A 144,179-nucleotide genomic window follows, 5' to 3' on the forward strand; every position below is an offset into this window, starting at 1 on the left:
TTGGCATTTGTTGGGGCATGTGTGTGTCGCCAATGTATACACATCGGCAGTGTTTACACGTGGCGCATTCCTTTCATTCGAACCAAGGTGGGACTTGTTTTCGAGGACGGCCATTCCTCCACCAGCAGGTGGAAGAAAGCGCAGGGTGGCATCCGCCTCTCTCCCTCAATGCGACACGTCGGCGTTTACATGCACCGAACGAGACGACTTCCGCCATCTGGAACTACCCTCGCCTGTCGCATCAATGCAATTCGCCTTTCTCGCCGTTTACATATTTACATGCGCCCGCCATGGTGGCGTAGTGGTTTCAGCGTTACGCTACTAAGCCCGAGGGCGCGGGGTCGAATCCCAGCCGCGGCGGCCGCATTTCTGTTACGGTAAAATGCAGCAATGCAACCGTGCATTAGGTGCGCGTTGAAGAAACCCAGGTGGTCAAAACTAATCCGGAATCCTTCACTACGGTGTGCCTCATAACCAGATCGTAGTTCTGGCATGTAAAAACCCAGAATTTAATTTAATTACACGTTTACATGAATACAACGCGCTAGAAATGCGATGAGACGCGCCAGTCATTGCAGCTCAGCCTGCGTGCGCGCTTGGGTTTCAAATACACAATTTGTTGTAAGTGGGGCAGCATCGCCACATAAATGAATAGGTCATGAGAAATGGGGATTAGGAGAAATATTTAAGACCTTGTGCTCAAAGTACATCCTCACCAACACCCTGTCTCCTCCATCTCTAGCTCCTTTCGTGTAGGTATGCATCATGAAGGCTTACCTGTAATTGAACACCTCACGCACAAAAAAAAAACTTCTCCAGCAGGACGAGTCCTTTCATCTTGATGAAAGCATAAGAAGAAATGAGGGACTATAGACGAGGTGATTGGCTGGCACATGTATATTACATTCTCGCTTTGAGAGACACTTGCCGCTGCGTTTTTGACCTGTCACACTATAACTTTTAAGTTTTGTGCACCCAACATTAGAAGACAGATACCGCAGCGCGTATAAAAGAACGCACAAGGAGTACAGAAGTACGCAAGACGGGCGTTCTTCTGTACTGCTCCATGGCACGCTTATCCGGGTGCCTCGATGCCATGACGGGACGCTGGGCGGACACCGAGGCACACAAGAGCTTGGTGGCGCAATCCACTGCCCCGTTCCAAAGAGGGTGCTCATAGCATCCATCCATCCTACTTCGGGATGCATATACGCTTGGGTGCGCTATTTCCACAACTATCTTTGGACTACAGATCATGTGCTAAAATAAGGGTATACCTGTATAACGATAGTAAGGTCTAATGAATGCAAACTTATTTGTTTATTCGCCTTCATGACTAAATTCTCTGAGAGTAACTAGCACAACAGTCGAATGAGTGTTTGTAAATACGTACACTATTATAACATTCACCTCTCGCGCTGAATTGTTAAAATTGCATAATATTTTGTATGCGTCGAATGCCTTTGGAATACCCTTTCGTGACTCTTAAATGGAATAAAATGTGAGGAAAAAAATCGACAACTGAATTATTCGCATAGGGGGCACACGCTTAAAAACTTGTATTAAAATTATTATTTATTCGCAACTTGCACAACATTTCTATATGATAGAGGCAGAGCGGTAGAAGTGAGAGAAGTGCTAATCTTCAGAAATTTTGAAATGTTTCAACGAAATTTAAGTTTCTTAGACTTCAAAAGAAAACAAAACACAACATCGTTTTTACTCGCACACATGTACTGAAGCATCCCTATCGTCCTTAAAACAGTGAGAATCCTCATCATCATCGTTCCAGAGATCAGCCTCGCCGTTCTCAAACCAGAGAGAATCATTTCCGTCCTCTGACCAGAGAGAATCCTCATCGTTCTTCAACCTGAGCAGTTCGAGGAAACGCCAACAGTAATGTGGTGGAGATGATGTCTGGTCCAAAGGCCTTCGAGGTGTTCTACGTTCCGCCAAGCGACACCAGCTAGCGTCGTGAACTCCTCGATGACAAAACTTTTCAACTGCCTCAGGGCTTGTCCAATCAACCGCGGTCAGCAATGAATTAATCTGTCCACCACGCTTTTGGAGCCCGAAAGTTGTGAATAATATTAGTCGCGCTAATTCGTCGCAGAATATACTCATGAACAACGCAAAACAGGACACGTGGTCACTCACCTAGAATTCGCAGAGCGCTAGCAATGAATTCGCGTGGTCTCTTGAAAACGCCAGGCAAAGGCTAATAAAAAAATATGCGCGGACACTTTTCGAGAACGGCACAAAGGTACAGGAATAGGCGAGGCAACTTCTGATGCCTGTGAAACCAGTGTCTCCGAAAAGGGCAGGTGCGTTGCTGCTTATGGTCGACAAACATGCCAACAACTCCTGCTGCTACCCTTTTCGTCTATCTTTCCACCAATTTTGTGCTTTCGCCATGGGGCGGAAACTCCCTATACCTCCCTTGGGACACTCGGTCCCATGCATGCCGATACGCGGAGGCAGCGCCGCTTCCACCACTGGCGCTTGCCGGATATCTTACTGGAAATAATTTATGAGGTCCATGACGTCACTGATGAGGTCAGAAGGTACAAGGCTCACACGGGTTGCCGTGTGAGCCCTCCTTTCCCACTTCCCATGCAAGCGGGCTGTGTGCGTGCTGTCTTTCAGGTCCGCTGGACGCGCGGCGACAATGGCCAAATCGCGGAGCAGAACCTGTTGAAGTGTGCCGTGTTTAGGAATCGCTTTCTTTGTGCCGCGGTTACTTTGCAAGGTTTTATTCATTTTTTAAATCACTGGGGCATCGCTGGCACACACCAGCGCCAAGCAATTAGAATTACAAATATGTATACAGCAAACCGTCGTTAGCTACCAATATTCGCTGTTACAATGTTACATTTCGTCATTTCGGGAAAGTAATCGCTTTGAAATTCTTAACTTGTGCTTAAGTTTAGGGCTACGGTTGAACTAGTCCGCAGATACAGGGGGGGGGGGGGGGGGGTAGCATAAAGGAAATAACTTCCTGGCACCATCATTCGTTAATTTTGTTCGTCTGTTGTGAAGTGGGCCAACTAAAGCTGGCCGATTTCTCAGTCAGCCAAAACTCAAGACAAGTAAAAGTCGAACGATATGACTTTATTCACACATTTCGTACTGGAAGAACACTGACCTCTACGCAGTGCGAAAGTGTCAATCTACAGAAGGAATTTTCATTCACAACGGAAATTTATACATAATGAGCGAACATAGGTTCCAGCAGATCCAAACCAATGCAAAAATTATTAACCACCACGGCTGCGTTTTTCTTTTTTTTAAACCTTGACTGTGCATGTCGACAAAGAGTGAACAAAATGTATACCCCAAGAAACACGCCCATTCGGGCCCTTCATTACAAGTATTTCACCGGCAGCAGATGGGCTGCCGTCATGACGAATGAGTAGAGCGGCAATGCTCTTATGTCAGCCCACTCAGGCTTGCACAGAACTGGTTTACTCATGCAAAATGAATACCTGCTCAGAAAATAGAGTGAAATACTTGTGCTTACCTGTTGTCATTAGGAAACCTGGAAAACTGTGATGAACTGGGAATCCCGGTATTAGAACACCACAAAGCCGTAAAAGACATGCGATGCCTTGATTTAGCCATCTTCGTCTAATGCTTTGTTGGCCCGGTTTCCTGCTTCTTCCGTTCCTTGTACGCCTGATCAAGCTTATCTGTCTTATCTTACCCATCTTCATGCTTGACACGACAACCGAAGCATGTGACCGAACGCGATCCGACTTGTGATGTCGCTAAGCGAGTGGCAACGGTGAGCGGAGGCAAGCTCGACGGACGCACGAAGACAACCACATGCCGCGCTTCGCCCGGTTTACACTTCACAAAAAACATAAATAAAAAATAATAATAATTAAGATGCCCGGCAACCGCTAGAAGCACGCATGTTCCATGATACCGAAACTAGCTCTCGCCTTCCGGGGGATGCTGTCGCCACGTGTTTTTTCGGTTTTCTGCACACAGTCGAAAACGTGAGCAGCGTAGTGGAGGAGGATGTCGGGGAGAGAGCGTAGGTACTAGCGGAGAGCATGGCAGCGGGCTATCATTATGACAGCTCGGGGAGAGAATCTAATCGCTTGAGCACAAAAGCTTTTTTCCTCGAAGATACTGCGGATCTGATATGGCTTACCCTTTTGATAGAGCTGCCTGTTGTACCTTTCAAAACTATAAAATAAGAAAGATTGAAATAAAGATAGAAACAAAGGTGGAACAAGAAAATTGTGTCGGGAACCTTCTTGCACAGTGCCGGAATAGGTCTTGCTCAGATTGCTGCCGTGAACGTTTGCTATGTTTATATTCTCAATTAAAGCTCATGAAAAAGTTATGATGACAAACACAGAATAGATTCGGTGATTTTTGTATTATAGTGTCCCCGATTATAATTATAGCACCTTCTACAATGGGAACGTTAGCTTAGCCGCAACTGCGTGATCATTACAACCACAGGCACAGAAACGTTCATATCGATTCAGGAGTGCTACTAGGGCAGTTATTCTGGTTTTGCGAAGCAAATGTATATTTACGAGGACCCTGGCTCCTTAGGTTCTGGGGGAAAATGGGCAAAAAGAAAACGTTAAATAGCCTGCTTGTTTTGGTTCCTTCCATAGCAATTCATGGTTCCTCGTCGGAACTTTCCAGTGCAATCGAAAAGTCGCAATAACCGAGATTAAATTACAGGAGTTGAAAGTAATACGATGCTCCTAAAGATGTTATTCTGAGGGTCTGCTTTCGTTTCTATCTCCTATACCATAAAGAACCCGGACCAAACTCTATGATATGCAAGAGAGGAGTGGACTGTGGTGAGAACATACACACCAATCATCGGAGGCTGCCTGGATCACAAGGTGAGTGTGAAGTCGGAATAGGCGTAGTCTTTCGAAGCCCTCCATTCTAGGCTGCTTCAAGAATGGCAGATAGAGAGAGTTAGGAATTTGTTGGTGGTATGAAATAGAAAAGACAACTGTATATAAAAAAGAAAACACGAGAGATGAACGATAATGAAGCCTTACAAAAGTAGTCGGTCTTGCTTTAATCCACTTGGAAATTATCTTTGCTATTTATCTGACATATCTGTACATATCTGACCTATTCGCCTATTAGTGAGTGTGAGGCGAGAGAGTAGGGTAGAAAACAAACAAGCATGCTTGCGCTGTGGACAAAGCAAGAAAACTGCGCTAGAAAAACTGGAATAAAATTCTTCACATCGCACATGTGCAATCGATGTTATGCGAAGCATTCTGCAGGTACCTGGCTATCTATTATTGCTTGTGGTACCGCAAACCGTTTCTACGTGACCCAACGTGTTTGTGTAGACTGAGTAGTTGTGGGTCGCGAGCGTACCTGTGTGGGATGACAGGAACACGACGACGACCACGTCGAAGACGATCGTGTGGCAGCAGAGGCATGCTTTCTACGCCAGCCGTTCGTCACGAGCTTGCGACGTGACGATTGCTACGTTCTACATGGGTAGAGACAGGAAGAGAGTGGTGTGGATCAGAGAGCAAATGGGCATAGCGGATATTCTAGTTGACATTAAGAGAAAGAAATGGAGCTGGGCAGGCCATGTAATGCGTAGGACGGATAACCGGTGGACCATTAGAGTTACAGGATGGATGCCAAGAGAAGGGAAGCGCAATCGAGGACGGCAGAAAACTAGGTGGGGTGACGTAGTTAGGAAATTTTCAGGTGCAAGTTGGAATCAGCTAGCGCAAGACAGGGGTGATTGGAGATCGTAGGGAGAGGACTCCTGCAGAGGACATCATCATCATCATTATCATCATCCGCCTAAAGCACAGCGCGCTCGTGCACTTTAGCAGACGACACGAAGCCCCACCTCCAAGCCCCTTTGCGCTTGCACTGCTTAGCTTCGATGCGTGGCCGCGCCGTGTGCGCTGGCGCTCCGCGGAGCGCGGCCGCGCTGCGCCGTGTTCGTACTTAAGAGTGGACGACCCTGTAGTTCACTCACTCACTCACTCACTCACTCACTCACTCACTCACTCACTCACTCACTCACTCACTCACTCACTCACTCACTCACTCACTCACTCACTCACTCACTCGCCTTGCGTACCTCACATAGTAACGTGAGCCATTCCAGAACTGTAGAAAAATTGTCGTGGTGGCAACAGTATTACAAGTGTTTCGGCTTACTGCACTAATGTTTACCATCCCGTTCTTGCCCCATTTTCCTAATGAATGCGTTTGATCTTTGAGACACAATACATACGAATGATACTACATTAATGATGCTGAAGTGGAAGATTCGACGAGTTGGTACGTCATAACTGGGATTAAAGAAACGTACAACATCGGGAGACGAGAATAAGAAACAGTGCACATGCACAACGCTGTGTCTCCGGTCGTGTAGCGCTGTTTTATTCACCATTACTATAATTACTCTTTCTTCTACATTACTTCGTCTTTCTTTTGATGTATTTGTACTCTCTAAATAGACATGCCAAACCTGTGATATACCCTTTGTTGCCCCCCTCCCCCCCCCCCTCCCTCCGCCTCTTCCCCTTCTTGACTATATTTTTTTTCCGGAGCAGAGAAAATTACAAGTTCAATACACTGTTTTTTTTTTCAAATGTGTTTTTTTTTTCGTAACACACTTATGTATTCTTTCTACATCCTGCTAACACCCAATTCCTGCCCTGTCCCCCGCCGTTCATATATGCTACTTTCTAGTACGATCATCATCATTAAATGCAGAACGCTCCTCGAGCTAACTAGAACGTTCTCTCGTTTGAACGAGGCAGGCACCGGTCGCGAAGCGTCCCAGCACAAGTGCAAGGTGCGGCTGTTTCAAGTGTTTGCCATCTTAATTTGTATCGGTGAGTGCCCGTACACTTTAGCGCTACCGCCTTTATTCAATTGGCATCTTTGTTTGTGGCTGAGATTTTTTTTTCTTCTCATAACAGACGCCATAACTGGAAAGAGGCGGGACGGCACTTTGCAATTAGGATTTTTTAAAATTCGATTCAAGATGGGCTGCTGCAAGGCATAGCAATATTATCTATGTGCAGGGCCCCGAAATTATCTTGACCACCTACAGTTGTCTAAAGGGCGCCCAAAGCACGGCACAGGGTTGTTACTGCAATCAGATTTCATCTAAATGTAGTTGCCGTTGCTGGAAATCGCACCCACGCCTTCGTGATCGACGGCAGAACGCTAGAGCCACCACGGCGGATGTGGAATTGACTAATTTAACAAATGCTTATGCATTGATAAAGGCCACCGAAAGCCTCTTCGAAGAAATGGAATATTAGGGACGAGTCATACCCGGCAGAATAAGTCCGTTTCTTTAGCATAGGCTATGGAGCGAGTTGAAAACTTTGGAAAGCTGGCTACTGCCACGACCAAATGACAAAACCCGACTCTCTACGCCGTTGTCAGTCGGTTGTAGGTTGGGTGACATCGGAGCAATTATCGCTGTTGCTCTTCAGAACATGTTTCATTAAATGTGCTTCTTTGTCGTGCGCCCAACGCTTGGTCATGGGTAGAAAACCTCTGTATTCTGGCTGAGCAGAGTGGAGTGCGTCTTCCTCAGGCAACCCTTCAGTCTCGTCGTTTGGCTATTTTCTTGACTATATACCCTTCGCGGAACTGTGGCCTAGAGTTACTGGTTTTTGGTTGCTTTCGGGGATCATCTGACTTATTTTTTCGAGTTTTAAGCTGTGACCACCCTGTGGGCTGTGCGGCTAGAGTCAGGCCATTGTAATAATTACACAAAACTGATGGAGGCATTCATTGATTAAGGAACAAGAAGCTTCAGCTAATGTCTATGAGACGTTGGCTTTTATATTCACAGGTCAGCAAAGTCGCTTAGCAATCGGCTCACTCAGACACATTTAGATTCAGACGGAGCTCGAGACCATCCTAGAGGCATTCATCTGAGTCTGAGTGGGCTATATTGAGCGCCATTTTGCTAAGTTTGAGTTCGAGAGAGCGCAGCACCATCGAATTTCGGTGAAACTGAGCTCGAATGAGATCGGTTGAGTAAACTTGGTGAGTCGGAGTCCGAGGGAGCCCTAAGTACAAAAAATAAATCGGTGAGTGAGTCCGAATGAGTTCTGTTTATTTTGCCGATCGATGTGAGTCAAATCACAGCTTCAAATTTGTCTTCGCTTTTTCAATAAACTTCCTTAAGGGCCTGCAAATTATTAAACTGCTGTGCCCTCATCAATGGCACCATCACCAACGACTCGAGTGGTGATGATGGTAATTAAATTTTCAGGTTCAATCAGTGAGCATGGCTTACTACGATCCAGCGGCTCACCAAACAGTCTACGGCCCCACGTCATACGGCACCACGGCATTTGGCCAGACGGCGTACGGTCAGACGGCGTACGGGTTGACGACGGCCAGCACAGAGACGATTATCCTCAAAGGTACATGGAACAGCAATCGCTGTGGACCTGTTGTGGACAAGCAGCGTGTTTGAAAAAAGAAAAGAATATATATATATATATATATATATATATATATATATATATATATATATATATATATATAACGACTGAAAGACTTATAATGTTATCAAAAAGAACGCACGAATGCCGTACTTCACTGCTTGTTTTTATAATTGGGCGCTATGAACAATGATTTTCGCCGACTAACTTTCTTAAGCCTCGCTAAAGCTCGTCGAAAAGCTATTTCACCTGTGCTGACGCTGATGGCAACGCTGGTGAATTCTTGTGACTTGTCGCCACTCGGCACAAACGTGTAAGTCACAGGAGTGGAGCCAACCCATACATCCGCTGTCACAGTCGGACAAGCGGGCACAGTTAGTGACCTGGGCCGCGATTTTGTAGCGATGACTTATGACTTATTCTATACTAGTCTTATCATCCACCGCTCACGGCCGGTTGATCCCGTTGATAACGCGAGTGGAAGGTCGCTCTGACCACTGACAAAGCGCGATAAGCGCAAAAAGGCATTATTACCGGAAAGGCATCGCTACAAAATACCGGCCCTGTATCTATTATACAGAACTGCAGGTCCACGTACATAAAAAAAAAAAAAAATAATTTATTGCGACGCTTCCGCCGTGAACCGCCCTTTATCAACAGTGCGTTTACATTCACAGAAAGTTCAATTTGTACATTTTATCTTGAGGGGAGGAGTATCATTTTTTTTAGCTTAACAACAAAAAAATTCCGGCAAACGTTTTCTGATGGTTAAGGGGAAGCTTTAACTCGAAGTGAACTCGGATTGATTTATTCGAATATACGTGAAACGCAGGAATGTTCTTCTCGGATTACAACTCAACCGATTTCAATAATGTTGGTTGCTGTAGAAAAGCGGGCAGGCTATACCCTACCACTCTACCAACTAAAGAAAGCGGAATTTTGAAAGAAAAATTGCCAAAATTTGAAAAGTATAATTATCATGAAAAAAGGGCAAATTCCGAACATTGTAAAAATAAAAAAGAAATGAAAAACAAAGATATCGCAGTTCTGTAAACGGCATCTGCTAGAACGTCTGAAGAGGAAAAATAAAGTAACTGTACAGCTTACATGAAGTTGTTACAATGCATATGAATGTCTTGCAAGAATCGTGCTCACATTCGTGGTATGTTTCCGACTAGGGGAGGGATCGCGCAAGCATTTCGATTTCCGAACGTTCACTTCCGCTCTCGTGATTTGTCGGCGCCGTGCTATTGTTAGCCAAAGTCATCGTGACATATCGCAAATTCAACACACACGTAGGAGGCAAGGGGAACATTTGGAAACCAAGATGCTTGCGCGGTCTGACCCCTGAGTATTCAGTACATCAATATTGACCGCTTTGGCAATCGTAATATGCGCAGTTACACAATCGTGGCATCCTTTTTATTTTCATTCCTGAATTACGAAATTCTAAGCTTTTCTAAATTCTAAAATTTTTTTTTGCGACTTGCAAAATTAATGGAAAAAGATTTGAGGTTCTAAATAAAAAAATTTACTTTCTACAGTCGGCGAATTATTTTTTTAATTCAACTAACATCATCAAATACGGTGCAGTTTGTGCTGAGCAAAAGATTTCTCTGGGCTCATATATATTTACAGAGAAGCATGAGGTAAACCATGCTTTTAAATCAACGCGAACATCAGCGCTGAGTTGGAAGCAACAAGCTTCTCTGACCATGAATCCTTCTCGAAACACATGTGCAACACACTGAAGGCTTTCTTTTTGTTACTTTTTATTTCAGAAGAGGATGAGGAAAAGTAAGTATAACCTGTCACCGGAAGGAGCTCACGGTAAACGAGGTAGCGGTATCCTTGTATGGGCAGACATTCTCAACACTTCCTCTCATCTCGACAGGTTGAGTTAATCTTAAACAAATCACCAGATTGAGTCTAGAGTAAGATTAAGTCGTGCGTTTGGTCTGCTAAGTTGGAATAAATGACGGATGTTATTGATGCACTTTTCCATGTATCTGAAACAAACGATTGGGCAGGTCACCATGCAAAAGCTTAACTATCGCGGTGATTCAGAATTTCAGATCCACGTTTACCAATGTTTACCATCTTTATATAGGGATACTAGAAAGAAGGAACGTGCTGGGCAAAACGATGTTAATCATGCACCAAGGTTTTCATATTTGATAGCTGTTATGGGCTTCTGGCAGTTTGAAATGTGCAAAGTTGTCTTCTATCGTACATAATAATAAAATGCCACGCGTGGTTTCCTCAGAGACGAAAAGGCCGCGTTGCAGGTTCGCCCAATTAGTACTTACTAGAGTATCACGATTGTTAGTGTGTGCAGAGTATTCAAGGGATAGTGACATGTTATTTTCGAGCATACTTTTTTGCTTTACATGAAACGATCCCTCTAAACCAATGAAAAATAGTTACAAGGTTAGCAGGCACTATGAATAATTTAATACAATAGTTTTTCTTACGCCAGTTTCGGTTTCACTTCTACTGTGTCGTGACGTCATGGCGCAGCATTTGGTTATGTATGTGGTCACGTGATACATGGCACGACTAATTGCAGCATACGAGGCGACCGAGCTAGCCGAAGCGAGTGTCCAAACGTACCAATGTTCTGCTCTCACGTGAGCACATAGTGTGTTATGACGTCACAGCACAGGATCTCCCTGGGACACGAAACCGATACTTAGAGTAGAAAAGCTATTATATTAAATACTTTACCACACTCAGAGGCCTTTCGCCATTTTTTTTTCTCTCTAGGGTTTAGAGTTTTGGGACGTTCATTTAACGCTAAGAAATGAATAGTAAAAAAATATGTCAGTATTCCTTTTCCGTACAACTTGCGCTTCACTGACAAGATTACACGCCTGCCAGGGCCAGGATAACGCAAAACTATTCCAATCTGCTTTTATTCCAAATCTGCTATTAACCACCCGCCATAGGTGAAAATAGCCCGGGGCACTGAGCCATTTTGCATAGGATTAATTTTACGTTGTCCCTGCGTACAATAGTCACTGAGCGTGCGCTTAGGAAGTGCTGTACATTGTGTTTTAGCGCAATGAAGTTATTATAAAGCGGATTCATTAGGTGAGTAATTAGGTACATTTGCCGTTTAACTGGCAAGATAAGAAAGACTTCACTTAGAATGGTTTTATTGGTTTAGGACTTCTTTACTCTGCTCAAATACAATCCAATTGGAATATTAAACGGTTTCTCTAAAAACTAAGCGATCGAGGTACAGTAGGTCAAAATTATTGTTCACCAAGGGGTTGACAGTTAAATGTATGGTCCAAAACTGGTCTCTGGCACTTGCTTTGGTAAGGTCAGTGTGTGTTCTTGAGATGTATCTTTAGGGGGTTAGGAAATAAAGCTTGCTTGAAAAAGGAAAGAAAAAAAAATGTGGTTGATCCCTCTTATATAGGAATCGGTATAGAACACGAAAGTGAAACGTGTCTTCACAGAAGTAGTGTAATGTTTATTGCACATTGATATATGATGTCTATTGGTGTTTGTGGCTAAAGCGCCCTTAGGCGTTGATGCACCCACGCTGACGCCTGGTGGCACGTCTCCTCCATCACGACTACCAACGTCGATGACCATGAGCAACCGTCGTGCATATGGAAGCTGCACTACGCTGCACACGCTAGCACAACGCGAAAGACGAAGCACGTAACTGACACACTAATACAACGCGCAAGACAAAACACGTAACTGAATCGTCACCGAGTCAAATCAGCGCGTACAGCGCGTCGTAATTGCAGCCTCCGCGATCAACTTCAGAAACATTTTCAGAGCTAATTGCGGAGGCCACGCTCCGCTGTGCTGAGTACGGTGAACGCCACTACCAACGCCACCTAGGTGGCGTTGGTAGTGCTTCTTGATGCCAGCGTCCCTTCGAATGCTGGCATCGAGGCGTCGTAGTGCTGAGACCACCGAAGCGTTCACTGTCGGTGCGCGTTAGTGTCATAATGCAGTACTTCTCTTTTCTGCTCGTAGGCGGCGGCACCGCCCCGAGCAAGAGCGCGGGTACACGGAGGAGTGTTAGATATATAAGGCGCGTCTGTGTAGCTCTCTGCAAATGCGTTTGTGGCGCAATGGGTTAAACGCTCGGCGATCTATCGTCGCGTACCGAGAGGTCGTGGGTTCGATTTCCAAATTTTGCATGTTTGTGGAACTTTTTCTTCTGGTTTCTTTCTTTGTATTATGTTCTATGACGTATTTCCGTGACGGAAATACGTCAGTGAAGTCTTGGTGGACCCCGGCATAAAACACTTTCGTGTTAAAAAAATCGCATTGGGGAGAATATGAGCCCCCACGTGCGCTAAGAAGATAACGACGAAGCCTTCAGGTTTTATGACCAATACATATGCTGCTGGTCACGCTCGACATATGAGTGAATACCACCGTTGAGCAGGTACATAATTAATGGTAAATTGAAAGACACATAGTAATATTTGGATTTGTCTAGTTCATGCAGATGTTTTTGTTAGGCATAAATTGTTGCGCTACCAGTTAAAGAGCTAAATATCGAGGTATACAAGCGTCATTTATTTGCGCAGACGGAGCTTCGCCGCGTTTGCAACAGTGGTGTGCGCCACAATCATCTTCTTGATCCTGGTCAGCGCACTGATCACGCTCTTCGCCATGGGCTACGGTAAGCATTTGTGACTCAGTCCAAGTTCAACTTAGCAGGATACTTTACAGATTCGTACATAATCACTAAACTGCGTTTTACTTGAGCGTCGCTGCCATTAGGCTTCACTCACCGTTTCACGCTCTCAGATGGCTGCAGAGAGCTTCGTTCATTTCGCTTTTTTTTTTTTTTACCCAAGCGCGTCTCTCAGAGACGCGAGTGACCAACACTTGGGTTTGATTGCAAAACGACAAAAATTTGGAGGACGCTACGCTTTTCAAGAGTGGAACGCCATAGCATTTAAAGATCCCTGAATGTTTGTCAGGCGTCCTGGCAACTGCAGCTTTCTTTTTTCTCCACGTTCGCCTCCGCGCGCCGCTGCCGAGGAGGCGAGCGCCATCTGGATGGTGTTTTTGCAGGGAACACTGACCAGGGCGCGCCGCTATATGAATGGTAGAAATGCTGGAAAAGAGGTTTGTGTTTAAGTTTCTGCTTAATAGAACTTTGTTTTCTAGTATATTGAAATTAAAACCTGACGTCATCATGTGCGTAGGTTGCGTTTAAGTGATGTTTTACGATTTTTCTGACGCATTTTACTTTGAGAAATTCAATACGCGGAGGGCCTGCGGCGTGGGTTTGATATGATTTTATGGGTCGTGGACACCGGCGCCAACGCCGACGTCAGATTTTCTGCGACATTGGGCCCTTAGCGCTATCGCTTTAAAAAGCATGCACCGTCACGGTCAGCTCAAACAACTCGGCTGCGGAGATAGGAGAACAGGTGGGGTGATGAAATTAGGAAATTTGCAGATGGAAATCTGAATCAGCTAAGAGAGGGGTAATTGGAGATCGCAGGAAGAGGCCTTCGTCCTGCAGTGCACATAAAAATAGGCTGATGATATATTTTGCGTTATCCCTGGAACAATTTTCAACAATTATGCATGAGTCCTAGTCTAATTGCCTTCTACCCTTGCTAATATATATATATATATATATATATATATATATATATATATATATATATATATATATATATATATATATGTATAGAGCAGCGCAGTGCCAAAGCCACTACTCTACAGCGGGAGCCCGTAACTTCGGTGAATGTTCAGCGTTCCATGGCTGCACGCATACAAGCCGTGAAAAAAAGGCGCAACGCAAAACCCGGTAATGTTCAGATGGCGGTTGCTTGCCTTGGCTTTCACAACTTTCCCTCGGTGTTTGGTCGCACTACATTTCGGAGAAATCTTGTAACCTACGCAAATTGTCTCAGCTTATTCTGGCGAGAAAATGAAACGAATATCTTATACCAGAGGTTTAGAGCGCACTGCGTTTCTTAGAAAACCATAATTTATCCTCGGATTTGCAGCGTAGACTAGACTGCGCTTAAAAGGCGATTTCTCGTTCGGAATAAAATCTGTTAGAAGTTGAAATACTCGTCTAGTTTGCGCCGTAAAATATCTTTGAATATGAGCCGGCCCCAACTATAGCTCAAACCGAGATTCTGCAGTGGCAGTTTTAAAGCGAAGCTTTCTATGTCCCACTGATTCCTCCGTGAGCGCGGAAAACGCACTGCAGGAAAATCAACTTACACAATGGAACTATATATATATATATATATATATATATATATATATATATATATATATATATATATATATATATATATAATAGTAACTGGATTTTTCAATGAGCCAAGCGTATTTAGGAAAATCAGAAGCACAACTTCGCGGTTATCTAGGGTTTATTATTTACCCAACAGTTTCGGTCGGTGGACCGACCTTTTTCAAGGTCGGTCCACCGACCGAAACTGTTGGGTAAATAATAAACCCTAGATAACCGCGAAGTTGTGCTTCTGATTTTCCTATATATATATATATATATATATATATATATATATATATATATAGAACAACGGCACACGGCATACGTATCGTAGAACACTACAGTTTACATTCGCAGTTGTACGGATAAGAAGAATGCATGGGAACTGCAACGCCACGCTACCCAGACGAACTGTATATATCTGCATTGCATTACGCGCGTCACGCAATGCATTCCAGGCCGTCACCATGGTTAGGCCGCGGGTGCAGCGCACAGCAGAAGAGGCTGCCGTACGCGAACGTAAGCGCGATCGTGCCCGCAAGGCCGATCCCGTGTATCGGGAACGGCAGAACCTCCGACCGTCTACCACAGCGATCACAAGGCAATACTGTGAAAGTGTAGAGTCGTCCGTGAAAGTGTGAGTGTGTGCGTGTAATCAACGGCTACATTATTTAAAATAAGGGCTACGCAACCTAACTCAATGTGTCTTCATTCAACTTCAACGTTCGAAAAAGACAATCCTAGACAAGCAATCAAATCACATATGCATTCCATCGGGTCGCTCAGCATTTCTTGGGTTCGTTGCGTGGTCGTTGGCTTTGGACTTTGACTTTGATTCAGTTTGCATGGGAGAAAGTTTTTGCGTTCAACCATCTTTCTTTAAGAAAGGGGCTTTATTTACCTTTTTTTTTTTAAATTGAGCCTGTACACGTAGGCATAAACGACCGTATTTGCCGCGGAATAAATGCCTTAAATGACAGCTTTATAGTATCTGGTACAAGAGACTAAAACAGCTTTTTTCAGTAGCTGAATGTCAGGACTCTACACTCATCTGAGTAGTAGGTCGGAAGTCGTTTAAATTGCGCACCAGGTGTTTTTGTCTAGAACGCTTACATGAGAACAATGGTGCTGAGAACAGTGGAACGGGTTCCACGCGTATAAAGATGCTCTTCTCTCCTGCGGGAGTATTTGTACCACAAGGTGACGAAAGGACCAAGGCAAGTGCAGTGAACTTTGTGCCGTACAAAAAGCAGTTGCACACACTTCCCCAACATTCACACTCGCAGGTTCTTCCTATGTGACTGAGACGACCGAGACCACGGAACTCGGGGTCATTTTTCGAAGTGGTGACGTTGATATCCGGGTGTTGTCGACCACTACTCGGGCGACGCCGGTGGCAACCACCAAGAAAACGACCACGATGACCACCACGCAGAAAACTGAGACGCCTACTGCGTCAACGGCCGCTCCCTCGGAAAGTAGGTCCTTTGCTATCTATCTATCTATCTATCTATCTATCTATCTATCTATCTATCTATCTATCTATCTATCTATCTATCTATCTATCTATCTATCTATCTATCTATCTATCTATCTATCTATCTATCTATCTATCTATCTATCTATCTATCTATCTATCTATCTATCTATCTATCTATCTATCTATCTATCTATCTATCTATCTATCTATCTATCTATCTATCTATCTATCTATCTGTCTATCTATCTGTCTATCTGTCTATCTATCTATCTATCTATCTATCTATCTATCTATCTATCTATCTATCTATCTATCTATCTATCTATCTATCTATCTATCTATCTATCTATCTATCTATCTATCAGTCTACATTCAGTCAGTCAGTCCAATACAGTCCAGTCCAGTCTAGTCTAGTCAAGTGTTGTCTGTCAGATCAGTCCAGCCAGTTCAGCCCAGTCAGTTCAGCCCAGTCAGTTAAGTCCGGTCAGTTAAGTCCGGTCAGTTTAGTCTGTCAGTTCTGTCTTTCTGTCTGTCTGTCATCACAGTACAGGGATGACATACAATTACATACTTTGACAGCACTATTCATAGAACAGTGAGTCGCGTGAGATAATCTGATAGCCACTCTACAGACATCCTAAGTTGTCTGTTATAACAGAGACACTGCAAGATTACATTGGCCAGTGCACGAAATAGAGCACCAGTGCATGCGCATCATCAAGGCCAGTACGCGTCATGTTTCACCACACAGACCGTAGCCTTAATTGTCACTCTGTCCGCACTACGAGCAGTGATGGACGACCAGCCCTTGGTGTGCACCATCGGCAGGAGGCTCAACTCGACGCAGATGTTCCCGCCGGACGGCCTGTGCGAGTACATCTTCTTCGACTCGCTGTACAAGCTGGGCCGCAACTCGTTTGCTGAACCCAGTCTCTTCGAGCCCAACTTGCTCATCTTCATCGACACCGCGCCGCAGTACCAGATCACGGCGTTTGGCATCGGCATCACCTTCGAGTGAGTAAGCCTCACATTGTTGTGGTATAATCGGGGAGGGGGGGGGGGGGGCTAGGTCCCTACCGCCCTCTGTCTCAATATTGCCATGATAGGCGCCTGCTCTTGATCGCAGCCAGAGAAAGATTGACTGAGACGAATGCGCAGCCACTCGCAAGAGCAGTCGGAGCACAGGACAGGAAACATGTTAGCGTTTTATTGCGATAGCAATTATATGGCAAACTCCAAGCGCATTCCTGCCGTCGTCGTGGACATGACCGTGGACTTCACTGTAAGGTTACGCATAAAGTCCAAACACAGTAACATCGTCGCCGCGCGCCGTACCCTGAATCTGCGAGGGTCACCTGGCGATCGCGGCTCAACCTCACGCGCGCGAGGGAGGAAGCCGGGGCGGAAGCGCGCTTCGTCTGTCGCGCGCGAGACACGGGGGAGTGGGGGGGGGGGGGGGGGGGGGGGGGCTGTTCTGGTTTCCACTTCGGCGGCTGCTGCTTGCGGCGAGGCGTATCTTGAACGCCATCTGTGACGTGGAAAAGGTGCGCGCCCGCGCGGGCCTCATCTTCCAAGCGATCTGCGTTGTGGATAAAGTGCAATTAGTGCCGGTAGCTTCGTATGCGCTGCGCCTTCGCCGTTTTGTTCGCGTTGACGCGAGGGCCGGCACGAAGGTCAATTCGCTCGCTGCCGCGCCTCCTCAATCCAGCGTCTTGACAGCGAGTTTCCGCAGTCATCGAGCGAGATGCGTTCATGTTTACCTGTGCACGCGTGACACCGTGTTTGTTAATTTTGTTAGTAAGCGAATGTTTACGAGCTTATACGGCCGATAAAGCTACTATCCTTAGTTCGTATAGTTGTCCACTAATTTGCTATCGCAATCGATGCTTCGCCTTTCGGGCGAAACTGCGGCATTTTTTTTTTTCAGTTGTAAACAAACAAGGCGCGCACGCGCCTAGGCATGGAGGCAGGAAGGCGTAGGAGAGGCTCCGGCTGGCGCTCATCAGTTGAAGAGATTGTGGCGGAAATCACGTGGTGTTTTTCGCAAAGGAGCACGGGTACTAGTGTGCCAAACATAAACGCTACCATAGCTACCATGCTCCTGAAGCTGTCGCCGCTGCTCTAGGGCTCTGATAAGTGAGATACGCTTTCATTGCGATAGCAATTATATGGACACTTCAACCGGATTTCTGCCGTCGGCGTTGTCGTCGCCGTCACCGTGAGGTTCCGTATAAAGTCCAAGGGCGATAAAAATCACCGCATATCCACGAAGTGAATGATGATGAGTGGGCGAAGCACCGGGGGATCATTCGGGTAAACCACAGGTGCGGACGAGAGAGAAAGAGAGCGCGCGTCGGGAACGAACGCCCTTATATATATATATATATATATATATATATATATATATATATATATATATATATATATATATGTTATTCTCACAGAGTTTGTAATTATTCCTCGGTCGACTCATGATGTGATCCTCGGCATGGATTTCTTGCGGGAGTGTGGTGCCACTGTCGACTGCCGCACAGGGAAGGTATTCGTAAGTGGTCAGATTCCGTCAGGACTCCTTGAGAACCCTGTAGATCGCGAAACTACATTGTGTGTTTGTGGTGATACGGTCGTACCTGCATCTACTACCGTTTGTGTTCCCGTTGCCTGTTGCGGCGCCAATTCCGACAGCTTCGATGCTACCGTAGAACCGCAAGCACGTTCACCGGTCCTCGTTTTCCTCACGCGTAACATTATATATATATATATATATATATATATATATATATATATATATATATATATATATGCGCGTATACATACATAGCGGTCTCCATGCCAACCAGAGCTACGGACTACGAGAGAGAAGGCTCGGCCCTAAGGTGCTTCGCCCCTAAAATCGTCGCCGCGCGCCGTATGCGCGTGTGAAAGCGCGTGGAGGATGCGCGCTATCACGGAGAGCGAACGCACGGCTGACAGCAAACGCGACCGTCGCCCGAAAGGCCGTTGGGGTATGGGAGGGAGGGAGGCGGGGCGACGCTGTGCTGAGGTACCAAATGCGTATCTTGCAACCGGGCGCAAGGTGAATTAGCCACTCAATCTCCAATGCGAAAGCAAGAAAGAGGGAAGGCAGCGCGGGAGGGAGGGAGGGGGGTAGCTTCTACTCTGCCAAAAACTGGGCTTGTACTTTGCCCGCTTGTAGCGGTCGCCCGCACCGTCTCTTATCTCCACACGGCTCTGACCTTTGTATGCGCTGTGCATTCGCCGCTTAGTTTCCGTGGAAGCGATAGACCGCACGAACCTTCGCCCGTTGCGGCGGCTGCGCTTGCTGCCAGTGTTCTGACAGTCGTTGTCTGCGGTCATTCGGTGTGATCTATTCATGTTTTCTTGTGCGCGCTGACACCACACTTGTTAATTCAGTTAGTAAGCGAATGTGTCCAAGTTTATGCAGCCGATAAAACTAATATCCCTACTCCGAATAGCAGAAGACAAAGATAATGTTCAATATCCTGGCAAGGGAACAAGAATTCAGGATCGCCAGTCAGCCTCTAGAGTCTCTAAAGGAGTACGTTTATCTAGGTCAATTACTCACAGGGGACCCTGATCACGAGAAAGAAATTTACAGAAGAATAATATTGGGTTGCAGTGCATACGGCAGGCATTGCCAAATCCTAACTGGGAGCTTACCACTGTCGTTGAAAAGAAAAGTGTACAATCATTGCATTCTACTGGTGCTAACATAGGGGGCAGAAACTTGGAGGTTAACAAAGAAGCTCGAGAACAAGTTAAGGACCGCACAAAGAGCGATGGAACGAAAAATCTTAGGACTAACGTTGAGAGACAGGAAGAGAGCGGTGTGGATCAGAGAACAAACGGGGATAGCCGATATTCTAGTTGACATTAAGCGGAAGAAATGGAGCTGGGCAGCTCATGTAATGCGTAGGATGGATAACCGGTGGACCATTAGGGTTACAGAATGGATACCAAGAGAAGGGAAGCGCAGTCGAGGTCGGCAGAAAACCAGATGGGATGATGAAGTTAGGAAATTTGCAGGCGCAAGTTGGAATACCCTAGCGCAAGACAGGGGTAATTGGAGATCGCAGGGAGAGGCCTTCGTCCTGCAGTGGACATAAAATATAGGCTGATCATGATGATGATGAATCCCGAAGGTTCATTAAAGTATTTCTCAATTATGAGGTTACACACACGTTCGGCTTCGACGGAGAGAACCACGTCACTGACGGTATGCCTGCAGTCCGCCGTTGTCGCTTGCGTTCGATGTCTCGAGTTTGCTCGCCGGCGTGGTTAGCAGCATTCGGCCGCCATTGCAGCTTGAGATTTTTCGAAATTGAATTCCTTCAAAATTAAAATCTGTCCGTTACGTAAGACAATGAAAGGCTCATACCCCCTTAAGCAAAGGCTCATATCCCCGTAAACGCGGCCTCCCCACTACGACGACAAAACAGAAGTGAAATTGTGCGCTGGGATGATGAGCGGCAACGCAGCCAGCTGTGGAAGACGACGACGAACGCGGGAGCAGGGGCACGATCGCGTGCCGAGCACGAACACGAGAGCGCAACCAGAGGGGCGTCAACGAACCAGCTGCGAAAGAAGACGACGTCTTTAGAGCCAATGCGGAGGATGATAATTTTCTGTACAGAGGCGATTTCGCCTAGCAATATACGATTTCGCCTAGACATATAAAGCTTTGCTTACAAAAAAACAAAACGGAAAAAAAGAAGACCTGAGATTTTATTGGGAAGGCTTCCATGTGTGGGGTACGACACGTGGTGTTTTCTTAATTTTTTTTTTAACCAGCGTACACTAAACCAGTATTCAATGCGTAATCTTGTGCTAAAACATTGGTGCCTAGCAGCCGTCTGGAGGTATACAGACTCCAAATGTGCCGTGTAAATGATGACTATTCCAGTTAACTCTTTCTTGCTGTGTTTTGTTGCCCAGTGCGGAAACATCTAAACTGAAACAGCAATGAAATTCAGTGCAGATTTTTAATGCTGTTTTCTCGCAACTGAAGCGTGGCAGAGGGTCTCCAGCAAGACATATGCTTTGACTACTGGTTGAAATTTATTCTGCAGTTGCAACATGCCCTCTAAAGTTGTTCGAAAGATAATTAGCGAGATATTGCTAAAGTTAACAAGACTATCGGCAATTATCGCGAAAATTCTGATATATATATCAAAATTTTCGCCACTGTAATATCTTGGTGAGTAGAAATTATCACTTTGCTTGTTTTGTTGGTACATAGAGCTTCATTAGAACAAGTAGCAACATAGTAAACGACTGAGTGAGTCGGAGTCAGTGCCAAAACGTCGCCATGCCCTGCTCTCACGTGACCACCCTCTATGTCGTGACTTTGCGACTAAGTCATCTCCTAGGATACGAAACCAAAAAATGCAGAAAACGTATTATATTAAATTGGTAAGGTCAGTCTGAGGCTCGCAAGTATTTTTTCTAAAGTTTCGAGTTGCCGGAACTTTATTTAAGGCTAAAAGTATTAAGAGTTCAAAGTATCGCGTGAGAATTGTACTGGTGTGGTTGAGTGGGTAGCATTCCATGACGGGAGGCTTTTGGGAACAAAGTATGGGATGGTGACGAGAGACACGACAGCCACAAGTGCTAAGTTTCTACTCAAATTTGGTTAGCGAGCAGAGTGACATCTTATTCATCGACCCCGTATCAAGTACTTCGGTTGGTCCCAACATGACAAGGCACAACAAAGAACCTTTAAACAAACAAGTTGATGGTACGAAAGGTGATACGAGCGCCGCGCACCAAAGATCATTTCTATGCCCAACACAGGTCAAGAAAAGGTAGTTGATAGCTGCGGACCTTGTGATAGATAATCAAACTTATCAGTGCATCCGTGAAGTAGCCCAAGCATTTTAAATTAACACGTGAGGGAACAACTATCCATCCAGGCTTCTGTAATGCTGTTAAAAGAAATGGGCTTCATTGATGGCTCATGATGTTTTTCGTTTTACACGTAAAGTTTTCTTTTCTTAGTATGGTAAGCCTCGGTTTAAAAGAACCATGCCATCTGAGAATAATTCTGCTATGCCCTCGGCGTGTATTAGTGTATTAGGATGCACAGTGGTCATCATAGAAAAGATCGCACATTAAAGATTGCGGAGGCTTCCGGAATAGCTAACACGACCGGGGGTTCTTTGACACAAAACTAAATTTATGTTCACGAGCGGTTTTTTTTAGCATTCCGCTCTCATCGAAACGCAGCCGCCGTAGGCGGAATCGAACCCAGGACCTCCTTGAGCACAGCAGCGCGACCCCATAGTCAATAAGCCACCCCTGCTGGCAGGGGTGATTGAGAATAACGCAGATATGCTGCAACAGTTTTATTAAAAGTTCGGTGAAAAAGCTTTGCACGCATTTCTAATGACTCTCTGCTTCTTGGGTCCGTTTGTTGTGCGCAGACATTGGCGCTCGAGAGCTTCAACAGGCTGGCGGCGCCCAGTTTGACGCTGAAGTATGCGCTCTCAGTGACCATGAAGGGCCGTTGGGCGGTGTCCACGGTCCCAAATCAGTACGGTTTCTTCACGCCATGCATGACCAACAACACCATAGATTCGTTCGCCAGCTACGCACAGGTGAGCCGGATCAAGCATAATCATAATCGCCACTAGCCTGTCCAGACTCGCTGCTCCATGGAATTAACTCAATTATCGGATTCTAACGTGCACTTATTTTCACGGCCAGAAATGAAAAAAAAAAAGAATTGCAATGTCATCGAGTGGGAAACACAGCACGGTGTACATACGGAAACAGATAATAAAAGCAATGCCCTCTATCGTCCACCCACCTGTGTTTAATTATTCGTCATTATGGGGTTTTACGTGCCAAAACCAGTTCTGATTATGAGGCACGCCGTAGTGGAGGGCTCCGGGTTAATTTTGACCACCTGGGGTTCTTTAACGCGCACTACAACGCAAGCACGCCGGCGTTTTTGCATTACGCCTCTATCGAAATGCGGCTGCCGCAGCCGCATGCAGGCTGCTCTGATGTCATACATAATCATATAATAAAAACAAGTTACAGAAGCTTCAGCCATGAGTGCAGAAAATTTCGTCGTCATGACAATACGATAGCCTTGAGACAGAAATGCTGCTGCCTTATTTTGGGAACGTTGTAACAGGTCTCTTTTGACGATTGACACTTTTGACTTTTGACTAAACCGTTGACTACAAAGCTGACCGAATACATCGATAGGTATCGGACACCTTAGTGACATAATTTTTCAAGGGTCATGGTCTCTAACGTGCTCCTACGCCTATGTTCGTGTTTTAGCTATTGTGTTTAAGCGACGTTCTTTTTTTTTACTCCTCACGTGACAGGTGTGCAAGGATCCAAGCTTCATGTCAACACCTGGTTACGATCCTATGGTGGACGCGACTCAATTTCGCCACGTCATGGAGCCTCTAATATTCTCTTACGACGATCGAGCAGGACTGTGCAAGAAGGTGCGATACATCGGGCGACGGCTAAATTCACTGGCGAAATATAGATATAGAGACATCAGCAGGAGCTGATTGTTATTTGGGCCTGTGGAATTAAGCGATAGCTTTACCCCAGGAAACCCTATCTAAATACTTGGTCATGGAGAAATAATTTAGCTCATCCACCACTGTGCCAAATTGGATGATGTTTGCTGCATTTAAAAGAAAAGTTAAAATATATGGACTGTAAGCAGTAGCTTTTTGATGTTGGCGATTAAGGAAGTAATTTCAACACTGCATGTTTAAAACATACTTAACATTCAAATAATTCAGCGATTAAAACCAATATCGTAATTCTATAAAATGGCTCTGTTGAGACACATGGAGCGACAAAAATTAATGTATTATGGGAGCTCTGAAACATACTACCAATTTGTTAGTACGCTTTTGCAATGCCCTTGTAAACAGCGCAATGATATCAAGTAGTCTTATAAAATTATATAGCGAATTTGTCCGGTTGAGTTCTCTGACAGATACAGTTTAACGTTATATCAGTTTTTGATGATGATATGTAATGTTTAGTGGCGCAAGGGCCAGATATTGCCAAAGAGCGCCATGCTTGTGGTGACGGGTTACCAGCGAATTTTCATTGCGATGAAACATCAGTTTTTGGTACTGGGCTAAGAATTTGTAAACATCATGCTTCGAAATTTTTACTTCAAATTCTACGAATTTTCTTTAATCTCGGAGGTTTTAGAAGGAAGGTTTATGTCGGAGCCAATTCCGACCTCGATATTCAAATACAAATTTATTTATTCATTTCATATGTAGTAAAGTGTATGGAGACAAGTACACGGAAAGAGGACCTAGAGTGAAGTACTGTTAGGCAGAAGCGCTGTAGAAGCAGAAATGCTTTGATGAGATACCGCCTTGACTGACGTAAAATAAATTTCTTGCATTCGAGAAATGAACCTAAATATAATAACTGCAAGAAGCAGAATTCTGGTTTAATCTGGAATTTTTTACTTAACTTCCCCAAAATTGGAAAATTTAAGAAATATTGAAGCCCAAAGTTTAAGAATCAGCCCCTCTACACCAAAAGAGGTATCGTGCAATATCTGTTTTGTGGGATATGGGCATCTGCAATAACTGCTCAGTTCAGTAAACCGCATCTGTTAGAGCAGCTGAAGCGGAAGAATTTGCCATGAATTTATATTTTCTGTTAAATTGTTACGACGGCTAAAAGGGTTTTTCAAAAGTCCTGCTCATAAATGATTGCTATATTTCAGAACAGTGTAAAATACATGTTTTTTCTTGCTTAAATATATTATTAGGTGCAGCGTAAACAATTCTGGTATCCTTTTTTATTGACAATTGTTAGATTTGCAAATTTGGCAGTTCAGGTTTTTTTAATGTTTTACAACTTCGAAGAGTATTTGTTAAGAATTTGATAGTCCAAATAAAAAATCTACTTGCCACAGTTACAAAAGTTTTTTTTTTTTCAGGCGCAATAAACCTAATTAAGTTCTGTACAGATGCAATAAAGTTACAGTTACAGTTACAGTGTTTGTACAAGTTCTGTACTATTTCAATGCGCCCTTGTTGGGCCAACTTGGAATACTAGCGCAGCGCTAACGAGACGGAAGACACGAGAAAAGCAGATGAACACGGACACGGTGCTACGGCGTCTGTGTGTTCATGTGCTCTTCCCTGGTCCTCATCCTGGTTGCGGTAAACTAGTAGTCTTAAATCAAAGTCCTGCTTCCTAGAGTTGGTAAAATGCAAATTTCTCCAATAAATCAAATACGTTGAAATCGCTTCTAGGATTATTTTAGCGAGGGAATTTACACGTTTCACACGCATGTGATTAGGGGAAATCTGAGTTAAAGCCGATATGCAAGGCTTCTCTTCTTAAGAGCTTAGGTTCGGGAGCTCCTTATTTTGCTGACTATAAATGCACTGAGGAGGTAGGGCTGTCTGCTGTCATCATAATCATCGTCATCATAATCAGCCATTATTTTATGTCCACTGCAGGACGAAGGCCTCTCCCTGCGATCTCCAATTACCCCTGTCTTGCGCTAGCGTATTCCAACTTGCGCCTGCAAATTTCCTAACTCGTCATCCCATCTGGTTTTCCGCCGACGTCGACTTCGCTTCCCTTCTCTTGGTATCCATTCTGTAACCCTAATGGTCCACCGGTTATCCATCCTACGCATTACATCGCCTGCCCAGCTCCATTTCTTCCGCTTAATGTCAACTAGAATATCGGCTATCCCCGTTTGTTCTCTGATGCGCACCGCTCTCTTCCTGTCTCTTAACGTTAGGCCTAAGATTTTTCGTTCCATCGCTCTTTGTGCGGTCCCTAACTTGTTCTCGAGCTTCTTTGTTAACCTCCAAGTTTCTGCCCCATATGTTAGCACCGGTAGAATGCAATGATTGTAAACTTTTCTTTTCGACGACAGTGGTAAGCTTCCAGTCAGGATTTGGCAATGCCTGCCATATGCACTCCAACCCAATTTGATTCTTCTGTAAATTTTTCTCCTGATCAGGGTCCCCTGTGAGTAATCAACCTAGATAAACGTACTCCTTTACACACTCTGCTGTCACGCACCTTCAAACCGGCTTTCTCGAGCAGGAAGCGGTACTTTGCGTATATAAAAAGCCATCGGGCTGTTTATGTCACTTAGGCTATAGCGCCCTGAATATGACTACCCTATAGTTTCAGGGTTAGCAATACAACTTTCTCCAAATTCTAACCACGCTTTTAGACCTTTAGCGTGACAGTATTTGTTTCAATCGCTTCGTTGATCGACGCCTGTTCATCAGTAATGCCATACCTGGCAGCCTCCGAATTTTAAAATTCGTAATATCCCATGGACACAACAGCTAAATGGGGTACTACATACATAGAACAGACAGAATTGCTTTTGTCGGCAACCCGAGCACCCATGCGGATTAGGTTTATTGCATTTAAATGAAAAAAAAGTTAATATATAGTGAATGTAGGAAGAAACGTTTTATTCGCCGGCAATTCTTGTTGAAAATGTTTCGAACTTTGTAAAATTACAGAAAGTTCAGTTAGGTTACAAATCTAACTCGGTGATTAGAAGGAAGTTGCAATTATGCAAAATTGCACCTAATGGTAAATATAACGCGGGCAAAAGAAGTTTATCATGCACTGCTCTGAATCGCATCCCATTGTTGCAAGTTGGACCCTCGCAATACCCTAGTAAATGTTAACCACTTCACGTAACCTGTAAATTCATATTACAAGTTTGTCTAATTAACATGCTCTAACAGATGCCCTTTAAAGTGCCGATATCTGCTTTTGGTGAACAGTTACGGAATTGTAAATTTCGAGCTTTAATTTTTTTCGAATTTCCTATTCTGAGGAACGTTTGCATAATATTTCAGTTCCTAAATCAACATTTTGCTGCTTAGATTGATTATAATTTACTTTCTCCTTCAAATGCTACAAATCTCGTTAAAATCAGTCCACCGGTTGTCTCATAAAAGCACTTCTGCGCTCTGCATGTATTTGAATAGAGCAATTGGAGTTTACCCCGAGCTAGAGCTTCCTCTTAAGAAGTACTTAAGCTTAATCAGCCCGACTTTCCGCACGCCTCCCGCAAGCGTGCGGATGTGCGGGAAAACTTCGCACACAGGCGCACAAAGTTTGGTTTAAACTGCTGATGAGGACCCAGTGTAAACCGAAATCTGTCCACCTGTGTGCGACATGTGCAGTTGCCGCACATCCGCACGCGTGCGGGTGGCCATGATAAGAGGGTATAGTGCTAATATCCCGAAATAAAAGTAGATTTACGCTCGAGCTGCCCAGTGCTTCAAGCCGCACCGCATGCAAGTGGTCGGGCGAAAAATTGCACATTTCGAGTACTTGTGCACAAATTTCGATTTACACGGGATAATCTCGGCTTACACTGCATGTGGGCACACATCCTAAACCGAAATTTGTGCGGAAGTGTTCGACATGTGCAATTTTTCGCACGGCATGCGGCAGGTGGAAGGTGCGGCGTTCGGCTCGAGCGTAAATCGACCATTATACCCTGCAGTAGTATTATCTTAAATACTGAATGTGCCAGCGTTAGTACTCTGACTAATAATATACGGGGAGTTCCTTTTTTTAGGTGAACCTTACTTACATCGAAATCAAAATGCTCAATTAAGTGATAAATTTCACTAACCAACTTTCGGAATAATGACTTAATTGCACATATTTCAATACACGAATTGAAGCCAGTGATTGACACATCCACTTGAAACCAATTTTGCGGACTAACACGAGTTTTGAGATCAGCGCTGTGAAGCTTTCGGGGAAAATGAGGTGCTGTACAGAGTTTTTTTTTCTTTCAGAACGCCTTTTTATACCTTGAAGCTCAAACGCTACTTGGAACACCAGTGCATTTCATTGCAATTTTTGGAGCGCATATCTCGAAACTAATATTAGGTTTGGTTTCTCAAGAAACAGAATGTGGTATACGCCATGGGTGATATTTAAAAGTTCTGTTTGCGATAAAAAAAAAGGTATCCGGTATTTTTTCTGGTACACGCGATCTCAGCACCGCTGCTGTCAGATGGCAGCTTCGGCTGAAGTAAAATCTCAAATAAACTGAATCTGGGGAAATATACCTTTCATTTTCTTTTCATCCCAGTTGTTTTTAAATGATAGAATGATATTTTCAGCCGTAATAAGGAGTGCCTTTCTTATTTATTTAGTAGGTATCGCTGCCGTCACATGTAAAATGGTTGTTGAAACAGCATGTCTGCCATAAATTGCAACATTTCTGCTGTAAACCAAGCACATTTCTGTGGTAAATTTCTGCAGAAAGTCGCTAAAAGAAAATCGAAAAAGTCAACTGTGAAGTTTTTTGTTACATCGACTACTTCTGTCGTCAACCCATTCTGTTGTCCCGACTGTTGTCCTGAATTCTGTTGTCAAGACAGCACGTTGCGTTATCGACGTGACAACACGTCAGATCTACAACGGAATGTTTTGTCGATTTTCTGGTCATTTTATCTCAATGTTAAACTAATACTTGTTCTTGGTTTGTTCTTCACATTCTTCGACAGCTGTGCACAGTGAAGGCACAGGGGACAACCCTGAAATTCGGCATCGCCGTCTACGACCTCGACTACGCCGACTTTTCGAACACCTGCGGATCGAAGGGTGGGCCATTCTCAAGACTGCACATGCTCCGCAGTGTGCTCAACTTCTTCAGAACGAGGTACACGACCACAGCGGACACGGCAGATTGCGTCGACCTGGCCATGTGACAGACGTGTGCTTCGACGGACGTGTACTTTGGAGGCATGAAAGCAGCGCACTTCGGACGCCCTCCAACTTCGTCAATGGGGCACCATTCTCTGTTGAGCGATTGAAAAAAAAATTGACAATAAACGCCTGCTGCGCTGACTGCGCGCCTGCATCGTTCTTTACTTAATTTTATGGGCAAGTTATGCTTTGTAGAGCGTTCTAGCGTTTCAAAAACGTATTGCCATTTGCGAACTAGCGGGTTTCCGCATCCATGGAGGGCAGTAGCAACTCTGGTAACATCTTTTGACCGTTTGTCCCGTGGCAATGCACTAGATATCTTTTTATTACATGCCCGTTCTTGTCGGATGAACTAGACAGACTGGATTGAACACTGCTACTTGCGTAGGCGTAACTACAATTCTTCAAAGTTCGGCATCCGTGCACTTCTACTGAAACAGCCTTCCAATTAAGTAGTCGTTTAGAAGTTGGGGTGAAACTGCTCGAAGCAACTGCTGTAGAATAAATTCGGAACTACTGCAGTTAGTCACTTCACACAGAGAAATCATTTTAGGGGTACGTTGACAGTGTGCTAACGTGGGCCCGTTGATACACAATCATGCGAATAAACAAAGATTTTGAACGGCACAAGAGCTAGCAAGGATAATGCTTATTCGTACGTAGTGAAAGGTTGCCATTTACATGCAGACATCAACTGCACGAGAGCGTGGCACGTTTACAATTCAAAATCAAGATATGAAGTCTTCTTTTAGAATAGATATGGAGGATTCACTGGCGAATGTATCGCCAGACTTGTGTATAATAAAGGTTGAAACATTTGCACTTTAGAGACTTATTCCGTTTAAGAGATTTGCGTTTATCGAGGTTCCACTGTAATAGCTCTTGCCCTTTATGCTTACATTCTGCGCCACAAGATGATGCCACAAACGCGGCTGCTCCCCGAAACATCTCCGATAACCCACTATTCTGTAAACTGCAAGACGTTTACGGCTAAAGCTCTCTAACTAAGCCAGCTGAAACTATAGTACAGAGCTTTGCTAGCTCTAACTCGTGACTGACTTCCCACACTTCTTCCATTTTAACACTCCTAATGCCAACGCATTAAAAAAGGTAGTTGTACTACGCCTCCAGATGCACACATAGTATCCACTATAGAATAAATACACCGCTTTATAACCATGAGAAACTGCTCATTTACACCAAGCTTTCGTATCTCGCAGCGCAATAAACCTCACACCTTTCCCCGTTAGCTGACCTTCATTTGGCAGGAAAATGAGTTTCGTGTTCCACATAAAAAGCTTCTAGAGCCCAACCGTCTTCAACAATGAAGCCTCCGACAAATTCGTGGGAGCTTCCAATGCGTTTATTTCATTGGAAGAAAATGTGGTAGAAACAATTTCAAGATGGCTGCCGACGTTAATGCGATTATAGCGTTCGAACAATGTAGTGACACACCGTATTGCCATCGCTGAAACACACACATCATCATCACCACCACCACCATCATCATCATCATCATCATCATCATCATCATCATCATCATCATCATCATCATCATCATCATCATCATCATCATCATAATCATCATCCTATATTTATGTCCACTGCAGGACGAAGGCTCCTTTCTCGCTCTTTTATCTTGACATGGTGCGCTATTTGGTGGCTCGGCCGCTAAATCCGCGCGTGTGCCGAGCCACCGTCAAAGAGATTAATTGAAAAGGGGCACATAACCAGTGACTGAAGTTGGCGTGAAAGAGGTTCACTGAAGAGCGGCACATAATGAGTGTCATATACCCAGTGGCCCAAGGTGGTCCGTTGGTTCGCCTTGATTCGGGGTCCCTAAAGCTCAGCCGCCCGATGAACTACCCAGTGATCCAAGTTGCCGTGAAGGAGGTTCCATACGAGCCAACAAACATGCCAAACACTGGCGTAAATTTCCAAAGAATTCTAAAAAGTATGGCTTTTTTGGGCTAGTTGTTTAGATACATCAGAGGGGTCATAACGCTAGAAGACACAGACAAGAACGAGACAACGGAACGAGCGCAGACTTTCAACTGAGTGTTTATTTCCAGAAACAACCGTTTTTTGTTGCCCCGCACACCGAAATGGCCCAATCACCGCACATGAAAAACCAGCCGCGTCCAGGAATGCAAATTCACTTGTAGTCAAAGCAACTCAACGGGAACTGATGAAGCCCTCGCTATCAAAGTGGCTTCAACAAGTTCTCGCGTAACTTTATCTAAATTTCTATGCAAAACAGAGCAGTTCTTAAACAAGGGTTTGTACCCATGATCATTAGAATGCACAGAAACATCACCATACCGGTATCGGTTCAATTTTTATGGTCTCTTAAACCTATCATTCAGGCATCTCCCAGACTGCCCAATGTAAACCTTCCCGCACGATAACGGAAGGCGATGCACGACATTCTTTACGCATGACACAAGGGGGCTGAGGATTCTATTTACAACCTGCGCGTTTCTTGGCAAAAGGAACTGTGACACTGCATAATCTGAGCAAATATGAAAGTATTGAGCAAATAAGAAAAGCTGAGCAAATATGAAAGATGTCGTTGTGCCGTATTTGCATAACGTATCACACGCTGAAAAGGTTGATAGGTTAAAGTAGATGTATTTTCCGCTGCGCAAGAATGGCTCAACTTATGATAGGTTAAGAGAACACAAATAAAAATTGAACTGATACCGGGATGGTCATGTTTCTGTGTATTTTAATGATCATGGCTGCAAACCCTTGTTTAAGAAGTGCTCTGTTTTGTATATAAATGTAGATAAAGTTACGCGAGAACTTGTTGAAGCCACTTTGATAGCGAGGGCCGCTGATAGCTTCATCAGTTCCCCTTCAGTTGCTCTGACTACAAGTGAATTTGCATTCCTGGACGCGGCTGGTTTTCATGTGTGGTGATCGGGCCTTTTCGGTGTGCGGGCCAACAAATACGATTGTTTCTGGAAATGAACACTCATTTCAAAGTTAGCGCTCATCCTGTTGTCTGGTTCTTGTCCATGTCATCTAGCGCCATGACCCCTCTAAAGAATGCTAATCGTATTAAAGTCTGCGGCATTGTAAAAGCCAAAATGGTTGGCGCTACACGCGAAAAATAACCGATCCGCATTAGTGGTCAACGTGAGCAAGGTAGCAAATAACACTAACGCACAAAATTAACGCGATTGTTTCCAAATCTAGGACTATTGTAGTAGAGCAGGCTGATGGCGTGGAAGCACATCGACAATTCTTTCGCATTGAAAACAGCTGGCTGCTAGAGATCACGTTGACAACACACTGGACGTGCACACCTATACGCGCAACAAAATGATCAATAATGTCTATAATAGCAGAGCACATACCAGGCCTCTTTGTTTTATGACGCAGGAAATATGCTCAAATAGAACCCTGTTCCGGGAATCTCCTCGAATGACTTAAGCCTACACCTTCAGAGCCGAGAACCAGACAGAACTAAGCTCACCACCTTGATGACTTTGTCCACGGGCGCCAGCTCCTGGACTTTATCTTGCAAAGGGGAGCGCAGAAGTTTTGCGGAGAAGTGTTCCTGGACTTTGTCGATCAGTGCTGGGCTGGTCGAGGCGCACAAAAAGGCTTTCACCCAGCGGCTAGTGTGCACGTCCCTAACCATGAAGTGCGCTGCGCACGTGGCAAATCCCACGTTGCAACCGAGAATGGCTTCGACGACGGCTATCACAGCTTCCCTTTCCCCGGACAGAGGTTCGTAAACGCGCAATTGAGCGCAACATGGTATAGTTCGTATCGAAGTTATCAGCAAGAAACGAAAGCAAACTATCGTCCTCGGAACTATCCCAGGATGAACAGTCGAGCTGCAGTAACGACTCACTGATTATCACTGCGTCGAGCAGAAAACGCACGTTGCAACTCGCCTAAGCGAAGATTATTCATTTGTAGTCTTCGTACGCCCTCACTGGCTATAGGATAATCTAGAGAAGGTTGTGGGAGTGGTCGTCTGCCGAAAGGCAGCCACATAAGTATGGCTTGTCGCAACCTTTCAGTTCGAGATCTCTCAGCACGGCAACCTCGTGCAATAGCTGCACAATGACCACATCGTGCACACTTCGCTGATGGCTTCCCGCGAAAGGAAGAGCCATAGCGTAGTCACGTGGTGCCAGGAACACAACATGTGGACTGTTTCGCCGGGCAAGTCCGCGCTTGGCTCATTGAGCGAACTGACGGCGACGTGACGTACTTCTTCCCCAAAGTGTTCGAGCACAGTGAGGGTCGCCGAGTCGAGCAAGTATTCGCCCTTTATGCGGACTTGGTCGCTCACTCCGGCGTCGCGGATGATGCCCCGGTGGACTTCCGGTAGTTTATCGAGCGCTACATCACTGACCGAGATGGTTCCGAGCATGGGGAAATTAAGGGAACCCAGGAGAGGCCCTGACCAGCATGGGCGTATAGGAGAAACTGTGGCGGAAGTCACGTGCTACTTTTCGCAAAGGAGTACTAGGACGGGTACCCCAAATGCCAACGTTACCATAGCAACCACACTCCTGAAGCTTTCGCTACTGCTCTCGGTCTCCGAAAAAGGGAGATAAGATTTTTCCGTTGGTGTCTTTCCCGCAGCACGTTTTGTTCGCGAGAAAAGACGACTTTGGAGTGTGGTGTGTAAGCTTGAAAGTTGTGCTTTGGGCCTGTGAGTGCGAGTGTCAGCCAGCAACAGATACACTCAAGCAATCACGGCGCAGGTCTTAGTCGTCTCCTTCAACGTGCCACAGAAGAACACAGAAGCACGTCTGCTTCACTAAAATTGCTACAGAAGTTTCGTAGGCTTTGTTTTGACGCGCGTCGGCAGCACACACTTCAGCGACTCGTAAGAATGCAAGTTCAAAGTTCGCGCCTATCTGCTCCGGCGAGCTGCAGAACCCCTGATGGAGGCGCAAAGGAAGATGGCACTAACATGGCTGCACTTTCGGCTTCAAAAACGTGAGGGCAGGGTCTCTCCTGTTTTGTTTATTTTCTCCATGGTTCCGAGCAACTCGATGACGATGGCGATATCGAAGAGAGCCCTGCACTAGCCTGGCCCCAAGCCCGCGCGGCTCAGTGACAGGCACGACAGCTGGACCTGCGTAAGATCGTCGCATGCCTCCAGCCAGGCATTTATTTAGTTTATAACAAACTTTCGTGTCTTTTAAACTACTGCGCGATTTCTTAGTTGCCGGCACGCAATTCGCAGACTACCAAATGTCAGTTTGGTAGTTTGCGCTAGCTTGTGCCGTTTTGCCATCTCAAAATTTGAGTTTGCGTCAGCCTTTGCAGTGCATTTTTTTTTTGTGATGTGCTATAAACCTCTTCAGCAAAAGCCCTAGATGGCGCCATCGTCTGCGAACATTTATGAAATGTTATGCGAGTCATTAGCCCTTTTATTTTGATTGGCGACGCGAAAGGGATATTCTGATGTAGCCAGATGGTTTAACATGACAAGGGTACGGCAAGAAGTTATGGTTCTCTCAGCCTGACGGCACGTTTCAGCGTGCAATCAGCTGGTGGCTATTTTTGCATATTGCTCAATTTTTTGTACAAGCGTGCTGTTTTTTAAATTTTTTGTTTTCTTCTTAGGACTACTTCAACAAACTTTCACGTGAAAAACTGCTTAAACAGCTCATTGAGGTTGCATTTGCTCTACCACAGCGCTGTGCACTATGGTTTTTGAGTCAAGTACAAAATCTTTTAAGACGTGTTAGTCAGAGAACATGTATTCTGACACCCGAGAAACAGCATGTTGCCGAGCCCGTGGCTACAATGATGAAACCACCGTTACTAGATTTTACTAGATTTTTACTAGAGAGTGAGTAACGTCAGATGAAACGATCACTAGTGGTGCCTCCTGGAGCGCAGAACGGGCTTTTGAGCCACCTCCGTGATTGGGCATCAGTGGTGCCGCGGTATTTCGGAGGCCATACATTGGAACGGTTTTGTTGGAGGCCGCATGATAGGCGGCGCTAGCTACTTGTGAGCTGAACTGGTGAGCCATATTTCAGAGCACAGCGTGTTGAATTTCAGGGGTGTGCTTCGCACCACCGCCCATCGACAACGAAGGAAATAAATTTGGTGGGGGCATTATTACCTCACGCAGTGAGCCCTGACGAGCGAACTCTCCATGAATCCATTCCTTTTTTCCTTTGCAGTATCGGCTCAACACGTGACCTCCGAGACTGAGCGTGTTGTTTGGTTTTTAACCAATGCGAGGGGGAGGGGGGGATGTCATTGGCTGCACTGCCGTAGCTTTATCTCCAGAGCGGGTGCATTAAAACGTACCGCGCGCTCTGACATGACGATAACGCGTTGGGCTGTATTACTTGACTTCAATCGTGATATGCTCCCTCCTCGTTCTCTCCTTTCTTCATGCCAACAGTAATAAAAAGTAGAGCAGCAGATCACTACCATCGGCATGAGGATCATAATCACCATGTCTCTGAGAAAAAAATTTGGAGACGCTTAAGCTTCGCCTTTAAGAGTAGAACGCGATAGCGTTATCGGGACTCGTTCGCATCGCAACGCGTGGCTGTAGGTCTGGTAGAAATGCTGGAATAGGGGTTTGTGTTTGAGTTTCCTTGTCGCAGAATTAGGTTTTCTCGTACATTCAAATTACAATCCGACGCCGATTGCTAAACAGTCCGACGGCGAATCCGACGGCGAATCCGACGCCGAATGGTAAAGTCGCGCTTTATTTACCATTTTCCTGACGGATTTCACTGTGAGAAATTCAATTTTTGTTCACGAAAACCTTGCACCACGTGGAGGGCCTGCGCGGTCGGGGTGGTTGGCGATTTTATCCACCACCCGCATCGCACACCGGTTGCCGACGCCGGATTTTCTGCGACACGGGGCCCTTAACGCTGTTGCGTTAACATAAAATAAGATAAAAAATAAAGCTGCACGTAAAGATGGACAGGGCCCAATGCGAATAAATCAGTGATGCCAACCAGACACATTGCCCTTCATCTACTGTTTCTCAGAACTGCTGAAGGTACATTAAACAAAGGTGTTCCAGGAAGTCTGCAGAACAGATGAAATCACTCTCCGATGCGATGTTGCGGTGTTCGTTAGTTTCGATTCATATTTATTAACTTATTTATATTAGCATTATCATTTAGTCTTGCTTTCTATATCCTCATCCCTCAATGCAGAGCGACAAACTGGACACGCGTCTGGTTAACTTCCTTGCCTTTCCTCTCTCTCTTTCTCCTCCTTTTTTTTTACAGCGTAAGCTGTATATGAGCTCATTCCAATAGCCGTTTCGGTTCACGATGGTGTCCGCGGCCGCCTCCGTCGCCGATATCCGGTGCCCATAACCGCCATCGCTGGAAACGCAAAAAAAAAAAGTTCCCCGTCCCCGTCGTGATCGAACCCGGGCCCGCTGCGCGGGAGTCTGATACTCTACCACGGAGCCACGCAAGCGTTTTTTATTATTTCATGGTATTTATTACATTAACATGTAATCCAATAAAACAGTCACCAATTGTGCAAAGTCATAGAATGGCGGGCACAATGAGTCACACACAGAAAAACAGAAGAGGCACTCTTCCGCTTTAAAACGGTGGTAAGGCGAAGCATCTCACCAAAATGGGGTGCTAGTCCGGTTGAACATCAAGTCCATCATAATCATGTTTTAGGTGCACAGTCATCAAGGGCTTGCTATCAGGCAGCGGAAAAACGCGCCCTAGCGCGAAATCAACGCGATCCCGAGCCTCTGCCAGTATGGTGGCGCCATCTAGTTAAGGCGCCTGCAAGCGCAGCGTGCCGGACATCATGTAAGTTGCTTATAGCGGTTGCGTGCTGCATGTAACTGGACCTGGTTAACTAATGCAGGCTAGGTGACTATTTCTCACCAGCCCGTTTTGAATATTCCAATAAACAGTCATCATCATCAACAACAAAAACAACGTACCGTGCCACGGGTCAAGGGATGTGAGATGTGCGCCACATATTCTGGATACCTCTTCGGTACACACTATGGCGTCTCCTCGCAAGGTACGAACCGCTGCTGAAGAAGCGAATGGTAGAGCTACGTGCGTGGCTACAACCAGGCATCATCGGGCTCAGCAGACTGCTGTGCAGAGAGCATTACAAGCCGCAGCTCGCCTTCGACGCCGGGCGGACAGTTCAGATTGTTCCCGTCAAAACGAGGCGAAGAGACTTTGCCACGAAGACCCTGCTGTGCGTGGTGCCGAAATTGGAGCTACTCTTGAGCCGGTCCACCAGCTTACGCTGTGACTGTGCTGCGTGTGCCGCGCAGGCCTGTGACCCTTCTTTTTGGTTCATAACGTGGCAAAATGATGTAGTCGAAGTACTCATTACCTAAACTCATCACAGCAACCCACGTATAACAGAACAGCACAACAGACATAAGATCGAAGAAAAAGAAAGCGAGTTTCGTTCATGGTAACGATGGCGTGAATCAATGCACTGGAAACAGAGATGCTGGTTCACACCGAAAAAGTCTTCAATTCGTTACGAGACATCGTAATTTTTTTTTCACATGCAGTGCGGTAAATGCAGTGAATATCAGTTTGACTCGGTCCATATGTTCTCTAAGGAGAGCATTCCTGCATTTGGCATGCTTTGGAGTGAGGAAATCAGAGTTGGCTCCACATCAACTGCCGCGATGACGACTGGCTAGTGGCTATGGCTTTCCGCTGCTGAGCACAAGGTTGCAGGTTCGATACCCAGCGAAGATATTCGCATTACACGGGTTTGGAATGCAAAAGTGGTCGTGTACCTCGTCTTTCATGGCCGTTAAAAGAACCCAGTGAGGCCAAAATTTTTCCTGAGCTCCCAACTGTACATAGCGTCCCTCTTTAAGTCCGTGTTTTGCTGAGAGCATCTGCTTCTACAAACATTTCTCGTGTAATAGTATTTTTTAATAATTACGGGCCTTATTTTCTTGGCCATAGCGTTTTATGTTATTCTGTTCCCTGCGGCATAATACGTGTAATGCAAGCAAGTTATACGTATATGTATAATTGGTTGGGTTCCACAGAGTCCAACAGGGATCTATGCTGCGGACCATAGATCCACAGAAGATAGTCAAGTGGGTGGCTTGGGTGTAGCCCCACTTCTGACATTCAATGGCACCTTGTTGAGTGCTGTGCGGGAAAAAAAAATTTCACAGGAGGTGCGGTAGATCCGCGAGGACAGCTGGGCGAGGGCAGAAGGGAGGGGTCGCGCCGAATGCTGGTCCGATGGTCCGGAGATCACACGGACAGGTTGCAGCATGGCGTCAACGTAGTGCCAACATCATCAGCTAGGAGCCAAGGTAGAACCCCGGGTTTCTAATCGGAGTACCCACATGTGTCTTTCTTAATCTTCCGTGCCCAGGACGAGTTCAGCTCGCCGTCGGCACTTTTCAATTTCCTGCGATGCCATGGACGAGCTGGTTTCGTCCCCGTAGTTTGTCGTGCTTCTGAGGGATCGCGGCACGCAATCCGCGAGGCAGCCCAAACAGGGACGAGCTTGTTCTGGCGGAGGAAGTAAAGCATGTCGGCAACTGGGGTCTTTCAATGTGATTTGGCCATTTTTGGCCAGTATTAGTAATAATATTGTGACACGGAAGGAGTCAGCGGAAGGAGACAGCGGGCGGTCGGTCAGATCCACACACAGAGAGAGATAGCAAAGAGAGGAAAGGCAGGGAGGTCAACCAGACGAACGTCTGGTTTGCTACCCTACACAGGGGGCAAGGGAAATGGGATATAGAAAAAGGAAGAAATTGAGCACTGTGTGCAGCGATGCGCCATGGCACCAAAGTCCCATAGCGTTGAAGACATCTGGGATGAACCAAGGGCCAGTGGTCCTTTGCGCGAATAGGAGGCTGCCTTCGCCCCTGCACATGAGCATCGATCATTCTGATCCACGCAGAATGATAAGTGCTCGTGTGGAGCGGTGAAGGACTTGCTCACAGCTAAAAACAAACAAAAGAAAGAATAACAAAAAGAAGAAGAGAGAAAACAGGCACAATTGGTGCTCAAGCAACGTGCCGATGCAGGCGTAGCGAGCGCGCAATAAAAAGGCGAGTTACTTAACGAGGTGCCCGATCGATGCTACTACTGGTGTTCTTGAACCGTCTCTGTGATAGTCGGAAGTAGCAACACCTGCGCCCGCGGCGCAGACGAATCGACAATATCGAGTTGTTTACTCTGTACGTTTCCGCTGGCACTCCAACTGGTCTGCGAGAGAATATGTACGCATTGCATAAATAGCACCATGAAGATTAAGCGCACCGTGTTTGAGAACCAAAATGATTGACGGTACCGCACCTGCCGATGCAATTCTTTTCTGAAATCACGGTGTATGATCTCATAAGGTAATTTTTGGCAATAGCTGAACCAATTTGAATAAAATATACGAAAGCTAAGGAGAAAACGCTAAGTTCTTCCGGCTGTCGAAAGTAGAATTCTGATATAGGTCCTCAAATTAAAAAAAAAACAGTATTCTAGAATGAACAGAAATAAGAAATGGAAAGAGATTCACGAAGTTTAGAACTCTTAGTTACATTGAGATAGTAAGAAAACAAGGACTAAGCAGGCAAAGCGTGAAGGTAGTAGGTTTGTCGTCTATTTGTATGTTCCTGGTGGTGCCTGTGCTGTTTTCATTAAATATTTTCGATCTTAAGCTGCATTTGTGGAGTAAAAACGTATAATACTAGAAGAGCCACAGAAATATGTGATCAAAATCACCGTTCTGGCAAGGAACTTTAATATGAAGCTTGACCAAAAAAAAAAAGAAACAAAAAGAAGGATTGAAACCATACTCTACCGAGTTTAACTGATTCTACGTTCGTACTTAGGCTGGCCCTTTTTGGCCTTAGATTTAGTATATTAATTGAATATTCAGTGTTTTTGTAATAATAAAATGGATTCGAGTGCAGCGCCCGAGGTCGCATCTCCTGTATGCGACCGAAAGTGTTTTTCTGTACATCAACACAAGGTAATAAATATTTATTCCCACAATTACAATACATTCTAGGGCGTTACGCGACATAAGCACGATCTGATTATGGGGAACGAGGTTGTAGGGGGACTATGGATCAGTTTTGACCACCTGGGGTTCTTTAACGTGCGCCCAGTTGCGTATGGTGCACGAACAATTTTGCATTCCGCTCTCATCGGAATGCTGCCGCCGCGGCCAGGATTGAACCCGTGACCTCGTGCACAGCTGCTCAACGCCAAACACCTTGGACTGCCGTGGCGGGTCCACATGCAGAATTTTTACTTACAGCGCTTCATTCACTCATGACCCTAGTATCGGTTTCTGTAAAGAACACACACAAAAAAAAGAAAATCACCACCCCTTTCACTCCGCGAAGATGGTCGAACAGCGAAGCTGTGAACGGCGCTACTTGCGGGGGACGGGACCCGTCGGTGTTCCTGGCGCGTTCCTCATGCTTTTTCTACGACGTTACCAGACAAGAGTCCTTGACCAAAAATCCGTACATACAACCAATGCTAACGCGAACTCCTCTCACCAGCACCTCCTCTAATTAGAGGAGGCGCTGCCTCTCACGCCCCACTCCTTCATTGACCTACTTTTTTTCCTACATCGCCATTGGTTGGCGCACCACGCGCTCTCCCCTTCAACGCGAGTATTGGACGGCGCGACTTACGTCAACCCCCCTCCCTGTTATCCTTTTCATCTGCACCGTCTCACAGCCTTCTCACAGGGGGAAAGGGTCACCCCAACCTCTTTCCTCTGTTGAGCTCTTTTCATCTCCTCTCCCACTAGGTCACGTGGTCCCATTTTAGCGAAGTCCGATAACGACGGCACAGGGTCCGCATAAACAGCTTCGCTGTAAAGAAAGCGCGCGGAAAGACATTACCCGCTTTTAGAAATGTCACAGAATACACTGAAGAAATTCGAGAAAGAAAGAGAAACCGAAATGCTGCCAATCACAGACGGCACAGAAACTATCTGGTCTGAAGACGACTAGCAGACAGTTTTCTATCTTTTGTTCCCTTCCCTTGAAATTGCTAAATCCCTTTCAGACCTAGAAACGCTATAGTTTCGAGGGAAAACTGACACACGAACTAAATAAATTTGCCATGACTGTTAATTTCATTCACGTGGTTATGTTTCCGCTCATGCGCCTTAGCAATCTAGCGTAACTGCTGTGTGGCAGTGACAGACCAGAAATTATTGCTATACAGACAATAACTTGAAGCAGACCATCAAGCATTCATCGGCGATTGAATGAGCGTATATTTGATTATGCTCTGAACTTTATCCAACGTTCAACTACATTATTGCATAATGCTATGCTATATCTTGAGCAGGGGCGACGGCTAAAATTTGGCGTCAAGTGACAGATTTTTCATTCAAGGGTTTCGAGAAGGCTTGCCTCCCGCGGGAGACCGCAACTTCTACACCGGCAACTCTTTCGCTCGCAACTTGTCTCAGTGATACGAGGCGCGCCCGAACCATCACTCTCGGGTCAGTGAAGGACGCGCAAGCTAGGGCAGACACGTCGTGGACACTTTTCGAAAATAAATCAAGTCGAAGGGAACACACGGTCTGCGACAAAAAAAGCAGTGATGGCCCATTTCAGGGATCCTTTATGGCCGCCTTTAGTTTTGATTATGTCTGAAGCTGTCGACCGTATAGGCAATGGCTTTCTGGAAACATTACTTTTTGTGTGCTCCTGCTTTCTGCGCAACTTGGGTATGGGCACTTGTCCGCCCGGAATGTCCATGGCTGCCGCTATGGTGGCTTTACTGAAGATGAAAATGCGTGCAACTTGTTCTTCTAGTCTTCGGACTTGAGGGTACTAAATGACATGGCATGGTGTGATCAGTTTATCAGTTAGTATTTGACTATGTATACGATAAGGCAGTTTTGATGTGGAGAAGAGACACCTAGCCCATAGTACGTGCTGTGTTTCAGCTTTGGTTGCGCCCATATACAACTTGAAACGGGCGTTTCAGATATTGCTGACTGCTCGGTAGAAGCAAAAACAAACTGGATGCAAGGAAACGTCTCTGAGACGCCTATTACAAAGAAATCTTGGGAAACCACGCGTTACATGACCACGATCTAGAAGACCCCCCCTATCAGAGCCACACGTTAAACTAAACTCACACAATCCCCTCTTAGTGGATTTGTTATGACATCGTATCTGGTCCAATCGGTTACCACTCAATGTTCTTACTTTTGTAACGTACGGACCCCTTACGCAACTTTTAACTGCAGATTCCACTGCCACTCTCCCATGAGACTCACAGCTCATGACGAAAGCAAGGCTAAGTGGGTTGAATCCTTCATCAGATTAACGTTGACAAGAAGAATGCTAAAGCTTGCAATACCTTGACTGGAATTCATACGCTTCGGACTGTTCTTATGCGGTTTTAGTAGTAAGTGCCCGCCAACAATTCTGAAGGGGTTGGGCGCTGGTACGAATGCCATCCGCGGCTACCATGTCCAGGGCACGGCAGGAGTATACCGAGAATTCTATGCAAATTAAAGAAAGCAGGAAAAGACCGATCCAGAGCTTTGTTAACCACTTGTCGGGCTAATAGGTGCTAAAATTATGGGGTTTTACTTGCCAAAAGCCCGATTTGATTATGATACACGCCGTAGTGGGTGACTCCGGAAAAAATTAGACCACCTGGGATTCTTTAACGTGCACCTGAATCTAAGTACACGGGTGTTTTCGCATTTCGCCCCCATCGAAATGCGGCCGCCAGGGCCGGGATTCGATCCCGCGACCTCGTGCTTAGCAGGCCAACACTAAGCAACCACGGCGGGTGCTAAAAGGTGCAATATGCCCTGTTAAGCACTCGTGAACGATAACGTTGGATTACGACATTTCCGGCAAAATTTAGAAACCTCCGCCACGGAGCTTATCATAATCTGGAAATAGCCAAGATCATCCATGTTAAGATAGGTCAATCTACCAGTAAATCAATCAATCAATCAATCAATCAATCAATCAATCAATCAATAGTAGTAAATAAATAAATAAATAAATAAATAAATAAATAAATAAATAAATAAATAAACATAAGTAAGCTCCTTTTTTATATCTTCCGCGCTCGTCAAGCCAAATATGAAAATTACCGACAATTTTACACACATGGTTGTAAAACACAACGTCTGAGTATGGGGGCCATAACGAAAAACTGCGAAACAAGTGTTCGATTACCACAACATGCCTCTGTTTTCGCTGCTTAAGTTGATGCCTATATAGACTGCAGTTAAAAATTATCACTGGCAAGCACAAAAATACAGTCATGTACACTGACTCGTTAAGTACACTAAATGACCTACTTCTGAAATGCGAGTGTGAACCCCTGTTAGGGGATATTTTAAAATTGGTGGGTTCTAGCAATATACGGGTGATCGATTCGCTTGTGCTGGGTCCCGAGCCATATTGGGATACCGGGTAATGAAGCAGCAGATCGAAGCGCATCCATGACCGCGTACAAAGGCATAACGAACACAACGAAGTTCAACACAAAGGTAGTATCCGAGCGACTGGGAAGGCTTTGACGCCAATATGGCAACAAGAATCGGACTCTTTCGCAAACAGCAAGCTACGTCCAACTAAACCCGAGCTTGGCGAGTGGATGTCATGTAGTCACCAGGAACGATTTGTTGAAGTGGACTTGTGCCGAGTACAAATTGGACACACACACTCCACAAACATTTTTTTACTTATATAAGAAGACCCAACAACATGGGAGGAGTGCCAAGCACCGCTAACAGTGGTGCACATTTTACTGACGTGTAAACATATTGAAACACACAGACGAAAACTTTTGCGCAACTGATATAAATTGCCCATACCTTTACACCCTGCTTTGGCTTTAGGAGGCGATCCACTAGCGCCATTAGCTGACGTGCTTAAATATCTAGATGACACCGGCTTTTGCACAAGCTATAGAGCAACGCAGCTTTTGCTGTTTTTGAATTTGATTTTAAAACACCATATAGCAGCATAGCCTTAGTCGCTATTGCGCCACTAAACCCAATTTAACTAACTAACAGATAGCAACGCCACATATTGCAGTGGAAGTTTGTGTGAGAAACCTTATTCCATGTTGCCCGCTTCTTTCGTAAACCACTTTAGAAAGATTCCCTACAGCTCTAGCAAAGATCTTACAGGAGCGCTAAGCCTACGTGATTTCAAGCAGCTCATCTGAGAAATTGTGCGAAGTGTTTTGTGCGCAGCGCCCCGCTCGTTAAGTGTACGCTTGTTGCGTAGCTCATCGAGCACCGGAGATGTCCTGTGGATCGTTGATATGGACGCTCCGTAAGCATGTGCTTCTCGCACACTTCGAGCCGGCACTGTTGCAACATATGCTGCTAGCCACTAGGGAGTGAAGCATGCCAATACGCCTATAGGCTGTCGGAAAGATGAAAGGGCCGGCGAGCTCTCGGTTCAAAGAATTCTAACGGCGAGCGATTGGGGATCACATTCCGCCCCGAGACCTTCATGCACGCAATATGCATTTACTACATATATTAATGACCGAGAAGAATGACTTGCGGAGGAAATGCCTTTGGTGCACGTGTGTCTGCGTTGGTCAGCCTAATCAACCAGACGCACAATTAGCATTATTTGAAATGCAAGCACAAAACCACAACAGATGTGAGTACCTGCTGCACGTAATTTGATTGTAGTGAAGCGGGAATGCACTTTGTACAAGGTTTCTCAGGATGGTATAGTCCCTAATTTACGTTTCTGAACTTGAATGAGAATGCTACTACAAATTGAGGTGAACCTGCATGTAAACAAATGGGCCCATTAAAAATTATTTTCTGGGATTTTACGTGCTAAAACCCGGTTATGATTATGAGGCACGCCATAGTGGGGGACTTTCGAATAATTTTGACCACCTGCGGTTCTTCAACGTGCACCCAGTGCACGGTAGATGGGAATTCTTGCATTTAGCCCCCATAAATATGCGGCCGTCGCGACCGGGATTTGATCCCGAGACCTCGTGCTTAGAAGCGCAACTTCGACTTCGGAGAAGCGCAACGTCGCTCACGCTCCGCTCCGCTAACATTTCACGCGACGGCCAACTTCACAACGGCCAGACGTGGAAGCTCCTCAAACACCTCCTAGATGAAACCAAGAGTAAATCCAACCAACGAGAGAACCTGCGCAGGCTCCTTAAAATTAAATTAGAGGGTTTTACGTACCAAAACCACGATCTGATTATGAGGCACGCCGTAGTGGGGGACTCCGGAAATTTGGACCACGTGGAGTTCTTTAACGTGCACGTAAATCTAAGCACACAGGCGTTTTCGCATTTCGCCCCCATCGAAATGCGGCCGCCGTGGCCGGGATTCGATCCCGCGACCTCGTGCTCAGCAGCCCAACACCATAGCCACTGAGCAACCACGGCGGGTCCTGCGCAGGCTCCTCTACACAGAGAAAAACGCAATGGACCGAAAAAGCGTCATACAAAAACTGAGAACCAATTACCTACCTCAAAAGTTCACAGTCCAGCAATGGGACTATCGGGTTGAGCCGAACCCCGCCCTAGACGAACCCTTCAGCAAGGCCTAAATCAGAACGGCGCTGCACGGACTCAACGGCAAATCCGCGCCGGGGCCAGAAAGAATCACAAATAAATCCTTAAGAAACCTAGATGACAAGTCCATCGACAAGCTAACCGAGTTCATCAACCGTTGCTGAAAAGAAGGCAATACCCCACTCCGATGGAAGACATCCAAGGTAATCCTCATTCCCAAACTGGGAAATCCCCCGAGCCTCGAAAATCTAAGACCGATCTCGCTGACGTCCTGCGTCGGGAAGGACATGGAACACGCCTTCCTCAACCGCATCAACGCACACCTCTAGGAGACACGCATATCCACACACCATCATTGGTTTCCGCGCTCACCTCCCCACACAGGATGCCATTCTACAGCTCAAGGAACAGATCCTAGACGAGCGAACCCGGGGCACCAAGGCGATCCTCGGCCTCGATCTAGAAAAAAAAAAAAAAACGTTCGACAACGTGGCGCACTCCGCCATCCTAGACCAAAATACAAACCTGAACCTGGGCTTCCGAGCATACAACTACGTCAGGGACTTCCTCATGGACCGAAAAGCCACGCTCATTGCCGGAGACATGGAAACGGAAGAACTGAACAAGGGCAGCAATGAAACGCCGCAGGGCTCGGTCATATCCCCCCCCTGCTCTTGAACCTCGTGATGCTGGACCTCCCGCGGAAGCTACAAGAAGTGCACGGCGTCCACCACACTATCTACGCGGACGACATCACGATCTGGACCAGTAACGGAAGAGACGGCCAAATAGAGATCAAACTGTCCGCAAGGTAGAGAAGTTCCTCGCGGGGACGGGCCTACGATGCTTCTCCGGAAAGTCGGAACTCCTGCTATATCGTCCCACCCTCAAGGGCAGACCGCCCAAGGGATACGGCGGACCGACACAACCCGAAGAAATCAAAATCCACACACAGGAAGGGATCTAAATCTCAAAGGTACGCAAGATCAAGGTCCTAGGTAAGCTCATCGAGACGAACGGAGTTAACGGTGGGACTGTCAACAAACTAGCGACCATGGTCAGCAACACGATGCGCCTAATCCAGCGGATCACAAACAGAAGAAAAGGCATGAGAGAGGAAAGCGCCATCGGGATCGTCCACTCTTTCGCCATCAGCCATATTGCCTACGTGGCGGCCTTCCACAACTGGTCAACTATAGCGAAAGAAACAAGATTAACGTGCTCATCCGGAGAACGTCTAAGTTTGCCCTCGGCGTCTCGGACTCCGCCAGTACGGAGCTCCTCCTCGAGCCAGGGCAGGACAACACGCTTGAGGAGATCGCCGAAGCACAATGCATATCTCAGATCGAAAGACTCACAGAGACCGACACGGGCCGATACATCCTCGGCCGACTGGGCATCACGTATCAGAAACAACACGGACACAAAGCGCAAATACCCAAGGGATTCCGAGAAACCATACACCCTGCAGCCATCCCCCGGAACTTCCACCCTGACTTCAAGAAAGGTCGCAGACTAGCAAGAGCCAAAACCCTCCTCCGATCGTACGGAAGGGAAACCAACGCGCGCTTCGTTGACGCCGCGGAACACCCCGATGACAGACGCTTCACTGTAGCAGTAATGGAAGCCAACTGCAAAACCGACAACGCGTGTAGCGTCGAAACCCAACATCCAGAATGAAGAGGTAGCCATTGCCCTGGCCCTCTTGAATCCGGACTGCAACACCGTCCTGAGCGACTCCCAGGCGGCGGTGGGAAACTTTGCTAAAGGACGCATTTCCCCTAAAGCCACACCATTCTTAAGAGAAGACGCACCCCCAAGGACCATCCGAGTCTCATCGTATGGTTTCCCACCCACGTCAACACGGGCGACCAGCAACCTCCGCACCTCAACGAGGTAGCCCACTATAGAACGCGAGAGCAGACGGACCGCGCCCGGCCGGCCTCTCGGGAAGACCCCCGACCCAAACGAGACAGACTGACCAGATACAACGACATTACAAAGATCTACCAACAAGCCAGAAGAATATTTCCACCACCACGCAAAGACCTAAACAGGGCACAAGCAGTGGCCCCACGTCAACTGCAAACAAAAACCTTCCCGAAACCGTTTCACCTGAAACGGATATTCCCCGCAGTACACAAGGAAGACACAGGCAAGATATGCAAACAGGAAACAGCTACACTCAAACGCATGCTATGGGAATGTAACGCCCAACGCAAAAACGAATTAAACTCCGAGACTCTATCCAATGCCTCCTTTACTAGCCGTCGCTCTGCGCAGCTTCGACCTCGGCGACAAACTCTGGGCTGTCCAGCAGGCCCGCGAGGTTTTATTAGTGTGAAACTCTATGCGACGTCCCGTGGTGAATGACCTGAGCCCGGATCGCCAAAACTGCAGGACAATTCAATAAAGCTGTTAGCAACCACTCCGCTGGTTGCATGAACTGCCTTGATTCGGTTGATTTCGCTTATTTGACACGCGCGTCTTCCAGAGACGCCACCCGCGCGCTCTCAGCCTGGCTGTAAAACAACAAAGCAAGCAGTAGACGCACTCGAACGCTCCGATCAAACGCCTTCGTAGCGGAGCGTGGGCAGCGTTCGTCATTCCGCTGCCGATGTGAGCGTTGTGCGCAGGCGCATTAGCGTTCCCGCTAGCGTTCCGCTGAGCTGCTGCGCGCAAATCGTTAGGATACGCTGGTCTGAGCGGAGTGTACCGTGCAGGCTCTGCTAAAGCTGTCTATTGACTGACCAGCGTCTACGGGGTTGGCCACGGTTTCCGCGTGGCTTGGCATAGCCTGGCAGACTCCTAGAAGCCCTGCACGGTGCCCTGACGAGAAGTACTGGTAAAGGGAGCTTTGTTCTCTGGCATAGCTGCGTTGCTCAATCAGTTTACCATTCTGCATCAATGTGAGACTGGAATTACTGCATGGGAGCCTGAGCACTGACCTGAGACAAATTATAATAGTATGTATAATCTTTCTTTTCTGCAGGAATCTTGTAGCAGTCGCTCCTATTTCTCCGCATGAACACGATGGCAACAACTGAGAAGGACAAACGAGACGCGTGCCTCATCGAATCCTCAGGGACCCATAACGCGAGTGGTTCTGGTGAGGGGGGAGCAGACTGCTTCCAAATAGCATGCACAGCCTCTGACGGCCGAGCGTGCCAGATTAACCAGTGCCTACAGATTTGCAACGAGCTTCTCTTCAAGGTTTACCTGCAGCTCCGTGAACTACCCGGAACAAAGGGCTTCTTATCCTTGGTTAGCGTTAGCGAAGACTGGCCCAAGCGGGAGTGTCCTTCCGACTTCGAATCTTACCGGGGAACTGCATTCGTGCTGTGGTTGCTGAAGACTCATGCTTGCATCGCCAGTCTTGACCTCGGCGTTTCTGGTGGAAGGAGGCACGGCGAAGCCCTCAAGGAAATTTTGCGCGAGCAACTTCCGCTGAAGATATTCAAAGTCCTGTTTGTTGAAGCTACGTTGGCAACACGTCTCGAAACCTTTCTGCCTAGCCTCACGTCTTTAGAAGTGTTCGAGTGCCGTTCTTGCAGTATGGGCACAAAAAAAATTATATTGGCAGGGCTGTCGACACTTCTGCAGACCACGAGGACTCTGGCTTCACTCACGCTGCACGGGTTTTATTTCGTTGGTCAGTCAGGGGAGATATTCGTCGACGCCATTGTCGGGAACTCGACGCTGAAGCTTCTCGATTTGCTGTTTCGACCACATAGAGGTAAAGGTGCACCACCATCTCGCTGAGTGCGTGAGAGATCACGCATCGCTCACGAGCCTGTCTGTTGACTACGCGCGTGTTAAGAACGGGATGTTTCTCGAGGATGTCATCGTAGCCATCGGAAGGCTCTCAGCACTGCACATTGATACTGTTTTCGGTGATGCAGAAAGCATAGAACTCTTGTCACAAATTATCATCGAGAGCGACGTCCTCAAGAACCTGACTATCCGCTACATCTGTAAGTCTCATTCCTCCACGACGGAACCCCATTACAAGCGCTTGGCAGAAGCGATGACGATCAACGAATCATTGGAAGAACTGAGTCTGCCTTACAAGCTATGGCACCCGGAGCAATGGATTGTATTCTTTGCCTTGGTGTCGAGAAATCAACGTCTAAAGAACATACATGTGTCAGGACCTATGGGAGAAATAGACTATAATACGCTCTTGCCAGTTCTCGAAGCATTGGAGGAAAGCAAGTCATCGGCTGAAGTTTCTTTTGGAACTTATCACCACAGATTAGGAGCAGACCTCATGAAATTCAGGGTGTTTAAAGCCATCGAAGTTCGTGACTCACTTTATGTTTTGCAACTCCTGCCGGCGTTCGATCACTTCACTTCGCTATCGCTAGAAGCATTCGAGTCTAATCTGACGTTTTTCTCTTCTGTCGCAAAGTACATCCGAGAAACATCCGTGCTTCGGGAACTGCAGCTGTACGTGTACGCCATTGGGCTGCCGACAAACACTTGGAGACTTCTCTTTGATTCGATCTCCTTAAATACGAGCATCGAAAAACTCTTAGTATTTATTAACAGCCGTGAGTACGCGTGGAACGAAAGTATGGCTGACACGGTCAGGTGCAGCAAGAACATAACGCGAGTGGTGTTGCGACTGCAAGAATTTGAAACGAGCGCTGGGGCCTTTGTCGATCGACTGTCGAAGGGCATCGATGACAATCACAATCTGCTTGACCTTGATCTGGGACCTGCTACACTGGACGCCGAAGGGACGCGGAGCTGGCTCACCATATTGGAAACAACGCGAAGGAACTCTGGCCTGCTGGCGCGTGCCTCTGCGGTTTCCAGAACTACAGCTCCAAACTGGTAAGTGTCTTTCATGTTCTTTAGAAAACACAATAGGCAGCGTTGGGTAAGGCACTGAATAATCAATTTAGCCCATATATAGAAAAAGAATCAGTCATTAGTTTTTGCGGGCATCGGATTTAGGGAATTAGGTGCATAAGGTGAAAGAGACAAAAGCCGATGATTTATGTAGACACGAAATGCCGAAAAAAAAAAACTTTGCTGTTTTAATCGTCAGTTGCTTGCCAGCGACACCTTTTGTGAGAGTGGCACTTTTTGTGAGAGTCTCCGTTTCTGAAGCGCTGAAAACGTTTACAAGGAAACACACACTAGCCAAAAGGTCAACTCTGGTAAGCATCGAATGTTGTGTGAATGCTGTGTGAATGGTAGTATAAGGTATACACAAGTCTTCCGCTCAAAGGGCTGTCTCGTTCGCACTCAAATTTCTGTCAGAGGCGGCAATTCTAACTAGATCTTCATTTTAATGCAACGCTGTCTGGCGTTACTTGGCTTTCTTGTCGAGAGTAACCCAAACGTACGTACTGTTTAGAACGACATTGTCGAACTCTTGAGAACGCACCAGTGGCGCTTGTCTGTCACCGATACTGCGAAAGCGTCGGCTACAGTTGAAACACTGTGGTTGCCTTGTTTCGCTGTGATGACTCTAGACGGCGCCGTCTTCCTGTTCGGAAAAAAAATTTACGCTTTGGCACCGGTGTAGGCGACGCGTACTTAAGATTCCGTCTTCAGAAGGGGCAATTAATGCACCCAAACCTGGTATTGAAGTGTATTCACCACGAAATGCCATCGCGTGGCGTGTCATGTCTTTCTGTCCAAGTTTTTTTTTCTTTTTTTTTTTTCACGGTTTTCCCCGTTTTCTAAGATGTGCAATTTACCGCATCACTGCGCTGTCTTTGCATTTTCACATGCTGCGCCATGACAACCGGCACCACAGTTACGTGTTGTTGCTTCTGTAAATTTTACGTTTAATAATGCACACATTCCCATGCTTGTGGCATACATGACTTGCCGCATGACAGGGATATTGAATATGCTAGGTTTATTGCTGAAAACTAGGTGGGGTGATGAAGTTAGGAAATTTGCAGGCGCAAGTTGGAATCAGCTAGCGCAAGACAGGGGTAATTGGAGAACGCAGGGAGAGGCTTTCGTCCCGCAGTGGACATAAATATAGGCTGATGATGATGATGATTGCAGCTCTTACGGCGTATACTCGAGCATGAATTTGATATTTAATCACCCTTGTGTACAGGCGCTTGCAAAGTTTCTGGAACCACCCAGTCGTGGACATCACATAAAGACCCGGCCATCATAACCTAACCTAAAAAAGCAAAAACTTGCTCCAGGCCTGTCGTTCACGCAGCAAGGAAAGAATTAGGAGAGAGCATTGCGCAGCACGAGTGAAGTTATACGTATCGTCTTAACACGTGATCGTCACGCCAGAGCACTTGGGAGGTTGTAATGCTTCCGCTGTGCAGGCAGAACTACGCAGGGCAGCCGAACAAGTGCCCCCGCATCGATTAAAACTACCGGAAACCAAAAAGTCCAGGCCATCTATTGGGCTTAAACTGCAAGAAACACTACGTAGAACCTCGTCAGGGAGTTAACTGAGCGATCCGTAAGCATTTCATATTAAAGACGTGGTGTTGAATGCTCACACTCAGCACTGCTGGTAACCGTAGCACTGCTTACAGGCGGCTGTCGTCTTGGCGCCATTACGGTAAATGCGACAGCGCGGCGACGACACGAACTACTGCGGAAGGCACCACAATGTGAACTGCTGAGGCAAGCAATCTACTGCAGATGGCGGCGGTGGGTGCGCTGATGACGTTCCGATCCGAAGCCACGGCTGCTCCACAGTTCTCGCTTACTAAAGGTGTGCCTAGTGCGTGCCCGATTGCACACGTCACGTGGTCACAGAGTCGCGCTCGTGCCACTGCTCGCGCGTTCGTCGTCATTTTCTTCCACAGCTCGCTCTATCTTGAAAGCGATCGTCTTAGGGCGCATTCAAACTTGCGACTAGACGACGTCTCGCGACATTATTGCGACTGGTGACCAGAAAGCTACTCAAGATGGACGATGTCACGAGCCGCCGCCAGAGGCACCCGTAACAGTCACCAACGCCGCGCGCCTTCGGTGCGAATGCGTGAAAAACCCCGACGGCGTCGTCAACAGTTCTGCGCGTTGCTCGTGCTGCTACATGTTCAAGTTTATACAGCTAATAAAACTACTATCCTTACTCCATATAGCTCTCCACTAATTTGCTATCGTAATTAATGCTTCGCCTTCCGGGTGAAACTGCGACATATTTATTCAAGGCCATCGCGCAATGAGCCGCCTAAGGCTTTTGCCTTAAAATATGTTGGAGCACGTCTGATATAACTTCGCAGTAAAATGCTCTTCGTTATTTTTCATCACCTACTTTATCGCAAACAGGTACAACGCCGCCGCATTGGAGGAGGTCTCTCGGCATCCGGCTCTAGTAAGGGAGCTCGCCAAGATGGAGGGCGTCGCCCCTGACGAAATGGCCCGGCTGCTCCGAAGTCAGCTCAGGAGCGTCGAAGGAATGGACAACTTCATGCGCCTGACTGGCGTCGTCAAGGAACGGGTGACCTGCGCGCCACCTGTCGACGGCTGTAGCACGCAACTGGAGGACTTGAACAGCGACTGCTGGGCCCTGGTGAGGCGATACCTGAGCTTCAACGACGTGAAGCACCCCGCCATCGTCAAATTGGACAATTTTAGGTCTAGCTAAAGTCGGGAAAATAATAACAGCGGGCGAAAAGTGAACTGCTTCACTGTACTCCTTCGTACTCAATGAGGCTTTGAGAGCTTCCATCATGTTTACCGTTTGCAATAAAGTTATTTCTAACGTCATTCGATTGTTCAAGCTACCTTTCGTTTTTAGTGCCTCATATTCAATTCAATTCAGTTTCCTGAATCAACTGCTGGAATCACCAAGTTGGAAGTTGAAACTAAGTTGGATTCAGCTAGCGCAAGACAGGGGCAATTGGAGATCGCAAGGAGAGGCCTTCGCCCTGCAATGGACATAAATGTAGGCTGATGATGCTGATATTCAATTCAATTCACTTCGCCATCCCATCGTTACACTATAGCGGAGGGTCCCCTGATAAAACCTCTCAATAGCTTGACACAAGCCAGTCTCTTTCCGTGGGGGTCCATTGCAGCTGTTGTCATCATCAACATCATCATCATAATCACCATATTTTCTGAATGAGGGAATGCTTTCAGAAAAAAAAAACATGTAAGCAAGAATCTCAGAATGTATGCGACATGTGTGCCTGTATGTATGCGCTACTCCGTGAGAGCCATGCAATCTAATGAGCATAATTTCAGTTAATTGCAATTCTCTCTGAACCTAAAGAGACGAATTAAATGCTTAGATCAGGTAAATATTGGGTTCAGCAGCCGCCTAGGGGAAATTTGTATGTAGAAGGTGAAGTAGGCGAGGCGACGCGGCAGGATTTGTGGAGGAGGGCCAACAAAATGTGTATGCCTGTTAGGAGTAGAACAAGATGTATCCCCCGTACGAATTTGTCGCCACGTGAAAGTGATAGCCGTTGCCCAATGTACGAGACACACATATCCATTTATATATATCTGCCTATCGATCTGTACCTGTAAATCTGCGTCTGTCTAAACCTCTATCTATTCGAGGAGCGAACTGCAACTGACGGTTCAACTGACCACCGTTGTTAGTTGCAGCTCGCTCCTCTAAGAAGCAGGATGTGTGCCGGGTCAGCACCTGAACAACACTTTGCAATGCGGTGAGCGCTGCTTAGATCATGGATCGGGGACTTCAAAGAATTTCGACTTAATGTAAACGCGTTTGTCATGCATTTAACGCTAAATTGTCACTGACGTCTGTTTACAGCTTCTCTATTTTTTTGTAAGAGTTACTCGAGTTGGTATAGTCTTCGGATTATTGAAGGAAACCTGACTTGTGGTAGTACTTGTTGAATTTTGTAAGAAGCTTTAAGCCTTCTCATTTGAGTCGAGAGCCCCGAGAAAGCACGGAGAGAGCCCTCGATTGTCTTTAATCGCAGCTTATATGTAGCGGCAATCGTTCGGAACGCTTCCACCAGCGAGCTGTGCGCAGGGTCGGTCGAGCAGACGCTTTCGCGTCCGGTACACGACCATGCAGCGTTGGTGGTGGTCAGCCGGGCTTCGGACGGGATCTCGGTCCCCTCCCATGGCGCAGCCGAGTGCGCAGTGCATGACGAAGAACAACTGCTTGCTCGAGAGATTCACTCCCGGCAGCTCCGCCGTCGGATGGCCACCCCCGGCGTTGGCACGGCGGGTTCTCTGGAAGGCCAAGTAGGCTATCCTGGAACCCAGGACTTCGTCTAGGCTCGCCCTGTCCGCGAGCTCGCTTTCGTTGAGTCTGTGTTGCCGCCAGGTGTCGTTCTGCGGCGCCGAATATAGATTAACTCCCCAAGGAATTAGTAGTAAGACGAGGTTGAGCAAATATTTTTGGAGATAAAATGCACACCAAAGTTTCGAAGAAATACATTGGGGGCCATGCACCGCCTTGTTTTAAGAGGGTATCACTATCATCCTTCTGTTCGATTTTGATAATGAAGCCACGTTAGCACGGGAACACCGATGGGGCCCAAGAAAATTTGTGGGATCAAGGTTTATCCGTCGCTATCGCTCTGCATGCAATCTAACCGTGGCCCCTTGCCGGATGTTTACGGCAGTATCATAAATGAATAGGATGTATTTTCCCATTAGTTGACATTTGTGTACTGACGATGCCACCCGCATAAGTGGCGAAACGTTTGTTTTTTGTTATATTTTGTTGAGTAATGCCAGTGATAAAACGTTGAAGCATGAGTTCCCCTGGATTTTGGAACATTTTTCACCTATCACTTTCATCATTATCATTGAAGCTCTTTGTGTTAGGTCGCCTTTGACGCTAAAAAGTCACAGTTTCACAGGAAAGTTTCAACATTGATAGTGCCACACCAAATGGCACGAGGTTTATTGACCTCGTCGAGCGACCGCCATACACAGCGGCAGCAACAATAGCTCAGCTGGATCGGCGAACTGGCCACGCGACATGCGTCGGGACTTTCTAGTGCCATTCTCCTTCGTAGATAGCAATGTTTTAGGCAGTTGCACGAAGCAAAGTTTGCAGTTTCATTGGCTGTGTAAATTGCAGTATTCGCTTATCAATTGATATAACAACCACTTGCGCACAAGCAAACTTGAGTAGATCTCACTTGATGACTGCGAATAGTCGCTGTCCCAATGCTGGCTTGATGAAAAACGTCGGCCTTGGGAAGCGATCGCTTCGTACTGCCTCTCTCTTCAAGACGTGTCCCACACTTGAGATTACAGGACCTTCAGCACTAGCCTCGCGGGAAGAGAGGGTACGTGAAGCGACCAGTCATCTCGGCTCGCCTACTTTTGCACCAGCCGCAGATTACCTCCAATATACGACGCGGGACTGGCGTATGCGCTCAGCCACGCGGACAGCTATGTTCTTCTTTCTGGGGTTTTACGTGCCCAAACCAGTTCTGATTATGAGGCACGCCGTAGTAGAGGGCTCCGGATTAATTTTGACCACCTGGGGTTCTTTACCGTGTACTACAACGCAAGCACACGGGCGTTTTTTTTTTTCATTTCGCCTTCATCGGCCCGGATTCGATCCCGCGATCTCGTGCCCAGCAGCGCAACGCCTTAGCTGACTGAGCCACTCGCGGCGGGTGGAACAGCCATGTTCAGCGACGGCCGGAGTAGAGGAGGAGACGCGCGCTCACTTGCCCATTGTTAAAGGGGCTTTAAGCGTTGTGCATTCTACGCTAATGGTTCGGTACGTTTCTGGCCTCGAGAAGAAGCTGTCACCCAATAAAAGAAAGCTAAGTGCCGTACCGTGACTTTCGAATACCCCTCCCCCAAAAGCCAGATGCACTTTCATTAACCCCCAAACTATCCTGTTTTGTTGCCTATTTATTGGAGTAAAATGATTCTTTCAAAAACAAAAATCGCAACCATTCCACTCAGTGAATGCGGGCTACCAGCGGAGTTGTTCTTCAGCAGTACGCACTTACACGCGGCCTCCCCATACCAGCGCATGCACCACACTAACTGCCTATTCGGTTCTTTGCGCAGGCGCGATAATGCAGCAGGTGGATTGTTAGCAACCACCCGTCACACCAAATGATCGATGCGCGCTACGGCCATTAGCGCTCCCTCGGCGCAGCCAAACCGAGCAGCTGGCTAAGTCAGGAGCTGGGGTAGCTGTCAAAACCGCATCACGTTCACGCGACATCTCGAACGTTACCAATCACCATCAAATCGTTCTCGAACCACAGTCTGTCGCACTTACGGCGCGTGGCTGGCGTATGCATTCAGCCACGCGGAAGGCCATGTGCAGCGAAAGCTGGCGTAGAGGAGGAGACGCGCGCTCACTTGCTCGTTGTTAAAGGGGCTTTAAGTGTCGTGCATTCCATGCGAAATTGTTGCGTAAGTTTCTCGCCTGAGAAGAAGCTGTCACTCAATCAGTAAAAAAAGTTCCATTGAACAGTGAATTTATAACATCCCTCCCTTGAAAGCCCGATGCACTTTCATGAACCCCAAAACTATCTTCTTTTTGTCTCCCCGTTTTAAGGAGTACAATGAATCTTTCAAGAAAAAAAAAACGTACTAGAAATAAAATAGGTAGGGCTACTCCATTAAACACGTCAGCCCTCACACGGCTAATGTCCCAACTTTAGGTTCTTTCAAGCTGGCTAATTTTGCGACACGCGGCAACTATTCCGTTATGTACATCTGTGTATTTCGCATTTGGACATAGCTCCCGCTGCATTCCTAGAAGTGGTCGGGGGACGACCACTTCGAAACGCTCGTGCAGCTCCAGCTGCACGAGCGAGAAGGAGAATGGCTCCTTCTCGCTCGTGGAGCTGGAGCCGATCGACGACAGCCGAAATGGACAGTCCACTAGGTGGACTCTTACAGAACACCCCTCCAGCACTCAGAACGAATAGCAGCATACGAGGTGATCGAGTGATGTGTCAAAACTGTCTCAATGTCCTGCTCCCACGTGACCATATACAGTGCCGCGAACTGGCTGCAGGAAAGCTTTTATATAAAATAATTAATGGCATTATGATCCTTAAATGACACTGTTTTTTCTAGGATTTAGGTGCCTGGGCCTTCATTAACCGCAAGAAGATGAATAGTTCCATTTGTTAGGTCAGTGCACCTCTAAGAAACTAAAAAAAAATCATTTCAAAGTGTAGCTCTAGCAGATATTTATCACTGCCAGTTTTTCCACTTCTGTTTTCTCGCATATGACATCAACCTACTTTTGCCAGTATGGATCGCTGCCTGCACAAAACTACAGAAGATCTCTTAAGTTTTTGGATTTGTAATGGAACATATGTTGGCAAAAATTTCTGGTGTCGTAAATCAGTCTGCATAGCAGAAGCCCCTGCACGTTGCTCGGTTTGCAACACTTCCCCTTTCAAATAAGCTTCTGTTAGTAGATTTCTATCATAATCAGCCCGAAATGCATCAAAACGCAAGCGTACTTTTCTATTATCAACGATAACTAAAGACGCGTGAAAGGTGTTACGCTTACACCACGTCATATAACAATTGCATAAAGGGTTCCTAAAGGAAAATATTCGGTCGAATTAGATTGAGAGACTGGGCTTCTGTGGTAATGAATTCGTCGTTCGTGTACAGAGAACAAAGCTTTTGCAAGCAAGGAAATTAGGAGCATCGAAAATCGGAGTGACGCGACCTGTTGTGGACCACGCTACCTCTCATGTCACGTCAACACCGCCTGATTTACACATAGCTGCTTCGAGTGAAGTCACATGGAGGTTACGCCGATGGACTTCAGCTAGGCGAACGGAAGTTACACCTAGCTCTATTTACTATCATTATTGTCCCTTTCAGCTGCAGTTTTTATTAGACGGCAGACGCAGGAATATATAGAGTGCGTGAGTATTTGCAAAGGTTACGATTGTTCTTCATGAGCATCACTTCGCAAAACAATAAGCTGGTTATAGAAGCGATAGCCGTGCCAGTTTCCCTCTTCCTTCTCTCGGGGCAGCATGCTATTTGAGAGACTCTTCCGCATATTCTGGCACATTCGGGACCATCCCACGTCGTATTGGAATAGGCTGTAACATTTGTTCACATGAAATCATGGTCATGTTGTTGTTGTCGCCGTCCCCTTGCCGCTGACGTCACACACACGATAGCGTCACCCAAACTACTGCCCACCTTACACAAGTACATTCCCCCACCTGGTAACGCTATACAGAACCTCGAACGATGCCAGATAGATGGTTACCTGCAAGTTGCTTTAGTTGACATCTATTTCCACAGTGTGTGGGATCTGTATATATATATACTTTTTTGAGTCACTTCTTTCTCAGCACAATGTTTTAACCACTTTCTTATTATTCTCTAAGCGCGTCAAGACTCCTTTAGCTACCCACAGGTTTGGCTCACACTAGTGGTTCAAGGGCAATACACCCTCTCCTCCCCAACCCCTCCCTTGCCTAAATTGGGGCGCTGTGTTGCAGTGAGACGTTTGATATCCAGGAAACGCACAGGCAGGGAATTTCAAACTTGGCGAATCGAACGGCGGAAATAAAACGTGTCGTTACGCAAGATTATCTACGAGCTGTGGCATTCCGCGTCCAGAATTTATCACTTGGCATTACGATGCATCAGACTCAGGCGGAGTGCATGTATGGCTTACCTTGTTGTGATCGGCGTGCAGGCAGTACATGCTGTCGTCGTCGGCGGCGTCGTTGCTCTCCCAGAAGCTACGCCAGCGCTCTCCGACGGCTGGATTGGCATGGCGCTGCTCAACCAGCTCATGCGCCAGGGCCTGGGCGATGATCTGATCGAGCCAGATAAAGCGTTTTTCATAAATGGAGACCAACAAAAAGATCCATACGCACGTACGCACGTACGCACGAGCGCGCGCACCCACCCACGCAAACACACACACGCTAACGCAAGGGAGATAGCATGTGGGATAGTTAGCTAGCCGCAATAAAAACTGGTTTCACAATGCGAAGAATGCTATCGGCAATAAAATAGATGAGCCAAAGAACGCGCCGCATTGAAAAAAAGCAAGGCGCAGTTTCGCTCGAAAGGCGAAGCATCGATTCCAACAGCAAATTAGAAGACAGCTTTACGTAGTAAAGATCGGTCGTATAACCTCGTGCGGCCGTACTTTATCAGCCGTATAAACTCGTGAACGTTCGCTTACTAACTATGTCAACAGATATGATGTCCCGCGCGCACGGGTAAACAAAGACACATCTCACTCAACGAGCGTGGACACTCGCTGTCAAAACGCTGGTGTGAGGAAGAGCGGCCGCAGCAGGAAGCGAATTGATAGTCGCGCTGCCTCTTGCTTCAACGCGAATCAAGCCGCGAGAATACAGCGCACACGAAGCTATTAGCCCTCGGCGCACCTATAGACTCTGTACTCATCGCAGACCACTTTCACATGTTAAGCCGTGCCACATGCAGCCGTCGCCGGAGTAGAACGTACGCCCCTATCACCAGTGCCTTACGCACAGTGGAAGACGGCGAGCTTCCTCCCCGCCTTCCTCCCTTGCGTGCGCGAGATCAAGCCACCATCCTCGGCTCTCCTCGGCACGATTTCACTTGCACCTACAGCATAGGTCGCGCGGCCACGGTGTTGTCGCACTTTTGACTTTTTATGGAACATCACGGCGACGACGACGGCGGTAATGCGCCTGGATTGTCCACATACTTGTTATCGCAATGAAAGATGTATTGGCGGCACTCGCACCTGACCCACTGCGGCGAGGTTGTATGCCGGCGGTGCTCGCTGAACGTAGAAAGGTGGCCGGAAGAAGGTGGTGGGTGAGTCAACTCTGACCGTTGACGTCATCGCCGGAAGCAGCGCCTGCGCCAGCGGAGGGAGGACGTGCCATGCGCGGAGGCGGCGCAACCAACGCCGGGGGAAGCTTCCTCCGGCCCCCACGGCTCCCTCAAACGTAGTTCCAGCCGAGCTCTGCAAGACAAAGGCTATAGTCATCAGAGTTTCTATAAAAAACAATCAGTAGAGCAAACTACAGCGGAAGCGATAGTTCAGCTACGATAAGAATGATGCACTCCAAAACACCCTTTGAAGCTTATCTTGTTCCCGACCCATAATCGTGATCTATCGTGCATGCTTTTTTCTTTAAGGCTGCGCTTCTCGCTACTTTCAGGTTGGAAACGACACGGGCGTTATCGGCACGACGTATCAGTCTTTACAGGAAAGAAGCGAACTCAGAGCATGCAAGAAAGGAAATGGCAAGAAAGGCAGACGACGATTGGCTGTTCGGGGACAAGATGCGTCTCAAAGGGTGCAAACTTGTCTTTAGTGCGCGGATAATACATTGATTTGTCTCATCCTTGCGTTTGCGCCTTTAGATGTTGGTGTGGCCTTATTTATTACGCTTTATTTTTTATTTCTCGAGCAATATATTTTTCTACACGCATATAGGGGGAAGTTATGACGCAGGTGCGCAGTCATTGAATATTGTTGCATTTATGGGGCGGCATTTTCTTGAATTAGCATAGTCACAAAGCCGTCTGGAGGCCAGAACGACGAAGCTTATTCCTTCACTTCCGTGCCGACTGCCCCGCTATACTTGCGTCTCGCATGAGCACTAGGGCCCAAGGTACTGGTAATTCCTGTAGAAGAACTTACGGCAGAACCCATCTCACGAAGACTGTCGACGTTAATGAAACTGCATTAACGCATTAACACAATAATGCAATTGCATTAATGCATATATACATATAGTGCAACTGAAGTGCACTACTGTCGTGCACTTCGTTCCTCTAAGAGGCGAAGTAACTCACTTGTGTCGAGTGAACAACACTTTGTAATGTGGTGAACGCGGTTTAAAATCACGTATCTGAGACTTCAAAGAAATGCCACGTAATGATCGCGTATTTGTCTCGAGCTTACCGTTAAATCGCCACCGAATTTTTCAAGAATCTGTAGTGGTCTTTCCGAGATTGTCATTGCTTCGGCAGTATGCGACATACACTGTCTCCGGGAACGGCCCACTTTGCTACGACCCTCACTTGCCAGGGTGAGCCATATGCGCCATGACGACGAGTGTATGAGAATGACGCAGTGATGACAACGGAATGATGAATTAGGGATGACGTCGATGGAACGACGGAAACGGTATGACGACGTTGGCATGACAACAACTGGATGACGCTTGTCAAATGATGGCGATGGTACGGTGACAGCGTGACAAAGACGGCCAAGTGAGAATGGGATGACGACTACTGTACGACGACATCACGCTACACACGCGCACACACACACACACACACACACACGCACACGCACACGCACACGCACACACACACACACACACACACACACACACACACACACACACACACACACACACACCACATATATATATATATATATATATATATATATATATATATATATATATATATACATAATACATACATACATACAGAGACAGATAGATAGATAGACAAAATAGGCAAAGAAAAAAGTCTACAATAAGCAAGAAAGGCCACAATAACGAAATTTGACTGGTGGCATCGGACACGCTCTGTTTTACGAAGTGTGTGCAGAACCGTGAATGCAACATGTCCTCAGGGAATAAGGGCACGAATTCACTTTGACTTTTCGCTCATAAGAGCCATTTATCACTAACTTTCGCCAACCACGGAAGGATCGGACAATTCGAGGCGGTGTCGCACAACCCACATTAGCGCCGAACGATAATTTAAAGAATTAATAAATAAGGCTCGGGGTTAAAAAAAATCAGGTGTCTTACGCGCCAGAACCACTATATGATAATGAGGCACGCCGTATTGAGGGACTCCGGATTAATTTCTAACATTTGTGGTTCTTTACCCTGCACCCAATGGACGGTACACAGGTGTTTATTGTATTTCGCGCTCATCTAAATATGGTAATGGCGGCCGGGATTTGATTTCACAACCTCGTGCAATCGGCAGGGCAAGGCCATTGCCCCTAAGCTACTACGGCGGGATCACGCCTGACATTGGACGGTGACAATGACATCCAACTAGAGGAACGTTTCCGCGTTCCAAAGAAATCAAAGTGTGGTCGGGCATCTTCGTTCCCAGAAGTAAAATGTGAAATCAGCCCCAACTTAGGCAGACGCGGCGCACTTCGACAATAAAAATAACGACCTTTACACTTGCTGCTTATGGTAGCAAGGTAACCCGAGCCACTGTGTGCAGACTGCAAAACTAAGCCCGAATAAATTACACTAAGACGCATGGAACCATCATGGACAAGTGCTACTACCAACTGCTTATTCCTGTCATCACCCTACCTATTTACACCCGCCGTGGTTGCTCAGTGGTAATGGTAAAGAGCTGCTGAGCACGAGGTCGCAGGATCAAATCCCGGCCATGGCCGCCGCATTTCGATGGGAGAGAAATGCAGAAAACACGCGTGTAATTAGATTTAGGTGCACGTTAAAGAACCTCAGGTGGTCTAAATTAATCCGAAGGCCCCCACTACAACGTGCCTCATAATCAGATGATGGTTTCGGCACGTGAAACACCATAATTTTACCTATTTATGTGCTCTTTTTTGAGCATGCGAAGCGCCAGTAATTCAAGAAAACTGTCAAATTGTATCAGCATCAACTCTCGCGCCTGTCAAAAGCTACGTGGTCCTCATAAAACGTCAAACGAAGATCGCGGAATTAACCATTTCGCGCCAAGCACATCGTGGATAAAACCCAAATCCTGCCCTGCTTGATTATAAACAGTCGCTACTGAGAGCCATCAAGTACTGGGCCATATATAGAGGTCCGGTAAAGTACATTGTGCCATGGGGGACAAGAATGGGCTGCGATTTTCGGCTGGTGCACTTGGTAAGAAATATTTAGCCTCAGACTACACAGGCTAGTGGCTGTCGATTATGATGATGATTTACCGGCATTCCCATTCAACTGGCTCGGTGGCAAATATTCACCTAGCGTGGCGGTACTCCATTTACCGATTCACAGCGCCACGCATAGGTGGCGTCACACTCGCGAAACTTATGTTTAGCTTGCGGCTTGTCCTGACCAACTGCCGGTTGCAAAACGGACGAAGCAACGGGCGGCTCCCTTCCCGAAATCTCCGTTCTGAAAAGGGAAAAACCTCTACAGTGCCTCCCAGCGCCGCGAATAGATATTCGGGGTCAGTGTCCAGTCTTCTGGAATCCGGGAACAGCCCCACCTGTGAAGTAGAACTGGCTGCTGTAGAAGGCGCCGAGTCCCCTTCTGCCGCCATGGAGCTGCCGTTCGGTGCACCGGGTTTGAAGATGGACGCAACGGCGTCCTGAAGCTGTGCCATGAGGCCTGTCACGTCCGAGATGGTCGCTGCGGGCACTGCCTCCTTGCCTGTACACGAAGCACAAGTTTAGTAAAAACAGGAAAGTAGCCTGCATTGTTCTTGACCTCGATGCTGCCTTCGCGATGCTGTCTACTTTGACGTATTCGTGAGAATTGGAACCAGACTTAAGATGGCCGCCGTCCACTTAGCTCTCTATTTAGCCGTCTAAGGCGAGTATTCGAACACACCCTGAAATATCTAGCTTCTCCGTTGGTCTTGTTATCCTCGCTCATATTGCGCGGTATAGCTGTTCGTAAGAAAAGGCCCTACAATTAGATTAGCAAACGTACTATTATCGCTGGAGGCTGGTCAATCACGAGAGGCTACAGTGAACAATAAGCTTTGTGTATAAAGAGAACGCTTCACGTTGGAAGCAAGCCCGATTTCTGCATTTAAACACACGTGAAACGTAGAAACTGCTTCCATTAGGCAACCGATGAATATATTTTTATAATAGGTGTAATATTTAGGAGAAAAAGCTACATTTTACCGACTGTAGAAAGCCCAATTTGGAGTTTGGACCTCATAACTTTGACAAAAATTAGCTTATTATTTTGAATGGTGAAAAAAAAATAAAGCATACAATTTGCAAATCCGTAATGCTACACCAATACCAGGTACTGCAGTTGTGTAAATTCTGTATTTATGAATATGAAGCCAACAAATATGGTGTACGAGTTCACAGCTTTAGTGATATTGTGACAATTAGTACAACATTTTTGCAGAAGGGTTGTAAACGATACTAGATTATTTGGTTTGCGTTCATCACGGCAGGCAGCGGATATGACAGCAGAACTGATACAGTGGTAATTATCTACATAATATGTGATACAGTGATCACCAGTGATTATTCTACTGCAGGAAAATAACATTGACAAAGTTACGCTTATGTCACATCAGAATGCTTAACAAATGAAAGTTTTATTATCAGTTACCGACTACAGTTATTAAAATTGAGACAAGGCACGTTACGTCAAGGTAGCCAGTGCCATACTTTCGCTGTGGCAATACCGCGGTTACGTTTTTCCTTGCCTATGAGCACATTGTGAGCACAATTGACCGTGGTTACATCAGAGTAAAAAGTTATCAATTTACCTTGACTTAGCATTTGCCTATAGTGCGCCTTTGGGCATGCAGAGAACATTCAGGGAACCTCACTGGTTCTGAGACGTTACATCTAGGAAAACACGAGGGAAGCTTAGCTCACCTTCGAATAAGTCGAGGACCCTGTGCGGCACACTACTCAGCCTCTCTACCAGTCGCTGACACTTCGTCTCCGGCGTTGGCTATAAAGAAAAACATCCATCGTAGAAGGAACGTATTGATTTCTACGCGGGCAATATTTACAGCACTCGCGTGTTCTAATGCCCACAACTTGGCGCTTTGGTAGCAAAGCGACCACAGCGACCATGCGGTTGCCTGCCAATCTGGCCACGTAAGCACGCAGGCAGGTAATTCATAATGGCCATACGGGATCCTGTATGCGACGGAGAGTCACACAGCAGTGCTCCGGTGATTAGACGTCGGGGTGCTCAGCACCGCACTGCAGCACAATACAACGCTATTTACTTGAGAGAGAAAGACTGCGGTGTAAATTAGAGGGCTAGCTGGGGTAGCCGGCCTTCTAGTTGACATTAGGAAATAGAGCTGGGATATGGCCGTTCAATGCGTGGCGGGGATAACTGGTGGTCTATTGGAGTTCCAGAATGAGCGAGAGGGAATGGTGCCTGAAAGGCGGCTTCGGCGGTGCCCACAAGAAGCGAGAATTAGTCATAGAGCACGGGCATTATTAGCGCCAATATAGTCGAAAATAAACCACATTGTACTTTAATCGTGTAAAGGGTACACCGCGTGTAGGTAATTAGATGTTGAGGCAAAGCCGCTGTACGGCGCACTTCTGGGAACCGGTGCGAGTTCGCCTGCACTAAGCGGGGGTCACGCGAGGCAGTGGTGTCTGGGAGGTGGCTTTGCCGATGCCCACGAGAATAGAGAACTATTCGCAGAGTATGGGCACAATAAGCGCCAATATAGCCGAACATTACCCACATTGCATTTTCTTCCTGTAAAGCGTGCACTGCCGTATATAGAGACATGTTGAGGCAAAGCCGCTGTACGGCACACTTTGGCAAAATGGAGCAGGTTCGCAGGGCTCGCGCGAGTCAGTGGTGTCTGGAAGGCGGCTTCGCCGGTGCCCCCGAGAATAGAGAATTAGTCGCAAAGTAGGTAAAATAAATATGTGGACGTAATTAGCGCCAATATAGTCGAAAATGAACCGCATTGGCCCATATATCGCACTATCTACAGAATTGGCCCACCTGGCCGCTTGGCCGCTGCGTAGGCCATTCCGATAGATGGCGATGGGGTTAGAGATTAAGTGAGCTTTCCGTAAATGCGTGTGCCGCAGTAGGCTGGAAGATTCTGGTCTGTAGTACAAAGGAAAAGCAATAAGTACTACCTGCAAGATGGCGCCAGCGTCTGTGCTTGCAGGGGTGCATCAACATTTTAGAGTGGTTTGTTGGTCGACAACGTAGGGTGTCTACAGAATCTGTCCAAAATCGGGGACAGTTTACGTAGACAGCTCTAGGGCAGCTTCGAGCACAAGCAATGGAATGCGCCTGGAAGACACCCCTGCGACGTGGTGCCACCTCGCGTCGACAAGTACAAGCTAAAGAAAGTACGTAGCATCGATGCATTTTAAGACTTTCATGTGCGAACCTATGAAGAAGGTATCTTCGCTTACACAGGGGGCATAGAAAAATGTGATGACGTTTTCGTGCAAAGTTTAAATTTCGCTCCATTCCTGGTCAAACTCTAGAAAACGAATAATCGAATATGTCTAATCGATTGAGTCTACTAAATGAACGGTGGACATCGATGAAGAATAATCGTTTTGCGGGATACTTCTAAACGAATAATTTATTAATCGTTTATCGATATTACCAACCCTACCACGCTTTCGTGCATGCCACACGACCTTCATGTCGAGTTTCGAGGCATCCTGCTCAGGCGCCATCTTGTTTGGACAGAAGAGTAGCCAGCATCGTTTTTAACTTCGATGTAGTCGTTGCGAAGCTGTCTTCTGTTAGGGTATTGTAAAAATTTGAAGGAGACCTAAGATAACCGTTGTCCGGTTAGTCATCTACTTTGCCGTCTACGGCAACCTGGGACAGCAGGAACTTCTGTCGATACTGGCCGACCCTCACCCGAACCGCGTCCTTGGGTGAATCGTCTTCTACACCCCGGGTCCAGTTTAGAGCGGCCACGACGTCCGCCTTGGGTCCGACCAGGTAGCGGAGGACGTTCCAGGCGAGCACCCGCCGCATGGCCAAGCTCTGCTTGGGACGCGACAGGTAGGCCACCAGGGCTAGAGCCTGCTCTTCCGCGGTCACGTGCTCGTTCACGGCGTACTCGGAGAAGCCGAACCGAGCAAACAGCTGCTTCCACCGGCCTGCCGCACGAAATACACATTTCGTAGATGTCTGAGTCAGTAATTACTTAATGAAACGAATACCCTTAAAAAGTCGTTCTTCCAGCGTACTATGTCAGCGTACTATTTCGTATTACATGGCCTGCCCATTACATGGTCTATGTTAGTATGCTAACTTAAATGTACACTAAAGCGATAACGACCACTCATAGCCTGAATTTTTCTGTCGAAGAAAAGAACTATTGAATTGCAGTTATAATCACTCGTATGCAATATAAAAATATACAAAATTACACCGTTTGCTACCATGAGCGAGATTTGTTGTAGACTCGTTAAAAGAAGCACAACGAACACGTAGCATTAGACAATGCGCTTATGTTTGCCTACTTGACAAACTTAGAGTTGGCAGCTGAACCATCTCGCTTCTTATGACAGTCTGTAAAACAGTCGGTATTGCAGAGATGGCGACTTTAATTTACGCACATGGTTGAGTTCAGCGGCACGAAGGTCCAGAAGTGTTCACTCTCGGTGAAAGCACCACCGGCAAAGCGTTGTTTTCGCAGATGAGTCACAGATGGCGCAGAATGACATGACACCAGAATCAGGATTTCCCTGCGCTTAAGTGTCCCGTTAGGGTTTAGAGGCTCCAATGCGGTATTTCATGAAATTGCGATAACTGGCTACACGAGGTCAATTTGAGTGGTATTAGTAAATCAGGGATCTGCATTATCAAAGCACTCTTATCGTTCTGAGAAGCTAATCGAACGAGAAAAAAAAAAACGCGAAAAAAAAAACAACGAGAAAAAACGATAGACCGATTGCGATCGAAGCCGTCCTCGCGTTCCCGTTCCAGAGGACCGTGATGCCACCAATTTTGACGACGTCTACTCAGGTTTAATTATTTATTTTAATAATATGTCTGCCGTTAACAATGGCTAAATTGCATTCTCAAGGAAGGATATTTAGTTAGTTATGTAGGATTTTATGGCTCAAAAGCAACTGAGTTATCATGAACCAAACGTATCAAGTTTTGAGAACTTTTCCTGTGCCAAAATTGGGCCATCTACGAGAAGATATATTTCAATACGCGACGTCACGCTGACGTACCATGGCTGTGCTTTGAGTGCGAAATTCAGATAGAGGAAGTCCGGCCTTCATTTTTTCCGTAACTACAAAATATTTTTCCAGAAAAATCAATTATAAGATCTATTTTAGTGCTAGTTTAAATGTATGTATGTTTTAATTGGAATGCCAGGTTAAGCTATATTAATAAATAGATGCTTCTGCAATAACAAATCTGTCAATGTTGTCATAACAAGAGGATTGGTAAGCCAGAAAGGCACACGAAGAACGGCCGTGTGGCGACACTGCTCTGAAGCTTTCGCACCAGCTCGCTGTGACATCACAAATTTAGATTACGTCAGCTCGGCTCTATAGTTAAACGTTTATTAGGGAACATTCTTGAATATGCATGCTGAAGGAACCAACAACACAGCAAGCTTAGAAAGCGTTTCATGTGTCCCCAGGACCGGCTCGAACACGACAGACTACTACTTTCAGATCCCGTGACGTCACACTTGACGTATCATCTCTGGAGCTTCGTCGGGGTATGAAGAAAACGTGCAGGGAAGCGTTCCACTCACGGCAGTCAACCCAGAAAAAAAAGATTCAGAAAAAAAGAAAACGAAAATTCGGCAGAGAGACTCAAGACTGCTCAAGTGTGGGAATGCGATAGCATTATAGTCGCTTTGGTGAAATGTGGGAGGCGGCGCGCTCATTTTCTGCACCCATGACGTGGCGCCACCTTCTCCCCATTGGCTGCGCCATCACGTGCCTAATGACGCGCACACTAGGCCACACCTTCAGTCATCCAGAACCGTAGAGTCGACGTTGCTTCGAGGAAGCTTACTCGTCTCGCAACCCGGAGGCGCGGGCTCGATTGCCACCCAGACCAAAATGTACCAAATTTTGTTTTCAAAGCCATTAATTTTCATATAGGCGGCTGTTTCATGGAAATAAAGTTGTTGAAGTTAGCGCGTTATGTCGTCGTCTCCCTCCTGTCCTTGTCCGATGGCGCTAAATATGCTTTCAGTTTTCCAACACGCCCAAAATATGGCAATGTCAAATTTTGCTTTGTTTACAGGAACGTCAGTGATAAATGTGTCGTCAAGCGAAACATTTTTCACGTGTATTTACTTTTGCGGCCGTTGGCCATTTTTGATACCATCGCTCGGTCACACCGCTACCGCCGGATTTTCGCATAATGGGTCATATAATGCTTTCGCATTAAAGAAAGCAAACAAACAAAGTGAGTGATGAATGCGAGCGATCATGAATGCGGCACCTGTATAGCAGCGCGGCAGAGGTGTCGCTATAAAAACGCACCTGTCGAAATGCCCGTGTAGTTGGAGAAGACTCCGATGCTCATTTTGAGTGGTCGCCCGGAGCCCGCTGCCTTCTCGTTCACGAACTCTGCAACTGGATTCGGCGAACAAAGAAATACGCGTTTTAAGAAGCCACATGCATTGACTTGTCGAAGCGGCTCTGAGGCTACAGAGTTGTGCTGGTGTGCAAGAGGGCGTGAGTTCGGCAAGCGGCCCAGGCGACTGTATTTCAACGGGGTCCGAATGCAAAAGTCGATCCTGTACTCGAGCTTTGTGCGAACGTTGGCAAACGGAAAAACAGCAGGCTGACAAAGTCAATCAGTAGCCCGTCCCTACAGTTTCACATTATCTTTTTGGGCTTGGAACGGTAAGTCAAACAGATAAATCACACCCTTGAATCCGTTTCGTGTTGCGTACTGTATACCACGCGTTACTATCAACTTATGTTTCATACTGCTACCTCTGCCTGAATGACAGCCACAGAACAAGGCGAAGAGCGAAACAGAAATACGAGTTCGTATGTTTCAGACTACGTAACAACCGCACGGACGCGTCTGCGCGAAGTACAGTGCTCTTACGGCACACCACGAATACATGCGCTTCGACGCCGAAGGACGCAAGAAAACGGCGAAACAAACGAACGTCAAAAGAGGCCCATTCCATGTCACCCTGTACTGCCTCATTTGTAGCTTAACCGTGGGCTCCCAAAGCAAACCGGCCAACTGATTTTTGGTTAACTTCAAACCCCCCCAGAATATCCGATTTTAAGCAAAGAATGGCATTTGCGAAGCGTAGCGCTAGCACCATTCCTACTTTCCATATTCGGAGCACCACCTCATATTTATTGTTGCGAAGAAGTGCTTTATTTATAACTATTGCTGCATTTCACTTGCCCTTTATTTTCAGATTATCTTGGTGGTTGCTTGAGTAAGTCTTTCCTTCTTTTATGCATACGCCCAGAGAGAGAGAGAAAGAGAGAGAGAGAAACATGCTTCAATGAGATGATGTAGATGTTAGCCGGGCTATTCGCCTGACGTGCTACTTCAGTACGCCCCGGTATTTATATTACTTGGTGACGGGTGTGACCTGCTGTTGGATTGATACCATGTAATTACTCGTATATTCATGAAAGATCAGAATTCCCGATTTCTCTGTGCTAAACTGTGCTAGACCATGTTAAACATCCGCTGCGCCACCTGAAGGCGCTGAAAAGTGCGAACGCGTTGGACAAATATGGCCTCCGAGATTGGGTGGCGTGCGATGAATCACGGAGGCCACGTACAAACTCACTTTTTTGGTCCGCATCCATAAGCTGCTCCGCCAAGTTCGCGTCGTCCACGAGAGCGTAGTGGGCGAGGAGGAACTGGTAGAAGTCGTCAACGTCGTCCTCTTCCAGCGAGTGCAGGGCATTGGCGAATTCTTTCACTTCAGGGTTCAGAGTGATCTGGTCCGAACGAAGCGACGTTATTTGCGCGCAGCACACCGACAGTGCACTCGAACCTCGATATAACGAAGTTGTACTTGCAGCGAAAATCTTCGGCATGTATCGCGAATTTCGTTAAATCAAGGTTCATTATATCAGGTTTGACTGTACTACCTGTTTTTCTTTATTATTTTTTATTTTGCACAGCTTGACCGTTTCTGTCATTTTTGTTACTGAAGGGAAAAATCGATATTTTGTGTTTCCGTATGATAAAAGAAAGGCAAGAATCAAGAGACCAAGATCCAAGTGGGGTTTTCAGCAGCACATCGAGTGTTTTTTTTTTTTTTTTTTTTTTTTTTTTTTTGTAGCCAGCAAGCAAATCGAGGTGTTGCCGTTAGCTTGGCGAATAGACCGATCCCACCGACCGATCTGCGCATGCGCCGGTTTTCCGGAAGTAGCACTGACACCATCTTGGTTGTAGTCAACTAGTCAACCACACCACCGCAGTCCGCGCTCGTTGAGTACTGCGCACGAGCTTCCCAGACATATCTGCGACTCCACCACCGAGAAACATTCGTCATGTATTTAAAGAAATTACATCGGCTGTTCATTGCAGCATGCGAGGCGAACGTTGAAAAGTGCCTGTTCCTCTTTCCTTTCGGTTGTTACCCGCTTATAACGCGTTGAGTATCGTATTTTTTCGAGCTTTGTATATAGTACATGCTGATGTACGCGGTCGTTTTGCGTTACTATTTTTGCGCACGTGCATCTCGGTGACTGCAACGTTATGTTTGCTTAGCGACGGACATAATAGGATTTGTATACCTGTTGGAGACAGGTTTGAAATGTGGCGCCAAAAATTTCGTTCCCTACTTACCTACATGGGTTTCGCGCACGACTTGCAGACTTCGGTAACAGCGATATCTAGAAGTTTAGAAGTTCTTAATTAAGTAAGCTAGGCGGCGTTTTTAACATAAAAACGCCGATAGCCAATCATCACCAAGTCATCGATAGCCAATCAATAGCTAATCAATAATTGATCAATAATCAATAAATTCCGGAAAATTCTGGGGATGACTTGGTAGTGCTTCGCCTAGCCCAAATACGTAGCCAATACCTTGCGATAGCCACTCAATAGCTAATCGATCAATAATCAATAAATTTCGGAAAATGCTGGACATGACTTGGTAGTGCTTAGCCTAGCCCAAATACGTGGCCAATATCTTACGATAGCCAATCAATAGCTAATCGATAATTGATCAATAATCAAGAAATTCCGGAAAATGCTGGGCATGACTTGGTAGTGCTTAGCCTAGCCCAAATACGTGGCCAATAACTTGCGATAGCCAATCAATAGGTAATCGATCAATAATCAATAAATTCCGCGAAATGCTGGGGATGACTTGGTAGTTCTTGGCCTAGCCCAAATACTTGGCCAATACCTTGCGATAGCCAATCAATAGCTAATCGATAATCGACAAATAATCTATAAATTCCGGGAAATTTGAGTACACGGGTGTTTTCGCATTTTGCCCCGATCGAAATGCGGCCCCTATTCGTCCCCGTATTCTCACGCTGTGTATTACCAGTACCACCTATTAATCCGTTGGATCCACGTTTCTCGAAGCCTTCGCTCTTTAGGAAACACATAGAATCCGAAGCCTTTGTCCCTTGTGTGGTTGTTGTACCAGCCAGGAACGCAGCAGGTCAATCCTCCCATCGCACGATGGCTCTACACGAACCATAAAAATTGCCAAAAATCGTTCGGATACAGAACGCACAGGCACTCCGGGCGGCTGGAGCGGCCGGATGACTACAAGTACCAGCATGCACCGCGGCAGCGGTGGCGTCGTTAAACTGGCTGGTGGGATCGGTCTATTCTTTCACTTCAGGGTTCAGGGTGATATGGTCCGTTGCAGGCAGCGGATGTTTCTCCAGACCCCTTAACCCACATTTATAAAGGTGTGAAGGGTGGCCACAAATTATTTAAAAATAATTTTTACTCCAGATTAGGCCGGTGGTATATTAGGCAGCGCGCACCGAAGATAGGCATCGAGGCGTCATATCGGCGTATGCGACGCATTCAATCTCGAGAAATGTGAGATATATAATTTGTACATCTGCGACAGAGAGAGTCAGCAAATTATCTAATCAGAGTTGCTGAGACTAATATTTCTGAGATTAATCTTGGTGGTTCTTTTTCTTTCCATGTAGGATATTTCTTGCGAAGCATTATGATTCCTGCAATAATAATTGGACCAGAAAGTGGTAACAAAGCAGTTTGTCGTAAGAATAGCAATAATGCCTCTTGAAATGGGTCATCACAAGAGGAGGACATTACCTGGCACTACAAATCGCATTGTTCATTGATCTTATTACCAATATAAAATATACCCAAGATGTCTCAAACATAAAATACACGAACGTGCTTTGGAACCCGTTTCTGAAAAAAAAAAATTGCATTCCAAATAACCTTTTTTTTCTCAATAACTATTTACGAGTAGAACACACTTTGTCAAACTATTTTTGACGACACTGAAATTAACAAATAACGTGAAAATTTTATTTTTGTAAAAGGTTGCATATACAAAAGAAGCTTGGACATTTTTTTGAGAACGTTGAAGATACATTGTGTATTGTGTCATACACCGGGTGATCGCTTTTGATAGGAGAATATTACAGAGTCAGGACTGAACCAGTGTTACGAAGTTTTCTTCGCTATTCGTTTTTTCAGCACAGTGGCCACTAGGTAGTCGAGTACTCGCCGCAGTCCGTTCGCTTATTACCTTAGATTTGGTAATTAACTTTTATTGCGATAGCAATTGTATGGACACTTCAACTTGATTTCTGCCGTCGGCGTCGCCGTCGTCGTCGCCGCCGCCGTCAGGTTCCGTATAGATTCCAAGGGCGATAAAATCGTCGCCGCGCGCCGTACGAGTAAAAGCGCGCGGGGGACGCGCGCTATCACGGAGAGCCAACGCACGGCGGAAAGCAAAGGCGATTGTCGCCCAAAAAGCCGTGGGGGTATGGGGGGGAGGGAGGCGGGGCGACGCTGTGCTACGGCACCAAATGCTTATCTTGCAACCCAACGCAAGGAGAACTGGCACCGCAATCTCCCACGCGAAAGCAAAAAAAAAAAAAAAAAAAAAAAAAAAAAAAAAAAAAAGAAAAAGCGGGGAGGCAGCGCGGGAGGGACGGGGGGGAGCAGCTTCTACTCTGCCAACAAAAACGCTTGCACTGGCTGTGGTGCCGTCGCCCGCACCGTCTCTATCTATCTCCACCACGGCCGGGCTCGACTGGCGCGCGCACTCGCTTCTTCGAGCGAGCGCGCGCGCCAGTCGAGCCCAGCCGTGTCTCCACACGGCTCTGACCTTTATCCGCTGTCCATTCGCCGCTCAGTTTCCGTTAAAGCGATAGACCGAACGATTCTTCGCCCGCTGCAGCGGCCGCGCCAGCGTTTTGACAGTCGTTGTCTGCGGTCATTCAGTGTGATCTATTCATGTTTGCTTGTGCGCGATGACACCACGCTTGTCAATTCAGTTAGAAAGCGAATGTGTCCAAGTTTATGCGGCCGATAAAACTACTCTACTATCCCTACTCCGAATAGCTCTCTACCAATTTGCTATCGCAATTGATGCTTCGCCTTTCGGGCGAAACTGCGACATTTTTTAATTACAGCTTTGGCCATGGTGCTTGGCTATGAGGAAAATTGATATCAGATATACAATAGGCTCTTTTCCGCCAAATTAGCGGAAAAGAGTCTAGACAGAGTGACGGAGTGCCCTGGGAACAAAACGTTTCTTCGAAATTATCGACGTATGGGATCCAAAGTTTAACTTAAATCTGGCGATTTCTTTAACAGTAACAGCATTGTGGCGAATACTCCGAGCTGCAAGAAACAAATGCTTACTTCTACTGTGAAAGGAGCAGGTGCTCCTGCAGTGACGTCGTACTTCCGTGAGAAGGAAACAGGTGCGTCGACGCCGTAGTCGAAGGAAAGCTGCATCATGCGCTGAAGTGGATCCTCTAAGGGATCCTCGGACATGCGGCGCAGGTCCAGGTTGAAGTGTTGCAAGAAAGACAGGACGTCGTGCACGCCGTCTGCCGGGTTCCAGGCGTATTCGAGACATGACTTCATGAGTTCCAGGCCGTCTGTTTCACTGCTTCTGTGCTTCTCTCCAAAGGTTGTGCCATCTGTCCCGTTTCGCTCGATGTTCGCCAGAGGCTGCGAATAGGGTTTACCAGCTCACTTTCACTAAAATAGATTTCGCAGTCTGTAGATATCACTTGAAGATGGGTCATAGATGTATGCTCCTCTGGATCCATCACCTTCATCATCGTCATCGTCATCGGCTGTTATGTCAACGCCATTCATAAAGGCCTCGCCCCACAAGAAGCTTTCATTTTTTAACGCGCGTCATCCGCTATAGATACATGCCTCTATGGTCTTGTAAGGTCTAATGTTTGATTGCGACAAATCTGATTCCAAATCATTGAACAACGGGCGCTAAATATATTGTCATATGCATAAAACGCTGCTGATAATTTGACAATACATAAATGACGCAAGAGAGGCCAAGACATGTGTGCTGAACAAATAGATTAGGAGAGTGTTCGTTTAAAATAACTTTACATATTTATGGCAATTACCGGAAGGATTTCTCTGATCACGTTTGCGTTTGTCAGTAATCGAGTGATATACATACGAAGCCGAGACGAGACTTCAACGACGTATGACACCAATGAGTTGTCAAAAGCAAGAAAAAAAAAAAAAAAAAAACAGACTACGTGCTGAAGCACGAGATTGCGATTGTGTACCTTGAAGGCCGATTACGAAACCTATGCCTTGCTGGTTTTTTTGATGTCGTTTTGATTTGTTTGCTTCCAGATCGCCGTACACGTATTCTCATTTGTTATATATATATATATATATATATATATATATATATATATATATATATATAGTAACTGGATTTTTCAATGGGCCAAGCGTATTTAGGAAAGTCAGAAGCACAACTTCGCGGTTATCTTAGGTTTAATATTTTCCCAACAGTTTCGGTCGGTGGACCGACCTTTTTCAAGGGATACAGGAAAATCTTGCAACAGTCTTTTTATATCTTCAGGCAGAGAAAGAAGGCGCCAAAAAAAGGTGAGAAAGGAGAGATAGAGAGATATACGACAAAGTTGAACATGCAAAAAAAAAAAAAAAAGAATGGAGAGTTAAAGGAAAGACCCCAAGACCTGGTCGTGCCAGACAAAGCAGAGGGCAAGGTCGCTGTTAAGCGTGTTTCACATGCACAATTGACGGACACGCCTGTCATGTTTAGTTGAACATGCAAAAAAAAAAAAAAAAAGGAGGGAGGGAGAGTTAAAGGTAAGACACCACGACCTGGTCCTGCCTGACAAAGCAAAGGGCAAGGTCGCTGTTAAGCGTGTTTCACATGCACAATTGATGGACACGCCTGTCATGTTAAAAAAAAAAAAAAGGAGAGAGAGAGAGAGAGTTAAAGGAAAGACACCAAGACCTGGTCGTGCCAGACGAAGCTTAGGGCAAGGTCGCTGGTAAGCGTCTTACACATGCACAATTGGCGGACACGCCTGTCATGTTAAGTTGAGCATGAAAAAAAAAAAAAACAGAAAGAAAGAAAAAAAAAGAGGGAGAGTTAAAGGAAAGAGAGTTAAAGGAAAGACACCAAGACCTGGTCGTGCCAGACAAAGTAAAGGGCGAAAGACGAGAAACACGAAAGAAGAAGAAATAACCTGCAAATGTAGTAACAGCGTGGCGAAATCAGCATGAAATTGAAAAGCAAGGGCAAAACACGAAAAACACGAAATACGAAGAAGCAGCCTGCAAATATGACAGTAACAGCCTGGCGAAATCAGCATGAAGTTGAAATTGAAAAGCAAGGGCAAAACACGAGAAACACGAAACAAGAAGAAATAACCTGCAAATATAATAGTAACAGCGTGGCAAAATAAGCATGAAATTAAAAAGCAAGGCACAATAATGTGGGTGGTTCGGTCCGCTCCCCCACTGCGGTAGTGGGCATTCTTTCGACATCACACACGTGTTCGGCTTGCCCATGCGGGGATTAAGTTCTGATTTTAGCTAATTTAACTTATGGACAAAGAAACGAGTGGTTTCCCATGTGTTCATTTATGCCGTGCGTGATTGTTCTAAATTTGTGGATAAAATATGACTCTCTTTGTTCCCGTTCACGAGAAGAGCGGAAGCCTGACTGGAGAAGAGTGACACGTATTTTATCAAATGAATGCTCAGGCAGACTGATATGCTTTGAGAATGGGAGATGTGGTAGTGCGCGGGTGTGAGCTCTGTGGTTGTTTAGACGGAGTCTGAACGCGGTTCCAGTCTGGCCTATATACTGTTGGTCGCAGACTTCACAATGGAGCATGTAGATCACATTGCTGCTGTCACAATTTAGAGGTTCCTTAATTTTGAATGCGAAATCAGAGGAAGTAGCCTTAGCAAGACAGGTTGAAGTCATGTGCTTACAGACCTTGCAGCGGGGTTTACCACAAGGTCTGCAGCCTGATTCTATGTTTTGAACCGTGGTTGTCCTAGCTCTGACGAGGATATCTCTTAGATTTCTTCCCCGGCGATAGACAACTCGGGGTGGCTCTGTGAAAATTGAAGACAAACGTGTGCTCTGCTGAATGATATTAAAGTGTTTGGCTAGGATGTTGTTCACGTGCGGTAATGTAGATGAGTAGGTGAGGATAAGGTTGGTTTGGTTTTTCGGATGGCGGGGCTTTGAGCCAGTCAAAATTTCATTTCTGTCTAAGGCTTGTGCTCGGCTTATAGCATCATCAACAATACGTTCCGGGTAGTGCTTCGCCACCAGGGCCGTTCTGAGTTCCTTTGCATGACATTGGAAGTCTTTCTCGTCAGAGCAGATGCGGCGGTATCGGTGGGCCTGTGAATACGGGATGGCTTTCTTGCAATGTTGTGGATGGCTACTTTTGAAATGAAGATATTGGTGGCGGTCTGTTGGCTTTTTATATAAGGTTGTGAATATGCGATTATCTTTAATTTGTACCGTGACATCAAGAAAGTTTACAGCTGATTTAGAATAGCTGTAAGTGAAAGCGATTGACGGATGAACTGAATTAAAATCTGCTACAAATTTAAGGAGACTTTCTTCGTCGTGGTGCCAAATAAAGAATATGTCGTCTAAGAACCTTTTGTAGATGAGCGGCTTCAAAGGTCTGGCCGCAAGAAAAGGTTCTTCAAGTGATGCCATAAAAATATTCGCATAATTAGGAGCCATCTTCGTGCCCATTGCCGTTCCGCTTATCTGGAGGAAGTGTTTCTCGTCAAATTCAAAGTTATTGTATCCTAGTACTAACCGCAGTAGCGTTGACAGCGTGTCCTCGTCTAGACTTACAGGCGTGTTTGCGTTCATGTAAGCGTTGACTGTCGCGCCAATGCCCTCTGCTTGTGGTATGTTTGTGTATAGGGATATTACATCCATTGTCACCAGGAAGCTTTCTTCGGGGATCTCTAGTCCAGTTATTGTGCGAAGAAATTGGTTGGTGTCCTGAATGTAAGATGGAATGGTCGGGACTATGTCCTTAATTATGAAGTCTAAGGCACTTGAAATTCTTTCTGTTACCGTGCCGTTGCTTGAGACAATAGGGCGACCGGGGTGGTTAGTTTTGTGGATTTTGGGTAGCAAATAAAAACGACCAGGGGCTGGCTGAATCGGCAGCATTGCTTTAAGCATATCTTTAGATATTTTCCCCTCCTTGTGCAGTGAATTTAATTCGCGGCATATTTCTGATTCGAACAATTTAGTGGGGTCCTCTGTGAGTTCCGTATAGAATTCCTTATTTTCTAATTGTCGATATCCTTCTTTCAGGTAGTCGACCTTATCCAATATTACTATTGCGCCACCCTTATCCGCAGGTTTAATTACAACATCTGATCGACGGCTCAGTGAGTCCAACGATTTGCGCTCTTCGTACGACAAGTTTTGTCGAAAGGGTTTCACTTTTGAGCATGCTCTCATGATATCTTTTTGGACGGCGGATATATACATTTCCAAATATCTGTCCCTCTGATCTGGTGGTGACCAATTTGTTCCTGATGCTCCGGGGAATGCTGTTCGGCTGGGTTTATCATGAAAATATTCCCGCAAGCGAAGATTTCTGGCAAAATTATCCAAATCCTGATAAAACTGAAACTCATTAAATTTACCGCTTGCCGGACAGAATGTAAGGCCTTTAGCAAGAAGACTAATTTCGGAGGCCGTTAACCGGGCAGATGAAAGGTTAACTACCGTTGTTTCTACGCTGTTATTACTTGTGGTGGTCGCAGGGACGTTCGCGCTGATGGAAATCGTCTGAGGTATGCCATCCCGCTCTAACTTCCGACGCTTACGCTCTTTTGTCTCCCCTATTTTCCTATTTTCATACTCAACTAGGTCGTTTCCCTCTATTTCGCTGAGATCTGATTTGCATTTCAGTGAGTGTTCAGCTTGTTCAAGTTCGTGAGATTTGCGTTCACTGTCGTCAATAATTATTTTCATGAGATTAAGCGACGCTTCATGGAGTGTTTTGTCCCACTGTGCCCGCTCATGCCGATCTAGTGTTGTCATTGCCGGATTTAGCTTTAGACACAAGCCTTTTGGTACCAAATTAGAAGCTGCATATGACTTAAGCGTCGTGCTGTGAAGATTGTACTTGACGCGTTTCTCAATCGTTTTCCTGATTTGCTGAAATGCACGTGACCGTGGTTTAGGGGAGCGGACCGTACCTGAACCCTGAAATTGTCAGTTCTGCCGTGGCTGCGTCGGTCGCCGAGTGACGTCCGCAAAGCTTCGCAGGTTGTAGGCCATCTTAGGCGGTCCTGGAGGGGTGGTGGACTTCTGGGCCTGGGGTGGTGGTGTGCGCGACGAGTCGACATTTGTGGCACGCTGTGGAGTGCCGGAACTCGCGGTGGTCGCCATGCCGGCTGGCGGTAGAGTCTGCTGGCGTGGATGCCAGCGGCTTGTCTTGGTGGTCAGCAGGCGTCTGTAATGAAGCGCCAGCATCGCCACGCCTTCAAAGCTGGGATGGAGACCGTCTGCGGCCAGGACCCTCCAAGGCGGCATCTCTTGGAAGACGTGGTCTAGATAGAAGACCCCGCGTCCCAGCTCTCTTCGGTGGCAGAGGCGGCGCACCTGGTTCACATATCGGGACGCTTCTCTGTTGAACCAGTGGACGAACCGCTTGTTCGCTCCGTGGCGGCGGCGGTTGAGGGCTCGAGGCAGTGGCAGGCTCAGGCAGATCTCTGCTTGTGGTCGTTGTTGGCGAATATTCTTCACGAGTTGTGTCAGCTCCTCCAGGGCTTGCGTCGCACCATTATCCGCAATGTCTATGGTTCCCACATGGAGCACCAGTTTCGGCACTGTTGGTGCCACATGCTGAAGGAGACCTGGAACATCGCGGAACCTTGCGCCGCTGTAGCACACGAAACCTGGTGTTCCGGGTTCGACGGGTTTGAAGTTCTCGTGGACGTACTTGATGGTCGAGTCTCCGATTATGGCACAACTTATCGGAATGCGAGGAAAGCGAAGAGATAACCGCTTGGAAGTGGAGTAGTTGGCAGCCATTGCTGTAGAAGTAACTGGATTTTTCAATGGGCCAAGCGTATTTAGGAAAGTCAGAAGCACAACTTCGCGGTTATCTTAGGTTTAATATTTTCTCAACAGTTTCGGTCGGTGGACCGACCTTTTTCAAGGGATACAGGAAAATCTTGCAACAGTCTTTTTATATCTTCAGGCAGAGAAAGAAGGCGCCAAAAAAAGGTGAGAAAGGAGAGATAGAGAGATATACGACAAAGTTGAACATGCAAAAAAAAAAAAAAAAGAATGGAGAGTTAAAGGAAAGACCCCAAGACCTGGTCGTGCCAGACAAAGCAGAGGGCAAGGTCGCTGTTAAGCGTGTTTCACATGCACAATTGACGGACACGCCTGTCATGTTTAGTTGAACATGCAAAAAAAAAAAAAAAAGGAGGGAGGGAGAGTTAAAGGTAAGACACCAAGACCTGGTCCTGCCTGACAAATGCTCAACTTAACATGCTCAACTTAACATGACAGGCGTGTCCGCCAATTGTGCATGTGTAAGACGCTTACCAGCGACCTTGCCCTAAGCTTCGTCTGGCACGACCAGGTCTTGGTGTCTTTCCTTTAACTCTCTCTCTCTCTCTCCTTTTTTTTTTTAACATGACAGGCGTGTCCATCAATTGTGCATGTGAAACACGCTTAACAGCGACCTTGCCCTTTGCTTTGTCAGGCAGGACCAGGTCTTGGTGTCTTACCTTTAACTCTCCCTCCCTCCTTTTTTTTTTTTTTTTTTTGCATGTTCAACTAAACATGACAGGCGTGTCCGTCAATTGTGCATGTGAAACACGCTTAACAGCGACCTTGCCCTCTGCTTTGTCTGGCACGACCAGGTCTTGGGGTCTTTCCTTTAACTCTCCATTCTTTTTTTTTTTTTTTTGCATGTTCAACTTTGTCGTATATCTCTCTATCTCTCCTTTCTCACCTTTTTTTGGCGCCTTCTTTCTCTGCCTGAAGATATAAAAAGACTGTTGCAAGATTTTCCTGTATCCCTTGAAAAAGGTCGGTCCACCGACCGAAACTGTTGGGAAAATATTAAACCTAAGATAACCGCGAAGTTGTGCTTCTGACTTTCCTATATATATATATATATATATATATATATATATATATATATATATATATATATATATATATATGGTGTTTTTCTCTATCCATTGTGGTAGGTAGGGAGTTGTTCCATTTCAGTGAATTACAGAAAACCCTCGCTATAACGAATCGGGTAAGCGACTTCGTTATAGACGCAATTTTTTTTCAAAATAGGGAGGCCCCAATGTATACCCATAGCCACGCTGGAAGGGCGCTTCACCAGTTCTGGGTCCCGTAAAACGTAGACCATTGCAGGATATTTGCGTTCAACAAGAGGCACACGTTAACACAGCGAGATTATGATGACGCCTGCCAGCAGCTGTCGTTTATGATCGTATAATGGAGCCAAAGCACTGCTGCCACGTGGTAGAGTGGCCTTAGAACTCTTTGATTGCCCAAGTTTACTCGAAGAAATACGAAGTGCCACTGTGTGCACTACAAGCAGCTAACTTGCGCGGTTTTCGTACTTCGTACTAAGCGCTGACTCTAAGGGCTCTGTTATACTCCGGCGTTCACAACGCGCGCGCGCGCGCCGGGGTTCGTTTCGTCGCGTCACGTCGGCGAAGACACGCCAGGAGCAAATCCGCCTGCCCTATAGTCCAACGCGACGCGGCCCGACGCAGCGGCCGGAGCCAAAGCAGCGCATGCTCAGCAGAGCAGAGCAGAGCGCGGAAAGTGAGCGCCGCGTGGAAAGAAACACGGACGCGGTGCAGTCTGGGTAACGTCGTCAGCGCGAAATGCAGCATGCTGCATTTCGCGCCGGCTGCCGCCGGGCCGCGCCGACGGACGCTGGTTGCGTCGGTCGCGCCACGCGTCAGACTATAGAGCGCTCGCGTTTTGCTAGCGTAGCGTCGCTGCGCCCAGCGTGCGCGCGCGTTGACGTTACGTCGGAGTATAACAGAGCCCTAAAGGCATTCAACTGCCGTCTGGACGTCGTAAATATCGAATAACGCGATCTCGCTAGAACGAGAATATTGTCAAGCGTACATGTTTATCTTTCACCGGTGACCGCGCTTCACCGGCACACAAATGTTAACAGTTATCGCTCGGCGCAGGACGCGCCCACATGTATCGGAAGTTTCTCGAACGTTATCGATGCTGCTTTCCGTTGTGTGTTTTCACCGACGCTTATGTTATCTGATTGCATGACCGACGCGAATTGTCTAGAACTTTCTGTAAGACACGCGGGCACCAGGAACATTCGATGACTCATGTATAAAAGCCGACGCGTTTCGCCGCTGATCAGATTTTCGACGATCGCCGACTGTTTTCGCCGCTATCGTTTACCTTGGGGCCGTATTCTGAAACGTTCGCCTGGGCGCGAAATTTTATTTTTCGCTTTCAGGCGTGCGCGCTGATTGGCTGGTTGAGCAAAATTGAATGACGTCGGGCTCAACCACCCAATCAGCTCATACAATTTTGCCAAAACAGCCAATTAGCGCACGCCTGAAAGCGAAAAAAGAAATTTCGCCTAGGCGAACGTTTCAGAATACGGCCCTTGGAGTACAACTTGCTTTTGTGAGCACAGGTTCGCCCAATAAAGTCCGTTTCGTCATTCACAGTTTTGCGACTGTTTTCTTCACCGTCACTACTACTACATGGCAATATATACTGTCTAATCTAATCGATGGTGTACGAGAGCTCTCGAAAGCACAGTTGAATATTGCACCAGCAGTTGTTCCAGCAAAATTTGCTGCAAGCACTCAATTTAACATTTAAGAGTGGCCCATGATCCAACACAGAAAGAACCCTGACTTGTACAGCACAGCGAGTGTCACAAACCTTGGATGGGCTGGAGTCAAAGCTGGGGAATGCAACCGACGCGTGGCATACGAACGTGTTCCGCTCCTTTGCATGCGTCCGCCTGGCTGCCAACCGTGGCATCGAACCAGTCCTTCATGTGGCGGCACAGTGAAGTGTTGCACTTGGCTTCACCGCCTTGTGTGGCCGCCACATGCGGCGCGGCGTAACTTCCATCGCCTGGAACAGGTAGTGAGTAGGCTTGATGAGGTATTCATTTGGATTACGCATAAATTTCTTTTTGCGGCAAAACGACACCTGTTGCTCCCTCTTACCTCTTCCCGCTCCGACACAAAGGTGTGAGGTCTGTCTGCCCATCTCTGTCTGTCTGTCTATCTGTCTGTCTGTCTGTCTGTCTGTCTGTCTGTCTGTCTGTCTGTCTGTCTGTCTGTCTGTCTGTCTGTCTGTCTGTCTTGTCTGTCTGTCTGTCTGTCTGTCTGTCTGTCTGTCTGTCTTGTCTGTCTGTCTTGTCTGTCTGTCTTGTCTGTCTGTCTGTCTGTCTGTCTTGTCTGTCTGTCTGTCTGTCTGTCTGTCTGTCTGTCTGTCTGTCTGTCTGTCTGTCTGTCTGTCTGTCTGTCTGTCTGTCTGTCTGTCTGTCTGTCTGTCTGTCTGTCTGTCTGTCTGTCTGTCTGTCTGTCTGTCTGTCTGTCTGTCTGTCTGTCTGTCTGTCTGTCTGTCTGTCTGTCTGTCTGTCTGTCTGTCTGTCTGTCTGTCTGTCTGTCTGTCTGTCTGTCTGTCTGTCTGTCTGTCTGTCTGTCTGTCTGTCTGTCTGTCTGTCTGTCTGTCTGTCTGTCTGTCTGTCTGTCTGTCTGTCTGTCTGTCTGTCTGTCTGTCTGTCTGTCTGTCTGTCTGTTCTGTCTGTCTGTCTGTCTGTCTGTCTGTCTGTCTGTCTGTCTGTCTGTCTGTCTGTCTGTCTGTCTGTCTGTCTGTCTGTCTGTCTGTCTGTCTGTCTGTCGCTGTCTGTCTGTCTGTCTGTCTGTCTGTCTGTCTGTCTGTCTGTCTGTCTGTCTGTCTGTCTGTCTGTCTGTCTGTCTGTCTGTCTGTCTGTCTGTCTGTCTGTCTGTCTGTCTGTCTGTCTGTCTGCTGTGTCTGTCTGTCTGTCTGTCTGTCTGTCTGTCTGTCTGTCTGTCTGTCTGTCTGTCTGTGTCTGTCTGTCTGTCTGTCTGTCTGGTCTGTCTGTCTGTCTGTCTTGTCTGTCTGTCTGTCTGTCTGTCTGTCTGTCTGTCTGTCTGTCTGTCTGTCTGTCTGTCTGTCTGTCTGTCTCTCTCTCTCTCTCTCTCTCTCTCCTCTCTCTCTCTCTCTTATGATCACCTCCTTGCTCCTGCGGCTGCTGTTCCGCCTGTTCAGCCGAAGTCGCCGGTTCGGGCTCAGTCGTCACAGCGTCGACCGCCGGCGTCATCATACCGACATGAGGCCTTGATCTACGCGGCACCTCGTCTTGCGGCGCCTCCGTGGCTCTCCGAGGGAGCGGCCTCTGGACAACTTCATCCGTTGTCTGCGGCACAGGTCAGTGAGAAAGAATAAACTCGACGTTTTCACTATCGAATATTTACTCCCTTTCCTCCTAAATGCGCTCAGCTTAGTGTCACGGAAACAAAAGAGACACGAGTAAACCCTTCTTTTCGTTAAACCACTGTCACGACTTCGATAAAATTTCATAGCGCATTCATTATTCAATTCATTCCTTCATTGGGACAGAAGGTGACACATGTTTAGAACAAGATATAACAGTGACGCGTGTACTTATTTATCATTTTTCTGGGAACTGCATTCCACCTGTTAACAACTTAAACTTATCGCCCAGTGGAAGACGCGCCTGCATGATTAGGAACTTACGCGAACGTTATCGTTGATTCTATCCGTTGTGCCTGTCCTCGGCGAACCTTGTATAATCAGATTGCATGCGCGACACGAATCGTGTAGTAGTTTTTGGAAACCACACGGGCACCCAGAAATTACGTTGGAACCTTCGACCAGTGATGTATAAAAGTCGACGCGCTTGACCCGCTGATCAGATTTCAAAGATCGCCGACTATGTTCGCCGCTATCCTTTGTGCTTCGAATGTCGCTTGCCTTTGTGGGCACAGGTACGCCCAATAAAGAAGTTAGTTTTGTGATTCACAGTTTTGCTACTGTTTTCTTCCGTGTCACTACTACGTGACAATACAATGTTTTTGGTTTTGTCACGAAGATGAATGCGAGATGAGTGCGCAGATGCTGTATATATTCGCGGACGACTTTAGGTGGCTGAACAGGAAAATCTACAGCTACGGAGCTTTTGCGCTTTTGTCAGATTGCCGAGTAAAGTCGAACGCCTTTGTAAAGAAGCGTTTTGGGGCCTCAGAAATAATTCGTTATATGGGTCACTTCGTTGTAAAAGTCGCGCACTGCACAGCTTACAATAGAACCGGGACATAGTTATTCATTCGCTATACAGGTCCTTTTGTTGTATAGACGTTTTTTGTCGAGGCGCTAGACTGTAGGTTGCACCTAACTGATATAATTTTCAGTGTCGGTTGGGCTGCCTACAGGTCCACTGTGGCTGAAAATTAAAGCGTTCAGCAAAAAACTTTTGCAAAAGTATTCATTGGTTTGCACTACAACAATGAAAACCATAAAATAGACGGCGAGGCTTAACTCACCACAAAAATGTTGCTTAGTTCTTTGTAAGCAAAAAGCAAACAAACAAACACACAAGCTTTTTCAAGCATAGGTAAATCACGGCGCATTATTGTTAGGGAGCGACCGCAGAAACGAGGCACAGAGGGCCCTGTGTGTCATTTCTGGAGCTTGTACTAAATTCCTAGGTTGGCAACGACTATAGTTGAGAATACGTTCCATGCACTTCCTTGAACGTACGCTTTTCCTTCGGTCCAGCTTCCTGCCGCTGCTGTTATCAATCAATCAATCAATCAATCAATCAATCAATCAATCAATCAATCAATCAATCAATCAATCAATCAATCAATCAATCAATCAATCAATAATCAATCAATCAATCAATCAGTTAACCGATTCTTTATTTTCCGTTTATACAAAAATACACACGGAGAGGCCTCAATGAATGAAGGAATGAATGAATGAATCAATCAATTAATCAATTCTGCATTTTCTGTCTATACAAAAATGCGGATGGAGAGGTCTGAAAAGAAATACAACTTAGACAGCTTCACGTAACGCTTAATAATAACGCTTAATTATTAACCCCTAATTTTGTTTCACATACGTTCCACAACATGAGTGGAACATATTTGTGAATACTCCTCTCAGTCAGTCGAGCTTATAGGCATATGAGATGAGGTGTCCCTAACTGATGTATAATGAATATATCTACGCCCATCCCTCATGTCATGTCCCTATGGGGTTTCTAAGGAAATGAAATCAAGATTGTAGGGAAGAGATATATATTACAAAGCACATGAGAAATAACTCGCCCGAGCTAGTGTGCCCGGGCCTGTGAATCTGCACAGGGAAAAAAGGAAATACCTCTTCCCGCTTGCCAGTGCGAATGCCTATTTAGGGTCAACACCAGGAAAGGTTTTCTACTCGCTTCTGAATGCAAAAGTGTACTCGCCAGTTCTTGGTCCTGAGGCGGGGCCGTCTCGGGAAGACCGAAGGGACCCCTTTGACGAGAACCCCGGAACGATTTGGGATCAGATGTCTGCAACAAAAGAAAGCAACACAAAACATTAGCAAATTTATGCAAACTTCATGGTACATATGGGCGACTCGTAATTAGGCTCTGCAGGCCTCCAAGAGTGCCTAACATCATCTTTAGAAGCTTGCGAAGTTGGGAAAGTTGGATGAGCATAAACATTCTAAAAAAATAAAAAAGAACAGGACACAAATAATCGGCGGATGATTGTCAAAGATCAGCTATCTCAGCAATCAATACCGAGCAAGTGGGAATAAAATACGTATATATGATCTACAATCTGCTAATTGTCAAAGGCAAGCTATACTGTTTCATTCGCCTGTCACCATTTGCCAGTTGTCTAGTTAGTTGGGGACTAACGAGACAAAGTGCAAATAGGGACAGCCAAATGAAACATTATAGCTCGCCTTTGACAATTAGCAGATTGTAGACCACATATATGTACTTTAGCTAATAGCGACAGCCGAATGGAACAGTATAGATTGCCTTTGACAATGAGCAGATTGTAGACCATATATATGTACTTTAATTCCACTTGCTCGTTTATGTATTGATTATTGCTTCCAGTAGCCGTTTAAAAAGCATACCGACCAACTAATTTTTAGCACACCGATGAATCCAGGTTTCACATCGCTTCAAACAAGTGGCACGGTCATGAAAATACTACTAAATTGGGCCCAAGGCCCCGGAGGACGAGTGTTGTAGTCTAGTGGAGTTGAGTTATGCAGCTAGCGAGGTATGGTCACCGTTCACTGTTCAGATGGCGCTACGACATTTCATGTTTCGCCCCAGTATTGCTGACACCGGGCGCTAGAGAGGCGATGAAAATGATACGCCGTTCCGAACCACAACGGCTCCCTTATCGTCGCTCGTCTGAGAGGTATGCACTGCGCTTTGACGATATCAAGCTCACAATTGTTCCCGCTTCTCATATCGATCGCGAACGCGTGCAGTCATATGCAGAGCATGCGCACTTTGATATTTTCACAACTGGGACAGTCTTCTCTCGTGATAAGCGATCTAAAGTGTCACGGTGAATGTATACAGCGACTTTCTAGTTTTGCTGGCTTAAACGCTGGCCGTCCCAAAGCTTCACTTGTAGATGGCGCATAGATCGCGCGCAAACTGCGATGCACGGTGCTTATATTGCTTATATTGGTTGCGTCTATAACAGTTATTGCTGTGATGCGTGTGGGTGACACTATGCTACACTGGCTCCAGGATCGGCCAACTTTACAGACCACATTAAAGCTGTGTGATGACACGCTCGTGCGCAGGTATCACGATCACCTCACCAAGTTACCGCCGATGATTTCAAATTGCCCCCAGCATGGCCGCGCATTGAGTCGGCCTAACCGCCGTCAACGCAAAATGAGAGACCAAAGGAAGATTCGCTAGCTGCACTCTAATGGCATATTCGGGTGGGCATTTGAGAGCGCTCCCGTCGTGCCACGAAAGCAGTCAAAAGCAGCTTTGAAGCCGTGCTACAAGAATAACCGAGTGTGGAAGTGATGACCCGGTTTCCTTATTATCTGCTGCAGCCCGCTTATGCAATTTACATTACATATTTATTATATATTACCTATAACCTACTACCCATTATAATTAACTATTATCTATTTTACATTACCTTTGTAGCGCTGCCAAAGAGCTTTGAAACGATCACACGAGCATGCTGTAAGGAATGTATCACACCACTGGGACGTATCTTTGTCCCGCAACAGTAGTCGTCATTTGCATATATCGCTTGCGTTTCCATTCTTGAAAACTATGCGCTCGATACTCTTCTGTCAAGATCGCTGTCTCGCCGACAAAGCGTATACAGAGCGTCAAATAAAGGAGACGCACGAAAGACAGATGATGATTATTCCTGTGGTAAAACATATGCCACTAAGTCTGTAAACGTTTTTCAGAGTGTATGGGGCAACGAAAAGACGAACCTTGCCGTGATAGCTGATTGTCAAGTGTTTTTTTTTTTCTTACGAAGGTGATACAGGCATACTTAGCAAAGTCGAGCCAAACTTTAATAATAAAAAAAGAAATAAAACTGTGGCTCCAATCCACGCTGTGAAGGTGGGCGGACAGCGAAGCTGTAAACGACACCCACAACGATTACTCATTGTGACGTCACTTGAATTCACACACGTGGCTCTACAAAGAGTGAAACCAGAGAAGTGAAATGTACTTAACGACACCCTTTATTACTTCACAACTACATTATATTCACGCTGTTCTTCTCGCGTCCTTACATTCCGTGGTCTGCCCATGGTAGCCTGGAATGAACTGAATAAGTTGCTAGACCGTGGTGACGTCACTACGTGATTTGTATGCTGTTGGGTACTTTTCCACTCAGAGTAGCTTATGCAATCGTAATCTTTACTGGGATACACACGCGGGAGAAGGAACGCTCTAAACAACAGCCACAACGATTACCCATTGTGACGTCACTTCAATTCACACAAGAGTGAAACCAGAGACACTGGTTTCACGAGGATTTTGAATATCGTCAACCCCTTTTGAAGCAGCTGCAAACCTAATCTTTACCGGAACGCGTCGGAGGGTGTTCTCATTGTTCACACGCGCCTTATCATCCATCATGTGGTTTTGATGCTTGTTTTGCTGTTTTTCTTTTGAAAACGAGTGCTGAGCTGTATTCTGTATGCCTGATTTCAAAGGAGATATGCTGTTTGTATTCAATTTGTAGCCTGACGTTTTTTGCTTACACCGACACGAAAATTTTCTTGGCTGGTAGAGGTATAAAGCTTCGCTGTAAAAAGAAACATGCATAAGTTACGAGAGTGCAGTCAACTCAGCATTGTTGGCTGTCCATTCAAAGAAGTCAAAATATTTTCGACCATAATCTTAGGTAAGTAACAGCAATAATTGATTAGCCAACTTCTAAAGTGTTCATTTAAACGAAAATATTCAGTGCAGAAGTTGTACAGCCTTATTGAGAAATATTCAAATAATTTATTTCCTTGATGATAGCTGCTGTTTTAATTTTCCGGGTTGCAGCACAAGCACAGAAGCACACACGCAAACACACACACCCACAGCTTCGGCCCTAAAGTCGCCGTACCATGTTTTTGTTCCATCCTATGATGAACATCAGGACCATGACGAAAGACGCTAGGAGCAGGAACGAAGCGAAGACCTCCTTCCAGTGGCTGAACGCCTTGGCCTCGTGCCGCCGGCGCGCCGGGTCGTCCAGTAGGCTGCACGACCATGCGAGAAAGTGTCTGTACGTGTGTGGCGAGGACCAAAGCTTAGGGCCCATATAGAACGCCGTGGGCGTCCCCATAATGGTCCCCTGGGCTGTGGTAATTGAGCCTTAACCCTCCGCGCAAGAGCATTGCAGATGCTACCATGCGTGCCTTTGAATTTCCGCGCCACAGTCCAGAGAGGAACCACCACGGAGGTTTAGCTGCTATGGTGTTGCCCTGTGAAACGCGAGGTTGCGGGAGCAAATCCCGGCCGCTGGCGGCCGCATTTCGATGGGGGTGAAGTGCAAAAAAACGCTTTTGTTCTGTGCTCTGGGGGCGCGCTAAAGGTCCCCTGGTGTTCAAATTGAATCAGGAGTCCCCAACTACCGCGTGCCTCATAAGCAAATCGTGGTTTTGACACGTAGGAGCCCCCGAATTCACTCCATAGAGGAGGTACTCCTCGCTCTCCTCGATCAAAACGTCTATAAGTAGCTATATTACATCGCATTCGTACTTGCATGTGCGGACATAACTTGGATATTAAGAAAGAAGCTTGAGGAGGAGCTGAGGAGCGCGCAACGAGCTCCGGAACGAAAAAGTTACCGAGGCACTTAAGTCTCCTTACGTTCATTGAATCTTAAAACATTCTGACTCTGCCGCGCGATACTTTTCACTTGATAATGTGCTCTAATTGGACAAAGTCAATTTTAAAGATGCGCCACTTAAATTTTGGGGATGAGCCAAGTCAATTTTGGGAGTGAGCCAGGCCGGTTTCAAACGTGGTTCAACTTAATTTTCGAATTTGGAAAAGTCAATTTTGGGAGTGAGCCAGGCCGGTTTCGAACGTGGGTCAACTCAATTTTCGCATTCGGGAAAGTAAATTTTGGGGGTGGGCCAGGTTGGTTTCGAACGTGGGTCAACTCAATTTCGAATTGGGCAAAGTCAATTTTTTGGGTGTGGGCCATGGCGTCCGTCCAACACCGTGGCTGTTCACAGTGGGATTTCGCAGTGCGAGCCGCAGCAGGTTCAGCACCGGGAACGTGACGTCATCACTTGGTTACGTGGGTTTTCGTACCATCGGATAATAACACCGGGCGCTCGCCACTATTTCCGCTTAATGGGGCATATAATGCTTTCGCATTAAAATGATAAGCGTAACTTTAAGAAATGGCAGCATAGTAGCAGTTCTTGTAGAGCAAACGGGGTCTGGTCACTATTCTAGTCAATAGTACGCGGAAGAAAATTAACGTAGTTGGGCAGGCCATGCGATGCGTAGGGTAGATAACATATGGTATATTGGAATCACAGCATCGGTGCCAAGGGAACAAAAGCGTAGTCGAGGATGGAGGACCTAATCAGGTGGCGTGATGAAATTATGAAATTTGCAGGGCACGTTATGCATTGCACCTGAACCTGAACACCAGCAGGACACCTGAACTGCCCCGCGGCTGTATGAGAAAGATTCAGGTGAAGAAAGAAGATGGGGGGGAGAGGAAAGTTACAATGGAATAGACGTCGAGAAAATAGGAAAAATAAAATGGGGGATGCACAAGAAAAGAAATAGATGACGATGTGTGAAAACCGGTTCGTGACCCACTAGTGGATCGAAACGGTTCCTACAGAGCTCTCTAAACACGACGTCATCCGTTGTCGAGTGGTAGAGCTTGAGTGCACGGTGCGATCGCATCTGGCCGCGACGCCAGTCACTCATAGCGACAGCAAGCGGTGCTTACCTCAGCGATGTCATGGAGGGCGAACGAGACCCTAAGAAGACAGAGCTGGACATGATTATGGTAAGGTGGCCGGCACCGTGTCTATAAACCAACACGAGAAAATGAGGGTGAGGTTGCCTGACAAGAATGTGGTCTCCAACGGCTTTCGATGAATTCGAACTCAGGATGATGATGATGATGGTGATGATTATTAACGTAGCCGCATAGCGGGATAGGTCAAATACAGGGCTGCAAAGGAAGACATAAGACATATATATATATATATATATATCCAACACACTGGTTGCTACCGATCTTCACCGAAGCTTTCCTCAATTGTTGTAGATATATTTTATGCAAAGGAAGCAATAACGTTTGCAGTTTTATTTTATTGCCGACAAAGCGCAAGAACCGTTTCTCGTTATTCGCACGTTACCGCAGTTTTGCGTATTTTTTCCCAAGCTTTTCTAATTCATTTTCTGCAAACCGCCCTATTCTTGGCCGATCCCCCACAGTGGGTATGCGCCATTTGTACAGAAGATCATCATCATTATCATTGTGTAATTTGGCGTCGGGGTAACGCCAATGTAACTGACTGTTTCTGTTCGGAACTGCGTTTTGCAGCATCGCGAATACGTGCCTGCCTGGCAAGTCGCTTTATTATGGCTTCGAGAATACGCGCCAGAAATGCCTCAAACGCGTTCACTGCGGGGCTTTAAAGGGAAGTCCGCCTACTTTCCCTGGGTTTGGTGTGGACTGCCTGGATGTTGGGCCAGTCGCTATCTTGCCGGATATAACTTGTGGATATAATGCAAAGGCTTTATGAAAGTACTCGCGAAGTGACCTGCATAACTACTGTATGCTCACCGAGTATGTCAACATTCGTTCTGCGTAACCAAAAAAAAAAAAAAAAAAAAAAATCAGAGCCCCTTTCTCAAAGAAAGATGGTTGAACGCGAAGCTTTCGCCGATGCAAACTGAATCAAAGTATAAAGCCAATGACCGCGCAATGAACCCAAGAAATGCTGAGCGACCCCATGCGATGTATATATGATTTGATTGCTTGTTTGGGATTGTATTTTCTGAACGTTGAAGTTGAATGAAGACACATTTCGTCAAGTTGCATAGCCTTTATTTTAGATCGTGTAGCCGTTGATTAGACGCACACACTTTCACGGACTGCATGCCGTTGCCGATACACGTGATTGGCCTTACGGGCACGATCGCGCTCGCGCTTACGTTTGTGCACGGCAGCCTCTTCTTCTGCCGTGCGCTGCACCCGCGGCCTACCCATGGTGACGGCCGGGAATGCATTGCGTGACGTGCCTAATGTAATGTAGATATATACAGTTCGTCCGGGTAGCGTGGCGTTGCAGTTCCCATTGTTCTTATCGGTACAACTGCGAATGTAAACTGTAGTGTTATACGATTGTGTGCGAAGATGCGCCAGATTGTTCTATTGTGTGCGCAGATGCGTAGATAGTTCCATTGTGTAAGTTAGCTTTCGTGCAGTGCGTTTTTGGCGCTCACGGGTGACTGAATGAGACATAGAAAGGTTCGCTTTAAAAAAACAACAAAAAAAAAAACCTTCCTGCATAATACCTGAACATGTCACGTTGCCTCACAGGCATCTCTGCGTGAAGAACACCACAGGCAGCAAGAACATCGGCCTGTTAATGGAGTGGGGAACTATGCTTAAATAATTCTTTGTTTTAATTATTTTTATAATCTTCGCTGCTGAGTATGTGGCACCGGGACTGTTCCTGTTCTTGGCCAATCCTCCAGGACGGGCACGTCCGAACCACAATTCCTGCCATAAAACTTATCAAACTAAACCAAATCACATCCGGTCTTTGTGTATAGCATCGAATAAGGATAACCGATCACCAAGGCTTCGCTTCACCTAATTAAATTGTAACATGTGAATTTTAGCTGCTTAATTTTATAAGCTCGCATTTCTACTCCCGCTCTGCCATCCACGCGTCCATGCACCGCGGATGCCGCACCTTCCGGGATCGGCCAGTTTACTCGTCTAGAAACGGATGCGAGAAACCACGCCAAAGTCAGGGATAGTAGGCATAGAGTGCTCGGCTTTTTAATGAAATAATTAGGCCTTCGGCGATCACATTTTGTCTAATCTCATTTGCTCTCATGAAGCTGGAGTTATTGAGGAATCTGCAGCTGATCATTACCTTATCTTCGCAAGCCTATCTCAGCAATTAAAGGCCGCCCAACGGCCGCCGTCGGGCTGCCTCAGTATTCATGGTGCACAGGCAGCCCATGCGTGGTGGGTTAGAAGCATATATTACCTAGAGATAAATCTGGCGCTGCTGCGCTGTTGTATGCATGGGAATGCCGGTATATGGGGACTTTGGACTGGCATCGTTCTCGGAGAGACAGGACACCCTGAAGACGCCCCTGGATAGCGCCATTCCCTCTGTCACAATGATTCACTTCCTACTAAAACAGCACGTAATGAGCTGTTTTAGCTTTATTATTACACAAAACATGTTTTGTTTCATTATGGAGACTGTGATTTGATGCACAATTACATGAAGCTTAAAACGTATCAGCGGATCGCTAAAGTCGCAGCACAGACGACAAGATTCGCGCTCGCTTTGGAACTGCTTGTCGTCTGCTCTTGCGTTTCTTCGCTTGATTATGCATTGTAGGTGAGTAAACTTCACTGAACAATCTAATATGGGTCAATGAAAACCTTTTATGACGATTTTACTTGAAGAACGCGTTATTTGTGGAGTCATATGCACGGTATAGACGAAGCTTCGCACAACATCAGCCAACACAGGCCTCGCACACCCATATACTGTCATGCCCATGACGGCACGGCGCTCATTAGAAAACTCCCAGAGACGGTGGCGCCTGGTTTCCCTTTAGGCAACATAATGACAAACTCTATGGCTAGAAGGTCTCCAGAGACGCGAGAGGCACGCAGCGCGTTTGGCTGAAAGAACGATGAATCCAATATTGATGCACCCTTACGCTCGGCTCAATGAGCTTGACAGCGAAGCCAAGAAAGCGTTCTGCCTGCAGCTGCTAGCACGAGCGCTGTAAGCACTAACGCTATAGCGTTTTCGCTTTGCATGTATGCACACAGGCCGGCTGTTTCTGCACATATACCACTCTGCGCAAACCGTCGTCTGAGCGACACGAGCAAGTACACTTCAAGTTACAAAGGCCGACGGTTTGCCTTCTGTCTCGTCTCGAACATCATTGAAGTGCGGCACCTGCAATGCCGATGGCGGTGCCTCTCGTCGGTGCCAGCGTTCTGAGGTGCCTGACATCTGCATGGGCACTGTTTCTGCTCCACAGCAGACGTTGCGTTGCGTGCTTGGTCGCGCCGAGATGCAGTCCTCGCGTATTCGTAGGACACCGTCGCTCGAGAGCTTTAGCGCGACGATAGACTTGGCTGTTGCTTTCTATGCTTCACTAACCGAACAAAACTGCCTCTTCTTTTTTTTATAGATATCCCGTAGTTAGTTTTAACTAGATGCCCCTTGCCCAACTTCAATGGAGTTTGTTTGGTAATCCCAGTGGCACAAAACAGATGCTCAGAGACCGCCTCATTATCTCGTTCGTGCAACCGGCGGAACAAAGCAGTGCCGACAGCGCATGCGCTGCGAATACCGTAGTTACTCTCATATAAGCTTGCCTGCTATCGATGCCGATAGACAGCATCGGAGAGTTGGAAGGTAATCGTAAATATTTCTCAAACAGAAAAGCCGACAGAATTAAATACGAATATAGCAAAGATATGGATTTTCTCACATGCGACGCAACACGCCAGTCATTTTCGTTCTTGTGTGACGTGTTTTTGAATTTTATGCATCAGATGTGGCTTCACAATCAGGCGCAGCAAGATTTTTGATTCCAATGTTGAAACTGACGTTTATATAGAAAGTGTCAAACTCTTGCATTAGCGGCCACGCACTATAACGTGGCAGCGTGCCACTTGATTCCCTGTCACTTTTCCATTTGCATAATTAGATTCTTCAGTTCCTATTACAGAACGGAACAGTTGATGAAAGGGGTTCGGCAGGAACATTTTACGTGAACCTGCTATCCGGTTCACCATGCAGTTGTGTTCAGCGATGCGTGTGGGACGTAACCAGTGCGGTTCGACAGGGTGTTCCTCCTTCTCTTAAAATAATAAAAAAATAATAAAATTTAAAGTGAAGTAGCTTGCTCTAAAATGTCACTTCAATGCAGACACAACATGGTTGCAACCAAGTTATGTATTCTATTGACTGCGTTCCTAATTCGGCAGTAAGGAGACAAATAATTCATGATGTATAAGTAAATTGTCCCTTCTACAATACCGAAAAAACACTCTATTTCTGTGAGAGCGCGTTTGATAGCCCCGAAAGGATGCAAACACAAAAGACGGGGGCGACGACGTCTTGATATTCCGGCAGGATCCACTGTCACTTCATGAATTTTAACAGCGTTTTCTCGGGCCCAGTTAACTTTTAATTATAAAGATGAACTAGATTGCATTCTGAAGGAGCCAAAGACTGCACCTAGCAAGTTCCGAGAACATTTGCGGCGTCACCAACGACCTACGTAAGAGAAAATACCTTGGAATTTATGACGACAGGGTGGCGTTTCGGCTCTGCATGTTCCAGCAAGAAATTTAAGCAAGGGATGCTTAACCTTATTTTATTCTTCTAGTAATATCACCTCTTACCATAAAAAATGAAAGTTAAAGTTCGGAACAAATACTAGGTCTGTACCAACTGGCTTATTGTTCCGCTTTATACTTTACTGTTCCGCTTATTGTTCCGCTGCGGTGGGCTCGATGCCTAGCCGACCTTAGATAGCTGATGGCTTCGTGCGCACTTTTCTCGCGCGTCTAGTTCGCGTTGAAGCGAGAGTGTCTCTTTTAAAATGCCACTTAATGTCGCATCGTCCAACTCACGGCTGAACACTGCTTTTCTGAACTATAGTGTTCCGCGAAGGCCTCGACTTGGGTTCGGGTAAACACGGCACGGGTACCAAGCAAGAGCAATCTCGGCTTCTACCATCGCTGAGCTTTTCGAGCCATCGAGATATCCCTTCTCATTTGGTGTCCCAAGCGACTATAACGCGACCCGCAGTGGGCTTCGTTTCCTACGCTGCATCTGAAGAATATGGCGCAGGGCTAATTAGGACAGGATCAGGGTTGTCGTTTGTCAACGTATAACGGCACAAACAGCCGAAGAGGCTAGCAATCACAAGCACTCTACTTAGTACGTGACCTACATTTATTCGTACGCAGAAAAAAGATCCAGTAAACAAACCCACGTTCGAACGATACCGTGATGTAAGTTACTATTCGGGATCGGAAAAAAAAGAAATAAAATTAAATAGAAAACGTTTTGCTCTTCCCTTTTTACCTACTGTCGCGCGGTTCATGGTCGATCCCCGTAGGGGGTTGAGTCATACCCGTAAGCACTAAAGCAAACCAAAGCAAACCAAATCGTGCGCTTGTTGATCTCTTTAGAAAACAGAACGGGCTTGAAATGAACAAGAAGTCAGGGACAAAAAAAAAGAAAAAGAAAAAAAAAACCCAACTTACATCACGATGGCAAAGTTTATGCACATATACTAGTGAGATACAGACAGGCAAAAGACGAGAGGTTGATTGAGACATATAGGAGATATGAGCATCTCGGAGTCTTCAACTGAGGCGTAATTGTATGAACACAGGCATCTCCGAGGCCAACACGTTCAAACTTGCTCTATTGTGCCGGGGACATAGATACCAACGCGCATTACCACGTCAAGAAAGCTTAATCTGCAAGACAGCAAGGCTTCACATAAAAAGGTAGGGGTAGGAGGGACGGGGGGCACGATAGAGTGTGAATCATATATTACCAGCAGAAGGTCTTGTGGTTATATACGTCCATGTCGTGCACTACGCCTTTGGATACGTTATCTCGAAGAGCATCTCTTTAATTCCTGGAGACGGAGTGCTAGGCGAGCGATATGTGAACGCACTGACATAAAAATGGGCTAGACCACGCGTTGCGCATCAGATGCCACACGTACGCGCGGCAAAGGCTTCGTGTAAAGAACGCCGGTCACAAATGTGGCGGTACTGTCTGTACAACAATGTGAACGAGCCGCTAGTATGGCTGCAAAGACAGCATGGTTGGGGTGAATATAACAGTGTTGGCATGGCATACAGACAGACTTTGAAGCACCATGACATTTATGTATGTGTTGCAATTTACACAATTCACACACAAAAGAATTAGCTGTGATTGTAATACAATTAGCTGCCCCATAAAACGTTCAGGACAAGCATGCAACATCCAGAAAGAACAAGACAAATTAAAGAAGGTTACTGAAGGGGAAACATTTGATGATGCCCAGAAGCGGTGGTATCTCGACTGACCGCAGCGATGACAATGAGAATCACGATGACAGCGGCGATGGTGGGGGCATTACTTCTACGACAATGTCGCCAATGCAATTGCCACCAATTTAATTGTTAATCTCATTGAACACTTGTTTCTTTGCTCCTCCTTTAATTTTATATATATTGTTATATATATTGTTTATATTGTTACGAAGCACTTGGGGAAGTCAGCGTTCGCGACTAGCACGATAAAGTAGCGAGAGGTAGCACAGCCGATCGAGCACGACACAAGGCTTATGTCTCTCGTCGTTCTCTCTCACAGACACATCCCCACTGCTCCTTATTTCACAGTACACTATATATTGTTTCGTTGTTACTTACTCATGCTCACTGACGAATCACACAAGAACTTTACTTACCTTGCCTTTCATTTATTATATTTAATAATAAATAATCTCACTTTATTCATGAGAACCACATGACTCTTGGCCGATCTCTCTGATTGGGTAGGTGCCTCTTCCTTTAGAATCGTCCTCCTTCTCCTTCTATTCCACCTTCTCATCATCATCATCATCATCATCATCATCATCATCATCATCATCATCATCATCATCATCATCATCATCATCATCATCATCATCGTAATCGACATGCTACGATGACTGATGCGTCGCTGTCTATAGGAAAGGAGTTCAAGTGTTCTTCTCCGTTACGGCTGTTCGCCATTGGACGGCCGCATTCATTAATTCTTAAAAATTCAAATCAAATCAAAATTTGTTACTCACTATATAACTACGACGTAGTTGTGCATATAGAGAAGAAGGTCGCGAGGTTTATTCACCTACGCGGGACATCCTGCGCAAGTAAAATGAGTAAAACTAGAAAGCAAAAAAAAAAAAAACAAAGCAAACGAAAGAGCTTAAGTTGCAAAGAAATACATATTTAATTCAATCAAAACACAACACTTCAATTATGTAACCCATGACAGAGCTCACAGGCCGAATAGATTAAGTATGATTAAAGAACAGAAAATGTTTTAGGTTTCTTTTGAACATTTACAAGGATTTTCATTTGGATGAGTGTCGACGAGAGTAGAATTAAGATTAAAGAGCACACCTTGTAGGAAAATATCTAAAGTGAGGCGATTTTAGGCCCTTGCAAGATCAACGATTGCCAACAACGGATCTGAATAATAGTTGTAGGGTAAGAACATATCAGTCAGTTCAGGCCCAATCGAAATCGCACATTGGAACTCCGAAATGCGGGGAGAAAGCTTTTTTCAGAAGAAAAATTATCCGCCCTCCGAAAGTAGCACAGTATTACGCGCATCAACTGCATGCACGTTTCTCAAAAAGAAAGCAACCCTGCTGCAAAAAATAAAAAATTGCCGGGGTTGGACGCGGTTAAACCAAGTTTGTCGAGCGATAGCACGGCTTCGTTTGCTTTGGGAAAGGACACAGACGCTGCTCGACGCCGTCAGCAACTACCGCATGTACAATTGCACCACAAGACAACACACAGACGCTTCTCGGCGAGGCTGCAGCAGCGAGCGAATTGACCTTCACGCTGCGTCTCGCTCCAACGCGATCTAAGCGTCGAAAGCACCACGCATACGAAGCTACCAGCACTCTGTGCACTTTGTACACATCGCAGATCGCTTTGAAGATGAGGCCCGCGCGACCGCGCACTTTGTCCACATCGCAGGTCGCTTTCAAGATATGGGCGCCCACGCGGCGTATGCAGCAGCCGCCGGTAGAGGCAGGCTAAGTCCCAGTTTGACCTTGGCTGAGCTTGAAGGTCATATTTACGGAACCAGGTGTTTTCTGGGTTTGTACCTGGAGTAGTAGAGCTATCGCTCTAAAAAATTGGCAGGAACGTTATGACTATGGCTCTCAAAGTAAAGCGATAGCCTCCCGGTAGACTTGCTGAAGTATGCTGCTGTGGACATTTATTAGTTAGCTCTATGGTTAAGGCTTTTAGCATATGCCTACAATTGCGTCACAGGGCCTCTGGCATTGGTTCGCATTACTAGCTAGATTACACCTGCGAAGGCATTTATCATGCAAAAAAATCTAATTGTGAGGTTTTGCGTGCCATAACCTCGATCTTATTATGAGGCACGTCGTATTGGGGGACTCCGGAATAATTTGGACCACCTGGGGTTGTTTAACGTGTACCTAAATCTAAGCATACGGGTGTTTTCGCATTTCGCCCCCATCGAAATGCGACCGCCTTGGCCGGGATTCGATCCCACAACCTCGGGCTTAGCAGCCTAACACCACATTTATTAGGCACTCGTATCAAGATCGCTCTCCCCTCGTAAGTCCCCACCTTTGATACCACTCTCTCTGGTTTTGGCCTAGTTTACTGGTCCATACAAGCACCCACCCAAAGTTGTGAGGCGGGAGGGACGAGCCAAAAAGAACTTTGCCTTGAAAGGGCACAAAAGAAAAACATTGAATCAATTTCACTTGACTTCACTCTCACACTGAAACCCCGCGACACTTACATCAATGTGACGTCACAGATTCCAGTTTTTTTTTTGCATTTTGGCTTTTGTGTTTCACTAAACGTTCGTGAAGTTTCCCAAGTTCAGTCTATGACTATTCTACAAAACAATGCAGTTCATTTTTAGACATAAAAATTTAGCTAGGCCCACGCAGACAGCGTTAAAGTTCATGGCGTCACCGCGAGATGGCGCGGGGACTTCAAGGTGGATTAGCCACCCATCTTTCATTTTAAGCGTCATTTATGGCTTGCCAAGCATGTTCTCGCGTTAAGCGAGAAGGGTAATTTACCAACACAACTGAAACAATTTTTCTCTTTGGTGTCACTTTAAAAGAGTTTGTACTGGCCCGTGGACCGAGCCCGGCACGTAGATTCCCCGTTGGGCTAGCTGGGAAGGTACTCTGTAAGAGTCCACCTAGTGGACATGTCCATTTTGTCTGCTGTCCAAGTTATGATTGGCTGGGCTGGGGTGCGCTTCAGCGGGAACCAGGCGCCACAGCCAATCAGCACTTCAGCAGCAGACGAAATGGACATACCCACTAGGTGGACTCCTACAGAATACGTACCCTGCTCGTTATACTAGCTGAGCTAATCAAGATTTAGTAGATTGACTTCCCGAACATGCCCGTTCGATTTGGTTCGCTTGATAACGTTCTTGCTTATCAAATGAAGCGATCATGGAGCAAATAGGCCAGTTGATGATGCGTATAACGTTCTCAAGCAAGGCTGGGTCCATGAGACACACTGCACTTGAACCCTCCGGTTTCGATTAGCAGTGGTTCTTAAACGTTCGTCTAAATCTAAGTACACGAGAGCTACTGCCATTCTGCCCTCATCGAAATTACTCAAGCACGGCCGGGAATGATACCCGGGACCCCGCGCTCATTTGCAGGATGTCGTCACAGAGTGTCCACGTCAGGTGATGGACAGAATCGCAGCAGCAAATGCGAAGACATCTATGGACCTAGTGAGCCTACATGCAAGCGCCGTTTTAGGGTGGTGACAACTCCGAAATATTGAGCGCTATTTACCGCCAAATTTGGTGAGTAACCATTTTGATTCCCAATTTCGCTAGAAGACGTGGCGCATTCCTGCTTTCTTTTTGTCATGCTCTGATGTACCCATTTTGGCACGCGATCTATTAAATTTCTTTAATTTAGTTTTGCACCAATGTGCGCACAAACCTGCATACATCTTTAACATACTAGTTGCCTTTTCCTTTTATTTTAACACATCAAACTTATTTTTTTTTCATAGCACACAAAGCATAAAGTTATAAGGCACGGTGGCGTGCTCGTGGTAGTATTTCCTCACGCCAAGAATGTGTACTGCTATAAACATTGTCGTTGCCTTCCAGTTGTACACACGATATAAAGGGTGTTTTTCGAAGTGTGCTGTAATAAAAAGTGTGCTTAAAAACCTGTTTAACTAAAACGTAGACGTGCCATGCACTGTTCTCAGGCACGCTATGGGTCTCTGGCTGCTGAGGCCAAAGTTTATTTAAAAAATTGAATTAGTTTACAGGCACCGATGGTTGCGGGAAACGTGGTCTGTCGGCTGGTCTTTTCTCCATTTTGATTCCCACGTGCTATATTTGGCGGAAAATTTTACCCGCCTATTTAGCTCGCGGCGGCAAGTACCCTTACAAAGGTTGTCACCACCCTAAAACGGCGCTTGTATGTCGGCTCCCTATATGGACCCATTCTTCTGAGGAAAGGGCAGTCAATATCGGACGTATTCTCAGAAGAACTCCGGCAAGACAATGTGAGCCGATCGACGCGTTGATCGTCACGTCATAATTGACCGCAGTGGAGTGGAGCCGATGGCATTTAGAAGATAGCAGTCGTGTGTACATTAGTTATCTCGTTCGTGGGTACTGAAGGAAAATAAAGGTACTATACAATAAGCAAGAGTTGACAGGTTTTACGATCGTTGGCGCGGAATAACGACAGCTTTTGCCGATAAATCTGCGCAGCAGCTGCGAATCTGTCGCGAACACTACGATGGACGCATTGACCGCGGTATGATTTCTGCCAATCTGGTCAGAAAAAAAAAAAAAAAACTGCGAAAGCAAAAAAAAAAAAAAAAAAAAACCCACAAAGGAAGGTTAACGTCCTCTGATTGTACCTGATCGCTGGACAGTACGCAGAAATTACTAGAAACAAACGAGAGGCGCGTGTCAAAAAATGAGATCAGAGCAGACAAAAACAAGAAAGAAGGAAGAAAAAAGCTAAGTGACTCACAACGATAGACTTGGACGTGTGGACAACTAAACAAGGCTTCAGGCCAGAGATAAATATAGAAAAACATGGTAGCTTGTTTGACCAGGACAGGCTTTCATGGGAGAGCATCCAAAGACGCTGTCTTTATGGGATTAGCTGTTAGTTCTCGCTTCCGTCGCTGCGCGTCGCCCAGGGCGGCTTCTCCCGCCATAACTGATAATCCTGGGTCCACTGTTTACAAGCGTCTCGTTTCTATGCCCAGTACCGTGTTTTCTCTTTCATTCTGTTTTCTCTATATTTCTTCTCCTGATTGTTTTTTGAGGATTATATTATTGTTTTACGAAGGGGAGGGGGGGGGGCTTTCGTGCTTGTATTTTGTGTGCGTGTGTGTTTCCTGACGAACCTCGCAAACTTCTAGACGGCCTTGCTAGTTGATAAAGACATGTGCCATACGTTCTGTCAGGCCATTTCATAACACTCGACGTTGTTGCGCAACTTGCGAAAACTTGCATCTTCCTTTGGTTGTTGTTTTGTTATTCCTCTTCTTACTGAAGCTTGATTCTTGTGACAAAATTTTCTCTTTATTCTTTCCGATGAGCCATCAAACGAACACAAGCATATACGACCTGTTAAAGAGGAGTGTCAAGAAAGGAACACCATGCGCACAATTATGCACGTCTCAATGGCCTATTAAGAGCAAAGTCAGTGATGAACATAATGATATTTAACACGCTTCGCATATATGTTAAAATCCTAATTATACGTATGCTGCGACTTTGGCTAATGTATTTAAAGTACTTTAAACACTTTTAGTAAGACGAGTTGTGACGTCGACGGATGAGTGGCATTGCTCTTGGTGTAAGTAAGCCGTCGTATAAGCGGTTCAATTATTTCATTGTTTTTCACGATGTTTTGCGTCACGCATTATTTTCAAGTGCATAGTTAGATGATTTCCAAGTATTCTAGGCATGGAATAGGTGCCTGATACCTGACGTTCCCTGCTCAAATGTCTGTAAAGGGAACAACTTATTGAAGAATGGATAACTCTCAATTTGTTCTGCAGCTGTATGGACTCCATGATTTTCAAGATGCAAGAAATGTGTTGAAAGTAAATTTTTATGGGCAACCTTATATGCGTCTGAAGAGGTTATTTGAATTGCACCAGTGAGACGACCATTGCTTTCGAATGTCGCCGTCTGTGGTAGAAGCTCCAATGGTAGTCCTGATACATTTTCTTTGTTATCTGGAGGGAACGGTAAACAGTGGACATCCTCCACTACACCTGTTCATAATAACAGCTTCTATAGCTATAAACTGGAAATTTAATTATTTCTTTTGCATGATATGGTGAGTGTGCAAACAAGGTTATTTGTAAAGTTTTCTGTTTCAAACTTTAAAACATAAATTTTAATAATAAACGAGTTGGATGTCTCCATCGCGGCATAGCAACAATCTGTAAAGAGTCATCACCAGAGCCTGTGGCTTTAAGTGCAAAATCCTGTTTGGCGCACAGACTAGTTGGTAAAAATAGCGACTTAAACATTTCATTTCAGCGCACAAACAGACAGCGCAGTCGTTAATATAACAGGCTTCTGCACAAGTGCGAAGGACGAAAGTAGTGCTCTTGAATTTATAACCTATCTTGCCTTTTTTTTTTCATACGTCATGTCACGCCTGTGGGCGTTTTGATATGTTCTTCCACCCTGATCAGGGCTAGGTTAGCGCAAGAAACTTGCTACCCGCTGACAGCACTTCAATTTTTTAGAAGCTTGTTTTCTTTCATGTACTGAACTTTTTTTTTACCTGCCCCATCTTCCACAGTGCATTTTCCCGATGTTCCCTCGTGGCTGCCTGTTCGAAAAAGAATCGGTATCTAATCGAATTTGTTTGGTCTTGTTTATCATAGCAAACGTTGGTTCCAATAACGCGAGTATGCCTCAAAGCATCAGCAATAATTTCCAGAAAGCAGCGCCCTATATATTTTTTTTTCTCATGCGCCCACGCATTAGTGAAGTAATTTTTATCATCTTCCTTACATTCTTCGTAGAACTTCATCGCTTTTCATGAAAATTTTTACGCTTGCCTAAGCTCAGTGAATATCATCTTTGTTACCAAGGCGCGCACCCGCGTTTGCGTTGTAGTTTGTTGGTCTCCGGTAAATAAGAATGCCCTGTCATTGCGCCCAGTATTGGCGAGCACGAATGCGAGAGAGAGAGAGAGAGAGAGAAATTTATTTACAGAAAGACAGAGAGGTCGGACTGAGCTGTAACTTGCTCTGGCCTGCTACTCTACACTGGGGAAAAGGGACGGTGGGGAAAAGGATTAATGAATGATTACTATGATGATTATGATTATGATGATGATGATGATAAAAGAAATTATAGACACACTCGGTGAGTGGTCGTTCTGTGTATAGCCTTTGAGCATCGTGCAACTGAAGAACATAGAAGAGTGTAGTCGAACATAGACGAGGCAGGAGACGGCTGACAAAAATGGGGTAGACGCTAGCATAAATGAAAACTTACAAGCTTTTGTACCCTTGCAGATTTGACGCCGCAACCCCTCTTTCTCGGCTATGTTCATGTCACTGGATACTGCAGAATAATTCGGCTCCTTTCATTAAGTTATATAAATTCTCTTGTTTGACGACTTATTTTTTCTTATTGTTTATGTAGTGTGTACAAATGGGAAGGTCTACTATGGGTGCCCGAATAATATTTTAGAGGCTGAATCGAATAGTGTCATAAGTGAACGGAATGAAATATTGCATAGTTTTTAAATGCTCAGCAGCCGTTCTCACAATAATTATATAAATGTTAACATCTTAATATTCTTATTTCGAACACGTTTCTGTCATTACACAGCAAGTTATGGAGCCTTGTTGAGTAAAACCATAAACGGAGCCTTAGGAACGAACAAACCGTTTTCGAGCATGCGTAAACTTTTCACGAGTGCGAATGATCACTGCATAGCCGGTAAATTATGGTTCCCTGAGCTACGTAGCCCGCTACAATACGTTGGTGCTCGTGTTTTATGCCTATAATATGCCAGCGGAGATACATTTACTGTACCTTTACTACAATTTTGTGTTCAATTTGGAACAGTTGGCATTCCTAAATTTTCAAAAACAACAAAAATTATACCTATATGAGAACTCATTTCCAAGAGCGAATCGAATAGAACGCTTTTCGATTGTTATTTGAAAGTTTTGAATATTCACACACCTCTGCACGATAGGCTACATTAGATCCAATTATTCCAAGACACATTCGACAAATTGACGCCACCCATCTCGCTTTGTGATGAGCACTGACGTATCCTAAACGAACAAGCCTACTAATTAAGTCTACTAAAAATCGTAAAAGTAAACTATACAAAAATGAAAAGAAAGAACAGACGCGAAACAGCCGACGCATGTGCACACGCGTCAAGCAAAAGACGTCCATGACATCTGTGCGATAAAAAAAATATTTTACGCTTAACACACGAATGTAATTATTCAAGTAGACCTAGCATGACCAACTCAGTAGCATCGAACACATCATTTTCAGATGCAATGAAGTAGCGGTAACATAAATAATCCACCTGACACACTGTATAAACAGTCGATTGGCATCATAGCTTACAACACCACGACTTTTCTAAGAGAAGTCAGCGGAGCCATCACATAAACTGGTTTACTTGTCCAGTCAAATGTTATGTTTCTCTCTCAATAGTAACCCTATTCTGATTATCGAAGTTGTGGCATCATAGCTTACAACACCACGACTTTTCTAAGAGAAGTCAGCGGAGCCATCACATAAACTGGTTTACTTGTCCAGTCAAATGTTATGTTTCTCTCTCAATAGCAACCCTATTCTGATTATCGAAGTTGTTGCTCTTTGAGGGATGTGCTTTTCGATTTGATGTGAACGCGTAAGTTCGCATGTGCGTTTGGTAACCTTGCCGCTCACTCATGTCCCGCTCCGGAACTCAGGATCGGCCCTTAGGACAGCCTAATACATATGATTAGAGAAGTCACACAAATCATGTGGTTTTAGCTTCACGTGCTTAGTGATACTTTAGTATGCCACGTGATACATTAGGGTGCATCGAATGTGCCACTTTTCCGCTGTGCCACGTTCCACATGCGCATAGATCAACGTTTTCGAATATTATCATCGAGTATACCGTGCTAGAGCGTAGCACCGGATTATTCGTACACAGATAATGAGGCTTTTAGCTACTTAATTCCTTCCCAACGCACAACCAACCCTGATAGTATGGCGCCATCTGTTGGGTCTAGATCTAAACAATTTCTTCCCGGCTCGGTGCCGTCAAACAAACAGCCGATTGCAACATCAAACATATTCTTGGTTTATAGTCCAAGGGACACAGATGAAGATTAGAAGACAGGGCGTCTGTGTCCCTTCGCGCTATAAATTAAGAATATGTTACCATACCAACTCACTCAACTGTCCATCCTTTTGCAGTAACAACAAGACATCGCTGATACTTTCGTCTCAGCGTGAGATGAAACTAGGTGATGGATGTTTTTACCACTTATGTTTTGTTGCTGCTGCCCGGACAGGGCGCAAATATACCAATGGCGAATTCGGATTTAAGCAGGCGTCTGGTTCATCAGCACGCAGCTATCTCGTCACGCAATCACGGTAACTATCGATAGCCCCAACGCTAGTCCACGGTATACAATGCGCATGCGCGGAGGGTCTAACATGTCATGCCTCGCGCAATGCTAAAGCTCTATTTGCTGCGCAGCGCTATACGTTCGTCCTTGGCACGTGCTCCGACAAGCGTGCATGGCGAACAAAACCCCGCAAGGTGCTTTTAAGCCCCTGCGAAGACGTCTTTTCTGCAAGCTTAGTCTTTACGCGGAGAAGCATCGCCTTTCTGTGATGGCTTTCTGGATGGTTTTCTCACGTCGGGGACGTCGAGCACGATGCAGCCATGCCGTTATTGAGTTTTTCCGAACAGGGCTAGCACAGCATGTTGACTGCAAGCCAAGAAGGCTTTCGCAGGATATCCGTTTTCATTTCTTTCATCCAGGACCATGCTAGAATCGAGGAAACACGTTTTGCTAGATTTTGTCTGTCTTCCTGGAAATATCTGTCTACTATCTCGGGTTCTTCGCAGACATGGTCGAAAAGTACATGGAGTGCAAGATATCACGTCACGCGCTACTTTTAGTGAGGACATCTTCAATACACGCCTCCTACTAAAAAGCCGACGGATCCCATGCCCTGTGGGAATCGATGTTATGCGAAGCAGTGTGCGGGGAGCTGGCTATGCCGCATCACGTGATGTTCAGCCATGTTCATGACATGTCAAGAGGTGTCATTCATTACCGCATGCTTGCCATGCATGCACATTCTGATATATGCTGTGTTAATGAAATGACCACGACTGGTTCACGACATATAGCTCGTCATTAGTGCCATTCATGTCATGATATATCACAAGAATGTCATGAACATTCAATCCGTGACCTGTCATTTATGTTAGTCATAAGCGGACGTCATGTGATGCACATTATTGTATATATCAAGGTAATTAAATGAGCACCATGGCATCACGATGTCACCTTGCCATGTATTTCATGACCCACATGACACGCATATCATGATATTCATGTCATGGCCTATCATTTTTTTTGTCGTACACTCTTGCCATATTATGCCAATTTTGGTACCTCCCAAGTTAAGGAAACGACCATGCAAGCACGAAGAGCTAGGCGGCTGTTTTATAACCTACATGCCACACATGTCATGTCATTCATGTCGTGTCATTCATGTCATGACCTATGATTTATGTTCATCACACACTTTTGCCATACTATGCCAATTTTTGCACATACAAGGTTAAATAAACTGCCATGAGCCCACCAAGACGTAGGTGGCTAGATAGATAGATAGATAGATAGATAGATAGATAGATAGATAGATAGATAGATAGATAGATAGATAGATAGATAGATAGATAGATAGATAGATACTCTCAAAGTGGCAAATGTTCGCCAAGAGATGCTTCACATTTAAAAGGAAAGTGTATTTCAGAGCTCGAAATTCTCAATTCATGAGACGTCGTCAGCATACAGCTTCCTTCCGTTCCTTCGTACATTTTACCAGCTGACCAGGATTGTCTCATGAAAGGAATCCGGCATGCAGTATTTTACAAGCTATTTTCCAGTGTCTCAAACATGCTTGTAGTCGTTATAGTGGAAACTGCCTAGCGTGATGTCTACATATCTTGCTCGGCACTTTCACTTATCGCTTTCCACCATGGTCGCTGAGTAGCTAGGCGAGTTGCTGTTGAGCCCGAGGTAGCACGTTTGAGACAAGTAACTCCCACGAAAATGGAAGTTATATAAGAAAAGAAAGATAAGCCACTTTATATCACGCTATTTACTTTCAGAATCAGCACACTGAGTTGGTTGAGAAGTTTTAAATTATTGGTGCGCATTTTCTTCTAAGTTACGCTTTGATGCTCACGTCAAACACCTGTGCGGTAAGCTTTTTTGCAGTTACTGGAGCTGCGGTACGCTGCCACATAGTTTTTCCTCCGGGAGCAAAACATCTGTTACAATATGCCCCCTTCCTGCCGCATATAAGCTACTGCAGCCTTGTCTGGGTGACAACATGCAAACCTAAAATCCAAAGGGTGGTCATACTACGAGAGAAAATCGTACCGTATGTAACGAATGCTCGACGACATGCACCAACAGTTATTGGATTTATTCAATATAGCTTTATTTGCGCAGGCAAATTATGTGAGCATAGACTTTACTTTTCGTCCGAATACGTTGCAAATTTTCGTACGTCCCATGCTGCGTCCGAGCCCCACACTTATACGGAACCTACACGAAACCCCGAGGTGTAGGAAGTAACGTGGTTTTAAAACAAATACAAGCGCTGCTGTCCTTAACACATAATGTCCGAACAGTATTTAATATAGGCACACGGTTAATATAAATGAACAAGACTTATGCAACTACCTTATTAATTTACAATGCAAATTTATAACCTATTGCACACAGTGCATTGTGCCACCTTTATTCTGTTAGCACTGAATTTCAATATGTATATTCCCAATTTTACAACGTTTCTTTTTTTTTTTTTACTTTTCGAAAAGCTTTATGTAGAGGCCCTTCTTTTTCTTTCAATATATATGTTATGTCTTTTTTGGGGGGTTACATTAATTTTTTGTTGGACATCGCTTTTTTCTAAATTCAATTTTTTCCTGATGCTTCGTGCAAAAGATTTGATATATTTGTGCATGCCACTGCCATGTAATGGACTCTTGGCCTTCGTCAAGCTGCTGCGACAAGTTTTTGCTCAAGTGTCCCTCCTGTTGTCTTTGCTCTGGTAAATTCAGTTTCTTTGTTTGATTGATTGATTGACTGGTTGATTGATTGATTGACGGATTGATGATTGGTTGGTTGGTTGGTTTATTGGTTGATTGGCTGATTGATTGGTTGGTTGGTTCGTTGTTTTGATTTGATTTTGTTTGGGTTGGGTTGGGCTGATATTGGAGAGGTGTGCATTTTAGGTGATTAAGGTGTGGAGGTAAATTCAAAACGGAACACTACCTACGGCATCTTTCGAAACAGAGGCGTTGATTTCAATCAAACAACCAAATAATTAGATATTTAATAAGTGTAAATAATTAAATTATGAATTAGTCAACCACTACAACTGGCTACGTGCAGCGGCCATATTTTTGAGTAGCCACTTATATCACCGGACGACGTATCGGCTTATCTTTGTATCGACTACTTGCTATATAGTTCAGGAAGCCCCCCTCCTTATTTACTTGGTTTGAAGGGCATTTACGATATATCCTCGAAAGCATTTATTATAGTTTCGTAGAACTGATTAGAAGAGAAATATCGCAAATATTTAACAGAAAAAGGAGCCAAGTTGGCTGTAAAAAACGTCATTGAACTTGAGCGAAACTTTTATGTAATTCAGCTGTATGTTAATCACGGTGCTCAAGCCATCGCATATGCTTTTTGTCAAATTCGCTCCGAATCCTTTAATATCCCAGGAAGACACCGGCATAGAGCTAATGCATTTTACTCTGTTCGTGTGTTCTGAAAAGTAGCAGATTTTTAGAATACTATTCTCAATTGTGGTTTTCTGCGCGTCTGCTCACTTCGCCCATCGTGGTTGCCGATGAGCAGACGACAGAAATGGGCCCGCTGAAACTCGCCTTCGATTCGTCAAAGGCCTGCTTTTAGCTTCAGCACTGATGGTGGTAATGCAGCTCTTCCGTTTACTTTTCTCGGTGTGGTAGAGTTCTCATTCATCGCCCCAGTTTTTGCAGTAACGGCACTTCGTTCTATGGCCATTCCTAAGTGTCACTGGCTGAAAGTTTTCGAGTATGCAAAATGTTGTACGTTTTTCGACTAGGGATACTTCAAGAGACACTGAAATAAAAATTATTGGTTTCCAGACTGGTTAGACTCATCGTTCGAAACTTCCTCGGCTTTAGTCCACCAGAACGACATTGCTCATGAGCGAGAAAAGTCGCCATAAATGAAACGAACGTCCAAGAAGCAGAACAGGAATGCCGTCATCTTGTGACACCTCTAATGTTGTGGTATTGAAAAAAAGTCTTGGTATTTCCGTGAATTAGTTTCGAAGACTTGAACAAACGAGTCTTTTATTTCATAGGATTTTATTAGCGAGCAAAATAATAATATTATGGATTGATAAGCGTCTAACGGGTACTTTTTCATATTCAGTGCAGTATTATGCTTCTCTACAAGTGAGTTCAATAAATTTGTGAGGTCAAATATATCCTACTACAGCAGCTGTGCATTTAGTGGCATTGACGACAGCTTGTGGTATCACCGAGATTTCTTTCAAAACTTCAAAGATGACTTCGCGCGCAGTTTTTCAATTTTCACTGTATCATTGTATGCAAATCAAAGTAATATTTTTGCTAAGCTTATTTAGTCGCTTATGTTTGCCATTTGAGGAGCACGGCGTGTGACTGCGCACGTGACTTGTGTTTTATTGCGATAGCAATTATATGGACACTCAAAAGCAGATTTCTGCCGTCGCCGTCGCCGTCGCCGTGAGGTTCCGTATGACGTCAATGGAGATGAAATCGTGGCCGCGCGCCGCCGAACGCTGTATGTGCGAGTGAAAGGGCGCGAGGGACGCGCTCTTTCACGGGGAGTGAACGCACGGCGGAGAACAAACGCGTGTTCTGCGCCGTGCTTCCTTAAGGGCTGCAGAAGTAGGCGTCTCTTTCCTCCTTTACAATCACCATATATGTAGAGCAAACGCGCCTTCTTCCGATGCACGAGAGGCCGTGGGGGAGGGGGGGAAGGGGGAGGGAAGGGAGGCGACGTTTAGCTGCGGCACCAAGTGCCTATTTATATCAGAGGCTCCGGCAACAGTCACCAACGCCGCACGCATTTTGAGCGAACGCGGGCAAAATGCCGACGGCGTCGACAACAGTTCGGCGCGTTGCCGGTGCTGCTGCATGTCCAAGTTTATACAGCTGATAAAGCTAATATCATTACTCCGTATATCTCTCTACAAATTTGCTATCGCAATTGATGCTTCACCTTTCAGGTGAAACTGCGACAACGTTTTTCTTTCCGTTTTTTTTTTCATTCGTCACAGATGTGTTGCTTCATGACAGAAACGTTTTCAGGTGTGCTTGCCTACATGAGCATTGAGATCCGTCAAAGCACGGTAATATGTCCTATATTCATATGCAAATAGTGCAGTTCTTGGAGGAATCAGAAATAATAATAAAAAACTTACTAAATCAGACAACGGCCCCATTTATCTCTTTATTCTTAGTGTTGTTATCCTGCTTGCTCGTATTGTCATTATTATTATGTTAAAATTGTTGATATCCGTGGGTAAATGTATCCTAGTCTTTACGTATTTATGTGCCTCTGCCAAATAACATTTGTATTGTGTGAACGTTTGCATTACGTGAACATTTACATTTTTTGTACGCGAACTTTTAAACGCAAATGTCCCTATGTCGTTTTTTTTTTCTTGTTGCTTCTCTCATCACCATTAAGCGCCCAACCATTTACACGTCAGAGAAGAGGTGCAGCTGGCGCCACTTATAGGCACCAACATATGAAATACGGTTAATAAAACAATTTACTGCCACAATGTGTCGCTAGCCCCCATCGTCTTGCATGGTTTGTGTTTTAGACGCTAGCCGCCTCACTTAGATGACGTATTGGGCGAGATAGCATGTAACACCAAAACGATGGCGTATGCAAATTGGCTCTCAGGCCTTCCGCTCCGGTCCGGCACTGTTTCTAGTAAGATATCCCGTAATGTACGAGCGCTTCCCATTATACGAACGCGACCGACGACTTCCGGAATTGCGTAATGTGTTACTTCTGGCTTCATGAACAGGACGGTGATGACATTCGGATGTCCCTCGCAGTTTCTTTATTTTTGTTTTTTGATGCAATTAGAACGCAGATATGAGATGTACCGTGACGCAGTCCGGAAGACAATAGGAATGAAGACCACTCTAATGCAAACCGAAGCACGCGCATGCGTACAGAATGAAAAGTGGGAAGATTTAGGGCCTGGAGCCAATCAAGAGTTTCGGTCGTCCAGAGTTTTTTTTTTTTTTTGTACGCGTGTAGAAACAGAAGAAAGTTGAATATACGATTTGAAATCCACCTGCGAGGAATGAACGGAGCTGTATGACAATGCCCATAACGATTCTCTCGTTAGCCATCTTTTCACCGCAACCTCCTGACTTTTCTGCTCCGCATTTGAATTAGAGTGTGGCCGAGTTTTGTAAAGAAACTGTTGCTGCTTTCTTTCTCTTTCTGTTTGCTCTCTTTTATTATTCGCTCCCACGTCGCTATGTTTTACGGGATGAAACACTCGACAAGGTGAATGATAGGAAACAAACTGAATTAAAAAAAAAAATGCTAGGAAATACTGCCCCCAGTACCAGTATATTTCTTTTTTTTTTCATTTTCTTTAGACCGCGAAAGTATATTATGGCTGGGCTTGTCATTTGTTGTTGTTTACCCTTAGGAAATACTCGCCTCTGGCTTTCGGTATAGATCAACATAATCGACCGTTGAATTATAAGTTATGGATGATGGTATAATGCGTCTTGTTCATACGCTGCTTGTTGACGACACCTGTTCAGCGGTCCTTGTTTAATTAAAGAGGCGGGGTTCTTGAAGCGGAGCAAATGACTTGTCAATGGCATTCCGATAAGATGCGTACTAATGTTCATTCAGCTCGTTTGGTCATGCGTACTCTTCTGTTCTTTTGTTCTCTGTTTCTTTGTATTGTTTACTTCTTTTTATCAAATAGTCGTCACTGACTCTGCCTACTATATGGGTTAACGGAAAAATATGTGTTTGTTTTGTTTATGTATTATCACAGTTATAACTAATTGTTGTAATGATGTTCAAGTAATAATGTTATTCGCGGAACAGCTCGATTCGCAGTACCAACTTCTGCCCCTGCTATTGCACTGTTCAGTGCACAAGATCAATCAATGAATGAATCAATCGATCAATAAATCAGCTAACCAATCGCTCAGTCAAGCAATATTTATTCATTTTTATTGAATAATTAAGTTAAACAATTATTTACTTGATTAATCAATCAACCACTCAATCAATTATTTAATCAATCAATCGATAAAGCTACCGATTAATCAGTCAGAAATTATTTTACCGGATATTATGTATTAATAACGAGTAATTTAAGTAAAATTATTAGACAATTATTAGGCAATATTTACACCAAGAATTTATGGGCATGTGTTTTTTTTTACTTGAGGCTTCAAATCAAAATATTCGTGAACCTTCGCTAGAACCTAAATTTCTCTTCTAAAGTCAATAGTTTCACTTCCAAGTACGTTTTACACTTATCGAAAAAGAGCCTTTATGTGTTTCACATGTGTGAGAATAGTCAACTAGGAGCTCACCCTAAGCTAAATCTACCGCACAGGAACTTCGCTAAACTAATGTGTACGACACAGGGTTACTTATCGTTCGTATCATTGTATTGATTACTGGAATTTATCAATCACTAAAAAAAGTGGTCATGCTTCGATGTTGGTGTCCTTATATAGCGTCATTCATAATATGGACAGAGGGACAGGACAGTTAGTTGCAAATTGGGACAAGTGCATTTATAATGAATCATAATGTGAAACATGCAGCGACAAAAATTAACAATGAGGTCACGAACAAACAGGCGACGTATTGAATTATGAGGGCCTTATTATTTGGAACAGGCGGGCACAAGAAATCACGAATAACAGAAAGAGCAGACAACTATTACATTTCGAAGCTCTAATAAAGACCGTTGGAATTGTACCACTGCGAACATGTCTTTTGTTGCTTTTTCTTTTTGAAAGATTTCTATTCTGCTTGCGTGCTACTTTCGTTATAGATGGCAAATATTCTTCAGGCCAGTATCTACTCATTTTTTTTCACATTTATTGTTTTGTTTGCGGTTTCAGCAGCCAGCTGAAAAATTTAGAAAGCAATTTCCTCGTTCTCGGGGGATTCATCACCTTTGTTTTTAACGGGATTGCTTTCGCCAACTTTAAAGGGAGAGTATCGGTTTTTTGTTCTCAAAGACGATTAGAGCGCAGCAAATATTTAAACGGGCTGGTCTTCATTCGCCCGCATATGCTGTCGTATGAGCTTGCTTTTTAATCGGTCAAGACTCTTTGTCCTATCTTTTGGAAAACACGAACCCGCATGTTTCCACAAATCATAGTGTTTCCTAAGATATTACCAAGAGGGAAATCTGGTGCCACCATCTATGCAAGTTTTCGAACAGGTGCTGAGCTGCCTTAAGAATGCCAGTACATGGGTGTGCGAGGCTTTGTCTCGAATTTGGCTTGGTCTAAAGCGGCGGCTATGGCTGCTCAGATAAAGCTTTCTAAACTAAAATCTTCGTAACAGGTTTTCAGTTAGCCGATTTATATATTTCAATAAACTTTACTCACCTATAGTGCGTAAGGAAGCGAGGAGAATTTATAAACGGATGAAATCGTCGTAGCGCCCGTTTCTCCTCTAGGCAATGTTGTAAGAACCTTCTATGGAACAAAGCTTCTGCAGTCTCGTGCTTTTAAGCAACGCGTGAGCGGAGTTTGGCCGCCTGGTAGTAGCAAAAATTGCTTCGTGAGTGCAGGCGACCAGAAGGAGGCATTCTGTAAGTGTCCACCTAGTGGACATATCCAGTTCGTCTGCTGCCGAAGTTCTGATTGGCGCTGGGCTGGGGTACGCGTCAGAAGGAGACAGGTGCGCCCAAGACAATCAGCACTCCAGCAGCAGACGAAATGGACATGTCCACTAGGTGGGCACTTACAGAATAACCCCCCCCCCCCCCCCCCCTACTCTTAGTACCCGCTTTTCCTGGCCTCGCTTAATCATCACTATATGTATTTACAAATGTCGGCCAAACAATGCCTGGACAAAACAGAGGGAAAAGCGGACGTACACGTGTGCTCCGTCATCGTGTCCTTCATAATGACATTGTACATCGTAACGGTAAGATTCGTAACGGTAAAAGAGATCGGCAAGATCCAGAAAACATTGAAGCACTAAATATGCATATTCGTAACTATGGACCCAAAACAGATAACGCTCTCCTGTCAGTTGCCTCTGTTAGAGCATTTCAAGCAAAAAATGTGATGTTAATTTAGTTTACATAAAGTTGTACAAATGTTTACGAAGGTTTTGAAAAAGTCACTTTCACAAATTAGGAGCATATTGTATAATAAAGGAATTTTTTCCTGCTTCAGTTATAGTATTAAGGGCAGTATTCAAAATTGTGATATAGCTTTTTATTTTTTAGTTAGGCGCTCTAAACGTAATGCTTGAGTCTTTTTTTTAAAAAAGAATTGCTGGCATCAATTGAGAATTATCGTCTTGCAGCTACTATATTTTCGCTTACTTTAATTGGAACAAACCTAAGCAAAATCGGTGCACTTATTGCGAATAACAATAATATCTACGTTTCCATACATTCAGATGGGAGCTGACGCGCTGGAGCTACTATTTAAGATGACTCAGTCAAAATATGATAAATAAATAAATAAATAAATCACATGCTGGTAATTGGTATGACAGATCAAGTCCAACCTTCTCATTTTAGAACTCTAGCTTGGGAATTGGTGGTCAGATGGCCCAACAACGAGCAGGGCGCGAAGGTAACGGAAAAAGAAGGACAGATTGACAGGACAACTTCAATGTGCTATGCATTATCAGCCACTATTTCTTAAATGTTTTCAATGTGAATGCTTTTCAACGTCGACAATTTCTTGATGTCTATGTTCTTTGGTCCCTATTCATCGTTCTCATTAGACATTTCAAGCTTTTGTAGTCTGTGAACCCTAGTAAGCTTTATTACGTGCGTGTGAAGCGTACGCTGAGCATATCCTGTCTGCTTTTGCCAAAGCGTGGGTCCTGACATCCTGTAGCGGCGTTTCCTTGTTTCGAGAAACCAAATGCTACACTGCACACAGCCGAGCTTCTATCGCGCTTTTTTTTTCTCTTATCTTCTTCGCATCGAATGTTCGAACTGTCGGCGTACACAGGCTTGTTTGCGCACTGTCGCATTCTCGCGTTACCGCGCAGCGACTGGGGCGAGTGCTCGCTCAATTATTTGTTACACGTTGTTCGTTTTTCCTTTCTCCGCGATTCCGCGAGTAAGCCTGTTTGTGTAGTTCTTCGTGTTTCGACTGCTTCCGCGTTGCATAACTGCATCACTGCTGGCCTGCTCAGTGATTCGTCCGTCTGTCGCTCGAAAAAAAAGGAAAGGATGTATATCAGCTTCCAGCGGTGATAGCGTGTCCCATTTACTAGAAAACACTTAGCTGGAGGTAAATTGGCAACTGATAATATTCTTTATTACTATACGGAGAAAAAAAGAGACGTAGCCGTCACCATTAAAGGTGGACAAATTTTTTAACATTTAAATTGCAACACGGACCTACTGCTGTAAATTGCAGAAGGAAATGTCGCCAGCGCTTTAGCACTCTTAGCAATAATTTCAATCCTCGAGGAATATCATTGTCCCTCAAAAATAACAGCCACCTACGTTGACTGCACTTCCGCTTTGCAAAGCGGCGCTCTTGGTACTTGCAAGTCACAATAGCCACAGGCGTAACAGCGTGTTACAGCGTTGTTGACAGGAAAGTAGCGAGCGCTGAGCGTTAAAAAAAGGAAGAAAGGAAACGCGCTTCAGGCAAATGGCGAATATTGTTTAAGGACTAGATAATCGCTAAAGGGGGCAACTTGTCTTTGGAGTATAAGCCACGTTTACATGACAATAGCGGGTCGCATTATGGATGAGAGCCGTTTGCATTCGCATACTTATTGGCGCTTACGCCCTAGTGTTTACATACACCACGTGAGACGACTTTACCAGTCTCGAACTGCCTTTCCCGTCGCATGAATGCGATTTGCATTCCTAGCGCATTACCGTTATTTACACAAATGCGATGCTCCGGAAATGAGATCTCATACGCCACTTGTCGCATGCACCTAAGCGCTGCTATGGGCCCTCGATGATTGAGGAAGACGCATCGCCCAATGTCTCATCTCCGTACCACCAGTTTCGCGCAGTTCAGTGAAGGCAGTGTCGTGTCTGCCAACCAGCAACGAGCACCAGCCGAGTGTTCCTGAGAAAATAGGAGGGCTCGTCCAATGCGCGATATTAATCCATCCGTGAAGCGTCCGATTAGTTGGCGTCGCGCAGAGGGCGGGCAATCAAGCAGCTCTTGCTGTCTGTGTTTTTACAGCGAAGCGGTACATGCATAGGCTGAAACACTCGTGGTCCGACCACAGATACCCTCTGGCGGAAATAAACCTAAACCTGTCGTAAACTCGCGTCTCGCTCTCTTCGTATATACCAAAATTGGCATGGAAGGGGTACGAATGTATGACTGACATGACTGGTAGGTCATGGCATTAATAACATCACATGCTCGTCCGTTACGTCACGATTAACGATAATACAATCACAGGGTGGCGCATACTCGCATTGGATATGCGGGTACCAGCCAGGGATATGCGTGTATGGGCCAGGGACAAGAAAGAAAGAAGGAAAAAAAGAAAGAACAAAAGAAAGAAAGAAAGAAGGAAAGGAAGGAAGAAAGAAAGAAAGAAAGAAAGAAAGAAAGAAGAAAGAAAGAAAGAAAGAAAGAAAGAGGAAGAAAGAAAGAAAGAAAGAAATCACATGTGGCTCATACCTGGGCCGCAGATTTCAGATTCGCTGGTTTATCATTTGCACACGGTGCATTGGGGGCGTTTTCTTTTCTTTTTTTTCTTCTTTTTTTGCTTGGCTGACTTGAGACCCCATCTCTCTTTACATCTTTACAAAGGCCCAGAAACGGTTTTAATTATGCCCACCGACTACTAAATTTAGCTGGCAAAAGAAATGAAGTCGAGCAATTGTGGTGCACCAAAACAGAAACCCTCATATTTGAAACACCTTTCATCTGAGGCGAATCAGAATATTTCAGTTAAATTTGCTCGTAGTTGATACGAAAAATTATGTCTATCAATATTTGAGGGATGACGTGAATTTCCTTTCGTTAAAAAGGTAAAAGGAGACCTTTCATAAGTAAAAACCAGTTGAAAAGTATGTTTTTCTTATAGTATTAGAACGATAGCACCTCGAACTGCTTTTTGGTTAAGTAAATTGTTTATTTCCAACAAAATATTGCGTTATAAATAAGTACCACAGTTCGCAACGTTTACGCATGTGCGCAGAGACTGCTTACCTTACCATGCTTAGGAAACTATAAATTCTGTAAATTAGGAAAGATAAAGCGTAAGAAATACCGTTGCAAGATGGTTTAAAGCGACAGGCCCCAAGATCAGACAAAGCGATGTTCTACCCTGAATTCCCATGGCAACGGAGCGACCATAGCAGCACAGTTCGCTCTAGTAGTTTTTGTAGCAAACTCTATGCTCCATACAGCCATACACACGTCGAAATCTCCCGCTAAGATATCCATCTATCCGGGCTGAAAAACGTGCGGGGGGTGCAGTTAGTTTTACTCGAGCCATAAAGCACCACTTTGAAGCGAGATTTTGTTTCGCAACGCAGAATCCCACCCGTTCGGGAACGAGCTACGATGGCGAGTGACGACGCATGTATCCGATATCCTTACACATTCGTGAGTGTCAAAAGCAGGCGGAGCGAGCGGTGAAATGCGTTCAAAGGAAGCGTGCATCATGAACACGCAGCCACGCATGCAGTCCCGAGTCTGAGCTCCGATAACAAACTTAGGCTAAACAACGAGCAACACCCTTTCTTTACTATACGGTCTTGTCGCGCTTTCTCTCAAGCGTAAACAAACCGGAATGCATGACTTCCTCCGAACACCTGCCCCTTATAAGAATGTATTTCTCTCCCTTCCTTTCTTTTTCTTGACAGAGGCGGTGTAGCACAAGTGGTACACGCCACCTGACGACTATGCTCCATCTCACAAGTCGTTGGCAGCGCTGCCGAAGGTACGAGGCGTACACGGGCGATATCCTTGCGCAGCGCAATATAGTTCCGAGCGTAACTGCGCTATTAATGGCAGGATTAGATAATTTTGTTTTCGCTTGTTGCATTACACACTACAACGATGCGTCACATGTAAGGATCTTTAGGCATGAACGTCGTAGACGGCGAATTCAGCAGCCGCTGAGCAGACGACAGTGCGCGGATGAACACATCTCGAGGGGGCATTCGCCCTTCCTATTGGCTACGGATTCCGGTAGCTTCCGCAGTGCTTCGAACGACTTGAGAGATATGGTTTATAAATTGTTGTGTGCGCATCGCCAAAGGGTAATTGCGAAGCGAACTTGAAAAATTGTGCGCTGATCTACGGCGACGTGTGTCGGTGCACGCTAGCATGCACGAAAACACGACCGTGTTACTTCAACTCTGCGTGCCTGAACAGAAATACCTCCAGAAGACAACAATGTAAAAATTGCAAAGGCTCTCGACGTGCGTCATAGCGATCAGAAGAAAGCAGTTCTCGTGTAACACTTCGGTGCCCGCATTTTGCCTGCGGAAAAAGCGCGCAGCTTGCTGGAAAGCGAACGAGACGTCAAACAAGCGGTGAGCATAGAGCAAGACTTTCCGTAGAGAATCGAATGCGGTGCTAGTGTCTGTCCAGCAGAGTTTCAACGAGCATGGTGTTTTCTGGGTTGCAAACATATTTCGACGCTGAAGTTGAAGTCTTTTTGGAACAATCGACGGTTCATCCCCACCGCTGCTTCTGTGACGGATCGTCTGGTTTTGAGCAGACGATGAACACTGGCGCTGACATGAGCAGACGACACTGCATGAAAATAATGGGGACATGAAGAGGGAAAAAGAAAGAAGAGATGCCCAATTTCTTCGGCAAAATTTGAAGTGAAAGGCGCCCACGTCACGTAATTTCCGTAAGCCCTTTCTTTTTTGACATATTCTTATGGAATTTCGTTTTATGACATATTCGGTGGAATATGAACTTATGCGTTTGGTTAAAAATTTTCTCTGTCTTTTTTTAAAGCCACTTTACTTTTCCTTTGAGCGTGTACTTGATACACCATGATAATGGTGATGATGATGGTGGTGGTGGTGGTGGTGGTGATGATGATGATGATGATGATGATGATATGAGCATCCCCTTCGAAACGGAGTGATGACACATGTCAGCCTTTTAAAACTTTGTTTCATACAAATCTTTAAATACATTTGTACACTCAAGTATACATTATTTGCAGCAGCAAGTTCACCTCGTTATTTTCCACCCGTTTTCTTCCCCTTGTCTACGCAGCGGTTTCATTTATAATAGCTGAATGCTATTTGTATGTCCATAGCGAATTTTTCTCCTACCATTGGTGCTTATTGTCTTTTACATGTTTCCGCCCCCCACGGTATGTATTGCCTTCGGGCCTTTAACTCTTCAATAATTCAAATAAATTAAATTTGTTTTCTCTTCCTGCCGTTGAAACCAAATGCCTCGGTCAAGCATAATTCCATATTAATCGCTGGATGCATACTGTGTCGTTCTAACAGAATACGATCGACGGTGTGTGCAACGTATGCCCCATTCCCGAGTCGTCATTGTCTGAGAAAATTTTCTGCGGAACCGGATATGGCGACATCTGGCGTCGAGTTCGTGTGGTTCGTCTGTCAAATAACAGATGTCCTTGCTCGCATTCTGGGACCAGCGACTGACATACCTCAGCGCGAAGCACGGCGCTGCTGGGGATTATGCGAATGGATTATCTACGGGCACAGCCGGCCCCGCCAACGTGCTCGCTCACACAGGCTCGTCGTGTTTAATCACGCACGCGCAAAGCCCCAATAACACAAGTACACAAGGGCACATCTCGCTCAATGTTTACATAACGCCTGCCTGCTTTAGACTACATACCACAAACATAAAATTTTGATATATGGTACTTTTTCTCTCATCGGTGACTATAAATGTCCACTGTAACGTCTCGAATGCCTTGGATATATGACAAGTAAATGTCTTGTACTAAAATCTTGCCAGCTGGACCTCATGACATAAACAACTTCTTACGTCTGCAGGTGCGATAAAAATGCGGAACGAATCCTTCAAGACAAGTGGTTTCACTTTTACTTCGAAGCTTCATCCATTCCATAAAAATTTTATTAAAATTCTTATTGTTCTATTTTGTCCTATACGACTCGAGCACGGGTCTTGTTTTCCCCGTCTATTTCTTCAGCGTTTTGTTGTATGACACGTAACAGCGTTTTATTTTTAGTATCCCATACAACAATGAGCAGCTGGTAAATAGCAGATTAATGAAGCGGAGGTTAGAGAAATGTTAAGCCACAAGAGAACAAGCGAGAGACGAAAACGTTTATGAAAGAATAGTAGCAACGATGGAGGAAGGAAAATAAAAATAACGGCTGGCGGCATATGCCTGGACATCAATATTTCGTACAGTTCCTCGTCTTGGTGAGAAATTCATGCACCTCCTTGCCGGTGGGCCGAGTCTGATTGCACGCTGCACGCGAGTCTATTTGCCAGCAAAAATTTATGGTCGCAGCTGGGCTCCGCATATGTTGATGACGTCGATGGACGAGAACGTCCCCGAAGCGCTAATAGCTTTCTCAAAGCTCGAATAATTGCGAAGTTTGAAGCCGCAAAAGCAGCTCGAAATGGTTTTTGCGCTAGAATACACAGGCAAGGAAAGGGGCAGTACAGGACAGTTCTGTGCAGTTCTTGGTGTTCCGACTGCTTCCGCGTTGCATCACTGCTGGCGTGCTCAGTGATTAGTCCGTCTGTTGCTTGAAAAAAGGAAAGCATGCATATCAGCTTCCACTGCTGATATCTTGTCCCATTTACTAGAAAACACTCAGCTAGAGGTAAATTGACATTCGATAATACTCTTTATTACTCTAGGAGAAAAAAAAAATAGCCGTCACCATTATAAGCCAACTATTGTTCTTTTTTAAATTTTAACTGTAACAACAGCAAGAAAAGTAACACTGCTGCAAATTGCAGAAGAAATGTCGCCAAATCTATAGCACGCGCTTCACTCTAAAAAAAAAAAAAAAATCACAGGGTCTCTTATGTCATCCCTAAGACCACTTGTAGGCAAATTCTCAAGCGCCGATGAATTAAAGACAGACACATGACGTACTTTTTTTTTTGCTGAGTCAGCCACTTGATTCACTTAAGCATCATCTTAATTCGCTGTGTCATCCCTCTTCATGATTCAGCCAATCATTACTTTTTGCTGAGTCATCCATTTTAATCGCTGAGTCATCCCTCTTAAAAAGCGGATACATCACCTTAATTAACTTTAAATACTCCTAATTCGCTTTAATTCCTCCTAATTCACTTAGCCATCCATCCTAATTCGCTTTGATTACGTTGAATTTACTTTGATTTCTCTTAATTCTATTTCATTCCTCTTAGTTCGCTTTGATTGCTTTTATTTCTCTTTGATTACTGATGATTCACCTTGATTCCTCTAAATGCGCTTTGTCATCATTCTTAATTCGCTTACTCGTCCATGCATGCACAGCCACGCTTTGGTGCATTCTAACTGCCTTTAACTCGCCTGTACGATTTCGCCTCGACGACGTGGTTTTCGCTCAAGGACGTTGAAGGTCACCCGAACGATGAGATATATAAAGCTCCGCCCTAATAATTATAACACTTTAGGGCTTTGATTGTGCATTGAGTGCATTTCCTTCCTGCAACGCTGCACTCCCGGTACTTGCAAGTCACAATCAAAACGCGCGTATCAGCGTGACTCAGCGTTATGGGCAGGAAACTAAGAAAAGGAAATGCGCTCAATGGTAAATGACGCATATTGTTTAGAGACTCGATAATCCCCAAGGGTGCAACTTGTTTTTCGAGTATGACCAACGTTTACATGACAATAGCGGGTCGCATTGTGTATGAGAGTCGCTTGCATGCGTTTACTCACTGGCGTTTACGTACATTGCGTGAGACGACTTCACCAGTCTCTAACTACCTTATCTGTCTCATGAATGTGATTTGCATTCCTAGCAAATTACTGCCATTTACACAAATGCGATACTCCGTAAATGAGATGCTATACGCCACTTGTCGCATGCATCTAAACGCAGTTATGGCCACACGATGAGTGATGCAGACGAACCGTCCAATGTCTCATCTCCGTCCCACCAGCTTCGTGCAGTGAAGCGAAGGCAGTAGAGCTCGAACACGTAGCAGTATTCGTTCAATATCCAAACCAACAATGAGGAGCTGGTAAAAAACAGTTTCATGAAGCGGATGATGTTGGAGAAATATTTAACCAAAAGAGAAAGAGCGAGCGGGATGAAAACGTTTATAAAGAATAGAAGCAACGATGGAGGGAGGAAAAAATAAAATAAACGGCTGGCGGCATATACTTAGACATCAATATTTCGCGCAGTTCATCGACCTGGTGAGAAATTCATGCGCCGCCTTGCCGGTGCACCGAGTCTAATTGCAGGCTGCACGAGAGTTTGTTCGGCCGCAAAAATTTATGGTCGCAGCTGGACTCCGCATATGTTTATGACGGCGATGGACGAGAACGTCCCCGAAGCCCTAATATCTTTCTGAAAGCTCCGATAATTGCGAAGTTTGAAGCCATAGAAGCACCTAGAAATGGTTTTTGCGCTCGAAGACATGTACAAAAAAAAAAAAAAAAAAAAAAAAAAAAGGGGGGGGGGGGGGAGTACAGAAGCCCCGCCGCCTTTTTTTGTCCGCGTCGTCTATCGCAAAAGCCATTTCGGAAATGCATAACCAACTCGCCCAAATAACCGTTTTCACCGAAGCACCTCCCCTTCTGATTGCGGAGTGGTAGTAAGTCCTTTGTCTTTAGCGTCGATTGCTTTTTCTTTACATGTAATTGTATAATGTCTTATCTGTGGTGATTGTAAAGTTATATGCGAAATTTTCGTTTTCTGTTTTTTATCTACATGAGCAACTTATGCCTTTGAATGCTTGTTACATTCTGGATTTCAGAATTTTGCCTAGTTATTTGCATTATTGCCTGTTATACTACAGGAAATGCATTAACTTTTTCTATAATTCCTGATGAAGGTCCCGGTGAATCTTCGATTTTGGGACCTGTATAACATTTACTACCTGTATTTATAATGTATTAGTATACTTACATAAAATATATATAATATAATATATTGTACGTGTCTGAGGACCACCGAGACTGGGACATTAACTTGCCTTTTGTGACCTTCGCCTACAACTCTTCTCGTCACGACACAGCTGGCTATTCACCTTTTTATCTACTGTTTGGCTACGACCCACCATTACCTATGGACACCATACTTCATGCTCACGCAGACACATCCTCTGCCTATGCTCGTGATGCTCTTGCCCGTGCTGACATCGCCCGTCAGGTTGCCCGCGATCGCTTGTCGGCTTCACAGGTCAAACAAAAATGTCTCTATGACCGCCGACACCGGGAGGTGAACTTCCCTCCAGGATCGCTCGTCTTGCTGTGGTTCCCGTCACGTCGCGTTGGCCTATGCGAAAAACTTCTCTCCGTTATGCTGGCCCTTACCGCGTCGTACGCAAAGTCACTAATGTGACCTATGAAATCGCTCCGCTAAATCCTACGTCGGCCTCTGCAAGAATCGCGAGTGACATAGTCCATGTCTCGCGTCTTAAACCGTACCACTCTCGGCCCGGGCCCTAATTGCACCGGGACCGTGCTTCTGCCGCCGGCGGATAATGTCACGAGCGGCGATCCTGTGGTCGGTGCTTGGACGATGACGACGACGACGGGTGGTTTTTCTGGTGTGCACGCGCTCCCCTGAACGATTGTGCAGCGTTCGCCTTACCCTGTAAATATATCATCTATATATATTCTCCCCGTAACAATATAAATACATCGCATGTATATTTATTTAAGAAACAAAGAAAGAAGTCTTAACTTTTTTCCCTCTCTCTTTGCTGGTCTGTATTCGCGCTTTCAGTGATGCCAAGAAATGATCGGAAGATGTTATTTTGTTTTTATTTTGATTATTTGGCATTTTATTTTGTTTCTTTCATCCGTCTCATTCCTGACACTGCATCTTCATGTTACTAATAACGCACGAATGTTAAATCGTGGTGTGCGTGTTAGTGACGACATCTAATGAGCATTCTCATACACCTATTTCGTCATTGCCTGTATTTTGGTTCCCTGCTAAAAATTCTCTATCCCTCCCGCTCTCTCTCACACACACACACACACACACACGCACACGCACACGCACACGCACACACACACACACACACACACACACACACACACACACACACACACACACACACACACACACACACACACACACACAATCGTCATATTTGTAGTGGGTAGTTATTGTAGTGGCTATTGTGCTCGTAATAATCAGCACACTTACTATGTTAAAACCTGATAAAGTTATGCCCGCCACTGTTGCTGAGTGCCTATGGCACTCTTCCGGTAAACACGATGTCCTTGTTTAGATTTTGGGCTGCAACGGCCGTTTTCCAACAGGGATACGAATGCAAAACTTTAATGCATTGATATTTGGACGTGCGTTACGAAACGTTAGTGGCGACAATTATCCCGGAGTCTCCCCCCCGACTGCGGCGTCCCTGATTCACTTTTGTGCGGCATGGAAGCCCAAAAAATAAATAAAAGTAAAATAAAAAAGCAAAAAAGAAAAATAACTAAACAAGAAGACACACTTTAGGACGTTGCCACGCGTGCAAATTCCTGGCGCATCCACCCTCAGCAGTTGTACCACCAGGTGCCAGCCTATAACGGCGCGTACATGAGCATGGCTCCAGCCATCGACGTTCTTCGAAATCGTGTTTAGGCAGTAGTTTTCGGTCACAAAACCGCATACCTTACTTCGATCGATAAGTTTCTTCCAGACGACAAATGAAACCGACTGTCTCATATTACAATTCTCCGTTTTCAATTTCCTTTTTTTTTCTTGCCGCGTTATCACGGTCTTTTCATCACGGCCAGCGTCGCAATGACGCAGCCGTCTGCTATCGCGAGACGTGATAGCCGTTTGGCTGTCTGCTATTGCAATGACGCAGCGTCTGTTTGAAACCGCCGAGACAGACGGCTTGCAGACGGCGGTAAAAGCCACGTTTTTTTAGACGTAAGCACAGTGATCGAAGAGCGAGTTTTATTCCGAGAAAGCATTTGGAGACTTCGGCTACGCTATATGTATCTCAGAAGAATTCGAGCGTCAATAACAAAGCGACAGTGCTCCGTCCATTCCACCAAGTGGGGTAAAAGAAGCCTGGACCGTCACCTGGGCAAAAATTCCTTCGAATTCCGGTGGGACGCAAGGTAAGATGCCTTATAGATGTATGTTTTTGCAAGAACTTGGTCCGTGACAGCGCCATTCGGGTGTCGCAATAGTGGAAAAGGTTGTTCTTTGTTTAGCAACAGACAATAATTCCGTAACTGCGTTGTTGTCTAGACACGACGGAAATAACGCAGTGTTTAGAACCACGGGTAATAATGATGTTACAACCACTGTTACGGTTAAATCGCTGCATGTTGGCGGGTTCGCGGGATCATCTTCATGTAACATCTGAAGGAAATGTTTAGAGGCAACGGCGAATATTGGAAAGTTTTTGAGAATTTTACAATCTCCAAGCGACGTCAAACAACATAACCTTGGTTCTGTCCGGCTACGTGTCATTTGTATATTTTAAAAGCTTCCATGGTGCTTTGATAGTTGGGACACCCAGCATAGAATTTATAAGGAAATGAAAAAAAGGAGATTAATGCAGAATGGTATAAAGAAAAACATGTAGAGCATACCCGATTAATTCAGGCAGGCTAGGTGACTATTTGTCACCGCGCGGTCTCAGAGGGAATGCCGATAAATAGTCATCATCATTGTCATCACGTCCGTGTTCTTTCCTTTCTTTTTTCTCGTTTTTTCTCGTTTTTTTCTCTTTCTTTCTTTCTTTCTTTCTTTCTTTTTTCTTTCTTTTTTTGCTCAACCAACGAGCCTTCCATCATGTACGACACGCTTCTTTCGAATATGCGGCTGGGGTCAAATGTGTAAAGCAGCGGGCTGGTGTGCTGCAGTGCCTGCGCTCGAATCCAGCCACCGGACCTGCTTCTTCATTTTTTTGTACACCAAAGCTGTATATGGCTAGGGTTTCATGTATTTTTGTGTATTTTTCGTGTTATTGCGTCAACACCTGAAAAAGGGGAACAGGGTTGATCCCGAGATAGTACAATACCGGGCCGACCCACGGTGGAGGTGAAGCAGGCTTGAAGCACTCCGCCCCTAATAATAATAATGATGATGAGTAAACAATAATAAATGAAATAAATCAAGATGCATTGTTCCAAGTCGGCGGGTGTACAGGAACCGTTTGTGGACAGCACATGGACTCACGAGCAGGAGGCGTTGTCATATAGGCAAATGACAAAGTGTACTATGTACAACCATACACCCCTGACTCTCGAGTGGACAATGCTGCCGACTGTGGTGATGTCTGTGCCGTACAAACGAAAGACGGAATTGTGATGTGCACTGCGTATACATCTCCAGGCACACCCAGGTGCGATATCGATAAGTTCATGACCTGTGCACTTTGCATGGGTTATAAGCCGTGATGACACTATCCCTGTGATCATCGTTGGAGACTTCAATGTGGACATTTAAAAACCAGACAAGAAATTTGTTTGCGCTAGAAGTTTGTGCTAGAAGAGTTGTAACCGAACCAATTAGTGCATATCACAGTAATCACAAAGCTATTGTTGCTACCATTACCAAATGATGAAAATAAATGCATGTACCCTTATCATACCCTGTGTGATGTGCTACAGCTTCGCTGGTTAACCACCATCACAGAGTGGAATGGCCCCTCAATTTTTTTTAATACAGAGGAAGCGTCAACTGGCGGAGAACCTGACTAGCGACTAACCGAACGACGACTGACCGACCAAATACAAACCATAGGGTGGTGGGAAAAGAAAGATTTACTTTAAAATCAACTAAGCCTTCGCAGACCCTGTCAAAATTAATGAGATCACGGTTAGTTGTTACGGAAACTTCAAGATGGCGTCGGCACTTGGCTTTTGAAGTTGCGCATTTCCTGTCAGAGCAAGCCTCCTCGTACGATAACAGTGGCTTAAAAAATAGAGGTGTAATTTACTAATGCAGCTCAAATAATTTTTTTCTTTAGTGTCTCTTTAAAGTCAATATCTCTCTTGGTGTTAGGCATCGTATTTAAACTTCAGTAAGAAAAAATAAGGACTATTTTTGGGGAAAGGTTGTACGCGTACGTTCCAAACGTTTTCTCCTGATTAAATGCAAGTTTTTTAACGTAGAAAAGTGAATCACGCAGACGGATAGCGACGATCGAGTGAAAATTCAAATTCCGCAGCATTTTATTTTGCATAGTTTCGCATTTCCGTCGACCTCCGGCGGAGCGCTCAACTCGCCAGACGAGAGAAAGGGGTTCTTCGGCACTTTGTCCCCGGCTTTGGATACGGCTTTGGCACGCGAAAGTAGGATAAAAGAAAAGCGAACTTCCGTCGCCCTTCTTCAAATCTTCATTTTCATTTCTTCTTCTCCTTCTTATAAGGCACTCCTCAAGTTCTAACTGAATCTGCGCTTTGCTGACAGTTGATAACCCAGCGGCGATTCAACACCGTGCAACTTCAATTTCATATTTTGGAGTGATTTGTTTGAATAAAGTGCAGTTTATGCACATTTGTGACATGCTCATCTCGCCCAGCTATGCAATTGAAAACTTGGTGCTCCAGCCTTCTCCAGCCTTTTTTTTTGTTTTCTGTTATTAAGCTTACCAGTCCATGCAGTTGTAAGTAATTCTTGCTCAGAGAATGTTAACCTGGTCCGGACAGTCGCCACTAGAATTTAAGCTTTTTTTTTTCTTTTCAGTGAGAGAAACTTTATTGGAATCAGGAGAGCGCCAGCTTTTTGAGAGCATTCTAGCGTTCTGCGCTATTTCAGTGAGAAGAAACGAAGATCACTTTAAGCTAAAACTCTCCGATAAGCAGCGTGAAAACCAACTTAATTAGGGCTTCAAACAAATATGGTTTGTGCAGATGGGGATAGAGATTAGGGAATATTTATTTGTGACCAAGTTTTTATCGCTGTATACTTAAAGACGTGCCACAGAATATTCGTCAAGAGATAAGACGACATCAGTGGAAGTTTTCTGCTCCGTGCCTTTAGAAAAATTATGAACTAAACACGAAACCAACTGCGTTCGAATTCGCAAGCACACACACACAAGAAAAGAAAACAGAAGAAACGAGCAATGAAAGAAAATAAAAATAGCTGCAGTAGCCGTTTTCCGGCTACTATTTTCCCACTTTCATATCGCGGTAGCTTTCACTTGCTGCACAATTTTACTTTCCCCATTTAGCGAAAAGCACGAACTTGAACGAAACTTGCCCCTCTCTCAACAATGTTCGAATGTCAGGCAAACCCAAATGTTTTGTTGTAAGATCTACAAAAAAAAAAAAAAACTAAGAAAAAGAAACAGAGTAACTCGGTCTTCTCTTGTTCCTGCTTTGAAAGAGATACGTATTATTTTGAAAAGAAAATCAATCGTTTTCTTCGATAGCCGAACAGGAGCCATACGCGCCGGCCACACTTTCATGAGCCCAAGAAAGAACCTGATGCGTGGACGGGTCCAGAAATCACGACGATCAATTTCGTTCGCGCGAAATGGGTGGTGTTTGCTGGCTGCGCGACAACAACAAGGCAGACAACAACGACAAAATAAAAACAATGAATGAAAAGGCAATGACAGCCGCTTTGAAACCTATCCAAGTCAAATAACAGGTCATCGGAGAGACATTTCGCAGAAATTGAAGCCCTTCAGTGCGCGAAGGAATTTCCAGCAGGCGAACTGATACTTTGCGTCTTTGGAATCTTCGCCCAGACGAAACATGAGACCATCCAGGCTCCCGATGGTCGCCGACAAAGGAATGCCGCCAAGTTAGCGGGTCGCGCCTGCCATGTGTCTCGCTAGATCCACACTGTGAAAGTGCGAACTTATAATGGAAGCTAGTGTGACGCTGTGCACGAAGTTTATCGCCTGAGAGAAACCAGCTTAACTCACGAGAGCAAAATTAGTGCTCCCGCTAGTTCGTGAAGCTTTGTGTGAAGCCTCTTGGATGTCGTATGCGCCCCCGAGATGTGTAGTCGCGCAGAGATTTACTTGCGATAGCTAGTTATATCTCCTGTTTGAACTGATTCGTGTCATCTTCTATGACGCCTCCCGTATAGGTCATGTCTTATCACACACACACAGAATGGACGCTGTGAAGGTGGTGGGAGAGCGAAGCTGTAAACAACACCTAGAACGATTTACCATTGCGACGTGTCTTGAAATTATTCACATGGCGACATTCCCATGCACTTTAACTAATTATTAGCCAAAGACGTTTCAGCGGCCTGCGCGACTTGGCTTGCACCAGTATTTCGTGCACCTGCAAAGAGTGGACCAGAGACAAGCGAAATGCTCTCGACTTGGAATCACAGTCGATCACAGACGGAGCAACTAAAGCCGAGTTCTGCGCCGAGAAATACCCTCTTAAATTTAGAATTTGCATCCTTGAAACGTTTGATTGCATTGTACCTTCGCAGCTTGGCTGCGTTTTCGGCTTCACGGCATACGTCATCATCCTGCGGCGCTTGGCGTTTGCGCCGAGCGTCGCTTCAATTTTAGCCTACGATTGCACTACCTCCGGGACCGGCCCTCGAAAGAGGTTATTTTTGCCCACGGACACGACAAATGCATTTGGTAGGGGGCAGGGGGGGGGGGGTAGGAGACGTACAGCTTTGCTGTACAAGGCGCGAAGTTTTTAACCATCATTTCCGAGCTAAAAGCCAACATTCGCCTAGTGCATACTAGATGGGGCCACAATAGCACGGCAAAAGAAACGCGGAGACTTCACCGAAGCGCTTAGTGTCGGGTTCTTGCTTGTATCGTAAGTTCGTCAGCGTGCATCTGCTGCGGCTCTTGATGAAGGAGGACACGTGCAGTCACGAATAAAGTTTGGAGACCGTGGTAACAGCCAAAATAAATCCTAACTTATTGTGGCACCGCGGGTTTTACCAACTCATATTATTACATTGTTCAAACACGGGTACGTTTGGGCCGTACCACTTGATTTCCGGCGGCACGTCCAGGCTTCGAAGATATATTTTTGCGGCACCAGTGGCGTAAACGTTTGCTTACAATTTTACGTAAGCGGAACGGTCTCTAAACAATACGTCAACTTGGTAACTGAAGTCCTTGCAGGCGCAGTTTTATGCGTACAGCCTTTAAAATTTCTTTTTATATTTTGCTGATTACAATGCTATTTAGGAACAAAATGAATATGTGTGATACTATAATGCGCAAATGTGAGCTTGATATGGAAGCGCGAGACGTCAGGTGAGAATGACAATTACGCTGACATTTGAACACACCTCGTAAAAAGGCCCCGGGTAGTATAATAAGAATCCAGCAGACGCTCCAGACTGCAGTCCTGTTATCATTACGCCCTTGCTTCACCGAGACGAAGTAGTGGAGCTCATTTTAGATTCTCCGGGAGAATCAGAAACTGCCTAGCGAGATTTAGCAGTTGCGCACTGGTTTTAAAGAAGCCTCGAGGACAACGCGTCGCTCGCATAGTTTGACTCACGGTATCGTTGGATTGTGGTGAAACGCCGCGAGGCGACCACAGTTCCTTCATATGGAAAGAATGAGCGTTTCGAAGACGGCCAGGCTGAATATTGTGTAACTCAGCGCAAGCGCTGTTTTTAATTGTTTCGCGAGAAGTTGGGGAGACAAATTCAGACCTACAATATGCGTGGCGGAAATAGTTTTCCATGGAATCAGCGCCAGCTTGTTTCTTTGCACAATATGTACATGTATGTACCTGTATGCTTGAATGTGTGCGGGTGTGTGCAGATGGCTGCGATGCATTCGTGCGTGGTAGACTGAGTCACTGTTGAATATAAGTAGTGTAAGAACATGTAAGAGTAGACGCCAACATGTACTAAAGGGGGATGATGCTCGGTTTCTCTAAACTAACAAGCGCTCAAAACCAGACCTACATGTTAAAGGTACGAGCCAAATACAGATGCGACACAGGTTCAGGTGCACTTTCTTCGTGTACTTTCTCGTGTCATCTGCTTAGGGCAGTTGGTAATTTTATGACAGTGAAGAAACTTGCATCCAAACATGTAATTTTACGCTATGTCTTCTAGCTTTGTGCCCAAAGGTATCTGGCGGATGACGTGAAACTTTGCATTTCGCTGTGTGCCCGCACTCTAACGAACAAAGAAACACGTCGCTCAAAGGCTCTCTATTTGAACAAAGATCTTGTTCCCTATGATGTTGGTGCACAACGCACATTTGTCCTACCGTGGGCATCGCTAGGCTGAACCTGTACATTAGGCTGAGCATGCAAAAAAACTTGAAGAAAGAAGATTGCAATACTGATCACAATTACAACGTAGCTTTGTTTTCTGGCACAGTCGCCAAACATCGGTTGTTATGTACGAACATCAAGTTGTAGCTTTAGCAGCAGCACGCAGATTTCTAGAAGTCAAGCATGGATAGATAGCGCCTGTCTGGAAATGTCAGCGTGCACATCAATTAAAAGGAGGACAGGCTGCCAAATGGCAAACGCTACGAAAATCGGGGCGAGGGGGGCACGATTCAAAAAACGAAAGTGGTACTTCCAACTATTTTGTTGCGCTCTCGTGGAACAGAAAACAAACTTTGGTGATGCCATTGCGCTTTGCCATGCTTGCCCCCCAATTTTCATAACGGCCCATAAGAAAATACAAGCTAGACTGCGAATAAATAATAATACGGAACGATATGACACAAAATGTGTTGTATTTGATTTCTGGCAGCTGCTCTGACATCCCGTCACTTTTCTTCTGATCGCTCACGTTTTTCGCTATACTCTGTCCCTTAGTCACTGGGTTTAGTAAAAGGACGCGTGGCGGGATTAGCATAAGATATTTTTTTCCCCTGCCTTCATATTTCTTTTATCCCAAGGCATCGTCCTTGCCTTCGCAAACTTTGCATAAGATTAGGTCCCTGAAGACGTCTTTGTCTGGCGTTCTATGCACGCCCCAAAAGGAAAACGGATTATCGGTGTTTTTGAGACGACGACATTATCGAAAACCTTGCCGTCGTTGACTTTGTATTACTCACTGAAGGCTCTTTGTGATGGATATCAGCTTTGTTAGAATGCATCCGGTGAGAGAACTCCATTCCATATAAAGCTTCAACCCAGCCAAAACGCGACATGACCCACCCCTTGGCTGGGACGATGAAGCATAAACATATTGGAAAATTTTGTCAGGAGCACATTTCATTTTTTTTACCCATATGATGTTTAAGAGACGTTTGTGCCTGTAATTGAAACCGGCTACATGTTTTCACATTGAAATACATCTAATAAAGCCGAAAGGAACGAAGAAACTCATTGAAATAGAGAAAGACACTGAAATAATGATGTCTACTGTTAGAAAAAAACACCGGCTACCAGTCATTGACCCCGTCAAATGTTAATCGGCATTTCGAAATCCAAACAGGTCTTTTGTGCATAATGCCATTGTGAACATTATGACATTGCGATCATATTCATGTTGGGATTCCGTAGATAGAACCTGTATGGTTTCCAAAGCGTCACTATCGCGTCAAAAAGTCAACTGCGTCTTATGCGTGTAAGTACACCTGTGTGTCGCCGTTTTCGTGTATCTTAACTAAAGGTGTGCAAACCAACATGCCCAAATTTATGTCCTAGCATCAAATAAGTTGTCACTTGGTCATTACACACACAGAGAGAGAGATAATAAATGTATAATAATCTTAATCAGTGAGAAAGAGTGCTTCTTTCTTCACCCAAGGCGGGTGGCCTCCTCACTCAAGGTAGCCATTGGCCTTTGCTGCTTCCCTAGCCTGGGTCACCAGCTTGCGTTGGTCCTCCAAGTCCACGCAGAAGCCTTTCTTTCTTCTGACATGCTACTCGGTAACCAGGCCAGTGTTCGTCGAACTCTTGGCTGTTTGTTGTACTGACATCCATAAAAGATGAGTCGTGTATCCTGTACCCCAAAATGGGACAGAGGCCGAATGCCTTGATAGCTGGCTTTACCATTGTTTTATTCTGCGTCCTTCCTAACAGCGCAAAGGAAGATAAAGTGCAAGATTGTGTTCCTTAGAGGGGAGGTAGATTGGGCTAGTTGGCGATCCATTCTTGTTGCACCAATGTATACAGGCTAGCGAAGGAGGCAAACAGGACTTGTCATTTGTCGTCCTGTTGTTTTCCTGAGAGAAAAACGTCCGCGCCTAGTTGCACGGCGTGAACAGCATTTGGCTGCTTCGATTAGTGCGGTACCCCTGCGAAATATCTCCGAACAAGTTTACATAAACAACCAATCGACCATAGATGCTTTTAAACGTATCACATTGGTTACTTACAGATAGCCAATGAACACAAGCCTTACCGTTTCTGTCAAGTTAAGTATAAAATGTCTTTAGTAAACCGTTCTGAAATCTATGGACTCTAAACAAATCACTCCTCGCCACAATTCTAATCTTTGAGTCTGGGGAAGGCACTCTTGCTTTGAAACAGTGCCAGTGTTGATTAGAGAACAATTCAAATATAAATATGCTTGACACATTCCTCCTAGCTCGATTACAACAGAGATTGAAGGATCAAATTGCACGGAGCAAAATACTTTATTTTGCTGTTGAACTTTAGATCGAGTTGTTGCTGGCGAAGTGACCCGTCATGGCGGTTCAATGGTAGGTCGTTTCGAAGCTGAGCACATGAACGTGGGTTCGAATCCCGACCGCAGCACTTGCACTCCTATAGGGATGGAATGCCAAGCACTATTCCACTGCTCTTTGGAGGCGCGTTTAAGAACTCCAGGATGTGGAAATGAATCCAGAGCCATCCACGGTACGAAGTACCTTATAGCATCTGTGATGTCTTGAATAGGTAAACCCCGACCAGTCAAACTGTATGACTGGGTGGTTCCTGGTTCTTTGTTTGAGATTTTTTGACGTAGACCTCCTGAAATGACCAGATTCAAGCGTATAGCTTTAGTGGTGGAGTGAACCAGTTTTCTCAGTTGTTTCGCAAAGAGTGTGAGGTGTTGAAACATAACAGTGAAATAGCGCTCAGTACAGACGACATCTTCTCCTACAACTTCTTTTTCTTTCTTTTCTTTCGCATCAGTAGCTACGGTAAAAAGGGATATGGAGAAAAGCGAATGCACATGAGGAAAAACAACAATAACAGAATATACTTTCTGTGTATACATTTCTGCACGTATGACCTAATTGAGGAAGCTTTAATTGTTTATAGTATGGTCCCCTTCTTCTTTTTTCATTTCTGCCTCTTCACTCTCTCGGTTGTTTTTCCTGCGACTTGTTTCTAATGCAGGCCTGTCTGGTCGACGCACTCACGAGTCCCGTTGGGCTGATCAAAGCATGGCAAGAGAAAGCATAACGCCAATTATCGGCTAAGATACATCAGCTCCTCTTGTTCGCCGTGTGCTGACTGACTCAGAGCCACTCCAGCTGCCGCAGCGATACAAGATGAGGGTGCTGAAAAGAAATCCAGAGTGGGTGAGGACCGCGTAAAATAGACCCAGAAGGCTCGCCACTCAACTGTACGTAATCCCGTCCAACCAAATCCGTGCAGTGGCAAATCAGTTATGCGCCGATCCGCAACGTCGATGAAGCTTCGTGAAAAGGAAAAGTGTCATCCGTTCGATTGTTGCGCGATTGCTGCACGCATCGGGTGGTGAATTTGCTTTGAAGCCACGTGCTCCAAACACACGCACGCATGCACGGGTGGATGATTTACCCTTGCACAAATCCGTGCAGTGCAGCGCTCTCAGTTTCGCTCCACATAATGTGCACTAGTGAAAAGCAGAACACTTTGCAAATGCAAAGAAACAAAAAACACAAACAAGCGCTGTACTATGTTTTATATTTTTTAAATATTTCTAAAACACCACTGTGTTATAGTGATAATTGTACTAAGCATAAATTGATGCTTGTCGAATGAGAACCATGAATAAATGGGGGTTTTCAACGGACAACCCCCCCCCCCCCCCCCCCCTTCACGGGTACGCTTACAACATATGAAATCCCCCCAAAAATGAGCTGTAATATTAACGCAGCTTGCGCATTTAGTATCTGTCTTTCATTGACATTTATGCACCTGCTATCTGGGCTACGCACTTCGATGTTGCGCAATGAATTCATCAAGTGCACTTCTGGGCGAGTGCGTTACACGGCGAGTGTCAGTTTCCATGTGACATTCTATTAATGACACTAAGCCCGAAACACATGCCCTTACTAAAGGTGACGCTAAATTTCAACGTCTGACAAGAGTATAACGTTTCGCAAAAGTTCGTAACCACCGAACAAAAAAAAAATAGTAAAACTACAAAGTAACAGAAATAAACACACTGAAGGTACGAACTGCCAATACATAGCTGCAATATCACAATAATAAATGATGAATATTTACTCGCATAAACGGTAATAGGTCTCTGGAAGTTAGCGGACTCAAAACTTAGTTTTTGATCATTCAAGAGCCGTATATAATCAAAAAAGTGTTTATTTTTATGAGTACAGTATAGTAGTACACCGATAATGAAATATTTAATTACTCCACTTGACATCAAAGTTATTATGTAGTGACGCTTGCTTTATCACTTGGCTTAAAAAAAAGCAAATCACTTTTAGGATGAATTTGCAGGGAGCTATAGCACTCGACACATTAAAATTTGTGCCACTGATCAACGCTCCCAAGCCTAACATGTTTGCGCTGCATAAACGAACTTTGCACGATGCAATCTCACATATTTCAATCTACGAATTGTAGCTAGTGACTTGGCAAGGCATACCCACTTGGAACGAATTCTCAGGACTACACTAGTTTCGAGATAATAATTTTCAACTTATCCGACGAAACGCATTGGCGTCCCAGTTACTTTCCTGCTTCAATGCATAAAACAGCGTTTTTTTTAAAAGAAATTTGGACAGCAGTACACTTTTACCGCATGTTTGAAAGCGCAAATCTGTAAACTGGTGCCATCCTCAGATTTCGTGCCAAGTCGATATGCCTTGCATACTCAGTAGCTGCAGTTCGTATATTAAAATATATGCCCTAATGTAATTAGCTTAAATATGATAATTATTCAATTAACCATTTCGATTTCTCGTATCAGTCTTGGCCGTGTCATCGAGTAATTTAGATCAAAGGTTAGCTTTGTGCTATCTGCGACAGGCAATTTTTTAGAAAATTTGACGCTGAAAAAAAGAAAAAAAAAGACACCCCATATATTAGAGACAGATTTAGCGGGGGATTATGTGGAGAGGCTAGAAAGAAGCGTTTTTCGGTAATCCAGTTGAGTTCTAAATGGTCTGAGACGCTACAGGTGATGAAAGTTTGGTGCCTTGCAGCAGTTGGTGAAGTCCACAGACCTCGCTGATCGACTGTAACTCCCTCTCTCTGCGAAATTTCTTGCAACACACTTTTTCTCAACACAGCAAACAAGAACGCTTTAAAAAAATACGAATATAGAAAAAAAGGAAAGGAAGTTGCTTGGGAGAGTACGTCTTAGCAAGCTATTCATTTTAGGCCTCTGACTCCTCCAGTTTATAGGTGAAAGTTACCAACGTGGTGAATCGACGTGTGATACATGTATCTTTATTTTGAGCACATTTTTTTTTGTTCTTGTATTGATTTCATGGGAAGCGAGACAAAATTGAGCAGCATGAAAAGCTTCTCGGGACTTCTAGGGATGCGTATATATCGCGATGGTTTGAAGATGCTTGCTTTGCGTTTTACTTTCTTTAAATCGTTTTTTTATATAATGTATCTCTCCTCCTCCTCCTCCTCCTCCTCCTCCTCCTCCTCCTCCTTTTTTTGATTATGTCCAGAAAAACAGCATTGTTGAAGCCTGTCGAAATGCTCCTCCATACCTGCGTTGCTGTGCTTTTCCATTTTGCTGCAAGGATTATTTTCGAACGCCACGAATGGACACTACGACCAGGAAAAGCAGTGAAAGAAACAGTTCATAAGCGCAAGGGTGGACAGTCGGTCAGTAAACAGTCGGATTTCCCTAAAAAAGATGGGATTCGCTGGACTCAATTTTGTGGAGCTCCAAGCAACGCCACTTCCTTGGTGTCCAGCGAAGGGATCGTGACCCTTTTTTTTTTGTTATGTATTAGGCCAGCAGAATAAATCGGCAAATAAACTGGCACAACACAGATGCCGAAGTCTTACTTATTAAACACACCAAATTACAGTAATAATAATGATCATAAAAATGTGGGACTGTAGGCTTACCACCATGTTCGGCGTCACGAATTTCTTCCGTATTTTCTGACATTCCATTTTTTGTAGTTTACCACAGGTGATAACAGGTTTATATTCAATCTCGCCGAAATACCTCGCGTAATGTGGTCTGTCTTTCCTTTTCTGTCTCCTCCGCTGCGGAAACAGGCGTCCAATCTAAACTTTTCACATCCCCAGCCGTGCACTCTTCGAGGCGAGTACTACCGGGGACAGCAATCGGAAACTGCCATCTGCATACCAAACTATAACACGATTTGCCAGTTTTTTTTTTGTTTTGCTTTTCTTTATGTCTATCAGTGCTTGGCATGTCGACGAAATTCGTTTCCGTCTTCGTGCGCGAGTACTGCACGATTGTGGCATACGCAGATCGCGAGAAAATGAAAATCTGATAGAGCGTTTAGTTTTTTTTTCTTTTGTATGCTTGTCGATACTTGCACGTCCCCGTGAAACAAGGACCTCCTGCAAGAGAAACGTGGAGGTGCAACCTCAAGGAACTTCGAAATTCTTCGACGAGATGTGAGCGCGAAAAACAAGATTCGGGCGTGTGCGTACCGGTTCTTATCTCTTTGTATATAGGGTGCATGCGTTTGTGTGTTTGTGTGTGCCTGTTTGCGTATGCTTGTGGGAGTGTGGTAGTGTATGAGTATAGGGGTGTGAGAGTGCATGCGTATATGCCTACTGTAGTTTGCTTCTGCAGCTTTCTTGTCTGCAACGCACATGTGGCATCGAGCTATAGTCATATTTCATACTCCTCGTGCTTGCCACCTTGATCAATTTTCGTTTCTTTTCCATTTCCTCGAAAATGCAGCGAAAAGAAATTGTCACCAACCTCGTACAATCTGATCTTGCCGAACCCTTTTTTCGACGCGAACGTGGACGATTATGCAACATATGCAGCTTCGAATGAAGTGAATGAAAAGTATTGGTTGAGTGTTCACTGAACAGGTCTGATGTAGCCGACACGTCGGTTGTGCGAGCTGTATGCTGTACAGTTTTGTCTCTTTAGATGACGGCTAGGTCGACGACTTCGCCTGCGAACTCTAGAGAACGTATAAGAACACTACGTTCGTTCCTCACTATGAGCTATGACGAAGGCAGATGCAGTCCCATTCGCCTGCAAGTTACCTGCTTTCTCATTCCAAGTCAAACCATAGAAATAGGATGAACCCCCCCCCCCCCCCCCCTGCTCCTTTCCAGTAAAAGAGAAAGAAGAAAGAAAAAAGAATTAGTAAAAGCACAAAACAGAAAATGAAAGATGTTACAAGATATCGAAGCTCTATACACGGGAGCTAGGGCGGGTTTGCTTATCCGCAAAAGGGCAGATAGAAGTGATAGGGGAAAAGGCAGAGAGTTTAACTTAGTCGAGCCCAGTCCCATATTGCGCAGAAAGGGCGTTAATAAGAAAAAAAATATGAGAAAGAAAGCGAAGAAGATTGCGAGAAGCAACAAAGGGCAACACGGCGAACTAGACGCATGTCCGGTTTGCTGCCCTGCGCTGGTGGGGTAGCAAAAAAATAAATAAAATAAAAGGGCTGACAGAGAGGCAAAAGGAAACGGAGAAAGTGATAGTTGAGCCAACACTTGAATGTACGCACTGAGTCTTTTTATAAGCGGTCGCAGGCACCTGTCCACTTGAGGCAATGTAGCAATGCCTTCGTTGTTTTTCGCACTAGCGACACGCGCGCCCATGGTTCAAGGATTTTTTTTCATCCATTAACGATATTATTTCCAGCCGCTTGAATGCTATCTGCAAAGCTTCTCGGTTATGCCGTCCAAGGAAAAAAAGAAAGTTAGTGATCCCGTAAACTGTGATCCTGTGAACCTACGTAAATTATCTTTAAAAAAAATAAAACGAAAAAAAAAAGCGCGACTAATTTTTGTTTAGTGTCATCCGACCGACGGCATGTCATCAAACCACCGATTGCATGCAATAAATTTGTGCTTTGTTATTGCTCGCGAGTATTTCTCGAGGCAGCGGTTCGCTCTGTACCGCGTCTCACTATATGTGTGCAGATTAGGGACAGCAAAGAGCCGTGTCGGCTTTTCGAGAGCGAAATGCACATGCCTGTTTCAGAAAAAGGCTTCACTGCAGGCTTGAGCGTTGGCACGCCATTAATCCTTCCTTAATCCTGCTGTGATCCTTCCGCGGGTGTTTCTTTCACCTGGCATCGCGCCCTAGTAGATTAGCAGCAGACCATCGACAAGTTGCCCCTTCTGGTTCCCTTTCCCGATTTCCTGGCGTGGCCGGTTAGTCTAGGTGCACTGCACGGAATTGGTGGGGTTAAGTGCAGTTACTTGATGAGCGATGTTCGGGTATTTCGTCATCGCAGAGACAGTGTGACGCAACCTCAGTGGCTCCGCTTTGTTGGTTTGCGAACAATAACGAGTCCTAGTTAGGATCGTGTGCGGTTAGCGAGCAAGGAACTTGAGCCATCCTGGAAAGTGAAACGAGACTCCACGAGGTGAGTTTTATGCAGATGAAACAACGAATGGTTAATTATGGTGTCGTGCGCGTGGCGAAAGAATGGTGACAATTCTAGCTGTCTCCACTGTAAAGTGTCCGACTCGGCTGTGCACTTTTTGCGGTAGTTTCAGACTCGGTTTCTCAACCAGTGTCGACATATCCTGCGTACCCTGCAACTTCCAAACTAAAACTCTTTTATCCCTGTACGGCACACGAAACTTTGGACTCGCATCCAACCTAATTTCCGTATGGATACGTGCCTCGCTGGCAGGCCTTATCAAAAGTGGTTATAGCTTCTCTTACTACGAGGGAAACAGGGAGAGAGAAAATTAAAATATGAGAGTAATGGGGGGGGGGGGGTACCGACCGCAGAGAAGAGTGCAAGAGCGCTTGCTAAGTTCAGAAGCTGGCTTCGCCACAGCAAGAGTAATTGCGCGGGGAAGACCACAGTCACATCTTCCCTTCGTTTTGTAAATGAAAGCATCTTGAAGGAAATTAAGAATCTTTTCTGGCACACTTATTATGTGCCAACGCTGGTATGAATATGGCCTATATTCGCCTGAAGTTTAGCTTCTCACACTTCGCATGGTCTTATAGTAACTTCGTTCTCTTTTTTTTTATTCTATGAAAACTATAAGAAAAAAGGGTATTGGGCTTACCAAAGGTTCTTTCTTTGTTTTTTCAGCCGAACTGCACAAGATGATTGCATTTATGACCCGCATAATTTATTTAAAAAATTATTCATATTTCTTGTTTGTCTGGTTTGTCCGCACTTCCAGTTGCAGGCGGCGGTGGATAGCAAACCACGTATCGACAACAAGTTGCGGCTTCTATAAAGAAGTACACATGCAGTGGTGGCTGGTACATTTTTTTTCTGGATAGATAAGGCAAGCAAGGACACCAAGTGTTTTGTTGAACAAAGTGGACCAAGAAAGCCTGGCTTTGCCGTGAAACTTGAAATAAAATAAATGGTGCGGTTAGTGCAATTTTTTTTATGCGAAAGTTTGCCCCGCGGCATAAAACGTATGGTGCGTGAAAGTTATGCATGCATAGTTGGTTACGTCTGATGAAATCTAACAAGGATCTATTCTGTGGATCTAGCAAAATTCTTTTCAAGTCCTTACAATAAAAAAGGTAGATCCCTCTATATACCCGTGGAGCAATCGTTGCTGCCAGCGAATGCAGGTTTTATGCTGTGTGGTGCTATTCATTTCCCTCGACCACTTTCACGCTGGCGAACGCGGACACGCTTCCCTGGTACCGGAAATCGATATCGTTTTATTGAATACACTGTGTTAAGCGCACCGTCAAATGGCTTTCGATTGTGCGCGTGCAAGGAGGAAGAAGGTGGGGGGGGGGGGGCTCAAAATTGGGCACCGTGCAAGGATAAAACAGACAGAACTCAGTTCACTCTTTGTGGTTTTGCACATAGCTAGCATATCGCATATCGCTCGGCTTACAGTCGGCTTACAGTCGAACCCGGATATATCGAATTGGGAGGCGATCACAAAAAAGTTCGATATATCGGTATTTCAATATATAAAATGAAACTTTTATATAAACATTTTTAAGGGGATTTTACTGCTGTTCATGAAACACAATAACTTGTTATATCTGGGTTCGATATATCCGGGTTCAACTGTAGCACAAAGGAAAATGACACATCAATAATAACCGGCTATACTAACGTTGTATTTATGCCCTAGTCGTTAGTTGAGTTCCCATTATTCCTGAAA

The 144,179-nt window shown here is 45.4% G+C and overlaps 5 protein-coding genes across 5 annotated transcripts; 2 read left to right on the top strand and 3 right to left on the bottom strand.

The window, feature by feature from the left end:
- Window positions 1-4,790: 4,790 nt before the first annotated feature.
- Window positions 4,791-17,183, top strand: LOC125945422 (uncharacterized). Its single transcript, XM_049667169.1, has 5 exons — window positions 4,791-4,874; window positions 8,267-8,420; window positions 13,007-13,101; window positions 15,972-16,163; window positions 16,957-17,183. The coding sequence occupies exons 1-5, from the start codon at window positions 4,802-4,804 to the stop codon at window positions 17,181-17,183; spliced, it is 741 nt and encodes a 246-aa protein (XP_049523126.1). The 5' UTR covers window positions 4,791-4,801.
- Window positions 17,184-22,626: 5,443 nt separating this feature from the next.
- LOC119452297 (uncharacterized) lies at window positions 22,627-29,021 on the top strand. The gene is made up of 3 exons (XM_037714529.2): window positions 22,627-22,782; window positions 23,527-23,652; window positions 28,717-29,021. Exons 1-3 carry the CDS (start codon window positions 22,681-22,683, stop codon window positions 28,918-28,920), a joined length of 432 nt encoding a protein of 143 aa, XP_037570457.1. The 5' UTR covers window positions 22,627-22,680; the 3' UTR covers window positions 28,921-29,021.
- A 25,299-nt stretch (window positions 29,022-54,320) lies between these two features.
- Window positions 54,321-69,604, bottom strand: LOC125945311 (uncharacterized). The gene is made up of 7 exons (XM_049667082.1): window positions 69,518-69,604; window positions 66,909-67,153; window positions 64,913-64,991; window positions 63,550-63,713; window positions 60,086-60,310; window positions 59,015-59,158; window positions 54,321-54,696 (listed from the first exon to the last, which is right to left on the bottom strand). The coding sequence occupies exons 1-7, from the start codon at window positions 69,558-69,560 to the stop codon at window positions 54,337-54,339; spliced, it is 1,260 nt and encodes a 419-aa protein (XP_049523039.1). The 5' UTR covers window positions 69,561-69,604; the 3' UTR covers window positions 54,321-54,336.
- Window positions 69,605-70,692: 1,088 nt separating this feature from the next.
- On the bottom strand, window positions 70,693-84,936 carry LOC125945423 (uncharacterized). The gene is made up of 5 exons (XM_049667170.1): window positions 84,763-84,936; window positions 83,434-83,631; window positions 74,850-75,164; window positions 70,807-70,960; window positions 70,693-70,712 (listed from the first exon to the last, which is right to left on the bottom strand). Exons 2-5 carry the CDS (start codon window positions 83,533-83,535, stop codon window positions 70,693-70,695), a joined length of 591 nt encoding a protein of 196 aa, XP_049523127.1. The 5' UTR covers window positions 83,536-83,631; window positions 84,763-84,936.
- Window positions 83,548-92,170, bottom strand: LOC125945424 (uncharacterized). Its single transcript, XM_049667171.1, has 4 exons — window positions 92,043-92,170; window positions 90,186-90,321; window positions 87,026-87,112; window positions 83,548-83,631 (listed from the first exon to the last, which is right to left on the bottom strand). The coding sequence occupies exons 1-4, from the start codon at window positions 92,093-92,095 to the stop codon at window positions 83,548-83,550; spliced, it is 360 nt and encodes a 119-aa protein (XP_049523128.1). The 5' UTR covers window positions 92,096-92,170.
- Between the last annotated feature and the right edge of the window lie 52,009 nt (window positions 92,171-144,179).

The sequence above is a fragment of the Dermacentor silvarum genome, chromosome 5 (assembly GCF_013339745.2).
Source record: "Dermacentor silvarum isolate Dsil-2018 chromosome 5, BIME_Dsil_1.4, whole genome shotgun sequence".
NCBI classification, from domain to species: Eukaryota; Metazoa; Arthropoda; class Arachnida; order Ixodida; family Ixodidae; genus Dermacentor; species Dermacentor silvarum.

Bases quoted from the DNA above. Each gene is read 5' to 3' on its own strand.
- LOC125945424 (XM_049667171.1), bottom strand. From the start codon at position 92,095: ATGTCCAGCTCTGTCTTCTTAGGGTCTCGTTCGCCCTCCATGACATCG. The intron at 87,113-90,185 runs GTACGGCGACTT...CTTTTGTTGCAG, and splicing joins TAGGATGGAACAAAAACATG to ACATCTGATCCCAAATCGTT. The intron at 83,632-87,025 runs GCGAGTACACTT...TACCTGTTCCAG, and splicing joins CGCCTCAGGACCAAGAACTG to GCGATGGAAGTTACGCCGCG.
- LOC125945311 (XM_049667082.1), bottom strand. From the start codon at position 69,560: ATGAGCATCGGAGTCTTCTCCAACTACACGGGCATTTCGACAG. The intron at 60,311-63,549 runs GTGGGGCTGTTC...TTTGTCTTGCAG, and splicing joins CAGCCAGTTCTACTTCACAG to AGCTCGGCTGGAACTACGTT. The intron at 59,159-60,085 runs GTGCGAGTGCCG...TGGCTCGATCAG, and splicing joins ACCTCGCCGCAGTGGGTCAG to ATCATCGCCCAGGCCCTGGC.
- LOC125945422 (XM_049667169.1), top strand. From the start codon at position 4,802: ATGATATGCAAGAGAGGAGTGGACTGTGGTGAGAACATACACACCAAT. The intron at 8,421-13,006 runs GTACATGGAACA...TTATTTGCGCAG, and splicing joins AGAGACGATTATCCTCAAAG to ACGGAGCTTCGCCGCGTTTG. The intron at 13,102-15,971 runs GTAAGCATTTGT...TCACACTCGCAG, and splicing joins GCTCTTCGCCATGGGCTACG to GTTCTTCCTATGTGACTGAG.
- LOC119452297 (XM_037714529.2), top strand. From the start codon at position 22,681: ATGAAGGGCCGTTGGGCGGTGTCCACGGTCCCAAATCAGTACGGTTTC. The intron at 22,783-23,526 runs GTGAGCCGGATC...CTCACGTGACAG, and splicing joins CGTTCGCCAGCTACGCACAG to GTGTGCAAGGATCCAAGCTT. The intron at 23,653-28,716 runs GTGCGATACATC...ATTCTTCGACAG, and splicing joins GAGCAGGACTGTGCAAGAAG to CTGTGCACAGTGAAGGCACA.
- LOC125945423 (XM_049667170.1), bottom strand. From the start codon at position 83,535: ATGCCACGGTTGGCAGCCAGGCGGACGCATGCAAAGGAGCGGAACACG. The intron at 75,165-83,433 runs GTTTGTGACACT...CCCTATTCGCAG, and splicing joins TTGACTCCAGCCCATCCAAG to CCTCTGGCGAACATCGAGCG. The intron at 70,961-74,849 runs GTAAGCATTTGT...CGTTCGGACCAG, and splicing joins CTGCTCCTTTCACAGTAGAA to ATCACTCTGAACCCTGAAGT.